Genomic DNA, 139,733 nt, shown 5'->3' with positions numbered 1-139,733 from the left:
CCGGGCACCATGGATCTGGGAGGGACCTGCGTGAAGGCACATGGCGAGCTCGAGCTTTCGACACGAGCGAGTGGCCGGCCCGGTGGAAAAGCCCCACATCGGTTGTCCACTTGTCTATTTCTGCGGGGAAAGCAAGCATACTTTTTTTTTTAAGGAAGCCGTATTTTTTTCCGTTTTAACTTTTTTCAAAAAAGATTTTTATATTTAGATTTCTGAAAAATAAATTATAAAATTTTAGATTCAAAGGATCGGCGTCACGAGCTATAGTGCCCAGCTCCGAGGTAACACGTTTCAATGCTCATAATGTCGAGATGTTAGGCTATATGCTGAGCTGGTATCCACGTGGCAGCTAGCTCGGCTGCAAGACGTCATGGGTCATGGTGCCGACTCTCGGGATCCAAGGACCTATATAGTTTTCTTAAGAGTCCAAATGTGAATATGTGTTTTAAAAAAAGTTTAAATTGTAAAAAGTACGGAGAGCCAGCCATATGAGTCGGCCACGCCACGCGGCGGCGTCGTGGGCCGTACACGAAAACCCACATGGTCTCGTCGTGTGCCACGGGCCAAAAGCCCAGCCCGCCAGCCGACCGCTCTTCCTCAACACGGCCTGCTAGCTGCCCAGCCTGCTTTATTGGGTGCCTACTCAAGGCCCTCTTGGGCCCATCTCTCAGCCGCGGCCTGCAGCGCCCCTCCCCCCCCGGTGAGCAGTGTTCGGCAACTCGGCGTCGCGTCGCGGGCGGCGGCCACGGCGGAGCTCCACTTCCCTGCTGATCCCCGACCGGCAGCAGCAGCTCCCCCCACTCCCGCGCCCCGCACGACCCCTCGCCGGCGCGGACGGGGCATGGCGTCCGGCGTCCGGGACCCGGAGCCCCCGCGGCCCTCTCGCGCGCTCGCCCACCTCGCGGCGCTGCTGCTGCTGCTGCCCGCGCTCCTCCTCGCCTCCTCCTCCTCCCCCACCGCCGCCGCCGCCGCGATGCACAACAACAACTGGGCCGTGCTCGTATGCACCTCCCGGTTCTGGTGAGCACGCCTCCTCCTCCTCCCTATCCCCTCCGCTTCCGGTGACTCTTTTGCCCCTCCCTGCCCGCCTGGCTGGGGATCCGGTCCGCCCGCGCTGTGCTGGATCGGTCGGCGGGGCGCGTGCTCTCGGCCGGGCGTCTCGAGTAGCGCGTTTGATGCGAGTTCCGACTCGACTGGAAGCGGATCGCGCCGGTTGATTCCGTCCTGGCTTTACTAGATTCTGGACTTGTGCATCCCTGTTACTAGCTACCGGATCAGTGTTGGTGCATTCAAGCAGTGATGGGGGCTGCTTGTTTCGATCATTCGTTGGTTCTATTCGGGCGGAGTTAATAATGCTATGCCGCATGTGGAAAACCACATTTGGGAATTCTGGAGCTTCCAATAACTGCAGTACCAGTGCTTATTATTAACAAAACGTAGTTCAGTTTTGTTGTTGAGATCTTAACTAGGGTAATTGGACTATAAGCTGTTATCTTCTCACCAGGATGTGTGGTGCAAGAATTATGAATTCAAATACTTCAACTATGTTAATGCAAGTCTACTCACTGGCTTACAAATTTCATATTCATTCCTACGGAAAGTTCTGGTCTAGATGCCAATAGTTTTCCATGTCTGTTCAATTATAGGGTGATTTATCCTTGTTAAGCTTTCATAATCTAATATGGCAATAACATTCAGCTAGGTCCCTGGTGTTTTGGCATTATCTGCACATAATTCTTACCAACTATTGTTGATTTCCCCAGGTTTAATTATCGACATATGGCGAATACTCTGTCTTTGTACAGGTAACATGTTGAACTAGATTCATGTGGCGTTATCCTGTCTACATATTATTCCTTATTGTATCTTTTCTTTTCTTTTTTTTGGGTTAATTTCAGGACTGTTAAGAGATTAGGAATACCTGATGAGCGAATCATACTTATGTTGGCGGATGATATGGCTTGCAATCCTAGGAACAGTTATCCTGCCCAAGTTTTCAACAATGAGAACCACCAGCTAAATCTTTATGGTGACAATGTTGAGGTGAAGCTCGGCACTCTGAAAATATTGCTACTGGACATCATAGTGCCTATATGAACGCTATATGATGCACTTCAGAATACTTTGGAGAATTTGATACTTGTCTGCCTATATGATAAAAAAAAGAAAAAGAAAATACTTTAATTTTATCCATTTCTACATTTTTCATGACAGGTTGATTATCGAGGGTATGAGGTCACAGTGGAAAACTTTTTGAGAGTTTTGACTGGCAGACATGAAAGTGCGGTACCAAGATCAAAGCGTCTCCTAAGTGATGAAGGAAGCCATATTCTTCTGTACATGACTGGGCATGGAGGTGATGAGTTTTTGAAGTTCCAAGATTCTGAAGAGCTTCAGAGCCATGACTTAGCAGATGCAGTGAAGCAGATGAAGGAGAAACATAGGTGGGTTATTCTTCATCAATTTATTATATTATAGTTTTCATTCTACTGTAGAAAACTCCACTAGGTACAAATCAAGGAATTTCAACAATCAGATGCTGTCTTACCCTCTTCAGGTTAGAATAGTTGGTTCTGACATCTTCTCTTTTATCCATGTTTCAGATTTAAAGAGCTGCTGATAATGGTAGATACTTGCCAAGCTGCTACTCTCTTTTCACAGGTTTGTTTCACTGGTAGAAATACTTGCAATATACACTTGGGCCATGGCAACTTATTTCGCATCACTTTAGATTTTATACTCTATATCTCCATAGCCATACCTGACATATTTTATATGTGCAGCTTCATTCACCTGGTGTTTTGGCGATCGGTAGCAGCATGAAGGGTGAAAACTCTTATTCTCACCATCTTGATTCGGATGTGAGTAAATGCTTTCCATTTTCAATGTTGGCAGATATTCTTTGCGAATGTATTTTGCCTTACTATTTTCATGAAGCTTATCAATCTGATCATCATTTTTTTGTGTCAGATTGGTGTTTCTGTTGTTGATAGGTTTACCTATTATACACTTGCTTTCTTTGAGAAACTGAACATGTATAGCAATGCCTCATTGAACAGGTAAAAGTGTAACACAAGCTTAATTGCTCTTGCTTATGTTATGCGTGCTGATGTTCTAATAAGTTTTTGGTATGGTAAATTTTTCCATATAGAATGTGTTATTCCGGTTCTAGGGCTTACAATGATGTGAATTGAATAAAAAAACATGGCTCGTTAAATATAACATGCGATTGAGTCTGTTGTTCTGTTTGATGGTTTTCAAGTGATAAAATAATAGTAGAAGAGCTATATCGGCACACTATTTTTGGTACCATATAAGAAATTGAAATTCACTGATGGAAATTGGCAAACTCTATCATACCATTCTGTGGTCGTATTGGGGCTTATATTGTGCGACATAAAAATAGCATCTAATTTTTAACAACAAGCATGGCAAAGATGAAAATGACACTAGAGATCAAAGAGGATACACTACTATATTGAATATCTGCTGAAAGAAAGTAAGCTGCCAAATAAATTACTGCTATTACCATTCTCAAACATTGTTTTGGTTGACTTTACTGACCTTTGGGAATATGTTGTGTCATATTCTGTACTAAAACTTTGTGGGATAACATTGAACTATATTCAGGTTCACATGTCAAAAATAGTGTAGCCGAGTAACTCCACATAATAATGCACTTTTGTCCATATTGTATTTCAATAATGTTCGTATTTCTTACGTTGCAGTCTTTTCAACTCATATGATCGTTCTATGCTGATGTCTACTGCATATTATCGAATGGATCTTTATGAGCGGCCCTTGAATGAGGTATTTATGAAATAATATATATTTCTGGATTGTAATTCACCATTTGATTGTTCACACAATATCCTTTTCTCTTTATTTTCTTTCATTGGTCAGGTGCCTGTGACAAATTTCTTTGGATCAGTCATGAAGACTCTCCATACAGATTCAGCCTACACAGGTTTCTTGTCTGCACATGACGATGAAACTCCCATGTCCATCAGAGATAATCAACATGATCAGTTCATGTCAAATAATGAGGCTAGTGCCAGAAGATCAAACAGAGAAAAGGTGAATATTAGCTTGAGAAAGTTTGAGATGGAATGTAGGTTATTTGCTTCAATCAATTTGAGTAGCCTAGAAGTTTGAGATGGCATCTAGGTTATTTGCTTCAATCAATTCAAGTATCCTAGAAGTCCTTGTTCTCTTATGCTATCTGTTTCTACTTTCTCTAGTTCTGCCAATTTACTATTGGGTTTCCATTATCATGATAATGGAAATGGGGTCGTGCCTGCTTTGGAGATTTTTTTAGAAGCTAATACTTTACAAGCTGCAACATGTAGGAGGCACAAATAATACCCCATGGATGGACAGAAGTTCTGCTTGAACAGCTGGAGGGCAAGAATACTGACACTGTTGTGCTGTATGGTCTGGGAGCCATGGGTATATTGTTGGCACTTTCAACCTGGTTATCATTGTAGGCACTACACACGTCATTCTCTTCCACAGAGCACTGAATCATACTAACCCCCTAGAGACTGGGATCAAAATAGAAAAGAACAAACCTTGGAGGTTCTTTTTTATTTTTCTCCTTTTTAAATTTCGTTACTGTCTATAAGAATTGGTTCTAAATTGATGTATGTAGTTCTTGTATGCACCTTCTGTTCTTATATGTTAGTACTCATTGTTTCACATGATCTTCTGGGAATAATTTGATGATGTGCTTTACAACTATTGCATCACATATCTGGATCAGTTTGATTGTTTTGATGAATATTTGAGTAGAGCTTTTCTGCATGCAGCTTTTGAAATATTAATATATCCATATTCAGGTCTTGGATGAAAAGAATAATAGGTCAATACTGAAATTTCTGAAGCATGTTGCATGGTGAGATTTTTTTTTCTTTTTACAGAAACCTGTTTGCATGCGAATGCCTGTAAATATGTTGTGCGAAACATAAGAAATATATACTGTATACTATCTATTTATCACAGAAAACGATCATTAAGAAGCACTTCTTCTGTGTTCCATTACCATACTGTATTTTAGTGCATTACAGAAAGTATATAGCTACATATACTTTTGACGTGATTTTGTGCAGCAATGCCAGATTGAAGCTGCAACTTTTGTTTAGTCAAGTATGCACATACTGACTGCCTTACAAGTTACAATACAGTTTTACCAGTTCCATGTGAGCGTGTCAGCTTACAGGGTGGGCACAAGTGTAACCACAGACCGCCCCAACCTGCCAGTGCCAAGTTTTCCATCCAATTTATGGTTTCTGGGGCGAACTTTATGTGTAAATGTGTAAGGTTTCTGACTGTGCTTGTGTATGCATTGTTACAAGAGCGGGATCAATAGAGGATGCTCTTAAATGTCTCTGATTTGGTCTTCCCCATGTACTGGGCTCTTGCATGGAAAAATGGTCATAAGTAACAGATAACAGCAAAGCTTATTTAAATTTAGTTCTGTCATCTTCCCTGTTCCCGTGTCCTGAGTTACTGAAATGGATTTGTTGCTACTGGCCTTGTTCTGGTCTTGGCATCTGGCAGCAAGCCTTAGTGTTCATCCCATCCATCAATATTCATGCTTTATGCTGAGAGTTTCTTTCACATACAACAGTATTCAAGCAAAGCAAAGATAAAGTGTTGGTTGCATTTACCAGACATGTTATCAGAGTGATCTGATTTCAGGACAGCTCAATGCTTGTTGCACACTACAGAGGGTGCTTGCTTTAGATTTGCAGTGAGGGAGTGTACTGTTGCATGATACTTTTTGCAGGCAGGATCAGTATATGGCAAGTCGTTGTCAGGGTTGTTATGATAACGGAGGAAAAGCTTCTGTTCTATCTATGCTGTTCTCCATTAAGGTAAGGTTGTCCCAGACTCCCAATGATCTACAGTTAGCACTTGCCAACTAGCAAATACCTACATGCCACTTCGTCAGATATTTTCTTTGTTGGATGCTCTGTAATAACTGCTGTGGGTTAGATGATGAAGTTTTCCAGATAAAATGTGTTGTATGGCATATTATATCATTCTTATAGGAGCTGAGTTTGTTGTTTCTACTGACTTACAGTTGGTGGTGTCACTGGAAGATTCGTAAGGGTACGAACCAGCCTCTGAGAAGGTAAGTATGCAGTTGGAAAGCAGGAAAGGGCAAAAAGGAAATCCTTCTTGGATCGTAAGGATGAGCAGCATGAGCATGGACATGCTGTATTTGGCATTTTCTGGATTCATCAGATGCTGGCTTGTTGGCATACCGGCTTGCTTTTGAAGCTTTGGATTGTTTGCATTAGGGTGTCTGATGGGGCCTTGTCAGAGGAACCATGGTACAAACTGTCAGCTATGGCAACTGCATACCTGTGCGTTGGGTGCGTTGAATCTTTTGGCAAATGTGTTGACATCTTTGTCTGACTGTTTACCGTGTCCGTGCTGATCTGGAATTATGGACGCGGAACTGGAAAGTCAAATCACTGAAACTCAGTATTGGTTGTTCAAATTTCAGATTCCTATCTGACTATTAGGCATTGTATAGGCCTGTGTATTTGTATAGGCCCATATTGGGCGTGTCGGTCCATATTGGGCATGTACTTCTTGTACTCCAAGCCATTGGCTCTATATAATGAAAGGTCACCCCCATCCCGATTAGGGTGTGCGGTGTTTCCCCATCTCTACCATTCTACATGGTATAGGGAAAATCACGATCCTCTTTCCACGCTTCCGCCCCAGGCGCTAGGTTTCCAGCCCTAGCCGCCGCGCCTCCTCTCCCACGCGCAGGGATTCCTCCCTGCGTGTCCACCCCGCACATCGCGCTACCGATCGCCTTGGTCTGCAGCGCGCCGCCCCCAGCCCCGCACAGGATCTCCCTCCCCGCGTGTCCACCTTCGGGCCCTGCGCCATCTCTCTAATCGCGCAGCGCCCTTCCCCTCGCCGCTATGACGTCCGCCGCTGCAACCCTCTCCGCCATGTCGAGCTCCACCACGTCGAGTTCTTCCAGCAGCGCCCTCACCAGCGGCGACTCCGCACTGCCCATCTTCATCCACCCAGCCGCGGGCGTGTGTGTGTGAAGACCCACGTCCCCTTCATGTTGGAGATCACCTCCAAGGCTCCAACTACCAGAAGTGGTCCTCCTACTTCAAGGTTCTGTGCGGCAAGTTCGGCCTCCGTCCGCACATCGACGCTCCCGGCGCACCCCTCCCTGATGATCCGCAGTGGATCATCGCCGACTCTTGCGTCAAGAGTTGGCTCTTCGGTTCCGTCGGCGACTCCGTCCTCGACCTCGCCTTGGCCGGCGATGACCAGACCGCCCGTGAACTCTGGGCGGCCATCGAGGAACTCTTCACCGCCAACCAGGAACCGCGCGCCGTCCTCCTTCTTGAGGAATTCCACACCCTCACGCAGAGTGATTCCACCATCTCGGAGTACTGCCAGCACATCAAGTTGAAGGCTGCTGAACTACAGGCCGTCGGCAACCCTATCCAGGGTCGCGCGCTCGTCCTCGCCATGCTGCGTGGCCTGAACCCTCGCTTCACCAGCACCGTAGACGACATCACCAACTCCACCGTCCTTCCGTCGTTCTCCCGCGCCCACGACATGCTCGTGCTCAAGGAGACCCGGCTTGCTCATGATGAGAAAGCCATCGCCAACACCGCCCAACTCGCGTCCGCCGGCTCCAGCTGCACCAGCCTGGGCGGGTGCCGATCCAGCGCCATGCCTGCCTCCTCGGGTGGGGCCACTGTGCTCAGTCGGCCCCCACCAAGTTTGGCAGCGGCCCCGGCAACAAAAAGAAGGGTGGTGGCTTCCGGAAGGGCAACAACGGCGGCAACGGTGGCGGCGGCCGCGTGCAGCAGCAGGCCCACAGCGGCGCCTCCACCAGCAGCGCCCCTCAGCCCTATAGCCCCAAGGGTCTGTGGCTCTGCTTCAACCCCTGGGCGCCACAGATGCCATCTCCAGTCCATCAGCTGGGCTCTGGGGCATGGCGCATTGGCATCCTGGGCGCTGCTCCTCAGGCACACACCGCCTTCGCCCCTCTTCAGGTGTCCCCGCCGGCTCCCATGTGGGATCAAGCGGGCCTCGTCGCCGCTCTCAACCAGATGGCGCTGCAGAACCAGTCCACCTGGGCCATGGACTCTGGGGCCTCATCTCACATGAGCCCCACGGATGGTATACTCCTGTCCCGCCTCCGTCCCTCTCATCCTTCTATCACTGTTGGCAATGGTCAAACTATTCCTATCTCCTGTCGTGGCGAGTCAGTCCTTTCTACAGCAGCGTCCAATTTTCGTCTTAGCAATGTTCTAGTTGTCCCATCCCTCGTTCGCAACCTTCTTTCTGTTCGCCAGTTTACTAGGGATAACAACTGTTCCATTGAATTTGACGCTCTGGGTTTTTCTGTGAAGGATCTTCTGACCAAATGTGTGACGCTTTGCTGCAATAGTGCTGGCAACCTCTACATCCTCCCTGCCGCTAGGGTTGAAAACGGGACGGGAAAATCCCGTCCCGACCGCCACCGAATCCCGTAAAAACCGACCGTATACCGTTTCGGCAAAAAAAACAGGAACAGGAAAAAAACAGGAAAAAACCGGCAGGAACGGGAACGGAAACAGGAGGGGTTGTTTCCCGACCATTTTCGCGGTTACCGTATTTTAGACAGGAATTCCCGTCAGTTGTTCCCGTTTTTGACCAATTGAGCCCACGGCCCAGGCGCTTCCCGCGGTCCCGACCTCCCCGCGATTCTGCCCGGCCCAAAATTGGCGAACCCTAATCCCCCAACCCACCTACTCGTCTACTACCCCGTCCGTCCCCCCCGAGTCCCAGGCTCCCAGCCGCCACTCCACTCGCAGTCGCATCGCATTCGCATCCGGCATCTCATCTCCCGGTCTCGATCTCCCTCAGTCCCTCGCCAGCCGCCACCGGCCACTGCTACTCGCCACCCGCCAGCGAGCCCAAGGACGCGCCTCGCCTCCTCTTCGAGATCCGCGCGGAGGCCCCTCCTCGACCGCTCCGACAGTCCAATTCCGGCGAGAGGTACCCACCCGCCGCCTCCGCATTGCTGCGCTCTTCTCTGTTTTCTTTTTCTTTCCTTTGCTTCGTTTTTCCTGGGGTGGATCCGGCAAGCTGGTTCCTTCGTTCGGCCGATTTGCTAGCGACCTGTGTTGAGCTGGTGGATTAGTTGCCTTTTTTTGGAATCCGCCATTGATTAGCGCGCGTCCGCGCCCAGCTCGGAGCCAGCTCAGCCCGCAGATCCGGTAACTGTTCGTGCAGGGAATCCAATGGATGTGAGAGGGTTCTAATGCACGCGCCAATCCTCCTAGGACCCAGGGCACCTGGCGACCTCTGCCTCTCACCTCTGCAATCTGCACCAGCCGGCAGCTGCCAGCGCCGGTGGTGCCCCTGCGTGCTGCAAACCTGCGACGCCCCGAACTCCGCAACGCCTCGGACGCCCCGACCCCGCCGGCATGGAATCCACGGGCAGCGGCGCACCAGGATCAAAGTCCCCACCGACCGGAGGTGTTTCTGCTTCAGCTGCAGGTTCGTCGGCATCCTAGCGCCGGTGCATCCTAGAGCCGCCATTGCCATTGGTGGTGCATACCACCAAACTTGCTGCTCCTACTCCGACATCAGGTAATTGGTGATTAGAAAGTTTATGTTCTCTGTGAACTAGTTAATTAGTTATTGCTTGTACTAGAAAGCTTCTGGATGGATACTCTCTGTATTGTACTTTGCTCAGCCATCAATCTTAAATACTCTCTGCTCTGTTGGCGAAATGCAAATTATTGGCTTCATCATATAGTCTTTTGCACAGAACATGATAAGATTAAATGTGTAAGCTTTGTGGTGACCTTGGTTGTTGTACTAGGAACACCAGAATAAGTAACTTCCTTTATTGGCTTGTAAAGTAGAATCAATTAGCGTTTATTTGCTGAAAATCTGCAATGTTGATCTACTGATTTTTAGTTTTTGAGTTATTCACATGATTTAAGTCTTTATTGATTTGATTTATCTGTTGGCAGGATCTAAGAGGTCAAGGAGTCAAGAACTTGGCTTGTGTTTGTCTAGTGCAACTCCTGCATCTAGCTCTATACCGACTGATGCATTTTCTTTGCCAAGTGGATTCGGTGCTGGTGGTAGCGGCAGTGGTGGTGATGGTGACACTGGCACTGGAGTAGCTGATGGTGGCAATGGCTCTGCAGCTAGTGGCAGTGGCAATCAGGGTACTACTGGTGGACAGCAAGGTGCAGGGGCTGCAGTTCCCATCATTGTTGAGGGTGATGACCCTTTGCCACCTAGAAAGAAGCAGAAGAAGTGCACATCTGATGTGTGGCAGTATTTTACTAAGAAGAGAGTGGTCATTGAGGACAATGGGAAGATATATGAACAGATTTGGGCTCATTGCGATTTCCCAAGATGCAAGCACAAGGGCAGATGTGAGAGCAATTATGGAACAACGGGATTTTGGACCCATCTGAGGGTAGCACATAGTATAGTGAAGGGCCAGCAGCAGCTCAAAGCTGAAACAGACAATAAAAAAGGTATTACTACTGTTGTTCCATACAAGTATGATGAAGAAGCCAGCTTAAGGAAATTTTACTTAGCAATAGTGATGCATGAGTATCCATTTAATATATCTGAGCATGAGTATTTTGTTGAATTTATCAAATCCTTGCGTCCTAGCTTTCCAATCAAATCTCGGGTTACCATTAGGAAAGAAATCATGAGCATGTTCTTAAAAGAAAAGGACCAGCTATATGCATACTTCAAATCTGTCTCTTGTCGGTTTAGTGCCACCATGGACATGTGGACTTCAAATCAAAACAAGTCTTACATGTGTGTCACATTACATTGGATAGATGACAATTGGTGCATCCAGAAAAGGATTGTCAACTTTGTGCATGTAGAGGGCCGTCATACTGGGACCAAGTTGTCTGAGACATTTACTGAACTCATGGTTAAGTGGTATGTTGACAAGAGATTATTTGCTTTGACCTTAGACAATGCATCAGCAAATGAAGTAGCAGTCAGAGATATCATTGCTGATTTAAGGGCCAATGCTAGTGCTTCAACTTTGGTATGTGATGGACTGTTTTTTCATGTGAGGTGTGCTTGTCACATATTGAACCTTGTTGCTCGTGATGGTCTGAGTGTAATCACAACCACAATAGAGAATATTAGACAGCTTGTACTTGCTGTCAAAGGATCTCCATTGCAATGGGAGGAGCTCATGAAGCGTGCAACTGAGTGTGGACTGGATACAAACAAGGGTCTTTCACTTGATGTTTCAACAAGATGGAATTCAACCTATTTGATGCTTCGAGATGCCTTGTACTACAAGAATGCATTCATGAGGCTGAAATCATCTGATCGTCGAAGGTATGAAAAAATTACTCCATCTCCTCGCGAATGGACAATGGCATTCAAGCTTTTCCAATGCTTGAAGAAATTCTTTGATCTCACTGAACTATTTTCTGGCACATTATATCCCACTGCAAATCTGTTCTATAGAGAGTTTTGTGAGATAAAGATTCTGCTAGGTGATTGGTCTATTAGTGAAAATACCACTATTAGTGCAATGGCTACTTCTATGAGTAAGAAGTTTGAAAAATATTGGAAGAAGTCATCCACTACACTAGCTGTTGCATGCTTTCTAGATCCTAGATATAAGAAAAGACTTATAGAGTTCTACATGAGAAAATTTTATGGCAATTCTTGTCAAGTTCATATTGATGAACTTGTTGATGTCATCAAGAAGTTGTACCAGTTCTATGCTGCTGAAGCACCCTCATCTTCGAGGCCTAAAAGTGGGTCAAATGAGCCTGGAGATACTGATACAGCAGACCTATTAGTGGACAATAGAGATGAGGAACTAGAGAGCTTTTTGTATGATAATGATGGAGCTAATGGTGATGATATGAATGAGTTGGATAAGTATATGGCAGATCCACCTCTGAGGCTCAGTGGTCAGTTTGATATCTTGGCATGGTGGAAGAACCAGACTGATGAATATCCTGTTCTTGCAAAAATAGCTTCTGAATCTGCTTTTAGTGCTGGTGGACGTGTAGTTGATCCTTTTCGAAGCCGCCTTGACCCTGAAATGGTTGAAGCATTAATGTGCATGAAAGATTGGGTTGCTGCAGAAAAAGAGCTTAGAAAAGCTCCTTAGTTTGCTCTTTGCTGTATACAATAATCATGAGTCTATGACCAATGTTGCTGATTTATGTGTCTTGGTTTAACTTTGATTTTCAGATAAGAAGGTTGGTTCAATTGTTGGTGATCTTGAAGTCATTGAGGCTCTTGTTTCAAAGCTTAATTTGCAGGTATTGTGTCCGCCAAGTTCCTTTAGAAATTTACCTAAACTGATCTATTGTCCATCAAAGTTTGTGTTCTGTACTTTTGCCCAATGATGCCTTCATGAGATATCATTTCATCTTCTGTACTTAATTAGCTAGCTCTGAACTTAAAATGTACTTGATTAATAGCTATCTGACATGTCTCTAATCTGCTATCTATATATTAGAAACTTTATATAGAAAAATTAGATGGTTGGCTGTGCTCCATGTGATATATAACTTTATATATAAACTTTATATTACAAAGGCTTGGTGCAAATATATGACTGCTCTCCTATTCTAGGACGACAATGTCGCAGACAGTGATGGAGAGGATGATGGGCCATTACCTAATGATGGGGAGTTCTTCGACTACTAGGGAAGTAGTGATCTGTTGGCTGCCAGTGCCAGCTACTTTTGCCCAATGTGGCATGTAATTTTTTTTTAATTTGGACCTTTGAAGTTTGAACTATGTCTGTGGTGTGGCCGGGTGACTGACTGATTGTCTAATGGAGACCGTGACAGTATGTTGCATTTGCATGCATCATGCATGTGTCGTTTGGGTGCTGCCGTGCTGGAGACAATCCGCTACTTGATGCTTATTTATCAAATCGATTATCTCATCTATTCTATGTATTGTTTGCAAATGAATGATGTATGGTTGTAATTATTGTGCCGAGCTAAATGTTTTGAGTGGTTACATGTGTTGTTCCCGATTTAAGTTACCGCTTCCCGATCGTAATCGACATGTTCCCGACCGATATGTTCCGTTCCCGATATCCCGTAATATCGCTTTCGTTTTCCCGTCCGCCTATCCCGTTCCCGGCAAAAAAAAACAGGAACAGGAATGGTTTAGGTGTTTTCCCGACCGTTCCCGACCGTTTTCATCCCTACCTGCCGCCCCACCAGCACCGCAAGCCCACCTCGCCATCTCCACCGACCTATGGCATCACCGTCTCGGTTATCCCGGCTCCTCCACCATCGACGTCCTTAGGAATAATCAGTTTATCCATTGTAATATGGCAGCAAACTCTATTTGCCATTCGTGTCAACTTGGGAAGCATGTGTGTCTCCCGTTTTCTGCTTCTAGATCTTTCACTTCTAGGCCTTTTGAATTAATGCATTGTGATGTCTGGACGTCTCCCATTACTAGTGTTGCTGGCGCACAGTACTAGCTCGTCATTCTTGATGATTTCACTCATTTTTGCTGGACTTTTCCTCTCATTCGCAAATCCGAGGTAGCTACCCATATTACCAACTTCTGTAACCTAGCACAGACTCAGTTCAATCTAGCCATTCACTATTTTCAGGCTGATAATGGCAAAGAGTTTGTAAACAATGCCCTAGCTACACTCTTTAGCTCCCGTGGCATTCAATTGCGCCTCTCTTGCCCTTACATCTCCCAACAAAACGGCAAGGCTGAATGTGTTCTTCGCACACTTAATAACATCATCCGGACGCTGCTGATCCATGCGCACATACCGCCTCCCTATTGGCCCGAGGCCCTCGCTACGGCAACCTATTTGCTAAATAGGCGCCCCAGCTCTACTGTCCAGAACGGCATTCCCTTCTCGCTGCTATACGGCTCGCCACCGGACTACTCCCACCTCTGTGTGTTTGGGTGCCTTTGCTACCCAAATATGACCACCACCTCCCGCCACAAGTTGGCACCTCGCTCTACAGCCTGCGTCTTTCTCGGATATCCCTCCTCTCATAAGGGGTATCGCTGTCTCGACCTCTCCACGCGTTGCATCATCATCTCTAGACACGTCGTCTTTGATGAGTCAAGCTTCCCGTTTAATCTCTACTCACCCAGGTCGTCTTCTAGCGATCTGGATTTTCTTCTTGCAGGCTCTGCCATGCCGGTGAGTTGCACTGCTACCATGGCCTCCCCCGCGGCTGCTCCGTCGCCTGTCGACGTTGAGCAACTACCTCCTCGCCGGGCTCACTTGGAGGAGCTCCCCGACCACCCCGCCATCTTGTGGCGTGGTCCTGTCGTCATTCCGGCACCTTGGCGACCAGCAGCAGCTAATCCACCTGCTGCGGCTGCTCCCGCAGCTCCCGCAGCTGCCCCTGGAGCACCCGCGGCTGCCCCTGCTGCACCAGTGCATCTCCCGTCCCGGCCGCCGGCTACCTTCGGCCGAGTCTACAGCCGGCGCGCCCGGGACGACTCCCCCGGATTGGCGGCACCGCTGATCCAGCCTCCTCCGCCTCCAAACCGGCCTGTCACTCGGCAGCAGACCGGCTCGCTGAAGCCCGTCCACCGCTTCGGGTTCCCGCCGCCGCTGCCGCCTGCGCCCACGGCACAGGTCGCCCTCGTCTCCACCGCCGTCTCCCCGATACCGGGGAACTATAGGAGCGCTCTCGCCGACCCCCAGTGGTGTGCTGCCATGGCGGATGAGTACCAGGCCCTCATCGACAACGACACCTGGCGTCTCGTCCCGCGACCACCTGGCGCGAACGTTGTGACTGGCAAGTGGATTTATAAGCATAAATTCCACTCCGACGGTTCCCTTGCCCGTCACAATGCTCGCTGGGTCGTTCGTGGCTTCACTCAGCGCCACGGCATCGACTACGATGAGACCTTCAGCCTCGTCGTCAAGCCGGCGAAGATTCGCGTCGTCCTCAGCATCGCCACCTCTCGTCATTGGCCGATCCACCAGCTGGATGTGAAGAACGCCTTTTTTCATGGCCACCTAGAGGAGACCGTCTACTGTCAGCAGCCTCTGGGCTTTGTTGACCCCGCTCGCCCCGATCATGTGTGTCTTCTGCAGCGATCCCTCTACAGCCTCAAGCAGGCTCCTCGGGCGTGGTACCAGCGGTTCGCCACGTACCTTCGACAGCTCGGCTTCTCCGCCTCGGCGTCTGACACCTCCCTCTTTGTGCTCCAAGAGGGGGGCGCTACGGCGTACCTGCTTCTCTACGTCGACGACATAGTCCTGAGCGTCTGCACATGGAGTTTTCCATGACGGGCCTTGGCGATCTACACCACTTCCTGGGGATCTACGTGACGCGCTCCTCCGACGGGCTCTTCCTCTCCCATCGCCAGTACGCGTTGGATCTTCTCCAGCATGCAGGCATGGCCGAGTGTCACTCTAATTCGACACCAGTTGACGTTCGAGCCAAGCTCTCTGCTATAGAGGGCTCTCCAGTCGCCGACCCCACCGAGTACCGGAGTCTTGCCGGCGCCCTTCAGTACCTCACGCTGACTCGGCATGATCTCGCATATGCAGTGCAGCAAGTCTGCCTGTTCATGCACGATCCGCGCGAGCCCCACCTTGCGCTTGTCAAGTGCATCCTCCGGTACGTGAAGGGTACTCTTTTGGCCGGTCTCTACATTAGCACTGGACCGGTCGACACACTGGTCGCCTACTCTGACGCTGATTGGGCGGGCTGCCCAGACTCCCGTTGCTCTACATCAGGTTTCTGTGTCTTCTTGGAAGACAACCTGGTGTCCTGGTCGTCCAAACGGCAAACCACGGTATCCCGGTCCAGTGCGGTGGCAATCCCAGTTTCTGTATTGCTCAATACCTTATGAAAGATGTGGCATCTGGAACTGTGAAGTGGGTGCCTACTTGCATGTTCAGAAATGATTTTACAAAAGGAAATGCAAATTACGTGGGGGCTAGACCCTATGCCGTACGGATTCTTTGGCCTATGTTTTCTGGTATCTTGTCTACATTGGTTCAACGGAATTCCGTCAGTATGAACAAAACATGTGGCTGATCTGATAGGAAATCATAAAAGTGGGCATAGTGCTCCGTGCAAGCTAGAGAGTTAGGCAGAAACGATCTCAACCCAAGACACTACTAGTAGTTTCTATACTTGTCATATTATATAGACACTACTCATAGAAATTACATCCCCAATTGATGATTTCTTTAAAATAAATTGCTATCCAATCATATTTCTTCTCTCTCTTTTATCCCTCCAATCACCTCTTCTTTTGTCTTGATTTTCGCGTAGACATGATTTTTTGCATAAGATCTGGTTTCTTCATATTTTTTCTTCTCTCCTCATTAACTCTCTTGCCAACTCAGATTTTTGGTTATGTGGCACTATATTTAATGTTATGGAAACCTGCTGAGTTGGAGGGTTGGGACTGCCCTAAGAGGAACATCGATCAATCTGTAGTTGGTTTTGGATTGAATCGAGAAACACTTTCAGGTGAATTATTCATTTTGCGTTTGTAGTATCCTGACTTGTGAGGATTGGGGACTCCAACATGAAGTGCTTGAAATAGTTTTTTTTAATAAAAGCCAGGATCACTGCCACATTATATAAGAAGAAGAAGCATTCATATAAAACACGCCGAAGCGAACACTGCCACCACACAAACAACACACGCAAACAACACACCCAACAAAACACTACACCACCACAAACTAGGAGATGAAGCGAAAGGAACCGTCGTGAACTGCGCCGTCGTCGCCAACGCTGTGCTACGCAAAAACCACGGCCCGCTGCAGGCCTGAGCGGCACCGTGAACTCCTCCACCATGGGAGATCACCCTCAAGCCACACACACGATCGTCGATCCCCCTGTCCCAGAGGAGCATCAGTAGAACACTCAGTCGCAGCGCCGATGAAAATCACTGATCCTGACCACTCTGCGTGGGGGCCTCGCCTCTCCCACCGTCTCACTTTTCTGCCAAGGACTTAGGTAAATGAAACTGCTATGGGAGCGACACCTCCGTCCAGCCAACACCGGGGTCACTACAGCACCAAGCGCGCCAGCTCAAGACCTCCAGCACCTATGGGTCCTCTGCACCTTCCCGCCAACACGAACCAAGCGCACCTCCACTGCCGTTGCGCGCGAGCAACACCACCAATCAACCATTGCCACTATCTAACCAAGGCGGGCCTCAGATGCGGCGCCTCCAAGGAGGGCACGATGCCAATGGCGCCGCCGTCGCACGTCCAGAGATGGACAGAGTTCTCACCCTCGAGAGCCCCATGCAGCAGGGAACATGGTGCCTCACAATGGTGCCCTAGTAGGGAGAAAGACGCCACAAAGGCGCCGCCACCATCGCCACTGACGAAGGCATCAGTGAAGGCTTTCGCCCGACTCAGCACCATGCCTGCCACACGTTCTTGGTCAAGCCAGTAGCCCACTCCTCCTCGCCTCCGCATCGCCTCCACCGGAAGAAGCCCGGCCCAGCCCGAAGCACCACCATGGCGCCACCAACAAGCGCCAGCCAGCCCCCCAACCCCACCACCAAGGCGGCGCCGAGCCAGCATCACCGTTGAGAAGCACCAACCGCCTCACCTCAGATCCTGTCGCTCGAGCGTCGGCCCCACCCAGCCACTGTCGTAGCCGGCCACGGCCCACAGCCACCACCAACCGCCACCCTGCGCCCCGCACCGGCCGCCACCGCTGCCACAGATCCGCGGCAGCCCCAGCCTCAGCCGGTCGTGCTTGCCGAAGCCGCCGCCCTGCGCCGATCGCCGCCCACCCCACCCACCAACGCGCGCCCCAGCCTCCGGATCTGGCGAGGGCAGTGCCGGATCAGAGGCCCAGAGCCTTCGCCACCGCGGAGGTGGCCCACGGCGACGAGCCGAGTTGCCGGCGAGGTCCCGCCGCCCGCGCGAGATCCCGCGCACCACCAGGGAGGAAGCCTCGCCACCGCCCTCCTTGAGGCCGTAGGGACTTCCGGTGACCCCTCCGGCGGCGCTAGGGTTAGCCGCTAGAGCCGCCTGCGGGGGGTGGGGGGGCGAGCGGAAGTCCCAAGCTTCGTCTAAAGGACCGTGCTTGAAATAGTTAGTTTTATTGAAGACCAAGTAAGCTTTCCTGGAGTTGTATATTCAGACTTTAGAGAAGACAGTCAGCTACCGTTGTGCTTGAAAGAGACCAACATAAAACAAGAGCTTGAATATGAAAAGTAAAAGTTTAGGATCAGTTGGTTACATCAAAGATATCTAGCTGGTTAGAAATATATGGACAATAACTGAGGAAGATTGGGAGTTGGTACAGTAATGCTTTTGTTAGGTACAGTATGTGCTAGTTTTCTGCACTGCTATCAAGGACACCAAACAGCTAGAGTCCAGGAAGGGACTGTGCTATACCCAAGGCGAGGTTAAACAATAAGAAAGGGCATTCTTGTCATTGGTATGCAGTTGCCATAGCTGTACTAGTTTTCTAAGGGCATCTCCAACCCACAGACGGCCGCCGTCTGCAAGTTTAGGAAATCTGCAACACAAAAAGTTAAATAGACAACTTCTTCAACTCACGGACAGTAGCTGTCTATTTAGCTATTTAATGTTTTAGATGTAGCACATGATCAATTGTGAACAACATCTCTATATACCTTGTGTTGCTACATGTTTCATCTCATACATCTTTGTATACTATACATACTAGTATATGATTAAAAATTCTGAAAAATAAAAAAACAAAACACCCTCAACCTTATCTCTTCAGGCTTCCAATCACCACTCCGTCTCACGCCTCTTGCTGTCTCATCCCTCCTCTATCTCATGGCGCCGCTCTCTCTGCATCTTGTGGAGGCCGACGCGGGGAGGCAGCATGCGGTCGGCGTTGGGGAGGCAGCTCGTCGGGCGCATATGCCGCGGCCGGGGGGAGGCAGCTCGACGGGCGCGGGGACGGCCGAAGCGGGGAGGCCGACGTGGGCGAGGCGACCCATTGCGGGCGTGGCGGCAGCTCTGCGGTCGATGGCCAGATCCGCCCAGGCAAGGCTCAATGGTCGCATGCAGGAAGGCCAGAGGATGAGCGGCGCGCGCTCGTCGGCTGGCACTCGCCATCATTCATTTTTCTCCCGCGCTCTCTTGGAAACCGCAGGGTGGAGCACCGGATTGTTGCTGTCGCCGAGCCATCCTCCAACGGGGCTCGAAGTCATCTGCTCACGTGGGAGAACGTGCCTGTTCTGTCGCCTGGCGAGACAACGACGCAGCCGTCTGCTTGGGCGACCGAGAGCTCATCTGCAAAATTGTCCTCAAACTGACGGCAAACCGACGAGCGTTGGAGATGCCCTAAGAGCATGGGCAATAGTCTACGCCGACTGCTGGCTGGGTGCATATCACGAGGATGATGGGTCCCACTGGTTCCTCCAATAGCAGTACAAGAAAGGTCTCTCCGCCAGCTTCATCCGGCGCATGGTGAACCGCCCGCCTTCTTCTCTCTCTTTGTCCACGTAGACTCTCAGTCTGCTCTCAGCCACCCATAATATTTGCTCTAACAAACATTTATGCATAATAAATGTTTGTGCTCGAGGTCTAATAAACTCCACTAACTTTAACTAGATGGTGTAGAATATGTTTGATGATTTATACCAAGAACATAGGTCAAAAAGGTAATAACTTTGACAACTTTGTTCATCTATACTATAAAGAACCTAAACAATTGAAACATTTTTTATCAAGCAAAATCTACCCACCCACCACACAATCCATCACTTTTAGGCCCACATGTAAGCGCAAAGTGTTTGATGAAATGCCTGGTGAAACGAAAATGACACCCACGCCTGTTCAATGTGACGCCGCGCAAAATTCTTTTTGCGCCACGGGTATTGTTTACCCTCACTCCGTACCCGCCCTCCCATTGGTCTTCCAGCACAAATCAGTGTGGTTACCTTCCATGACGCGGTGCCCCACCCTTGTCGTCCCTGATCCTCGCCGCGCATGTTGGCCCCTGCTCTGGACGGCCAAACGTGATGCCTGGCCCTCGTTGCCCACCCTCGTCCCCAGCGCCGAGCCGCCGCTCTGTCCCGGCCACCATTCGCGCCGTCCTATCCGTGCCGCCGCTCCATCCATGGCGGATCCGCGCCGGCCCATCGCCGATCTGCGTCCCTGGCTCCGCGCCGTTCGCGCCGTCCCGGCGGATCCGCGACGCCCGGCCGCCAGTCCACGCCCAGCCGCCACTCCGTCCTCGCCCCCCCAGATGCCGCCTCCCCATCCCAACACAGTACCCGTCCTGCACCTCCTCGGCTCATGCGCTGCCTCCCCATGCTCCGCCTCCGGGTCCGCCGTAGCCGCGCCGGCGGCGCCCTCCGCCCTGACGCGCGCCGGTTGCCCCCTCCACCGGACGCCGTGCCCCACGGATGGAGCAACCTCCGGCCTCCGGGTCTCCAAATGGGAAGCCAGAGAGGTGGAGGCGGAGCTCGATTTGGAGGCTGCGGAGCTGTTGGCACTCCTTAAGTATCCATTTTATCCCTTGTTTAACTTTGATAATGGCATGAATTTAATATCAAAATCACCAACCATCCTAACCTCGGCCCAATTATTGGTCGTTTTCGCGTTTGCACATATATTTTGGAGGTACTTCGTTTTTGCAGGTTTTTGACCAATTTTGGAGCATGAAATGGCGAGGCCCACGATCACGCGATGACACGAAGAAAGACAAAGGCCAAAGCCCGAACAAAAGATCGAAGGCCGTGATGATTAGAGGCCCGTTCATGCACATCCACCCTCCAATGAAGCCCAAAAGACAAAGCCCACAAGATAAGATCAAGATACTTCGGGGCTAAGCAAAGCAAAGAGATATTTAAGGAAGGATTTTCCATCCTATCCTTCTCCTCGAAGAAATCTCGAAGATAACAACATCTAATGGGGTGCAATCATGAAAGACATAAACTCTAGAAGATTCCAGGAGACTTGGGGAGAAAGATGAACATGAGCCGGCGAAGGAAAGAGCCAGGCCGGCCGGCCTAGGCTCATTGGGCCGGCCGGCCCAGCCCTTTTTTAGGTCGGTTCGACCTCCCCTTTGACCGAGGGTTCCCTGAGGCTATTTAAAGACCCCTCCCCAAGGTTCACGCAGAGATCAATTCGGGAGACGACGCCAAGGAGCAGAGAAGATAGAGGGACACCTATCGGAGAGCCGAGGGTCATGCTAGTTGTCTATGGTTCGCTCTAGCCGACGTGGGAACCTTGCAAGGAAGACCACGTCGGAGTTCTGGAGCTAGGATCATCAAGATCAAGGTAGGGCCCCGGTTGTGATCTTGTGATGTACAATCATTCATGGTGAAGTTATTTGTGATTCCGAATGTTTAGTGACCATGTTCTCTCTTTCGATTTCGTTCTTTTCTTTGGGTTTGCTTCATCCTAGATCTATTATCGAGATAGACCGCTTAGCATGATCTTGTATGGTGGCTAGAGGTTCATGGCGGAACTACCAAAGGGGGTTCGACTTGCTTCAGGGTATTTCGTTCAAAAGGGGGGCGTCGTGACAGGCCGTCTCCACAGAGTAGGCGGAGTATCGAGGGATCGGATTGGAGATTTTGGGTTTAAAGAGGCTTTTCATTGAGATTCACATCTACCTTACTTCACTTTATCAAGCTGGAACTACAACATATGCATGATCTAGGTGATCTAGATTGGTTATCTCTAACTTTCTCTTGCTACCTTTGGTGTTTGTCGTGTTTTTAGTAGATTAGATTCGTTTTCACCATCTCACACAAAGGAATTTCTATGCTAGTAGATTGTTTCTTGTCTCTTTGGTTCCGTGGATTGATAAACCTTGGGGGAATACTCTGAGGGAAAAGCTACACGAAACCTTGCGCTTGCGGTATATAAATCGGGGGCGTTAAGGAGCGTCAACAAACTTTTCTGGCGCCGTTGCCGGGGAACCATCGATTTAAGATCCAATCTTACTTGCATTCGTAAATATTTCTTGATTTTTCTTTTTGACCTTTTTAGATCTCTTATTTTTCTGAGCTAACTAAAAAACAAAAAAAAACGGATCTATTCCACGAAAATCAATCTAATCTAGAGTTTGCTTTATTTTGCTTTATTTTTCTTTTATGTTTTAGATCTTGTATATTCATCTTTTAGATCTCGTATATATTTTTCTTTTTCACTAACCCCTAACAGGAGATGGACGGGAGCCTCTCCAACAAACCCGAAAATTTTGTGGATGATCCAGAAAAAATTTACAGGCAAAGGAGACGAGAAGCACGATCAAGGAAGCCGGAACTAGTAGATCCAAAACTTGAAGCTGACGATTCATCGTCTTCACCTCAAGCAACTCCACCAACAAGTCCAAAGGAGGCACCACTTCACCAAGGGATGGCGCTACCGGAGCCGGAGCGTACGATCGGAGAGCTATGCACTCCGGACGTTTGGGACTTGCCGATCCAAAATCTCGACAACATCAGAGTTCCGTTCGAGATCAAGACTTCAATCATAAGGATGGTGCAAAGCTTGCCCTTCACTGGAAAAGAAGACGCTAATCTACACCTTCAAGCATTCCTCCAACTATGCCGCACCTTCGACATGCAAGGGATGACTCAAGATCAAATAAGAGCGAGGCTCTTTCCGTTCTCTCTACTTGGGAGAGCGCTGCAATGGTTTCATTCTCTACCACGCGCACGGTGCAAAATTGGGAGTCCTTGATGAAAGAATTCATGACGGAGTTCTACTCGCCCGGCAAGACCCAGATTCTGCGCAACAAGATTGCAACATTCGCGCAAGCCCCGACGGAGACTATTGCGGAAGCCTATGAGCGCTTCAACGACTACATCCGCACCGTACCACATCACAAGTTCTCAAGGGAGGATGTGGTCCAGAAGTTCTATCAAGGCCTCACTACTGCATCAAGGGGGATCATTGACGCATCGGCCGGAGGTTCTATCATTGAGCTCACGCCTAGTCAAGTTTTCAAGCTATTCAAGAAGGTGGCAGACAATGACGCATGGGCATCATCGGGGCGCCTACAACCACTCCAAGCCATGGGCTCCACGAAGAGTGTATTACAAGTGGAACGCGAAGAAGTGCTAGAAGGGAAGATCGACTCGCTCATGAGAAGGTTGGAGAAGATGGAAGTGGAAATGAGAGAAGCCCAAGCTATCGATTTGAAGGCGGCCGAAGCGAGGTCTACATGTGAAGAATGTGGAGAGTACGGCCATGTACAAAAGAATTGGCCAGAGGAAGCCAAGATGCTCGACTACATGAAGAAGGGAGAATGGATTCCGCCGACCAACTTCCGCTACGGGCAAGGTAGACCCCAATTTAATGAAAGCTCTTCCATTCAAAACTCGGTGCCTCTTCGTATACAATTGAAGGAGTTCATGGAGGAGCAAGGAAAGATCAACAAGGACACCGTCACCAAGTTCAAGGCTATGGACAAGATTTTGGAGAACATTGATGGCAAGGTGACGGAGGTCGGGAGCTCTAACCTTCAAGTACTCAACATGATGAAGATACTAGAAACACAAGTAGCCCAGCTCGCCGGACGCCTATCTAGCAACGAAGGAAAATTGCCCGGGCAACCTCAAAGTCCGGAGACGGCAAAGGCAATTCAAACTCGCTCGGGAAAGGAGACCGAAGAACCCGAACATGCGGCGGGAGCAAGGAAGCCTAAGCCAAGAGTTGAAGTGGAGACCATCATCAAGGAGAAGGCACCTACTCCTATGCCAGAGATAGTCACCGAAGAGCCGGAGTTTGAGCTATATGATATAGACACCAAGATTCTACCGCCAAGGCCACGATACCGCAAAGGTAAACATGAAGATGAGCAATTCAACAAATTTGTTGACATGGTACGCAGGTTGAGCATCAATATGCCGCTCTTGGATGCTATACAAGTTCCGATGTATTCTCGTTACTTCAAAGACATCATGGGAAATAAGCGCGAGATACCGCCAAGCACTGTCAAGCTAACCGAGGAATGTAGCGCGGCAATCGCTAATGAAGCTCCTGAAAAGAAGAGGGACCCTGGACGTCGTACCATCCCGTGTTCCATTGGATCTCTTATGTTCGAAAGAGCACTTTGTGATCTCGGTGCAAGTGTGAGCATCATGCCCAAGAATGTGTTCGAGAAGCTACGCTTACCGGAGCCGGAGCCCACCGCCATGTGCCTAGAGTTAGCGGACAATTCCGTTCGTTATCCTTTGGGAATCGCCGAAGACGTGCCCGTGAAGATTGGAGAACACTTAGTCCCCGTTGACTTTGTGATTCTCGATATAGGAGAAGGGAGCAAGGCGCCTCTCATACTTGGGAGGCCTTTCCTCAAGACCGCAAGGGCGAACATCGACGTTGGCAAGGGGGAGATAAAGTTCGACATCAATGGCACCACAAGCGAATTCAAGTTTCGTCCATGCCTCGAGGTATGCAACATGATCAATGTCAAATATGTTCCGCCTCACCGCCGTGTCACAAAGGAGAAGCCAAAGAAAGAAGAGGAGCCGAACAAGAAGGAAGCGAAGAAGGAGATAGAAGTCGTCGCGTCCATCGCGACAAAGAAGATCGTTGCACCCGTCAAGAAGAAAGCTAAAAGCCCGCTTGTGAAGACCAAAAAGACGACTAACGTAGAAGACAAGCCCGCACCAAGGATTGTGCAGAAGTGGGTACCCAAGACTGCAGCGCCATCACCGAGCGTTGGTCCGAAGTGAAGAAGAAGAATGTCTAGCTATAGACTATAAATGAAGCGCTTTGCGGGAGGCAACCCGTTCGTCGAGTCAAGAATAAAGCTGCCGGGAGTTCAACCCGTTCGTCGAGTCAAGAATAAGCTGCCGGGAGGACAACCCGCGAAAGGTTTAGGTAAGTGAGTCGAGAATTTTGCTACGCAAGAACATGATATACTTTTGAATAATTGGTCGTTCGGTCGAACAATTCAATTTGGAATTTTATTCGCTCGGTCATTCCGATGTTATTTCTTATTTTAAACCAATGACATGAGCCATCCTATGATTTATTTGCCTCTTCTTGAGAAAGCCACATCCAAAATTCCATACCCATTTTTGGCGACCGTTCTGTCCATGACGGCCGGACCAAGTTGAGATAAAACACGAATAGAGCCGCGCTATGTTTATATCATTTGAATTCTTGATGTGTAGGTTCATGCAAACATAGAGAGAATTTTCAGTTTCATCACCATAGGATTAGAATTTTCCTAACTTTATTATTCTCTTTTTCAAAAATCTCTCTCTCACTTTGGCAAAAATTAGAACCTAAACCCAATACCACGGTTGAATTCGAGATTGTTTTCTATCAATTCATGAAAGTGAACGGTTCCGATGCAATCAAAATTAATGTAGTCGGGAAATATTTTTCGACCTACAAATGTAAAGATGTTTCAATTCCCCTCTAATTAATCATTTAAACTCATTGCATGCTTTGAGTCAATTCTGAAATTTCGAAGTTAGAGAAGGATTAAACATCTAAGCATGATTTGGAGAGGGTTTATGTGCTTGATTAACACCCATTGATCAAAGTGAGTTCACGGGAAAGAGTAGTGCTCTCTACCTACCACCACATGCAAATAATTCAAAGGAGGGAGCAGCCATGCATGGAAGGACATGTGATTTTCAGCAAAGATGGCACCATGTGATGCATGATGAAGCATGGGATAAGGTGAATGACACAAAGTGGAGAAATAATGTTGCAAGTGGACATCAAAGGCAAAGAAGGAGTGGTTCACGGGATTTGGACGGTGCAAAGCATGCAAGATGTACTGGATAGAAGCGAATAATTGCACCAGGAAGCCACCAGAGAAAATTGAAGTGGAGAGGAGCCAGGAATCCCCTAGGCCGGCCGGCCCCAAGGCCCTAGGCCGGCCGGCCTGGCCCCTATTTAACCCCTCTGGTGCTCCCCTTTGGTAGGTATACTCCTAACTCAGTTCCTTGCTTATGTTCTTCAAGTTCTTCGCCCAGAAACATCAGTTAGAGCCCTGAAAAATTCGTCCACCAAAATCTACTCCAAAAATCTCAGAAAATTCACCACAATTCCTAGTTTGTTCCACTCTTTGATATATTGTTCTCCCGCCGGCAAGAAACCCCTGGTGTGTTTGTTTTTGAGTGTGTGCAGCAAGGAGTCACCATGAGTGGCCTCATGAAGTTCATCGCCGGGAGGAGAAAGACGCGTTCATCAACATCCGACGCATCGGCAAGTTCTTCGCGGAGGCACTCGGTTTCCGAGTCTCCGCGAAGCATGGAGGAAGACAACCCCGCACCGAGGAGCGACATGCTGCTCCTTGGTGGGATGAGAGAGCCGAGAAGCTCCTCCATGCGATTCACCGAAGGGATGCCACCTCCTCCACGGCGTTCGACAAGGTCATCCGCACCACCGCCATACAAGCCCAAGAATTCAGAATATGGGTTTATTATCTTGTCGAAGGAAGAAGAAGAAAGACTCAAGTTCATGAAGGGAAGACTACGAGCAAATTATGATTTTGATGATGAAGCATTGGTGAAGCTGGGATTTCATCATGACATCTATGAGCTCTTGGAGAACATCGGTTGGAAGTTATTTTCCGACGGTGTCATGGTTGATATGCAAGAAGAAGTGGCTCTTGAGATGTTCATGACATTAGAAAAATCAACTGAAGTGGTGGATGATGAAGAAGTTCCATGTCTGAAATTTAGGCTCAAGAATAAAGAGAAAGTAATCACCTATGGAGAAATAGGAAGTTTGCTCGGATTCAAAAGTAATGCATATGAAATGGTGCAAGTTGAAGATGGAGAGCTTGATGAATTTTGGACAAAAATAGCAAAAGATGTCAACCGCTAAAGGAAAAATATAAGTAATGTGACCCTCCAAATATTCCACTCTTGGTTGAGCAAGAGAATTCTCGGGAGGATGAGAGAATTGAAGGTCACCGACCAAGAATTAAATTGGATGTATGCTGCATTGGTGAAGAAACAAGTGATTGATCCCACTTACATCATGGTTGAAAGGTGGCATTGTGAAGCATCATCCGGCACGGGAGAAGTTGGTTCGGGATGTTATCTCACAATGATAGCCCGAGCCATGAATCCGAGGTTACGAGTGATCCAAAAATTTTATGTCCCGGGAAGAGATATTGGGATTGAACATTTGAGGCAAGGCCATTATATCGGAGGGGATGAAAAGAAGGGATTCACTATTTCTGAGATGGATATTTCCCTCCCCGATCAAAGGCTGAAATTATTTGCAAGAGGGAGGACTGATTGGCGAGTTGAAAATATTGGAAAAAAGGTGAAGAAATCAAAAAGAGGAAGGTTAATTGAAGGAACATCGGCATCGGTACAACAAGAAGACTTGGAAGTAGACCTTCCACCGCCAAGTTCCGCTTATTGGAGGAATGAATTTCAAGGTGCATCAAGTGGACAAGGATACCCGCAAGGATGGACGAGTCAATGGGAAGGGAACCAAGATCAAGCATGGGGGCATGCTGCGGCGGCGCCGCCACCAGTTAGCAACTACGGCTACCCACCCCCATCATATCAAGGAGAGATGCCCGACCCGTCATTTGGAGCACAATATTTTGATCTCCCCCAACCAGAACAAGGAATAAGAATCATGGGTGCCTATGCAAGAAGAAACATGGAAGATATAGACGCCATTCGGAGGCACACAACCCAACTAGAAGATGGAACCGCGGGAATCGCATATCAAATGGGACTTCTAGGCCTGGCGCTACCGGAACAATTTAATGGAGGAGCATTTCAGTAGTATTATGACCAAGGATACAACGCAAGAGCCAATCAAGAAGAGTGATCGACGACAAGACAATGAATAAAATGCTCACACGTGTGGTTTGGATTTTCTATTTCTTTTCATTTATTTTCAGCATGTGTGCAAGCTTGTGTGCGCGTAGCAATTTTCTGTTTTATTTATTTCAGCATGTGTGCAATTTGCTTTCTTTTGTTCTCATCACCATGATAAATAAATGCATCACCTACGCTTTAATGTCATGGTTAGTAATGATGATAGAAAGTTTGTGCCATATTAAAATATGATGATCGTTGCCGCTTTGTCTACTTTCTTGTGCTTAGTTTATGCATGATTAAACTAATGCTCTCTCTAACATGATCTGAAAATTAATTAAATGCCGGCTTATTCAATTATGGAGGTTATGATAAATTAAGACCCATATCTTTTATTCTTGCTCTCTTACTTAAGCTTGTTAAGGAAAATTTAATTTGAATTTAATTATGAGCTAACCTTGTCAATGATACATTTTGCAATTGCTCTACCCTTCTATAGCCTAAATGATATATCATAACAAACCATAGAGCAAGAATTATTTTCAGGTGAATTAATTCAGGATTTATCTTCTTTGGTACGAGACTAAGAAGCTGACAATTCCGTATTTTTGCGTATCTCTCTTTTGCTAGCCATTCTATCCATGCATTGTGAGTTTCTATACCGGGAACATCGCAAACCTCGCTGGATATCCACCCTTAACCAAAAACATCTTTTTGTGAAACACCTCCTTGACCACAACCTATATATTGAGTATATATTTATTTCGACGGCAAAACAGTGGAATCAAGAGCAAAATTCAGTAAAACATAAGATTGGGAAGCATCAAAGAGTTCGCAAAAGAAAAATCCGAAGAAGTGGAGGCCTACAGGCAGTAGGCCGGCCGACCCAACACCCCTAGGCCGGCCGGCCTGCCCCTTTTCCTCCTCTGTTGGCTTCAATCTTTCACAGGGAGATGCTCCATTGAATTCCAAAGTTAAGTCCAGAGAATTGATAAAGGTTTTGTGCACTCACTCCATCAAGTTATCATCACTTCATTGCTTGAGGACAAGCAAACGTTCAAGCATGGGGGGGAGGTGGAGTAAGTGCATTGTGTTGCCAATGGTTCTGAGGAGCAAAAAGAAAGAAAGAAAAAAAAAGAGGAAGAAAAAAAATGAATGATGATGAAAAGCTCCTCGGTTCCTTTAGCTTCATTAAACTCCAGATACTTTGAAGATTATTCTATACTCAATTATTCCAACCATGTGCAATCCGATAACAAGGACTTCAGTCTTGCCTTGGGATCAACCGTTGCCATTTGCACATGTCCACCATCTAAAGTGTGTGTTCCATTCTCTCCCTCTCCACAAAGAAATTATTTTCCAATGGTCTTTTTGACGAGTCTCGGTAAATCCATAAGAAGTATTTCTTGTTTTGATAATATCTTGATTATAATATCTTTTGTTAGGACTAACCTTTCCAGAGCTCTAGATAAAGCCTCACACATACATATGAGAGAAAGAAAGGAGAGAGTTCTAGCAAGATTGAGAGACAAGATGAGCTGAGAGTTTCCATGAGCAAATTGCAATGAGGTTTGAATTATTGATCTTGGTTTAGCATTACTTATGGAACTTAATTTCTTAATTATGAGACTTGTTTAATTTTGAGAGCATGTGCTTAATAATTGTGGGGAAGCATTTAACTTGTATCTACCTTCCACATTGAAAAAGCTGGTTACAACTTGAACTATTAACTGCAAAATATTTTTGGGAGCATTGTGTTTTCTCGTGTATGATCAAGTGCAGGGACTGGACACTGAAAGGCAGCGCTGATTTTTATCAAAGACTTACTCGAGGACGAGCAAGGTTTAAGCATGGGGGGAATGTTGGCGCTCCTTAAGTATCCATTTTATCCCCTGTTTAACTTTGATAATGGCATGAATTTAATATCAAAATCACTAACCATCCTAACCTCGGCCCAATTATTGGTCGTTTTCGCGTTTGCACATATATTTTGGAGGTACTTCATTTTTGCAGGTTTTTGACCAATTTTGGAGCATGAAATGGCGAGGCCCACGATCACGCGATGACACGAAGAAAGACAAAGGCCAAAGCCCGAACAAAGGATCGAAGGCCGTGATGATTAGAGGCCCGTTCATGCACATCCACCCTCCAATGAAGCCCAAAAGACAAAGCCCACAAGATAAGATCAAGATACTTCGGGGCTAAGCAAAGCAAAGAGATATTTAAGGAAGGATTTTCCATCCTATCCTTTTCCTCGAAGAAATCTCGAAGATAACAACGTCTAATGGGGTGCAATCGTGAAAGATATAAACTCTAGAAGATTCCAGGAGACTTGGGGAGAAAGATGAACATGAGCCGGCGAAGGAAAGAGCCAGGCCGGCCAGCCTAGGCTCATTGGGCCGGCCGGCCCAGCCCTTTTTTAGGTCGGTTCGACCTCCCCTTTGACCGAGGGTTCCCTGAGGCTATTTAAAGACCCCTCCCCAAGGTTCACGCAGAGATCAATTCGGGAGACAACGCCAAGGAGCAGAGAAGATAGAGGGACACCTCTCGGAGAGCCGAGGGTCGTGCTAGTAGTCTAGGGTTCGCCCTAGCCGACGTGGGAACCTTGCAAGGAAGACCACGTCGGAGTTCTGGAGCTAGGATCATCAAGATCAAGTTTGGGCTCCGGTTGTGATCTTGTGATGTACAATCATTCATGGTGAAGTTATTTGTGATTTCGAATGTTTAGCGACCATGTTCTCTCTTTCGATTTCATTCTTTTCTTTGGGTTTGCTTCATCCTAGATCTATTATCGAGATAGATCGCTTAGCATGATCTTGTACTCATGGTGGCTAGAGGTTCATGGCGGAACTACCAAAGGGGGTTCGACTTGCTTCAGGGTATTTCGTTCAAAAGGGGGGCGTCGTGACAGGCCGTCTCCACAGAGTAGGCGGAGTATCGAGGGATCGGATTGGAGATTTTGGGTTTAAAGAGGCTTTTCATTGAGATTCACATCTACCTTACTTCACTTTATCTAGCTGGAACTACAACATATGCATGATCTAGGTGATCTAGATTGGTTATCTCTAACTTTCTCTTGCTACCTTCGGTGTTTGTCGTGTTTTTAGTAGATTAGATTCGTTTTCACCATCTCACACAAAGGAATTTCTATGCTAGTAGATTGTTTCTTGTCTCTTTGGTTCCGTGGATTGATAAACCTTGGGGGAATACTTTGAGGGAAAAGCTACATGAAACTGTGCGCTTGCGGTATATAAATCGGGGGCGTTAAGGATCGTCAACAGGAGCTCGATTCATCGGCGGCGGAGGTCAATTTGGTGGTGGCTGATGTCGATCCGGCTCGATTCGTCAGCGGCGGAGGTCGATTTGGTGGTGGCTGAGGTCGATCCAGCAGCGGAACCGCAACTGGCTGAATCCCGCCACCGCACAGCCAGCCGAGGCAAGGCCCTTCGCTGGCGGCAAAGGTGGGGGCACCGCCGCCTTTAACCGCGCCGGGTGCGGCCGCCGCGACACGCGGAGGTTGCGGCCACCTGACGCCCCACCTGCGAGTGTGGGCACCTCCAAGCTTGATGCCGCGGGCAATTGCCGGGATTCCATCTCCCCCTCCGGGCCTCTGAGCGCACCGGGCCAATGGGCCCCTCTGGCCTCCCGAGCGCTCCGCGGCTCCCCCGTGCCTGGCCGCTTGCTGCTGCGCACAGGTGAGGATTTCTTTAATCTTTGGGTTAGGTTTTGGGGATTTGGGGATTTTCATTGTGCAATCTCTTTTTGGCCCTGAGATTTGGGCCACTGCTCCATTTCTTCCTGCTCAGATCTGTGTCGCAGGGATCTCTCTTACCCGCGCTATGTCTGGTATGTGGGGGAAGAAAGGGTCTGTGTTCTTGGTTTCTGAAAATTGTATCGGTTTTTTTTTGTTTTTTTGTAAATGCCACTATGCCAGGATCTAAACTTGCTAGACAAATGTCTCATCACAAGTTTTTGAAAGCCAAGAAGTTCGGTGCGGAGATGCTGAAATGGAGGATGGACTTCGGAGCCGACACCATCCTTGATGTGATAGTATTATCATTAATGGTATTCAATTGATAGTGTTATCGTGAATGCTGGCAGTGGGTTCAAGTTGATCTGGAACAGTGTGAAGGGCTTCATTGACCCAAAAACGTCATCCAAAGATTCATGTAAATGCCAGGACTTGTGTTCCATTCTTAGATGTCATTTGTTTGCTATAACATACATATATATCTTTCTTCTGTCTGTAGGTTCTTGGTTCGAACTAACTACCAGAGCAAGCTTCTTGAAGTAATAGACTCGAGGTAGGTGGAGATGGCATTCATCTGAACTCATTCTTTAGATATTTTCAACCTTAAGTTCTTGACATTTGTTCATGCTTATACATTGTGTTGCCAGAATTCCTGGGTGGTTCATCCACATGTAGTGACAAGGGTGGTTATCTTGGATCAAACAAAGGGCTATGAAATGATCCTTATATATTGAAGGTGCCATTTATGCATTGCGTTTACCTGGATAACTTTCATCTATATGCTATACTTGTTTTATTATGTACTGATAAATGTATTATTTGTAGCTGATACATAATCTGGAGGATGGATGTGTGAGGGAAATCAAACCTATTTATGAGGGGGGGGGGGGAAGAAGCTGCCAATCCTGCTGGCGCCAGGGGCGATCGGGGCAACGCGTCCCGGAGCGGGGGGCGCCAGCAGTGCCCCCTCTGGTCGAGGTGAGGCCGCACCAGGGTGCGCAGCGGGCTGGACGCCGCCACCTGCCGAGATGCCAAACCGAGCTGCTCCACAACTTGTTGTGTAGACTGCATGTCTGAATCTCAGGTATGTGGTGTACTCTGTAGATTTGCATAATTGCCTAGCTTTGCCACAAATTTAGGTTACGGACTTAGGATAGATGGGAATTTGGGGATCAGGCGGCTGATGTGGTTATGAAAGTAGATTAGCAACTAGAGGATTGGAATGAGACTGTCTACTCTCAAACAGTTCATATATAGTTCCTGTCCTGCCAACCACCTCTCTAGCCAACCGATGTACACCTAATATCTCTGCAGGAATAGACATATTTTCTCTGCAAGGGAGCTCAAACTAAAGCAGCTTACTGCATCAAGTCTGAACTGGAGTGCATGATCACTGCACAAGGCAGCTTCAGGTATAAATAAAAGACAATCCTGGTCCATAAACAGGGAAGATAGTTAAGGGGCTGACATTTACTCTTTTGTATTTTTCTTTCTATAGAATTACCCATTTTATGTCACATTTCAAATGAAGCTCAATTACAGTTGCTGGGATAGAACTGGGCGTAGGAGAGCTACCCAAGTTAATCTCTAACTGTTTCTGGATTGTTTCTTCTACGTTTAAGTTTTCAGACTTAGGAGTTTAGACCTAATATACGATTAACCTCTAGCCTACTAAATTGACCATGTATATCACCCTGGATTAACACACATGATAAGAACTTAAATAATGCAACACATGTAGCAGCTTCTGTCAAGGAACCCTCTCTGTTGATTCTAGAAAACATGCTGTACTGCTGTACCCTATAGGTCACATGTTCTGAATTAATGGCAACAAATAATAAAAGTGTAGATTGATTAGGCTTTGCTTTGGTTTGCTTTGCAAGTAGAAAATAAAGGGAGATGCTTAAATTCAACAGCATCTGCCATCCAACTTAACTAAGCTCATTATAGTATATGATTTGACTAAATTTAAATCACACAATAGTACTTCTGCTTTTATATGATGCTATGTGGTAAATGCAACAGCACCTGCAATTCAACTACAACATCAACATTGCAAAGGCCAATATGATTGGAAACTGTGACATGATTACAAATTGGCTAATGCAAGGTTTTAGAATTAGACTACTGAAAGAACGATTAGGAAAAATAGACGTGTTCCATTCTTTAATGCGGTGTTTACCTGATTTTTTATGTGGTCTTTCTTACTAATTGTATGCAGATACCTACTGTTTGTGTGCACTTCTATTCCAACAGTGCAGAGTATATATTCAAGCATTGGTTTACATACTTAATTGTTCATGTGCAGATATCTTTTGTGAATTTTGTTCCATCTCAGAGAATCTGACAATGTGTGCTGTATAATTTTGGCCGTTTAGGTGATCCATGTCCGTGTGTGGCTACAGACAAGGAACAATATTTAGCAGCTCCAACTGTGCAAGCTTCTCTCTCTCTTTTTTAAAAAAAACTGTCATGCTACAGGTTAATATGCTCGGTTTAAACTACTCTTTTCTTGTCATAATTACTTTTGCAATGACAAAGGGCAATTTAACATTTATGAGTGCTTCTATTAGGTCACTGTTGTTCGATTGAAAAAAGACTATTACAAAATTCTTGGTGTTCCTAAGGATGCATCGCAGGATGACATCAAGGAGGCTTTTCATTCTGTAAATATCATTACAGTTCAGAATATCTTGAGATATTTGTGGTTTTCTTATGATTTATTAACATCGTTGATTTTCCATCCCATGGAATGTTACTTTTCTAATTTTGTCCTGGTGATCAAAGTTGATCCACCTTCAACTGCTACTGGCCATACTATTGCAATTCTTAGTGAAGTGAAAGCTGCTAGGAATCAGATGAGTTCTATTTTAGTCACAGTATAATCTATTGCCTCTTTCTTTCATGTGCTTTGTAACTTATTATTCAACTGCACAAGCAGTAGCACAGCTGCATTATTCTCTGCACAATTTTGCACTGAAGTAACCTGGACACAGTTTCACATGCATTGACTGTGTACATGGTTCATATATATATGCATATAAATTACCTCACAATTAATGGCTTTCGTATTTTTGGTTTGTGAATATTATATACCTTCTTACTTGTTATTTATCAGTGCCAGAACAACACAGGGGCTGGCACTTCCGTATTGCATCTCCGTCTCCATGCCTTTTGCTTGGTTCTGCTGATTGGCTGCCCAGGTAATAACACTAATTAATTCACGCATGATTATACCTTACAAACCATTCTTATAGTTAAATAAAATAAGAACATGAGGGTGCCCCTGCTCGGACGGTGACAGAGCAGGAAGGTGCCGGCGCCGGCGCCACGCAGTGCTGGCCGACCAGCGCCCGCGCGCGTGGTGGAGTGCCTTAGCCACCGCGCCCGCACCAAGGGGGGTGTGAAGGTTGCGGCTGCATGGTGGAGCGGCTTGGCCGCCAAGCCCGTGCTGCAAGGGGACGTGCCGCCTTCGCCGGGAGGGAGCTTGCCTGCGGTGGCCTTGACGGCGAAGGCAATGGAGGGGTCATAGAGCAGGATGAGGCCGAACTGCCGGAGAGGTCGCGAGGGGCTCGGGCAGGCGCTCGCGCCAGGCCAGGTTGTGACATATGTTATGACATATTTTGTATTCTATAAAATTATTATTTATTATTGTATTTTAAAAACATATGCGTGTCGCACATGCACTCTACTAGTCATATGAAATGTTCTCTTTTTATCCTATGAAATGAATCGTAGCATTTTAATTTAGTGTTTGGCTTTTTATACAAATATATTCGTTTTGCTACACATTTTTTTTATCATTTACTCAAATCGTCCTTAACGATTATCTCGAACTCTTGGCTAGCCATTATTCCCTTAATTTTTGGATAGAGGATACCGTAAAGCCTTTCTTTTCTTTTCCTTTTTTTTAAAAAAAACGTAGAGCCTTTCTTGACCAGTGGCTAAGTTATGCATCCTGGAGATTTAGGCCCTATATTTGTTTGTCCATGAGATTATATAATCCATTTTAAAATCTGAAAAGTAATCTCATAAAAACAAACACTCCAGCTTATTCATCAGATTATATAATCTCCACCTATAGACTATAATAATCCACAAGCTGTTGAAAATAATGTGCTTATTTCAGATTTTGGTAATCTAGACTCAAATAATCTATTTTTCCAAACAGCTCATAAATTATTTCTCTTAAGTTTGTAATAATCCAGATTATATAATGCATCACCTATAAACTAGATTATATAATCTTGCTTGTAAACAAACAGAGCCTTAACATGAGCTGGGCAGCTGACGGTTCCGTTCCCAATCCTTAGCAAGCTTAGAGGCCAAGTGATGACCTGCACATTCTGCCGCTCTATAGTATGTTTTTTTTTCTCTTTTGAGGATAGCCGCTCTATAGTTGATGTCGATCCTCTTCTCGTGTTTCCAAAGTCCTTTAGATATATATGCCCCTGGACCTGTCGATTCCTCAAAAGCTTCACATTCTTTTTGTGCTCATTGATCTAGCGAACAAAAGCATGACGGTGATAACACTGAACATTCATAGGGACAACATCTTCCCTCAGGGCAGTACTTTTACATGGTCCCTGAGAGTGACCTGCTTGTGTTTCAAGCGTTCTCTTTAGCGGAGCTTGCTTTTGGTTCAATTGTCCAACTTTGGTCCAGATGATTGAGAGCTAGTGCTCTTGTTAGACCTCTAGACTCAACAAGATCAGGCTTAGGGACACAGTGGTTGTTACTCGGCACCGAAAAAATGGTTTACTATGCGGTGTTCATATAACGTAGTGAGCCAGTTTAATAAGTGTTGGGTCAAAATCTTAGAGCTTTATTGGAATAAAAGAATAGTGTAGCCAGTTTTATTCCAGCTTGTCTATTTTCGGTTTATTCTCTCACAAAATACTATTGAATCAGCTGAAATTAGTAGGCTTTTCCACTAGCCGAACAGGTTGGCAGTACGGTTGTATCCGATCATGTGTTGTGACTTTTAAATTTGACACGCAAGAACATTGAGAATTCTGCGGCCTTCGAATTAAGCTAGCCTATCACGTTGGAGCCTTCAACCTCTCTCTGAAATTGATTTTTGTTATGCATGACATTTGAGCCTTTTAATTTTAATACATTCTCCTTTTTTCCCTCTCTCTCTCTTTTCTTTATATGTAGGAGGCATACATCCCTTGTGGATACAGTAACCTGCTTAAAGTACAAGCCCAAAGCTGGCACCCGTGTGTGCATACGGCAGGTACGCGCTGGTGGTATCTTCCTCCGCATTTGCTCTACGGTCTGCGCTGGTCTTGGTTGTCCGGCCTCGACCATTTTTGTCTATCGCGGCAACAGGAAGGTACCTACTGTGCTGGGAACCCCAATACGAGCGACGGTCATCCACAAAACAAACTGCACGTGAATGCGTTGAAAATATCGTAGCGTGCATATGTTACCTCTACATGTGTGTAGTGTAGGCCGGGATAGATGAAGTTTGCAGAGGACGCAACGAGAGACCATGGTTGATGTCTAAGCCGCTGAATGACGTTTCTTTAGGAGGAGGACGCATGCATCTATCTTTAACCCCTTTCCTTTACCTTTCTGTTAGAATGTGTGTTAAAGTCTTATATAAAAAATACCTAATTTAGGGCTAAAAAATACCTCCAAATTGGATGATGCGCAATGTCCACTCCTTTGATTTAATTTGTCGCGGGAGAAAAATTACTCGAACATTCAGTGCGGATTTATATATATATATATATATATATATATATATATATATATATATATATATATATATATATATATATATATATATATATATATATATATATAAAAGCACAAAATCGATGCCCGGGGAAAAGGGCCGGGGGGATTTGATTGGCCGCCGTACGTGATATCACCGACCAGCTCAAACGGCCCCGCCTAAGAATTTAGGAACTCGATCGTGAGCCCTAGCTCGGTCGATCTTTGTCCCCGTACGTCCATCTGCATTGCCGGCTGGTGTTCTGGCCATCTAGCTATCTGCTTGTGTTCGTCGGTGGTGACGGTCCTCGTGCAATGCAATGTACTCTTGCCACCTTGCCGGACGATGTACAATGCAGTACTCGTCGAGCTCCATCAATGGCCGTCTTAGCACGCCTAGCTAGCTAATAAAGCTGCCTGCGGCCACTTTCAAGTGGCCCCTGGTTAATTATTATTTATTAAGCAAACCAAACTGTAACCACTCGCCGTGTGCACTGGTCTCGTTGCGAATTGCTGTACGTCGCTTCCTTCTGTCAATGGTACCAGCACGTACACGTACGTACACCAACCAATCATGTTCGTGGCACGACGCGTGCATGGATGGAGCAATCAAGGGTGTGCTTTAATTTTATTAATTTCTTTATTGGTGTTTCACTTTCACCACGCACGCGCGCACCCAACCTTTTTCTTTTTCTTTGGAGGATAGCTAGATCTCGATAAAGAAAAAGGAATGGGAGGAAACGCGTCCGTAGGTCCCTGCAGCTGTGCAGCAGATCTGCTGGCTAGTGTACGCCATGGACTTGTGGCATGGTGAGAGCTCATCGATCTGAGCTAGCTACGGCCTGTTTGCCTGTTTGTCATGGTTACAACCCGGCATGGAGTAGCTTCACTCTGAAACTTCAGCTGAAGCTTTTTTTTTTAAATAAAACTTCAGCTGAAGCTAGCTCTGAGTGATGTGATGAATACCCAGGCAGGCTTCGACGACCGTGGCACGTGCGTCGCAAGTAATGAAGTAAACTAGGTTATCTGCAGGCTTGGTGCGTGTCTTTCCTGAATTCCTGGTCTGATAATCGACCATGCAGCTCCGATCCACAGTGTGTGTTATGGGTCATCGCTCTTGTCGTGAATACTTAAGCTTTGGCTCAGATCTGATCAAATATTTCAGGCTTAATTTGATTAACCCTCTATTTGTTTGCCGAGAGAGATTGTCCATCTAGAAATAAAATCTATCACTTTCTTAACCATGCATTGGACTGAAATCTAATAATAGCTTTGATATTCATTCATGGAAAAAAGTTTATATAATCGCCCAACGTATCAACGGTGGATCACACATCACCCTCTGAACTACAAAATCGAGTTTCTAACCCCTCATCTTTGCAAATAAGATATGTAACCCCCCAACTTGGTTTTGCAGTCTGGTTTTGCTACAATGCCGCAGATTTTCTATTTTACAATGTTTTGTGATTTACTATAATTTTCAAAGATTCAGCAACTAAATAAAAAAAATAAAACCGCACCAATGCAGCAAAATCGGGCTGCAAAACCATACTGGGGGAGGGGGGGTTTAAATGTTTGGTTTTGCAAAGGTGAGGGGGGGCTAGAAATCCAATTTTGTAGTCTAGGAGATGATGTGATCCATCGTTGATACGTTGAGGGGTTATATAGATTTTTTTCTTCGTTCATCCATCTTTGATGCTTCACAAGCATGACAGATAAAAAGTGGGTGAAATGATAAAATTGCAAGCATGTGATTTTTCTCTCTTTATTATATGAAAAATGATGATAAAATTGTACGATCGATGCACTGGCCGCTCTGACATCACGTGCATGGCTAGCATGTGACGCGCGTCTGATGATTAGCGTGTGCCAAAACCTGACGCGTCTGATGATTAGCATGTGCCAAAACCAGATCTCGGACACACATGATACATACTGCTGCGTGCTGATTTCGTCTTATCTCGGACGGAATTTGGAAAATCGTTAAATACTTGCTCACGCGTACGAATGTCGTCTTGGTACCAGACAACATATACAGTGTGTGTGGTGTGTGTGTGTATCCTTATTAAGAATTAAGATGCATGGGTCCTAATAATTGCACTGCGTGGAGAGTACACTGGGTGAGTAGAGTCAAGAACTCAAGATCGTTTTAGGGAAATCCAAAAAAGGAAAATCTTAATAATGCATATATGTTAAGTTTAATTAGGCCTTGTTTGGCATGCTAGGCCACGCTAGGAATAGTAACATTTGACCGCTAATTACGGTGTCAAACAAAACCAGTTTACAAAATCAACTTCAGAACCCCCGCACTAGTGACCCTGAAGAATCTAATCAGGTCTTTGACCGCGTAATTAGATGATAGTTACTGTAGCATCACTGTAGCAAATCATCGATTAATTACAGATTCATCGCCAAAAGTTACGTCCATCTCTAAAAAGGTTTTGCAAATAGACTACATTTAGTACACCATACATGCGAGATTCTTTTTCGGAAAACGTGCGTGTTAGAATTTATAGAATGCCAAACGAGGCCGTAGTTCCTGAAAAATGCTGTATGGATTAACTAGGATTGTTAGACATGTTTGGCCAGAGCCCACACAGCGTGCATGGCTCAGCTCAGTGTCCGTGTTTCTTTTCAGGTTTGGATCATCTGCTTGTCTGGGAGCACAAACATGGCATGGTCGCGTCCACGGGGAAAAGGGATGGCACGCGCTTCGTGCCTCCGAAAGTGCACCCCGTGTCAGAGTTCCCTGGCGGATGTCCTTTTCAGCTATTTAAGTAAATCCGAAAATAATTGTAATATCCCTTGATAGTGACTTTTTCTTTGGAAAAAAAAAATCTGTAGACCTCAGTTCATCTTATCGGTTGCTTTTCAAAATGTGTTTTTGGGAACAACCGGTTTTCAAGGAGCTACTAAAACTATAGTGATATCTAGAGAGGACTACATTGATTCCATTGGCATCAAACAAGCAGACATGAACACATGCAGAGGCGGAGCTCCCCCTATGGCACGGTGGGGCAGCTGCCCCACCTACCCAGGCGGGAGGCTCATAGTATACCTCTCTTCTTGCTCAGGTGTGTGATCGCGACTAGCAGAGGCACTGCACCCTAGCCTCTGGCGGCATAGCATCCAACTTTGTTTTTGGAAGATGGATGTGCGAGTGAAGGCCAAAGGACTAGTAGGAGAGAGCTCACCAGCCCAACAAATGCCCACAGCATCAGGAAATAATCACCGGCTGGTCTAACTCTCGATCCCTAATTTGGCATGCGACTGTCTGAGCTACGCGGGTGACGGGCGGTGGCGACCGCAATCCTGTCACTGTCACCGCGTTGCACATCACGGCATCAAGCTACAGCCCTATACGCCTGCGTTCCCTTAGTGTCGTACGTCGCCGTTCCAGCTGCAGCATGCCGAAGCCTGTTACTGCCGCCCGCCGGTGCCCTCTGCTATTAGCTGTTGGCCGCCAGCACCTCTTTCTGCCGGCTGCCCGATGCCGCTAGCGCGCCTGCCTGTAGTGTTGGCTACTGCGGGCCGGCTCTCTATGGTTGTTCAATCTGCAGAAGCTTGTACTAGTCCATAACCGTCCTAGAACAATGAAGGCGTTGTAGTGACTATTGAGGAGCCGAATATTTTTCAAGGTATCTTCTGCCCCACCTAAAAATTTTTGCGAGCTCCGCCACTGAACACATGCTTTGCTTACACACAAACTAATGGATAATAGGATGTTTTGAGTTTGAGGATATGCAAAGGTTGCCCTTTTTATATCTTGGTATTACAGCAATTCTCAAACTCCTATCCGAACGCATGCCGGGGCTTCGTAACTCTGTGGGCCCCACCTCTTCTACCACCCTCGCTTCTCTCACTGACCACCTCGTCGCGGCCTTCCCTCTGGTCAGCTTGGCAAGTTTAGCAGCAACCATAAAAGCCCCTCTCCCTCTCTGGCACCACCCACTCCACCACTCCCGTGCACGCACACACTCCACAGTCCGAGCTCGGAGCTCGGCAGTAGGCTGCTCACCGGCGGTAACCATCCAAAAGCGGCGGGCGAAATGAGAGATCAAACAAAGGGAGGGTAGAAACAAACAAAGGCAGCAGCATAAAGCTCGCGCACTCACTCGCCATTGCCGTCCCCCGCCGCCCCTGTCGATAAAAACGCCACCTCACTGTCCACCGGCTCACGCCCTTGCCGTTGCCACTCCACTCGGCCAGGAAGGAAGCCAGGTTACTGCTCGTCGTGCTCAAGAAAAGGCTAGGGAGCTTTACTTCTTGGAGGAGAGGGGGAGGCGAGGTGGGGTGGGGTGGGCGGCGGCGGCCACACGAACACCATTCACCATGGCCGCGGCGCCGCCTCCTCTTGTCGCCGGGCGCACCCTGCTCGCCGCCTTCCTGGCGGCCTCCCTCCTGGCCTCCGCGGCCAATGCGGCCGTCTCGTACGACCACCGCTCCCTCCTCATCAACGGCCGCCGCAGCATCCTCATCTCCGGCTCCATCCACTACCCCCGGAGCACGCCCGAGGTACCTCCCGGTTCTCGCGCCCAAATGCAGCTTGCTCCGGCGGCGCTCTGCTCTGCTTTGCTCTATGAACCAGAAGGTCTGAGCAGTCGAGTCGAACGCAGATGTGGCCCGGGCTGATCCAGAAGGCCAAGGACGGCGGCCTCGACGTCATCCAGACCTACGTCTTCTGGAACGGCCACGAGCCGGCGCAGGGGCAGTACCACTTCGCCGACCGCTACGACCTCGTTCGCTTCGTCAAGCTCGTCAAGCAGGCCGGCCTCTACGTCCACCTCCGCATCGGCCCCTACGTCTGCGCCGAATGGAACTTCGGGTACCGGACGCCCCCCCCCCCCCCCCCCCCCCAAATGGCTTGTTCTTGGCCCTGTAATTCGAAGATTTCTGAATTAGAAGTTCAGAACGGCGGTGACATTCATTCATTCAATCGATGTCTGTTCTTTTTCAGTGGCTTTCCTGTTTGGCTCAAGTATGTGCCTGGCATCAGGTTCAGGACGGACAATGGGCCCTTCAAGGTAGTCTACCAGTTCCATGTTTTCACCCCCCCCCCCCCCCCCCCCAAAAAAATGTTCTTTTTTGCGACACTGAAGTAAACCACTGTCGTTATTCGGTTATTCACCGATTGGGGCCAGGGCCCAGGGATGCTCCTGATTCCTTTTGTTTACTGCAGGCCGCAATGCAGAAGTTCGTCGAGAAGATAGTGTCGATGATGAAGTCCGAGGGGCTATTCGAGTGGCAGGGAGGCCCAATCATCATGGCTCAGGTGAATTCTCGGTTCCCTTGATTCAACTTTGCAATGGAACTGAAATTGGAGCTCAACTGAGAAGCTTGTTCGCCGACTCTGCAGGTAGAAAACGAGTTCGGGCCGATGGAGTCCGTCGTTGGCAGCGGCGCCAAGCCTTATGCAAACTGGGCAGCAAAGATGGCGGTAAGGACCAACACCGGTGTGCCATGGGTGATGTGCAAGCAGGATGATGCCCCAGATCCTGTGGTACGTTGCACACCACTTCTGCACCTTCAGTGGTGGTGTAGCTGGTGTCAAATAACTGAATTTGCTATGTAGCTGTTTCAATTCTTACTTTGTGTGAATCAATCATGGCAGATCAATACTTGCAATGGCTTCTATTGTGACTACTTCACCCCAAACAAGAAGTACAAGCCGACCATGTGGACCGAGGCGTGGACTGGATGGTATACTTCTCTTGATCCAGTCCAACCAATTTATTCCTGAGTCATTTCCATCCTGCGAAAGCATGTCTAATTTTACAATTTTACCATGTCAAAGGTTTACAAAGTTTGGAGGTGCGGTACCTCACAGGCCTGTGGAGGACCTTGCCTTTGCCGTGGCACGGTTCATTCAAAAGGGAGGGTCCTTCGTGAACTACTACATGGTAAGAATTTTGGTAGAAATGCTGGTGAAAGATCGGATCGGGTGCTCTAGCCTAAAAGAGGGAAGGGATGAATTAGGCAACTTAAAACTTAGACCTATAGCTCCAACTAAATTGCACAATAATAAATTAAAACATGATATCTATATGTGTGTCGGGGACCACGATTAGAGGCACCTTAATCGCGGTACTAAAATCGCCCTAAAAATGCAAACACATATTAGGCAACTGAGCCCACGAAGACCTACGGCCTCCTTCCAATCTGGAAGAAAGGAAATGACTCAAAGAAGCCCAGCACGCGGCCCATACGCACCCCCTCGGACCAGCGGGGTGATCTCCGTATCGCTTGAGGACACCCATCGAGACCCTCGATCGCGCCCCGCGTCTCCGCCTCGCTCGAGGGTAGCGAACCTACCCTCGAGCGGGGCGAATCGTCTCCGTCTCGCTCAAGGCCACCCCTCGACGAAGAGGACAAACGGCCATTCCGCTCACCCGCCCATCGTACGGAGGCATTAAATGCCAACCACTCCTCCACAGCGCCCAGGTCAGACGACGTCAGGCTGCCACTCCCCACAGTGGCTGTGACCGGAGTCCAGTCCGCCAACTCCGGTCACTGCTCCGCCATGCCAGACGCTGTGGCAACATTGTGGTAACCTGCGACGTGGTACGAGACGTGATTGGCACAGCTCCCGTTACTATTCTGCCAACTCCTGCTGTCCGGACTCCACTTCACCACACCTACGGCCCCGGACCCGTCCCCTGCTCGGGAAGGGATCCGGCGTCGCCACGTGTCCCCTAAGGAGGGATGCTCAGCACTAGCAGCCGGAGGCCCGGACCTCCCCCCTCGAGGGGTCCGGGACCTCCACGTGACTCCCGGACCCCCTTAGCGCACGCGCTAGCACTCCACCCAGGGGGGCCCGGGACCGCCACGTGCCCCACTACCGCTGGCGCACATATATATGCAAGACTGGCCTGCAGGGCCCACGGAACGCCGCCATGCCACACTTGGAAGACGGTACACCCTACTGCGACGACCACGCCGCCTGCTGGTGCTGTCAGGACGTCGGCGCGATCTCCACAAGGCCGAGGATGATGCCCAGGACGACTGCCACGCCCGACGCCATACTCCACATTGTACTTCCCACACTGCTCGACCACTGCACCCCCGCGATTCGGGGAAAAGACGACGACTTCCACGATCCCCTGTGCATGTACACCGTCCCTCCTTGTGACTACAAAAGGAGGAGGCGGGCTTCCTTTAAGGGGGTCGCGGTCGGACCCATTCGATAGTACGTAACACTCAGCACCACTGAGCCCCCGATATTGGCACACGCCTCAATCAACTCCTTCTCTAACAGAGACTTGGGAGCTTCCCTCCCTCTCTCGCCTCGCCTGTAGCCCCTACTACGGGCACCTTCGGTGCAAGATAATACAGTGCCCTCGCACACCCCCTTGCTGGACGTACGGCCCCGTGGCCAGAACCAGGATAAACCCGTGCATTACTGTGTTGGCTCTTGCATCAACATCTGGGACGAGGAAACACGCAGCAACATTACTAGTTGGGTCCGGACCGCCGGGTCAGGACGCCGACAATGTGCAACTAAGGTTGTTCTAGTGTGAAACTCCTATCCAAAAAAAGAGTTTAGCAATCTATAGCCTTTTATATCAAGATACTACTCTATGAAAGTAAAGGCAAACAAGAATTGTTAGTAGAAATGCGGAAGCTTAAAGAGCAGGATAGAAGGAAGCAAACTCTTGACGCGGGTGTTTATCCCGTGGTTCGGTTAGCTACAAAAGCACACCTACATCCACGTTGTTGAAGCACTCACTAAGAGTATCGCTTCTCAGAAATCAAGTCTCTTCCGCGGACTCAACCACGGTCACTTTGATCCCGAGTTCCACTAAGGAGCTTCTCCACAAAAGATGGGGGTCTCCACGTCCCCTGCACAAGGATGTCGTCGTCGCTCTACACCAAGTCGGAGAGACGTGCCGGCGAGCCACCAAGCTCCAAGAGGCCGGCGCACCAAAATAACTTCTTGGTTCAACAAAAAACCACATCACAAAGGCTCAAGGTCTTGCTTTCTCACTCACTAAGAGCTAACCTAGCACTAACACTCTCAAGAATGTGCTAAGGGCTAAAGATATGATCACTAAGCTCTTGGATGACTTGGAGATGTTCTTAGGTGTGAGTGTGATGTTCTTGAACTCCACCAATCTTCAAATGCCCGGGGGAACTCATATATATAGGCCACCAAGTCGAACTAGCCGTTTACAGCCGTTACCCAATTTTCTGCGTAGCGTCGGATAGACCGACGGTGGGTCACCGGATCATCCGGTCACACTGAGCCACAAGGTAGCCGTTGGGGTCTCTGACAGCTAACGCATGAGGCACCGGATAAACCGATGGGTATGCGTCGGTTCATCCGGTGAGCGTCGGATCATCCGGTGCTGAAGGAATCTTCAGCTGACTGCTGACGTCATTGCTCCGATGCATTGCTCCAGTACTTCTTCGGATCATCCGGTGCTGAAGGTTTCGCTTCAACACGTTTGACATCGTCTTTGAGTAATCCTCCGGTCAATGCTCCGATGCTCTATTCTTGGTAGCGTCGGATCATCCGATGCCACTTGGCCTTTTTCCTACTGGTGCAGCAAATTGCACCGACGCTAAGGCGTCGTTTTATCCGATGGCAACCGGATGCTCCGGTGCTCCTGCTTCGAATCATCCGGTGCTACTGGAAACTGCAGAACTCGTCCATTTCATTCTTTCTTTGAGTTCTTTCTTCGTGTTTTGTTTTGCTTGGCCTTTTTACTTCATCTCTGGGATCTAATAATGTTTACTTGACAAACTCATTAGTCTCATTGATTGCGTTGTTACTCAATTACCAAAATCACAAAACTATTGTCTAATGGAGCCATTTTCCTTACAATCTCCCTTTTTTGGTGATTGATGACAACACAATCAAAACAAGCATAAAATTTACAAAAAATTACAAAATGATACCAATTGAAACCACTTGTACTTATTTGGATGCTTACCATCATCCAATGTTGGCTTGGTCTCCCCCTAAATCCATCCTAAATCCATCACCCCCCTTTGTTTCTCCCCATGTTCGCTACTTCTTCTTCTTTTTCTTCCCCTTTGCAATCAAAGTTGCTCCTCCTTAGGAAGATACTCTTTTTCACCTTGCTTTGATCTAAACTTCTCTCCCTTTGGAATCAAATCACCTAAAAAAGGCTTGGCAAACCAAGATAGCTCAAAAGGAAAAAGTTAGTAGCCTAGAGAGTTAGTCCCATGATTCATGATCCAAATATATGATATCCCCCATGATTTATGATCCAAATGTATGATATCAATGAAGATACCAATTGAGTAATTACTAGGATGGATCACAAAATTACGAAACTAGCATGACATGAGCTAAACTTTCCACAAGGTGTGCACAAAATGATAATGTGAAAATTAAATGCACAACTAGATATTGAATGAGAAAGCTTAGATCATATCATGCACGGAGATAGTCCTAAAATAATAAAGAATTGACAAGAATACCAATTGAAGGGGTTATTGATCATGCATACCTCCGGGGAATACTCGTTGCCTTGCATGTACCAATTTTAAAGTGACTTGTTCAAATGATATCAATTGAAGTTGAATATCAATTGAAAGTCTTTGATGTCAAAAACACTTGGTATACCAAGGTGAGCACATGCGTGAGCACATGCATGAGCACATAGTCTGTGAACTTAGATATAGAAGTTTTGTTCAATAGATCATGGCTCAATATGAGACTATAAAAGATAAGCTTGAAAACATGTTAGTCTCAAAATCACAAACCATAGGATGAAGTCCCCCTAAATGTGTACATTTAGTGCTTGAATCACCAATCAAAAGTATGCACATTGTTTATGACAATAATGGGAAGTTTACCCTATAGCTTGTGCTCGTGGTACACAAATAAAACACATACCTCATGAAGTCCATGTACCATGAAGGGTAATCTTGTGTAGCTTTCTACACATTTATCAAACCATGTAGGTTGCTCATGAGTTAGAATCATGACACAAGCAACCCACCATATATAACACTAGGTGATGCAATGCAAACAACCTAGCAAGGGCAATGGATCTACATGATGCTTGAATTGAAATTTAGCTACCATTACCTTATTGGGGACTTGTGCACCAAATATCCAAGTTGTGAGCTTAGCTTCTTTGGGTTGAACCTTCACACCATCTTGTTAGCTAAGCCTTCAAATCCCCCGAAGCCATATTTGGGCTTCAAGTCTCTTTTGGAATCCACACCATTTGAGGCCCCTTTATATTGGTGATGATATCCTTGGGCACCCAAATGGAGTGATTCCAACTCCTTTCTTACTTCCCAACCTTGTGAGCAATTACCTTGCCATTTGTTTTCTTCTTGATCACATAGGTGGTGCTATTGCTTTTGTTCCTCCAGTTAGACTTGGTGTGGATGAGAGAACTCTTGATTGTGAGTTTCTTCTTATTCTTCTCATCCGAAAGCTTCTTCTTTGGTTGAGAACACTTATTAGACTTGTGACCTTTATGATAGCATTTAGAGTAAGTCACGGTGGACCCTTTCTCAAGCTTCTTCACCATGTCATCACGGTTATTTTGAGAAGATTGGACATTGCTTTCTATACCCTTTCTTTTTATTCTAGCCAAGTCCTTCATAAGCCTTTGTACTTCTTACTTAAGTTCATCATTTTCTTTGACAATGAGATCATCACATGATTCTACAATAACATCCTTAGGATGATTCTCATTGCAAGGGTTAGATTTATTAATTGAATCAAAACAAGAAGTTGAATCACTTTTAGTATCATTAATGCTCTTAATTTTCAACTTGAGCTCTTCATGCTCTTCGCTAAGCAATTTGAATTTGCATGACAAATTTTCATAATTTGTAGCGAAAATAGCATTAAGATTTTTAATTTCATTTAATTGCTTCTTAATTATTTTTTGGTGCTCATTAACTAGTTCGAGAAGTTCTTCATATGAAGAAGAATTGGAGTCATCATCACTTACATCGCTCTCCATACCTTTGGCCATAAGATAAGTGTTTGGTGATGATCCCATATTAGTACGGGTGGTGAATTTTTTGTTTGATTCATCATTTGAGTTTGCGCTTGACTCTTCACCACTGCTTACCCATTCACCAAAAATGGCAAATGACTCATGCTTGGGCTTCTTCTCCTTCTTTGGTTCCTTCTTCTTCTTGAACCTCTTCTCAACCTTCATAAGTTGATGGTGATATCCATCCTTGAAGAAGACCATATATCCCATAGAGTTGATTTTCTTCAAGTATTTGTTCATCTTCTTGACTTGTTTGTAAATGTTGGGCTTCATTGGCTCTTTTTTATCATTTGAAGAGCTTTGGCATTTCTCCTCTTCTTTCTCTTCACTTGAGCTACCATTGATGGTCAACTTCTTTAACTTCTTGACTTGTTTGCATGCAAGTGCGCTATCTGTTGGTGAAGAAGGTGGTACTCTTGGCTTGATGTCATGGCGTAGCTCGTGGGCGATCACCTTGTTGAGGATTTGATTTGGTGTCAATGTGTTGATTTCTTTCTCATAAAAAATTATGATCACAAAATCATATTCCGGCCTTCGTAGTGAACGAAGGATCTTACGAATGAGCTCCAAATCATCAATCTTCTTCACATCTAAAGAGTTAATCTCATTCACAAAAAATATTCAACCGTGAGTACATAGTTTCGTCATTTTCATCATCAAGTTGCTTGAAACTATTAAGTTTATCAATGAGAACATGATATTTTTTATTTGCAATAATTTTTGTTCCTTCATGATTCTCACTAATAATTTTCCAAAGATTCTTAGCATTTTTACAAGCAAACACACGGTTAAACACATTGTCACCAAAAGAGGTTAAAATAACACATTTGGCTATAGCATCATGTTGCTTCTCTTGTTGACTATTTCCCTTCATTCCCTCACTAGTTACCCTCCAAACATTTAGACCCTTTGCTTAGAGGTGGGCTTCCATTAAAATCTTCTAACGTTGGAAGTCCGTGCCATCGAAACGTAGAGGAGGTCCTAAAGAATCCATCCCATCCCCAATGAGCTAACTCACTAGGCGGTGAAGCCTAACCGATCAAATGAACCGGTAAACACAAATTGCCAATGAAATAGGCTTTCTTTGTGAGAGAAGTGAGTCCCGGCTCTGATACCAATTGTAAGACCGAATCGGGTGCTCTAGCCTAAGAGGGAAAGAGGGTGAATTAGGCAATTTAAAATTTAGACCTATAGCACCAATTAAATAACACAATATTAAACTAAAACATACTATCTATATGTGCAACTAAGGTTGTTCTAGTGTGAAACCCCTATCTCAAAAAGAGTTTAGCAATCTATAGCCTTTCCTATCAAGATACTACTCTATGAAAATAAAGGCAAACAAGAATTGGTAGTAGAAATGTGGAAGCTTAAAGAGCGGGATAGAAAGAAGCAAACTCTTGACGCGGGTGTTTATCCTGTGGTTCGGTTAGCCACAAAGGCACACCTATATCCACGTTGTTGAAGCACTCACTAAGAGTATCGCTTCTCGGAAATCAAGTCTCTTCCGCGGACTCAACCACGGTTACCTTGATCCCGGGTTCCACTAAGGAGCTTCTCCACAAAGAATGTGGGTCTCCACGTCCCCCGCACAAGGATGTCGTCGCCGCTCCAGACCAAGTCGGAGGGTCGATGACATGCCGGCGAGCCACCAAGCTCCAAGGGGTCGGCACACCAAGATATTTTCTTGGTTCAACAAAGAACCACAGCACAAAGACTCAAGGCATTGCTTTCTCACTCACTAAGAGCTAACCTAGCACTAACACTCTAAAAAATGTGCTAAGGACTAAAAATATAATCACTAAGTTCTTGGATGGCTTGGAGATATTCTTAGGTGTGGGTGTGATGTTTTTGAACTCCAACAATCTTCAAATGGCCGGGGAAACCCATATTAGCCACCAAGTCGAACTAGCCGTTCAGAGCCGTTACCCAACTTTCTGCGTAGCGTCGGATAGACCGACGGTGGGTCACCAGATCATCCGGTCACACTGAGCCACAGGGTAGTCGTTGGGGTCTCTGACAGCTAACGCAGGAGACACCGGATAAACCGATGGGTAGGCGTCGGTTCATCCGGTGAGCGTCGGATCATCCGGTGCTGAAGGAATCTTTCTTTGAGTTCTTTCTTCGTGTTTTGCTTTGCTTGGCTTTTTTACTTCATCCCTAGAATATAATAATGTTTACTTGACAAACTCATTAGTCCCATTGATTGTGTTGTTACTCAATCACCAAAATCACAAAACTATGGCCTAATGAGGCCATTTTCCAAACAGCTGGTCACACCAGTACTGCCGTTGCAGTGAATGTAGTTCTAGCTTTGGTGAGTGGTGACCACATTTGCATGTTCTGAATCTGATGCAGTACCATGGAGGAACAAATTTTGGGCGCACAGCTGGTGGCCCCTTTATCGCAACCAGCTATGACTATGACGCCCCGATCGACGAATTCGGTATGCAGTGATTGCCATCTTTGATGAACATAAATTCCTGATGGTTGCCGAGAGATATTTTTGGAAAGTTTACCGTGTAGTTTTACTTGCTCTTTGGCATCTGAAAAAGGAAAAATGATGGGGTTTATATTTCAGGTATGCTTAGGCAACCGAAATGGGGTCATCTGAGGGACCTGCATAGGGCCATCAAGCAGGCCGAACCTGCATTGGTTTCTGGTGATCCGACTATCCAATCACTTGGAAACTATGAGAAGGTTAATGTTGCTAAGAATCTTCCTGTTCCCACATGACAATGGTTTCCCAAATGTAAGAAAACATCAGCAGATATTCATGGATGGATCAATTGTTTCAGGCATATGTCTTCAAGTCAAAGAATGGAGCCTGTGCCGCATTCCTTTCAAATTACCACACAAATTCTGCTGTGAAAGTCAGGTTCAGTGGGCGTCACTATGACCTCCCTGCTTGGTCCATCAGCATTCTGCCTGACTGCAGAACTGCGATCTTCAACACTGCAACAGTGAGGGATTACTGAAGACCGAATCTTTCATTCTTTATTTAGGCCCAGCACTCTAATGAGAAAATGTCATATAACTGTGCAGGTGAAGGAACCAACTCTGCTGCCAAAGATGAATCCTGTGTTACGGTTCGCATGGCAGTCCTACAGCGAGGACACAAACTCGCTGGACGACAGCGCTTTCACAAAGGATGGCTTAGTTGAGCAGCTCAGCTTGACATGGGACAAGTCGGACTATCTGTGGTACACCACCCAGTGAGTGACTGTCTGACCATGATAGGCTCCAATTGGACAATTTTGTTTCTAAAGCTGATGAGTTATCCTAAACTCTGAATTATGCTCACTGCAGGGTCAACATTGGTGCGAACGAACAATTCCTAAAATCTGGCCAGTGGCCTCAGCTCACTGTCTACTCCGCTGGACACTCGATGCAAGTGTTTGTCAATGGGAGATCATACGGTAGTACCATCTGTCTTAGGTGTATCGTGACGCTGATCGCATATTCACATCAGTGCCAAGTATCATATTGATGCAATTCTCCTGTTGTAGAATCTGTTTACGGCGGCTACGAGAACCCGAAACTGACATTCACCGGACACGTGAAGATGTGGCAGGGCAGCAACAAGATCTCCATCCTGAGCTCAGCAGTTGGCCTTCCTGTAAGTTGCTCGATCACAGACCAATAATTAGGTCTCCTGAACAAGGATCAGATCATCATCTTACTGAAAAAATGGTCGTACCACTGACATTCGCCGGCGACGCAGAACACCGGGAACCATTTCGAGTCGTGGAACGTCGGCGTCCTGGGACCGGTGACCCTCTCCGGCCTGAACGAGGGGAAGAGGGACCTCAGCCATCAGAAATGGACATACCAGGTGCTTCTAAGTTTGAGCATCGTCCTCCTCAGTGCAAGCTCGATCACACTGCATGCGCTGACTTGTGAATCTCGGCGGCGCAGGTCGGCCTGAAAGGCGAGTCGCTCGGCCTCCACACCGTCACCGGGAGCTCCGCCGTGGAATGGGCCGGCCCCGGCGGCAAGCAGCCGCTGACATGGCACAAGGTACTCAACAGTTTCATCAGCTGCTGGCCTTGTCTGCATCCTGTGGTTTTCTTTGTTCACGGTGTCGTCGCCGAATGATCACCGGGGAGAACGCGTGCGCATTCGCAGGCCTTGTTCAACGCGCCGGCAGGGAGCGCGCCGGTGGCGCTGGACATGGGGAGCATGGGCAAGGGCCAGGTGTGGGTGAACGGGCGCCACGCCGGGCGGTACTGGTCGTACCGCGCCGGCGGCGGCTGCGGGCGGTGCGGGTACGCCGGGACGTACCGCGAGGGGCGGTGCCTGTCCGGCTGCGGCGAGCCCTCCCAGCGGTGGTACCACGTGCCGCGGTCGTGGCTGAAGCCGAGCGGGAACCTGCTGGTGGTGCTGGAGGAGTACGGCGGCGACCTCGCCGGCGTCGCCCTCGCCACGCGGACCGCATGAGCGTTCCACCATCGTGTATCTGATCGACTCGTACATACCATGACGAGGAGCAAGCCAACCACGCGGTATTTGTGGACGGTATTTATACACACCACACCGTACACTGAAAAACTACAGCAACGGTATACAGCAAGGTAGAGGATGGCATTTATGTGCGGAGAGGCTTGGTGGTCGCTGGCCGGCCATCAGTGCGGCGGCAGGAATGGCCGCTGCACCGGCACACACTTCGAGCTCCCTCCCAATTCAATTGGATTTTTTTTTTCGATTTTATTTCTTTCTGTGTTTAGATCCGTAAAATGTTGGTAAAAAGAGTCACATCGGACACTGTAGTACACTGTAATATTTTTCATTTGTTTGTGATAATTGTTGTCCTACCATGACCTAACTAGGCTCAAAAGATTCGTCTCGTCGTGTACATTAAAACTATGCAATTAGTTTTTTTATTTACCTATATTTAATGCTTCATGCACGAGGCAAAAGATTTGATGTGATATGTAAATAGTGAAATGTGGATAGAGAAATTTTGAAACTAAACACAGGCAATGTTTACAGGCAGCAGGCAATAATGCCTGGTGCTTGCGGCAGGCTACTGCTTGCTGACATGTTGTTTCTGCAGACGCAACATGAACCTTACATTCATTGTTTGTTGAGTAAATTCACTATATGCCATTGGAAAATGTAACCCATCACTTCTATGCCATTAAAAATTATTACATATCTTCAATGCCATTGTTTTTAATTTTTCATTCCCTCTATGCCATTGGTGTTAAAAATACTAACGGAGCAGTTAAACTTAAACTAAAAGGCAAAAGAACAATAATACCCCTGACTCCTATTCCTTGCCCTCACTCTACTACCACTGACGTGTGGGACCCACACATCAGATTCATCTTCAACCTTGAACCCATCGGATCCATGACAGCGACGGAGGGCCCAGCCCACGCAGCGGAGGCCCGTGCTGCCCCTCCGCCGCGGCCGCCGCCGCGCGAGCCGCCGCACGCGCCGCGGCCTCCGTCGGGCCCCTGCCGCGGCCGCCGTCAAGCGGGCCACCACGTGCGCCGCGTCCTCCGCCACCGGCCGCACCCACCACCGCACCCCTTGCTCTGGCACCGTCGTGCGCTGCGTCCTCCGCCGCGGGCCGCGTCCTCCGCCGCACCCAGGCCCAAGCCGCCGTCGTGCCGGCCGCCGTCGTGCCGGCCGCCGCGCGCCGCGCGTGCCGCGCCCTTGCCGCGGCCGTCATGCCCTCCGCCGCACAGGCAGGCTCCAGCGCGCGGCGCGGGGTCCAGCCTGCCGCGGCCGCCCATCCTGCCCCTCCGCCTGCGTGCGAGCCGTGCTTGCTACCCGAGGCGGAGGGCGGTCGACGGAGGCGCGGCATTGGGGCGGACGGCAACCGACAGAAGACGCGCGGGGGCCACGAGTCCGTGCTCGCACGTGGTGGCCGGCGCGACGGGGCCACGGCAGGGCGCGCGCGGAGGGCGGTCGACGGAGGTGCAGCACTGGGCGGACGGTGGGTGATGGAGGCGCAGTGCGGCAGCCGGCGAAGGGGGCGCGCAGGCCATGGGTCGGCGGCGCGACGGGGCCACGGTAGGGATGTGGTGGAGGGCGCAGCGCGGGCCACGGGGGCCGCGGTAGGGCCATAGAATCGGCCGGGATTCAGTCGGCCGACGATCTTGAGGGCCACGGGAGAGGAGGTGAGGCCGAGAGGATGAAGCAAGGGTAAAAAAGTCAGAATTTGAGCAAACTTGACGCCGTTAACATGTCTTGCAACAGCAATGGCGCATAGAGGATGGAAAATTTAAAACAATGGCATTGAAGGGATGTGCTAATTTTCAATTGCACACAGGGGATGAGTTATATTTTTCAGTGGCACATAGGGAATTTACTCTTGTTTGTTTGGGTTGTTGTGTGGTTACGCTGCTGAGGATATCAGGACTAGTGGTTTAAAATTTGACATGCTAGCCAAACTTAATGTTAGGGATGTAAATTGTACGGATATTTTCCGACCGTATTCGAATTCGATTCGGTTTGGAAGGATTTTTATCTGTTCTTATCCGATTTCGGATATTCATTATCCATAACAGATTCGTATTCGGTTACTAACAGACCTCTAAAAAAAATTTTGTTCCCGAGGCCAAGCTCAATACTCCTGTAAAATACCCCTGCCCCTTTGCTTTGCTCTTGCAGTGCCCGTCTGGCAGAGGCCGGCACGAAATCCATTTATATGAAAAGCTGCGAGGATGGCACTGGGTGACCGCTGAGACCAAGGTGAGCGCTGAGCGGCGCAGGGGCAGGGTGATGCCAATGCCATGGCAGGTCAGGATAGGATGTGCAGAGGTACTACTGTGCGACCCATGTCTCATGTTTGTGTTCGTAAAATTTCAGGCGGGAAGGCTGGCGCCCAAAGTGGCTTTCGTTTTCGTTGGACCCGTTTGACTTTGACAAAATGTGGCAACGAAATCAGCTAATCTAACTTGAGCCTTACCCAAAAAAATTTAAGCCCCTCCGAAACGAAAGAATGGTAAAAACATGAAATCACGGAAATGTGGAAAAGCGTATGAGTAAAGCAGTTGTCGTCGTAAAACAAAGGATTTATCATAAGAAATTTATACAACTATTCCATCCGTCTTAAAATGTAACCGATTTTGCTTTGTCATAAGTCGAAGTAGTCTAAATTTAATCAAATTTATAGAGAAGAATATTAGCATCTGATACACCAAATAAGTAAATTATGAAAATATGTTTCATAATGGTTCAAATCATTCCCATTTGATATCTAAAATATTATTATTATTATTATTATTATAAATTTAGTAAAACTGTGAGTTTGACATTAGGACAAACCAACAAGTTGTGTTATATATAGGATGGAGAAATGGGTGTTTAAATTTGCAAAGAAATATAGAAGAAAAATATATCTTACCTCGTGTATAGGTGCGAGTGCGAATTTCGTTTATCACGTATTCTTTGTTGGGCTTTCCCAGGCCCATCCGCCATGTTCCGCAGCCCGCCTGACTATTCGTAAAAAATCTGCGCTGCCCAGCCCAACTATGCTCCTTCCTGGACTGGGCCTTAACGAGCACGAGCCCGTCACAGCCCACCAAACTGTACCGACGCGCCGAGTCCGAACTCGAAACGTTCCGGCGGCGCGCCCCGCCCGACACGACCTCTTCCCGCCACCACGGTCTCCGCTCGTAAATGTTCTAGTGCGCACAGCGGCCCGTGCCCACGCGGTATCCAAAGGCTGGGATCAAATCGACGCGCTAAGATTCGTGCGCTGCGCCTTTGAGGTTACTGAGTACTAACTTGTCATTGTAATTTTAATCTCCTGGTGGACGACACAAAAGTCAAAGAAGTGAGAACCGTGTCCATTTCCAATGGGAACGCGTTGACAATTGCTAGTCTGGCCTCCTTGTTGGCCTGTTTAGGTGATTTCGGGGACGCGCTGGCGCCGCTGTTTGCCGTGTTCGACGACTGCTCCGACGACGAGATCACCGCCTGCTTCTCGACGTTGGCCTTGACCTCGGCGCTGGAGAAGCCGGCCTCGCGCAAGACGCGGCTGACGCCGGGGTCGTCGAGGATGTAGATGACGAGCTGCTCGACGCAGTTTTTCCGGTTGAAGAGGTGAGTATTTTTCCGGTTTTGCATCATTGGGTAAAGTAGGATTTTGGTGATGATGATTGCATGAATGCAATCAGAGGACGGTGTCAAAGCGATTCTTCAGATCAAATCTACACAAGGGATATATGGAAGAGCCAGGACAAATCGGGATGGCAGAGGCTAGCAGGGATGGTGAACCGGGCGGTCATGAGGTTATTGTGAACTCGACGTTGGAAGAGGGATCATGTACATGGAAAATAAGGTATGGTAATTGGGAGCTAATATAGTAAATTGCTGGATTTGGGGTGATGTCATGGACTCGTTTTTTGCATGTTATGTAGTAGGAGGGCAATAAGTGGTCCAGATGCGAGAATTGCACCCTGGGAAGAAAGTGCAGTTAGCAAAGCATTGCGAGCAGGTGAAGGGAGAAGTAACAAATCCGTGTTTGAGCCAGTTGTAGGAACCAGTTTTAACAGTTGTGAGGAGGCCAAGGACTTCTACAACTTGTATTCCTGGGAGATTGGTTTTGGGGTTCGGTATGGAAGGAGCAGGAAAAATTCAAACAAGTATCGGACAAGGCAAGATATTGTTTGCTCATGTCAGGTGACAATCGACAACTTACAGGTTCTTTTTTTGTTGCGAAGTTTAAGTTGTGTTTGTGTATTAAACAGACAATTTGCTTTTTCAATGCAGGGGCAAAGCACGGCAGGGAGCACAAGAACATGTCGCAGAGGGTGTCCGGCAATGATAAGGCTGCTAAGGACTCATGATCATGGTTGGTATATCAGCAGAGTTGTTAAGGAACATAATCACGACTTGTCTGATAGTTATGCTGAAAATAAGCAGTGGAATTCTCATAACCAAATAGATGCATTGACAAAGGATTTCATTAGGAAACTAAGGAATAACAATTTAAGCATAGGGCGCGTGTGCTCTCTTGTTGGTGCTGGTGGGAATGTTGATGCAGTGCCATTAAGAAAAGAAACAGTTAGGAATGTGTGTGCTAAGCTGTCACAGGAAAATATGAGAAATGATTTGGGCAAGACAATTGAGCTTCTGCAGCAGATGAAGGATGCAGACCCAGGAATGTCAGTAAAATTCAGAGTTGATACAGATGGGAGGCTTCAGTCAATGTTATGGTGCACGGGAAGAACAAAAGTGACTATGAGCAGTTTGGAGATGCCATAACATTTGACACCACGTACAGGACAAATCTTTATAAAATGCCGTTTGGTTTGTTTGTAGGAGTGAACAATCATTTTCAATCTGTTATATTTGGAGGAGTTCTATTGACTACAGCAATTAGAATTTACGCAGACGTCCCCTACAAATAAGGCCATAATGTTAAAATGCCACCATTTTGCCTTTGTACTCATATGTATGGGGGTGCACTGCTCTTTATTTTCTATGAAACGCATTTGGAAATAGTTGATTCGATGCACACTTTCCTTTTTTCTTCCTGAGGAATTAACACTACTTATGGAATCTCATGTTTGACCATATTTACCGTCCCTTTCCGGGTTTTTTTGACATAATTACAAGTGCAACATTCAAATTTTGGGTGAAGTTCTACCATCACTACTACAACAATACATCTCAGACCCATTCCAGACCCATCAGAGGCATATACTCTTGCCGTGGACGAAATGGAATTAAACTATCTTCGTGTGGATTTTATTATTCTGTTACCGAATGGTGTAGTGGGTTACCTTGTCAACGTCATGCTGGACCACATCATGGTCGCCCGCATCCACCCGAACCCCTGCATATTAACAAGTCTCTATATATGGCTAATCATATTAACAAATTTATATATATATGCCCAATTATATTAACAACTCTATATATAAGGCCGAAAAACAGATTGCTCCTCAATTCTTTAATGAAAATGATGTCTGCAGGAATAAGAGATAAGTTCAATATAAAATGGGAACTCCTGACGATAATGTTTTTGCCTCCAACGTTTTTTTAGTCACCTTTCCTGGCGGAACTTGAGGCTTTTTTTTCTAGCCTTCTATACATGCTTGCTTGTGTTATGTGTTAATTGCAAATATCACATTCATTTCTTTTTGGGAACAAATTGGAAGTAATGCATCATTTTTGAAATTAGGATATGTCCCAGTTTATACTAAACCACGTTTTCCATGAGTAAAATTAGGGTAGGATCTTGTCTGTCATTACAGACAATTATTGGCAGACATATGCCAATATCCGGGGGGGGACCATCAATGAATGCTGCTAGTTGTATTCAAAGCAAAAAACAAGAGCTACATGTTACGAATTCTACATTTTCTGGATTTCGCACCTACAACATTGTTTCAAAGCCAATGTGTTATGCCCACTCGAATTGCTATAACGAAGGCCCAGTGTTATAAGACAGGGCATCGTTGCCGACAACAACTTAGACAAATTTGATCAGACGGATACCATGTTCATTGTCATAACATCCCTAAATTTTCTAGGCATATACTTGGCTACTCACCAGCACTAAAGCCACCCCTGCATCTGCTACATGTTCCAGCTACTAAAGTCCATGCTCATATTTTTTTGTGCTCGTCGTACTAAGCCAACTCGATCTGCTACTGGGCGTACTAAGTAAACAGCATGCCCACAACAATACACATACAGCCAATTATTGCTACCACTAGTAATTGCCTTTGGGTTTCTAATTTCTTCAGGTTGCCAGTTAATGAAAAGACTTCGGACTCCTTATCTGCTAGAGCTGTCGTCAAGGCAGTCCACTGCAGTGTCCCAAAAAGCTGTTGTTCCGTTCCTGATCTCGCGTCAGCAAAAGAATCTCTCAGTTCCGCGTTCTCTTTAGCCAAAGCCCAAACCTTGTCCCTCAAATCTATCAGCAATTGCTTCACGAATGGGGTAGTGCTGCCTTCATCATGCCACTGCCAGAAATCGCATCCGCCCGCCTGTAGTAATCAGATCTACATTCAACATTTTGGTTGAACCGGAAAACAACCAAATTCTACTCTCGTACAGGAGGTAAAGCACCTACCCGGCGGTTGATGCAGGCATAGTACCTCCTCCCAGGGTTCATAATGCTCCAGGAAATCCATCTCGGCGCTTTCTTCTTGCACTTGCAGTACACGGCTGGTTTATACTCCAGGGCCCCCTCCAGATACGCAATAGGGGACCAAGAAGTTCCTCGATCCGCATCGCCGCCGCGTCCTCCACAAGCGCTGGATCGGGTTGAGCTTCTGCCACTGCTTGCGCTCGCCATTCTTTGTTTTCTCGAGGTGTCTTTGCTATGGGGGCAACGGAGACGGAAAGATGTAGGCACAGGAGAGCAGACGCCGGCGCAGGTAGAAGGATCTAGAGAGAGGTGATGACCTGTCGCCACAGTGGTCCAGCTTTTGTGTGAACGCGGCAGAGGCTCCGTGTGAACGCTTTTTCATTTGCGCATGGTTATGACTATTTTAATTGACGATTCATCTCTTAGGTATGGGGCGTCCGCGAATCTTGAAGTCCATCCAACGGCTCAGCAGCTGGGTGGGCATGGGTCTCCTCGCTTCGGCGTCGGGTGGGCACGGACCACTGTGCGCACTATAACTGCGTCCGGTCTCCGCTCTCCCAGCGCAAGCCTCTTCCGACTCCGACACCGTCTCCGCCTCCCGCTACAAATACCCGCCCCGCCTTCTCCTTCCCCATCGCGCCCTCGCCTCGCCTCGCCTCGCCGTCGCCCGCCGCAGCCAGCGCCGCCCGATCAATCTCCGGCCGGGAAGCACCTGCGCCCCCCACTCGCGCGTCCGCAGCTCCGCACCGCTCCGGCCGGCAATGGGTAACAAGAACAAGGAAGGCGGCAAGAAGGCCGGCGGCGAGGCATCGGCATACCACCATAAGAGCAAGGGAGGCGGCAGGAAGAAGCAGGCTGCTGGCGGGGACGCGCCGTCGCCGGCGAAGGCGGCGGGCTCGCTCCCGGCGCCGTCCGTCAGCTTCAACCCCAAGGACGCGACGGACCCGTTCGAGCTCCTGGACATGTGCGTCGCGGCGCTCCACGACAAGCATGCCTCCACGGCGACGCGCGAGGCGGCGCTGGCGTCGCTGGCCGGCGCGCTCGAGGGCGCGGTGCCGCTGGACGAGGCCGCCGACGGGCGGCCCCTCGTCATCTTCGCCCTCTGCGGCGCCGCCATCAAGAGGGGCACCGCCGCGCCGGCCCTCGCCAGGGAGGCCCGCCTCGCGTACCGCGCCGTCGGCCTGCTCGCGCTCACGCTCCGCAACGGCGGGTCCACGGAGATCCTGGCCGAGTCGTTCCCGGTGCTCGCCCGGGCGCTGCAGCAGGCGCCGTCGTCCGCGGACGCGGCGACGGTGGCCGCCGCGCTCGACTGCCTCGCCGCCGTCACCTTCGCCGGCGCGCTGGGCCCGGAGGAGGCGGAGCGGTCGCTCAAGGCCATCATGGGCGTGGTGTGCCCGAACCCCAAGTCCCCCACGGCGATCTCCGGCAGGGTCAGCCCCCAGGTGGTGGCCGCCACCGTGTCCACGTGGACGTTCCTCGTCACCACCGCCGCCGTCACGGACGCGCAGCGCAAGGCGGACCGCGCCGCCTGGGCCGCCACGGTTGGGGCCCTGGCGGGGGTCCTCCTGGAGGCCGCCGGCGAGGCGCTGGCGGTGTGCGTGGAGCTGAACCTGACGCAGTACACCCCGCGCAAGGACATGGAGGCCGTCCGGGCCCGGGTGTCGGACCTCGCCATCGAGGCCGCCGGCAAGGGCGCGGACAAGACGCTGTTCCTGGAGCCAGCGGCAGAGCCAGGGGGTGCTGGGGGCTCCAGCCCCCCTACTGGCCGGCAGTCCATGGAGTTTTTTGCACTATCATCTTATCTTCCATGCAAATAAACAGTGCTTAGCCCCCCCTAAATGTGATATCAAGATTGCTCAGTCCCCCCTAGCAGTTCACCCTGACTCCGCCACTACCTGGAGCAGAAGGACCTGTTCCGGCAGATCTCGGCGTACATGGAGCGCGGCGAGCGGCCGCGGCCGCTGGTGCTGCGGACGTCGCCGGACCGGCGCGAGTCGATCAGGGCGTCGACGTGGGCCAAGATGGCGCAGCTCAACTTCCTGCGGCGGTTCCTCGCCGGCGGGTTCCTGGCCCACGTCAAGGGCAACAGGCTGTTCAAGGAGACATTCGACGTGGGCGCGGACGACAAGGCGACGCTGTCGATCGCCAGGAGGAAGGTGGTCTTGAAGGCCATGGACAAGGGGATGAAGATGAACCGCGAGCTGTCGTGGGCGGTGAAGAACGTCTACTGCCTCCCCCAGGGAGGGCCGCCGGAGAGCAACAAGCCGGACCAGCTTCTCAAACTTGGCTGGCATTAGTTAGTGCCCTTGCTACTGGTTATAATAGGTACAATACCATCAATTTTGCCATGCCCTGATTGTGCGAGATATTAATTGCCGGTGTTCCGATTAGTTTTTGGATTGACTTGTTCTGGTTCTAATTAGTTTTTGGATTGATCCGATTAAAATTCATATCAGTGTTTTAAATAGCGGGCTATAGCGGAATTTAGCGGCGCTATAGCAGTTTCAGAGAGACACCCCTTCGAGATTTAGCATAGCGGGCTATAGCGGACAATAACGGTATTTTTAGAAGCTAACGCTAAATCTTATAGCCCGCAAAAACACTGATTCAGATTGACGCACAATAAAAAAACATTGCTTGTTTTAGAAATAGTAGAGATAGACATAGATTGCTACTGCTACTATGGTTACTTGGAGTGCTTTTTTCAGTTTTTGAGAGGATAGAACTGGTTCAACTAGTAGCCAAAAATTGATGACCATTGTCATGGTGACAACACCTCCAACTGAATTACAAAACCGCTCTCCATGATTCTCTGCTTTACAGTTACAGACAGCTACTCCTTTCCTCAACACATCCTGAACAAACTTAAAATGACAGACAGAGGCTTCCGTGTGCTCGCAAAACCATCGAATGTTAACAGTAGTTAAATCAAGGAGAGAAATGAACCTGACTCCAGCTTCTTGGGTTCGTCTGAGCCGGAAACTGCGACTTCCACTGCTGTATGGCGGCACGCAGCGAGTGGTTCGGGATGACGGACGAGTTCGGGAGCTTGCTCCTCGTGACAGGCGACGTCTTGTGCCTCTTGAGCCAAGCTCTGATCGCGTAGTGCTCGTAGGTGTGGCCATCGGCAGCGACATGCGGGTCCTCCATCAGCTCCTGAGCAGTGAAAACTTTTCATTCTTCACACACTGAGTGAAAGAAACATCGAGAGAGCTGATCGAAACCGATGCAGCCAAGCTACACAAGAGTTACCTTACCTTACCTGTGTGATAGGGCAGATGAAGTGGCTCGGCACACTCGGTTTCGGGCTCCTCAGCTTGACAGCAGCGGAGGCAACCCTGTGCAGGATCTCGTCGAGCTCCGGCAGCACCTCTGACTCGAGATCAGGCCTGTCCCTGCATTTCAGGGCCGTGCACTTCAACCCGAGCCTCGCGAGCATCTCCGCCTCCTCGGCCGGCCAATCGCCCTGTGATCTGTCGAGGATGTCACGAAGGCTCCCGTTCCTCACGGCGTTCTCCGCGCTCACGATGAGCCCGTTCGGGCGCCTGCCGGTCAGGAGCTGCAGCATGATCACCCCCAGGGCGAACACGTCGGACTTGGGCCGGACCGTCCCGGTCTGCTGGTACTCGGGGTCCATGTAGTAGAGGGTGCCGGCGACCACCGTCTCCCTGTACTCCGTCTGCCAGTCCGGCACGAGGTCGGAGAGGAGCTTGGCGAAGCCGACGTCGCCGATCTTGCCGGCGTAGCTCCTGTCCAGCAGGATGTTGGCCGGCTTCAGGTCGCGGTGCACGATGGGCTCCGGGTTTCTCGAGTGCAGGAAGGCGAGCCCGCAGGAGACTTCGAAGATGATCCGGATCCGGAGGAACCAGTGCAGCGGCTGGCGGCCATTGTTGTGGAAGAGCTGGTCTTCTAGGCTCCCGTTCTTGAGGTATTCGTACACGAGGCAGCCGATCTCCGGACAGAAACCGAGCAGCAGGACCAGGTTGGGGTGGCGAAGCTGGCTGAGAATCTCAACCTGCAAACCGCACAAATTGAGATGTTTTAGAGAATTTCTTGTTGATAAGAAAAAAAATTGGTACCAGAATGGTCTCTGCATACGTGTAGATCATGCTAGAAACCACTGGTTACCTCCTTCAAGAATTCATCAGTTCTGTCGATGGAGTCTTGCTGAATGACCTTGACAGCTACTTCAGTGTGATCAAGAGTGCACATGTACACATTCCCGTAGCCTCCCTCACCGATCTTCCTGGCTTCAGAGAAGTTATCGGTGGCAAGCTGTATGTCCTGCTCCGAGTACCGCCTGCAAGCTCTGCTCTTGGACAGAATAGCGTCGACGATCTGTGCCCTGTCCTCGGAGATCATGCCAGTGGCCATTTCTGCCTTGTGCCTCGAATAAGCCTCCCGGGTGAACGATCTTCTCGCGCGCTCGACCTGGTTGAGGGCCTCCAGCTGCTTCGCCTTCTCATCTGCTACCGTCTGCTTCAAAGCTTCCTCCCATTCTAGTGCGTGCTCCACCTTCCTTGCCTCCTCGGAACACTCCGTAGAAAGCACCTGAATCTGTGGCATCGTGATAGCATGGATAATGTAGCAAGTTTAGGACGTACAGTACAAGTTGTTCAGTGGCGATTATGCAACATAAAAAAAATGTATTCTGAAGAGGATTCAGAAGAACTCTAACCTTTTTCTTAGCATTGACAAGTTCTACACAAGCTTTATCATAGACTACTAAGGTATCCTGCAGCTCCTTCCTTAGTTTCGCCACTTCATCTATGGATTGGCACTGTGGGAGTAAGGTCAGAAGAACATGTTTAGCATGTCCTGGAAGAAATAAAGCAGCTTCATCCAAATTTTTTTTACACGCAATAATGTATAGGTCTGACCTCTTCGCTAGAGTTGGAAGTAGCACAAGGAGCTTCCCCCAAGGAGCTAAGCGAATCGTAGTTTTTACTTCCTTCTGTTCCTCCGGCGTTTGCTACTGAACTTTCTGAAGCAACTTGCTCTGAACTTTCTGAGCTTGGAACGGCATTGGAAGCACTCTGTGAGCTGTGGGCATGGGAGAATGCATCAGAATGTGCCGGATCATCACCAAAGTTGTCAAACAGTGGGCTCCTGTGTGATTTTTCAAATGTTTCATGACTAATCGCCTCAATCCTCAGGTTTGCGTTAGGCTCTGCGAGAATTGATAGCCCAAGACGAATGAGCATACTAAAACAAGCAAAAGGAAAATGAGCATACTAAAGCACATAAGGCAGAAGATTTGAGGACTCAACACACCACTGGTTTGAGGATATCTTGCGAGTTTCATAATAAGTCTCCGTTTGGACACGACGAATACATTGCATGAATTCTGCGTTGCCTGAATGACAGTGCCGGGGACATCTGGAATGCTTAACACCCTGCAAAATGGATGACAGATTGACAGTGACTGTTCAAAAACCAAGGTATGCACAAATACACTACCGTTCTCAATTTGTAGGTGCATAGAGTAGGTGATAAATATGATTGGATTAATTGATGATATGAATTTCACACGCTTTGCCATCCTGGCCCACTTTCAGTGACCCAAGTGGCCCCACAGGTCAGTGACAAAAGTAATTGGCACTCATGGTAAAAATGTAGATCTATAAAAAAATAGTGAAGCAGAACCATCTTGCAGGCCCTTAATTAGTTAATATAGATGCAATTACAATATTGACAACGGAGGAAAATGTTTGTGAATCAGCAGTACATGCATAACAGCCAAAGCTTAGGCTTAGTGACTTGACATCTACTGAATGTCTGAATCTCACCCAAAAAAAAAGTACACTTTAGTTGTGTCATTGCTCCGTGCACCTTTCAAATCCAACCCCAACCAAAAAGGGGAAATTTAATCTAATCACAATCAAGACTGCAGTGTTATTGCACCGCCCCTACCACAGCCATAATCCATCAATTCAATGCTAGCAGCTCCGGAACCATCGGATGGCGATCGAGCGGCTAGGAACCGCTCGCTAGATAGACCATTTCGTTTTTTTTGAAAAAAAATCAAAAAAAAAAACCTCACCTCCGGAACCAGCGGAAGGACGCCGAGCCGAGCACGAGGCTCCGTACGCCGGACTCGTGCGCGTACCGCAGCAGCGCCTCCGCCACGCCGTCGCCTTCCACCACCACCGTCTCCACCTGCGCAACCAGATCACGGCGACGCTGAGCTTTTCTTTTTCTTGCTGGTGGATTCGTTCTCCGCCGCTTGCGCGACGGCGAGCACTCACGGCGACGTTGGCGCGGCCGCAGCTGAGGTGGTGGCGGAACGGGAGGAGCGCCGCCTCCGCGCGCGCCCGCCGGTCCCGCGCGTACGCCTCCGCCGGCTCCCGCCCCACCAGCGCCACCGGCACCCTCTCCCCCGCTTCGTCGTCGCCGCCGCAACAAGACGCGCGTGAGCTCGCGGCCATTTCGGAATGGAGAACGGACAAAGTAACCGACCGAGATGGAGGGGAGGGGAGGGGTGGGGTGGATGCGTACTGGGGGAGGGCACGTGGGAGAGCGTGGGGATGACGTGGACGACGGCGACGGCGGCGGCGCGGCCGTCGTCCGGGAACCCCGCGGCGACCCACCGCGCGGCGAGGCGGCTGCCGCGGCCGCCGGGGCGCACGGCCACGGCCACGGCCGGCGGCGGGCCGCCCGAGGCCATGCGCGTTCCGGCGGCCGGTCTGCGGAGTCCCGAGCAGTCGCGCCGCCGCGAGGAGGGGAGGATGTGGCGGCGGCGGGCGGGTCGCGCCGCTCCGCTCGGGGCGGCGAGCGAGGCGCAGGGGGGCTGCGTTTGAGAGCGCGCGGGAATCCTCTCTGGTTCGGCTCTGCCACCTCGCTCGGGAAATGGGGGGTGTGGTGGGCCCCAGTGTCAGTGCCTCAGTGGAGCAGATGGCCGTGTGCGTCATCGTGTTGTTATGGTAGGCAGTTCTTCAGTTTGTTGAATGCAAGGTTAGTGTTTCGTGCAAATTTAAGGGTCGAAAAGTTTTCTCGAGCTGTTCAACGCCGGGTTTATCTGACAGATTTCAGAACTTGCGTCCGAGATCATGAGCCTTTCAAGTTTCGAAACTCGTACCACGATGACCCCGGTTCGGTCGCTCTGAGTTAATTTCATGTAGGTCGGGGTGTCAAATTCTAAAGGCCAATAGCATTCTGAGTCAGGGTGTCAAATTCTATAAGTTTTACTTACCAAAATCTAAATTTTGGAAAAAGAAAACTTGATTTGTATTTGTGTCATGCAAATTAAGGATCTATAAGGTCCGTTTTTTATAAGGATTCTAAGTTCTTGAAAAAAATGTTGATAAAGAAACTAGAAACTACAAAACCCGTTTTTCTAGTTTTTGGTTTATTGAAGAACTGAGAAACGTTTTCTAGCTTGGTCTCTAAAATCCTTTATTTTTTGGTAGGGTTTTTCTTCTGTTTTCTAGCAAGAAACAGAACTAAGTTATTGTAGCAAGAAAAAAGTCTAAATTACTCTGCTTAACTATAACTAAAATCTGGATAACCCCTAAAGCATCATTTGGTTTATTTTCCCCCGAATTATGCCCTTTGATTCAAATTATCCCCTAATACAATTTGTTGGGATCTATAGCATATGTTCATGAACATATCTACGTCGTAACCTTGTTAATTATGCCACTCGTGATCTAATATCAGTAACCAGTATATGTTTGGTCGCCTATGTGATATGTGAGTATCAGAGTATGGCCATCTTCCTCCGGAAAGACTGTATATCGCGCGCGTGATGGAACATATTTTTATCGCCTGAAGCATCTCTGTATGTGCACGTGGACGGAGAAAAAGATAATACAACCCAATTTAGATTATTATGGGCTGCACACACGAGGTGGATGTGCGCCACGGCGCTGGGCTGCAAAATAAAATCGTCTGAACCATCTGACGTTCTCTTAGGTTATCCATTTAATTATTGGGCCCAACAGCTATTTGTTTGGTACAGCCCATTTAGACCACGTGTCTTCCTTTTAGTGTTATTTTTTCCTTCTCAGCACATATTTTCTCATTCCATTCACATGCAAAGCTATTTAACTAGCCACCTGCATGCTGCATGCATGCAACAGACGCACCTTTCTTTCTTTTTTCATTTGTTCTTTATATGGTTTTTTCGTTTGTACTTATTTCCTTCTTATTATTTTTTACTGTTTATTTGCAATGCTCTGATAGATATTTTTATAGATTAAATTATTCCGTGATGTTGATTCATTTGTTCGCGATATTTATTGTTATTATTCATGTATACATCTGAAGTTCGCGATAAGTAATATTTTGTTTGTTGCACGTTATTATTTGTTCGTTATGTTTAATCTTTTTGTTCGCAGAAAATAATTATTATTCTTGTTCTTAAAATATTTATTTCCAATAACTAAATTAATTATTTAGTATTAGATTTTTTAAAAAATATCGTGATCTTTTTTTTATGCATGTGCAGAACCTCTCTTCTATTTTGCTGACAACATGCATGTAGCATTTTTTTGTTCGCGATGGTCAAATTTTGTCTACAATGTACAATTATTTGTTCATTGGATTTAATATTTTGTTCGCAAAGAGATATAAATTTGTTCGCAGTAGTACATACATTTGAGCTTTATTTAAAAAATTAAATAATAAAATGTTTTGAAGATCTTGACGTAAGAAATACAATGGTGCAATCGGAATTTATTTTGGATATTCACTCGGAGATTTATAGATTTTTTGCTTTAAACTTATTTGCATGTGGGTGATGTCATTATTTTGTCTTTTATGCATGCATACATGCATATGTCCTTCCGCTCCACATGTAAACGGGAATATATCTGGTGCAAACTATAACTTCGTGCAAATCACGGCAAAAAATCGTCTAAATTCACCAAAAAATCACACATGTAGATTATATGATGATATATAATCTTGTATAATATTTTGTCCAAACTCGACTTTGTTTGCGAGATATAAAAAATAACAAATTTCAAGCCAGAAAGTTGTCCAGATGATTTGTTAAGAATTTGTTATTTTTATATTTCACAAACGAAGTCGAGTTTGGACAAGATATTTTACAAAATTGTGTATCATCATATCATCTATATGTGTGATTTTTCGGTGAATTTATACGACTTTTTTGTCGTGGTTTGCATGAGTTTTCATGAAAACTGTGGTTTCCACTAAATAAGTTCCGCATGTAAACAGTCAAATTTATTGGGCTGTAAAACAGCCCACCACATGAGCTCCTCCTTCAGGCGACGTATAACCGCGCCAATCTCCCTCTCCCCATCGCACATAGATCTGCCTCTAAGGCTCCAACCCGACAACTTGGCCGCTAGACTCTCGGCCCTTCATGACGTGTGGGCCCAACAATGATTTTAGGGAATGACATGTGGTGTCCCATCCATTTTTTTCCATTGGATGAATCTTCAGATACATGTGCATGGTACAGCAGCACCTGTTCTCTTCGTTAAAAAAAATGCAGCCACTCTGTTATTGGTTGGAAAAATTGGTATGTGTTGACAAAAATAAATATAAGCGGAGTTCTGTTTATGAAGCGATGACAGGTAGGCACGAACTCCATACAGTGACAGTACTGACAGTCATGATCATGAGTCGTGAGAAAGACACAGGCTTTGCGTAAAAATAGATGAATGGACACGACAAAAAACATGAGCTGCAAAGTCCTCGCAACAGCTTAGCCACACAAAAATAGGCGAAAGCTCATGATCCAAATTTGGCGAAACGGCAAAACCTCCTGAAAACGCATTTACAGTTTTGGGTGGCTCCATGGCAACAGAAAAACGGAGGAGGGAGATTAGGGACGAGCAGGACAAAATAAGGCGACGACAGAGGAGAGACAAAATCCCCCTTCTCTCTCCTCTGTTTCGCCTCTTGCAGCCTCCTTTCTTTGCTATCTGTTGTTGGGGTTCGTCGGTTCGCGCTTCTGCGACAAACTGATTGTTGCATTGGGGAAGAAAGAGAGTGGTGCTCACCGTTTAAGATGTTCGCCTCGGCGTTCGCTGTGTCATCTTCGTATAGCGCCGAGCAAGAGGCGACTGCAAGGGACAGCTCCATCATCGTGGCCGTCGACCGGGACAAGAACAGCCAGCAGGCGGCGAAATGGGCGGTGGATAAGCTCCTGTCCAGGGGCAGCACGCTCACGCTCGTCCATGTCAGGGGTAGGCACCTTTTCAGAATTCAGCCACTCCATGTGAAATGTATGAGTTTCCTGTATCAACATATGAGAGTAAAAGTTGATTGCCTTTCTTCATCAAACAGCCTCTAAAACTAGGATAATGTATGATCATAAGGTGTAGAATGAAAAACCATCAATTTCGTACTAGCTGGTTTTCGGATTAAGTGGGTAGCCTGTAAATGATGGTAACCTAACATAAAAGCTTTGTCTGTATTATTAGTTGCTTTTCGCAACAATAATCGCTGTGTTCGCTTAGCTTGTCAGCTAACCAGCCAGCAGTATTGTTCTCTCATACTAAATCAGCACCAGCTACTAGCTACCAACCAGTCAGCAGTACTGTTCTCTCATAACAAATCAGCACCAGTCACAGCCAAGCGAACACAACGAATATGACTACCTTTTTTGTCTGAATTCAATGCACCAATGAAAATTTCACAAGAATTTATGCAAATTCATTGGTAGGATGATGTGTGTTGCATTGTTGATTCAATTCTCTGTACTTGCAACACTTATGAACATTCAATATCCACTAACCTCCATTATTACATGGTAATGATTTTGTTAGGGCCGGCCCCGCGTTTGCGCTATTGCACGACAGCTAAAATTTACCCACCACCTCCGCGCAAAATGGCACATGCGAGCAATTTCAAAACTTAAAAGTTATAGTTCTTAAACCATTCATCAAATTCAAATTCTAATTGAACAATGTATCTCTTTCGAAGAGACCTTCAAAACAAGACCCCGCTTGTATATGTTTCGACGATATTTTTCAAAGACACATAAATTGCTTTATGCATAATGGAAAAATACCAAAATAAAATAGTTAAAATGCTCAACAATCCGCTAAAGTTGCCTATTATTGATCATGCAATAACCATTTACCTACCTTACCCTTATCTAATGACACCGAACAATCTATATTTACAACATGAACACCAATATCCACTTAACTGAACTTAGGCATGCGAAGCAATATTCTGTAAACCCATAAGCAATTTTTGCAAATATCATAAATAAATTAAAATACAGTAAAATATATTTTCTCTAAAAAACATCATTAAAACATAGTGGTGCGAGATCTTGTTTTGAAGCTTTTATCGAAACAAATACAACTATGCAATCGCATTTTGATTTCGATGCTCTACTTTGAAATTATAATCTTTTTATTTTGAAATTATATGCATGCATTCGCTTACCTCACCCATCTTTTTTTCTTATCTTTTTGCCCCTCACATGCATGCACACACACTGCTTGTCCAATATAGAGAGGCCGTATGGCCAGTCTAATTTCCGGCGGGCCGAAAATTAGTCGTGTCCTTTTTATATTTTCCAAGCTAATTGATAAGCATTCATCGCTACATGAAACCAATTTCAGGAATTCTTCTCATTTGTAACGAGGCAAATTTAAACTTATTCTCATGTTCAACAGTCCGCTTTATGTTCTAGAAAAAAAAAGGAGCAAACTTTGATTTATTAACACTTTCCTTGTTTCATGACCATGCTGCAGCTGAAGGAGGCAAAGACGAGGGGGACGCAGAGATAACACAGCTCTTTATCTCATACAGAGGTTATTGTGCTCGTAAAGGTGTAAGTGCCAATTGAGAACTGCCTTTTATAGATGTGGTAAATGTTAGACCGAGTTTATAACTGAATAATATTTTATCTGGAACATAAACATCACCCTAACTATGTAGTTAACTGAAAATACCTAAAGTGGAATTTTGGCATCAAAAGTTTTATTGTTAAAATAAGAGTCATTCAATTCTGGAAGAAGAAAAATATCCAAATGGAATGGAATTACTGTAAAGAAAGTACTTACTCTAATGCCATCTGTAAATCACAGATGCATCTGAAGGAGGTCATCTTGGATAACAGTGACATCTCCAAAGCAATAATTGACTATGCCACTAACAACGCCATCACAGACATTGTCGTTGGGGCATCAACTAAGAACACATTCATCAGGTACATTACATGCTTACTCCACTTCCATGGTTGCACACCTTTTCATTCCGTTAATGCCTATACTGATAACAGCCATGATCATTACACCTTGCAGAAGATTTAGAAATCCTGATGTCCCAACATGCTTGATGAAGATGGCACCAGATTATTGCACAGTGCATGTCATACACAAGGCGAAAGCCATCCAGGTGAAGGCAGCCAAAGCTCCAGCACCCTTTCCCACTCTCCCTCCAAAGCAATACTCCCAACCAATCATAGAGTCTGATGCCTCAAGGTAAGTCTATGAGGATAAATGCACTTTGCTTGTTACATTGTGCAGACATGAAATAAAGAAATATGATTCACAGTAATATGAATACTTTCATTATAGTTGTGCAATAGCATAGACTTTCTTAGTCAGATCATTCTTTGCCTTGAAAACTTGTAAATATCCATGTTTCAAGAAAAAAGGCTTGTTAATATCAACTAAAAGAACCATTTTGATTCTGTGAATAGAGCTTCAAGAGGGGACTGGAAGAAAACTTCATATTCTCATACATCGTCTCCGATGGCAAGTAGAAATTCAGTGGACCGACTATCTGCCTATGCAAAGGCGCCATCAAGGGATAGGCCACTTACTGGAGCTAGGACAGCACCCCAGAAGGATTTTGACGATTACATTGATTTTATAGCACCACCAAGGCCCTCAGTGACCCGTAGCTCCTTTTCTGACGATATTGATTTGCCATTGAGCATGGAGTTACCATCCATAGACTTTGCTGAATCCATGGAGCTCTCCTCAGCAATGTCAATGGAAAGCTTAAGTTCTGCCGGGGTAAGTTCCTTTATAACATCATGTTTTTTTTGGGCCACTGTCCACATCAAGTTACCGCAGTTAATAAGACAGTTGCACATTAAATGCTTCACTTCCCAGTATGGAACTATATCATGGCACAAACTCTTATAATTTTTCTCATGGAGCCAGAAGGATGTGGAAGCTGAAATGAGACGGCTGAGACTAGAACTGAAACAGACAATGGAGATGTATAACTCTGCATGTAAGGAGGCTATTGATGCAAAACAGAAGGTGTGTTCGATGCTGCATTGCTAACCTTGAGTATAAATGCCATGTAATTCCTGGACTAACCAAAAAAATCCTGCTATAATAAATAATGATGTTACTGCAGGCAGCACAGATGCACCAGATGAAGATGGAGGAGTCCAAAAAGTACCAAGAACTAAGGAATGCTGAAGAGGAAGCTCTTGCACTTGTTCAAATGGAGAAAGCAAAGTGTAGAGCTGCCCTGGAAGCAGCAGAAGCTGCACAAAAGATTGCAGAGCTCGAGGCACAGAAGAGATTGAGAGCAGAATGGAAGGCAAAGCGGGAGGCAGAGGATAGAAAGAAAGCAACTGATGCCCTGAACAAAAATGACCTCCGGTACAGGAGATATTCCATTGATGACATAGAAGCTGCAACTCATAAGTTTGACAAGGCGCTCAAGATAGGAGAAGGTGGATATGGACCAGTATATAAAGCAGTATTGGATCATACTAATGTCGCTATTAAAATTCTAAGGCCAGACGCATCACAAGGAAGGAAACAATTTCAGCAAGAGGTAACTATGATACAGCAACAATAAACTGTTCTAGCCTTGAAATTTTAATGGATAAGTAATTCATTGGTAGATATGTGTTTGTAGAATTTATTGTCTTGATATTACTTGTACCCCCATCAAATACCAGCAACCTTCCTTTTTTATTTGCAACAATTTGTTCATGCCCAGGAAGCAGATCTTATTTCTCTGGACACCCCAACCTTCCCGAGTACTACGCACTCATTTCAGTCAATACTCATAGTAGCTTGTCAATGATTAACCTATTAATATCCATGACAACAGAAGTATCATAACTAAGAAGGAATTACCTTTTAAATTGCATGTTCGTGACATTGCAGATTGAAGTACTAAGCTGCATGCGGCATCCAAATATGGTCCTCTTGCTTGGAGCTTGCCCAGAGTATGGCTGCCTAGTGTACGAATACATGGACTATGGAAGCCTAGAGGACCGGCTCTGCAGAAGAGGTAAAACATTGCCTATTCCATGGAGCATCCGCTTCAGGATCGCCGCCGACATTGCAACTGGACTTCTCTTCCTCCACCAGGCGAAGCCAGAACCACTTGTCCACCGAGACCTAAAACCCGCCAACATCCTCCTCGACCACAACTTTGTCAGCAAGATCAGCGATGTCGGGCTTGCAAGGCTGGTGCCGCAGTCCGCAGCTGATGTCACACAGTACAGGATGACATCCACAGCCGGCACATTCTGCTACATTGACCCCGAGTACCAGCAGACTGGCATGCTCACCACGAAGTCTGACATATACTCGCTTGGCATCATGCTGCTCCAGATCATCACGGCAAGATCACCCATGGGACTCACGCATCATGTTGAAAATGCCATAGAGAGAGGGACCTTTCAGGAGATACTTGACCCGACGGTGACAGACTGGCCGGTGGAAGAGGCTCTGGAATTCGCAAAGCTGGCATTGCGGTGTGCAGAGCTACGGAAGAAAGATAGGCCAGATCTCGGGAAGGAAATCTTGCCAGAGCTCACCAGACTGCGTAATCTTGGGCATGAGTATGAGGCTTCCCAGGTCAGCAGCGCGAGCACAAACTGTTCAAGCTCAGCACCATACAGTTTCAATAACGATGACATATAAATTCTGGAAGAAGCTAGCATCCAATTAATGCGCACGGTGATTCAAATCAAGCATACTTAACTGTATAGAGTATAGACAGACACAAGGGTTGCCTTTTGGGCCTGGTGTGGAAAATCTGCTGCTGTCTTTGCCTGTACAGATCCTAACTCAGATGAGGTGATCAAGGGCAGCAGCATCTGATGATGGGACCGAACATAGTTTCGGTCAACCAGAAGAGATTGTTAGCGTGTAGATAAGGGGAAGCATACAAACGAAACTTAAGGTGTGCGTGAATGTAAAATGGTAATTGCAAATTTCATTTTACTGTAACATCAGCCTCAAGTTTTCAACTATGGTTTGCCTCCTCCTTTTTTCCAACACACATGATTCCTGAGAATTTTTTTCTGGCTTGCTTTTACGTCTATCTTAAGAGGAGCATTTCCACTCTTAAGTAACCACTAGCCAAACTAGCAAAAGCTGAACACCCTCACCCTCCCCAAATTTCGTTTTGCAATGCGCAATGTTTTGTTCCACAGGTATGAGATTCACAACTCATCTCAATAACTCAACAAAGTATCAGAAAAAACAAACAAACTATGGCATGCAAGTAATGCCCCCTTGTCATCGTCAAGCAGGCGCATGTTAAGACAGTTATTGATAATCGAATCAACTACCGAGAGTGGAGCGTCAAACAAACGCAAGACTTGCATCTCTAATATTAGTATATATCCTGTCGCTGAATCGCTGATGAGAAGACGAAAGCGAAATTGACCTCCGATATCCCGCACCTATTCCTTCTGCCATCACCCCCAATCCAAACACCAACCTCGTCTCATATTGGGGATTTTGGTTTGGGATTTGGGAACCGTGGCGGCGTTGGTGTGCGTACAGGGGAATGTCCCGGGGGAAGGGAAGTGAAGGGAAGGGAGCGAGCGGCGGGAGAGGATGGCTTACTCGACGACGACGCGACGCGCCCGTGGGGGCAGCGGACGGAGGGAAGCCTAGCGACAGTTGGGCCCAACGAGGCGAAGAGGAGCGAGGCGGCGCACATGCTCACCGCCCGGCTGGCTTCTTCGTAGGCGCGGCCGCATGCTCCGCCGTCGGTGTCGAACGCGCCCGGTCTCAGGCCGCCCATTTGGTGGGCCTCCGCACTGGTCTGGGGTCGGTGGTCATCCTCAAAGCCGCTCGCCGGCGCGGGGGAGTTGGCCGCAGCCGCCGGCGGGTGATGGTCGCTTGCTTGCTCAGCAGCGGCCTGACGCTTCAATTGACGCCGCTGACAAATCTTCCGCCCAGCGACGTTGGGTGGGAATTTTTTGCACACGAATTTTATTACGATTAATGTTGCAGCGGAAATGTTACAGTAGGAGTTTAAGTTGATTACTAATGGTGTAGTGGGAGTTTCAGTTGATTATTAATTTCCATATCTATTTTAAGATTATTTAATGGGTCCATCTGTGATGTTGAGATAGTCATTTTCAGTATGTTTGAGATATAAAGTGATGTTGCAATAACTATTTTAGAATGTCACATAAATTTATGTTAGATGTTTGAATCGTTGATTTGCTATGCTGCACCTTTTTTTAATCTAATTGACTAATTCTAATTTTTAAAATAATTAATTCTTTTGAATGTTGCAAGTGTAGTTCACACAATTATAATTTTTAAATGTTGCAAGATAAGTGTTGATGTTACAAAACTCTATTCTACATATTTGTTCTCTTTAGATGATGTATGAAATAAAATGTCACGTTCCGACAGAAATGTTCTATCCTAGAATCGAATGACAGCCAGTTTCATATATATTTTTGTAACGTTGCTTATAATAGTTAATTTTCATTGTTGTGACGGAGCGTCGGATGAAATTTTTTTCATCGGATCCATCGGACATCCAAGCGCTAGTAGTTTCATTTGAGCATCGTTATGGAGTACGTGTTTATTAAAAATTCACGCACATTTTTTACCAGCAAGGGAGTGCATTTTTGCATATATTTATAAATTGTACAGTTACATTTAGTATTTATTTAGTTATTATAGGTGCTTTCAGGATGAAGGGAAAATTCGCGTAGTCTACTCGCGTAAACGGAGGGAGTATTTATCTATACAGAATGGAGGCATGAAATGCAACTGCTGTGAAGGCTATTTGAAATCAAAATCATTTTGCCAGGGAAAGTAATCAACGCAAAGGCGGACAAGAAGCATAAAGCCGCACCAGTAACCCTTTATTAATCCACTCTATTAACCCACTTCACAACTTACATCCCAGGCGGCACTACAAGGGCATAGAAAGGGAAGTGCCCATCTCGTCTCACTGCTTGTGAGCGTGCGCCCTAATAACATTACCGAGGTCGGCCTCGGCCTTGATGCTCTTGACCCATTGGGCGTTGATCCTCACTCTCTCGATGCTCTGCTTCACGGTCCTGGCGATGCTCGCCTTGGTTCTGCTCTTGAAGAACTCCTCCGCCTCATCACCCTTCTCGTCAGTGGCCAGCTGAAACCATGTCTCGCAACGTGTAAGAAAGAAAACTATAATGAATGTGGGATTACAAGAGAGGTGGGATGCAGGTGGGTTATGCTGCTTACCGGTGAGACAGTTATGTTGACGAAGTAGGTGAGCAGAGTTCCAGAGTAGGCTCCTAATATGTAGTCCCAGTTTTCCTGAAATCGTTGCCGTCATGGAGTTAGCAAGTACTCCAAGGAAAAACAGAAGTTGCAAAACTAGCCAAGGAAGAATAAGGGCATCGGTGAGTACCTTCAGCCATTGCCATGCCACCTCGTGCGCCCCTGAACACACCCCTCTAAGCAAAAATATAGCGTCCTGATTCCTTACCTGCATGTGCAACACACCATGAGTCATTCCAGTAAGATGAAACCAAGTTTAGCCGTATCATTTGGAACACACAGGGTCACTGACATGCAAATCCACAATAGTACACCAATGACACTTGGCATAAACGACAAAAAAAAGAAGAATTATCACTTGTTATTACCTCAGGTGATAGTATGAAGTCCAACGCTTCACGAACAACAACAGGGTCAGGGCATGATGCCAAAGAACCTACAAGCAAAGAGGGTCAGAAATTTAATGAGGTCCGAAAAAACAAACTAACCTTCAATAGGTATAGAAATACCCACCTAGCACACGGACTTTCTCCTGGCTTAGATCAGTTTCTCTGTATATCTTCAAGAGTGATTCATAGCCAGTCTTATTCGATTTGTTGACTGTCTGCATTAAAGCAACATATGCAGCCTACAAAACCAAACAGGGTAAATAAGCAGGTGGAACTTTTCGTAGTTAGCTATAAATACAACTTGAATTCTGTTAAGATGCTAACCTTTCGAACATCTGGAGGAAGGAGTGGTGTCTCTCTGTCTTCCAGAAAGACATTAAATCTACGAACAGCTTCATTTATTGTAGCCTCATGACCGAGTTCCGCTAGAGCAGTTAAAAGTGTACCTCTTAACAGAGCGTTCAGGTGGCCCTCACCACTCTTAGCATCCCAGCCAAGTTTCCTGCAAAGGATTTCTCAAATGTTAGGCAAGATCTCAAGTATAAAACGTTCTTCCAATAATATAGAAGTATACTCACTGCGCAAATGGCTCAAGAAAGTCAATCAGGAACTTCTTCAGATTACCCAACTCCTCTGGAGCAGCAACAGCCATCATCTCAGCAATGTTCAGACTTATCTGTAGGGCCAAATAGTTCAAATTGCTTAGGGGCAAAAATTCCATGTACATGAGAAGGACTTTTCAAGTAGAAAGAACATTACCGTGATTACTTGTGCGAGCACAGTATACTCAGTCTCATCCTTGTATGCAGCAATCAAATGCAGCAAGGAGACTAACTTTTGTTTGCCAGCCATACAGAGGGCATAAGTATCATCAAGTACACCTGTTAAACAATAACAATGTAACAAAAGTTGGAGAGGGTAAAGACCAAAACACTTGAGAGAAGATATTGGGAGAGTACCATATCTGTCTGCTGCACTCAATTTGTTGGTTTCAATTGCATACCGAAGTCGAGATGCAAGTTCCTCATCATAGCTCACTCTATAGAAGCTGGTCTGGTTGACATTAAGTTTAATCCAGAAGTTTTCTTTGTTTTGGCATTCCATGAGACCTGACAAATCAAAATCTTCTTGTTTCCCATGGAAAAGGAACTTCTCTTGGTGTGAGTACGAACAGCAACATAGTGTGATAGGAACCACCCATTGCCCAACTCCTGTGGACCCACTTGAAAGAAACTGTGTCTGCAAGAAATGAAGCCAAAAGGTTTTCAGAAAGCCTTTAGCCATAAACTAAATTTGATCTTGCAAACTAAGAAGAGAGCATGCAAAGTTTACAGGATTTTGCAAACATGTCTCACACAAAAATTAATCTACAACATACCTGCTCCAGCTGTAGCTTTCCATCCTTGAGTTTCACACTTACAACTGGATAGCCTTGCTGTTTTGTCCATGAATGCATCAATGTTCTAACTGGTTCACCAGACCCTTCTTCAAGGGCAGCCCACAAGTCCTCGGTCTTTGCATTTGAATATGCAAATCTTTTGATGTATGCAGCCAAAGATTTCTAGCAAACAGAACAAAAGGATAGCTTCTGGTTACCACTAAAAAGATGTTTTCATTCACAAATAACAGCCAATATAAAATCAATGTGTATTTTGCAATAATCTGTTCTAAAAGAATAATATTAATGCAATTAAGATTATGCCTAGCATGTTGCCCACTTGCCAAAGTATAGAAAGAAAAACATAAAAAGTACTAACAAAAGCTTATGAGCAGAGGCTGAGGATCGCCTCAATTATCTAAAAAAGGCTAAGGAAATGATACTTCAAAAGTAAACTAACCATATTGCAACCACATAATAATTACTCTATTATCGCTTCAAACTGTGCAATTTTTTTATTTGAAAAAACAATGAAGAGGGTAATATGAATAAGAATCAAACCTGAAAGACCTCAGCCCCAAGATAGCTTTGCAGCATCCGAATGACAGAAGCTCCTTTCCTATAGCTTATAGCATCAAAAATCTCATCTATTTCATCAACATGATTTATGTCCACCTGAAAATAATAGATTATAAGCCGCATGATATGTGCACAATATGCAAGGCAAGTTTTAAATATGCATTGGTTGTGCCATTTAGACTGTGATCACTATTTAGTAGTTTGCCCCAAGTCTGCGCAGATAAAGGTTATTTGATTTTCAGAACAGTAAGAGCATAACACACTTTCCAGAAATACTAGAAATGTAGGAACCTGTTGACCTTCTTAATTTTCATTCAAATCTCCAGCCAAACCTGATTGTTTTGACTGGTTAGAAATATTCTATTGGCACATAAATATTCCAATTCCATGCTGGCATCAAAATTTTCCATTGTACAACCATATGTCCTATTCATCATCTAAATACTTTCATGGTATTCTAATTATAAATTTTGCTAATATATAACAACCAAAATTAGACTTAAAGTTATGCTAATATATAAAACCCAATGGGTGTATCCCAACTTCAGTCCATAGACATCCACCAATGTTTTCCCATCAAGTAAAGGTGTAGTGAATATAAAGCCAATTGTATTAATTTTCTAGACTGTTAGAATTAGACAAGTAATCAACTATCACACCCATGTACTCACACCTTCTGTACAAAGTAATTTACATCTCTGCAAATTCCCACAGATATAGTCATAGCATTGCACACAAGGAGTGATTTTTTTTTTGTTACCTCAATTGGATGTGACCCTGCAAGAGCATCCAACTTGAAACCTGTTGTAGATTCCTCTAGAAATTGAGTCCAAACATTCCATTCAGGAAAGAACTGATCTGCAGCTAAGTAAGACACCTGCAACGAGAAAAAAAAAAGAGCATTGAGCAACATACAGATATGGAGCTTTTCACCTAGCTCTTTTGTTCTAATTCTTTACCCAAGTCGCAAAACCCTCATTAAGCCACAGGTGTGTCCACCACTCCATTGTCACAAGATTTCCAAACCATTGATGAGCTAATTCATGCGCTACAACAACTGCAACCTGGAGAGAGAATAGACAAGAATGGAATAAGCAAACAAACAAACAACAACATAGCTTTTTTCCCCAAGCAAGTTGGGGTAGGCTAGAGATGAAACCCGAAAGAAATAAGTTCAAAGTTCAGGCACATTGATAGCTAGTCTCCAAGCGCTCCTATCCAAAGCTATCTCTTTAGAGATATTCCAATCCTTAAGGTCTCTCTTAACCGACTCATCCCACGTCAGTTTAGGTCTACCTCTACCCCTCTTTACATTATCGACCCGCTCAAGAATCCCATTACGCACCGGCGCCTCAGGAGGCCTTCGTTGGACATGTCCAAACCATCTCAGCCGATGCTGGATAAGTTTCTCCTCAATTGGTGCCACCCCGACCCTATCCCGAATAACTTCGTTCCGGACTCTATCCCTCCTTGTGTGCCCGCAAAACCACCGCAACATCCGCATCTCTGCTACACTCAGTTGCTGGACATGTCGACTTTTTGTAGGCCAACATTCAGCACCGTAAAACATCACCGGACGAATTGCTGTCATATAGAATTTGACTTTTAGCTTTTGTGGCACCCTCTTGTCACAAAGGATGCCAGAAGCTTGCCACCATTTCAACCAGCCAGCTGAAATTCTATGCCTAACATCTTCATCAATGTCGCCATCCTTTTGTAGCACCGATCCTAAATACCGAAAAGTATCCTTCTGGACCACCACTTGTCCATCTAGACTAACGTCTCCCCCCTCATGCCTAGTCGCGCTGAAATCGCACATCATGTACTCGGTCTTGGTCCTACTAAGTCTGAACCATTTCGACTCTAACGTGCGTCTCCACAGCTCTAACTTCCTATTAACCCCTGCCCTACTCTCGTCAACTAGCACCACATCATCAGCAAAGACCATACACCAAGGGATCTCACCTTGTATATCCCTTGTGACCTCATCCATCACTAAAGCAAATAAATAAGGGCTCAATGCTGACCCTTGGTGTAGGCCTATGTTAATAGGAAAGTCAGTGGTGTTGCCATCACATGTCCGGACAAACGTCGTCGCATCCTTATACATATCCTTAATGAGAGTAATGTACTTAGTTGGGACTTTCTGCTTCTCCAAAGCCCACCACATGACATTTCTCGGTACTTTGTCATATGCCTTCTCAAGGTCAATGAAGACCATGTGCAAGTCCTTCTGCTCCCTATATCTCTCCATCAATTGTCGTATTAAGAAAATCGCCTCCATGGTTGACCTTCCAGACATGAACCCAAATTGGTTTTGGGTCACACTTGTCACTCTCCTTAGGCGATGCTCGACAACCCTCTCCCAAAGCTTCATCGTATGGCTCATCAGCTTAATCCCACGGTAGTTAGTACAACTTTGAACATCGCCCTTGTTTTTGAAGATATGTACTAATATACTTCTCCTCCATTCTTCCGGCATCTTGTTTGACCGAAAAATGAGATTAAAAAGCTTAGTTAACCATACTGTTGCTCTATCTCCTAGGCATCTCCACACCTCAATGGGAATACCATCAGGGCCCATCGCTTTACCTCCCTTCATCCTCTTCAAAGCCTCCCCGATCTCTACCTCCTGAATTCTCCTCACAAAACGTCTGTTGGTATCGTCAAAAGAGTCATCTAACTCAAGGGTAGGGCTCTCACTCTCCCCATTAAACAACTTGTCGAAGTACTCTCTCCATCTATCCATGATCTCCTCATCTTTCACTAGCAGTCGATCTGTCCCATTCTTAATGCATTTGATTTGGTTGATGTCCCTTGTCTTCCGCTCGTGGATCCTAGCCATCCTATAAATGTCCTTCTCCCCTTCTTTCGTGCCTAGCCGCTGATACAGGTCATCATACGCCTTACCCTTTGCTACACTCACAGCTCGCTTTGCAACCCTCTTCGCTAATTTATAGCCCTCGATGTTGGTTGCACTCTTGTCAAGGTGGAGGCGCTTGAAACACTCCTTCTCCTTAATAGCCCTTTGCACCTCGTCGTTCCACCACCAGGTGTCTTTCCCCTCCTGTTTGCCTCCCTTACTCACGCCAAACACCTCTGAGGCCACTTTCCGAACACATGTTGCCATCTTTAGCCACATGTCATCTGCGTCTTCTCCTTCTTCCCAAGGCCCCTCACCTAGCATCCTTTCCTTAAACGCTTGTGCCGCTTCCCCTCTAAGCTTCCACCACTTTGTTCTCGCAATCTTGGCACGTTTGTCCCGGTGGACACGTACCTGAAGACGAAAGTCCGCCACCACAAGGTTGTGTTGAGGGACAACACACTCCCCAGGTATCACCTTACAATCTAAGCAATCACGTCTATCCTCCCTCCTAGCAAGGATAAAGTCGATCTGGCTCGAGTGTTGTCCACTACAAAACGTCACAAGATGGGATTCCCTCTTCTTAAACACGGTATTCGCTATCAACAAGTCGTAGGCTAACGCGAAGTTCAACACATCCTCCCCCTCTTGACTCCTGCTACCATACCCAAAACCCCCGTGCACTCGCTCGAACCCTACATTAGTCGCACCCACATGGCCGTTGAGATCTCCTATCAAGAGTTTCTCGCTGGTAGGCACGGTACTAACCATGCTATCTAGATCTTCCCAGAACTGCATCTTGGTGCTCTCACTAAGGCCTACCTGAGGGGCATAGGCACTGATCACATTCAAAACCGAATCTCCAACTACCAACCGGATTAGGATAATCCGGTCGCCTTGCCTTCTAACCTCTACGACTCCATCCTTAAGGCTCCTATCGATCAAGATGCCTACACCATTCTTACCCGGAGTTGCTCCCGTGTACCAAAGCTTGAAGCCAGTATCCTCAACCTCCTTCGCCTTCTGGCCCTTCCATTTAGTCTCCTGAACGCATAGAATATTTACACGCCTCCTAATTGCTGCATCAACTAGCTCTCGCAACTTACCTGTTAGGGACCCTACGTTCCAGCTACCTATACGAATCCTTTTTTTTGCTTAAGAATGGAATAAGCAAAAAAAAAAAAAGAAAGAAACCAAAGGTTGGTATGACAGCACATGACAATCAAACAGCTACTGCATGTCTGAATCTCTGAATCAAACCACTACAAAATATTATAACTGTTGAAGTATAAGTGAATTGCCCACCTTTACTATCATCTTAAGCTTTTGGGTTGAATTGGTTGGTGCATGCAGCTTAATATGCTATCAAAGCAAGAGGTCTCGAGTTCGAAATAAAATAATTGCAACCGACTCCTGTTCCACATTTGAGGCCTAGCGGAGCTTACACGTGAGGGAGATTGCTGAAGTATAAGTGAATTGCCCACCTCTTCCTATCAGCTTAAGTTTTTGGATTGAATTGGTTGGTGCATGCAACTCAATAATAACAGCCTTCTACACTAATTACTAAGTATTAAACTGGTTGGTAAAAAGAATTAGTTGCATAATCAAGTTCAACATTGCTCAGTTGCCCACTATGGCTGATTCAAATTGTTTGATGTGTCATTGGAAAATACCAAATTACGATAGTGAATCATATAACCAGCTAAGTGAAAATAATTGAAACAATAAAATTTCATAATTCATAGTGGCCAACCCGTTGCTTATTGGCAGCTGCAGAGTGTTTCTCATCAAATAGCAACGCTGTTTCACGGTATGTAACCAAGCCATAGTTCTCCATTGCTCCAGATGCAAAATCAGGAATAGCAATCATGTCCATTTTGGGGAGAGGGTATGGCACAGCAAAATACCTGCCAACATAAAAAAAATTCATCGTCAGATGAAACCACAAAGAGAGCTTTAGTTGTGTGATAGTAAGCCAAGCAGAGGATGAGACGTGGGTGCCTCAAGCGATCATCAAATTTACAAGAGTCTGGTGCGCTTCGAAAGGTTTTGGAAGGAGCATAACATCGACTAATGATCAAAGCACAAAACATATTTCACAAATTTGCGAAGGCTTTAAGCCATGGGTGCCATTTTGGGAAGGCCAATAATACTGCAACATTGCATCATCAATATTAGAACATGCAAATGCCCGGTCTAAAATGCATAACATTCAGAAGTGAGCTATGAGCTCATAATGTAACTATACATGATATCAATAAGTAAAGCCTACAATGAAATGCATTCACAATTTCCCACATGCCCAGAACGTAATAAAATCAATCAACCTATATAGAACTTAATTATTGCAGATTGGTCAGGATCAAAATTCCAAAATAACATTATTTTTATTTGAAAGAAGTTATTTGAAAGAAGAAACAACATTATTTGATTACAGGAACTATGCATCTCATCAACACTGCAACAAAAAATGTAGGTGATCTTTCCAACAAATAACAAGGATCATGAGAAAATTACTCCTTGAAAAGGACCAATGTCTTCAGGGCAACCTCTAAAGCAAACTTTCCCTGGGCGCTCTTACCAACTTGTGTGTACACACGGACCCTAGTACCTGCAAAAAAGCGGAGAATAAGTAAAGTTTTAAAGCATGAACCACCATAATAAAGATATGGATGTTAATGTGGAAAAGAAGTTACAGTACCATCTGTGGTGAAATCTTCCACGTAGTCAAAAATGCCAACAATAACAGCCACTAGGTATGTTGACATTATTGGAGATTCTTGGAAGTAGACTGTTTTGGTAGGACCATTGACCTTCTCTTCAGTGACTGGCATATTTGACAAAGCAACGGTCTCAGAAGGAACTTCAAGAGTAATTTTGAATACAGCCTGCAGGGAGGAAAGAATGGTTAGACACAAAATAAAGTTTGTCATGTAATATAAAGCCAAAAACATTCCTTCTTGCCAAATTATGCATTTGTAAACACCGGTTGAACCAATGAAGTTAAATCCTAACCATGAAATCAGGATAGCACAGGTGAGATCATACAATGTTCCTAAACATCAAATCAGAGTAAAATGAATGAGATCATCCATAGACTCCACGAGGGGACAACTACAAGGAATCTCAATCTGCATGAGAACATATATGTCCATGTAGAGAATAGAATTTGTTTTATCCTTTTATCCTTAACAATAAGATGCATTGAGCTTGTTCGTACTTTTCGTTCAAGGCTATATACACATCCTCCCCGATGTAACAGAAGCAAAAGCAAACATCAGGTAAGTTGTATTCTGTCATGATATGCAAGCAAGAGATCACCTTGAAAGCGGGCTCATCCCAACATGGGAAGCAGCGCCGTGCATCCGCGGGTTCAAACTGTGTTACAGCCATGTTCTTCTTCTCGCCATTGAGCTCATACACACTATAAAGAAGAAAAAAAGATGTGTTGTGAATATGCTGCTTCGTTTATATAAATGAACTTAAGACTATCAAAAAATAAAAAGATGATCACCTTCTGTAGAATCCATGCATCTTATCATTCAGAGTTCCCTGGAACTCAATCGTCAGAGTTCCCTCCCCAAGAGGAAGCACCTCATTGAAGCAAATGATGAGGATCTCATCTTCCGGCACATTGGTGACCTCCACGGGTTGCAGCACCTGATGCAGGTGATATCACAAATACATGATTCAGAACGGCTACAAAGCTAAGTGCTAGGACATTGCAGGAAACAGAATCCCGACCAATTCCAAATAGCCCTCACTATGGAATCGTCAAGTGCAGTAAATTGAGGGGGGTTACAGCCATAATAAGCGGATCACAAAACTATCCATGTGTCAGATTAAACTTATACGCTTTTCAGGACATCGATCTGGTTCCCTCGACGGGTACACAATACTGGATTGGAAGAAAGTTTAAGCGACTGGTATGAAAGCAGGTGCCCTCTCGTAACCCTACTCGACAGCTCCCCGCGACGAATCCCCCGACACCTAACCCTCTAACCCCCCTCAAACTCGACACGAGCAGATCAAGGCGCTCCCTCCCACCCACCCACCCACAGAGACGCCCGTCACAAGCACCCGGAGCAAGCAATTAGTGATTTAGTTACCTGGCCGGACCCCGCGGGCGCGAAGCCGACGCCCCCCGGCGCGACGTCGAGCTCGGCGGCGTTGAGCACGAGGAAGCGCGTGGGCGCGGCGACGTGGAGGTCGACCGCGACGGAGCCCGCGAAGGCGCAGGCGGCGAGGTCGGGCGCGAGGCGCAGGTCGTAGCGCCGCGGCGCCGCGAAGCCGGGCAGCCGCGCCTGGCCCCTGAACTGCTCGGCGCTCTGCTCCGCCGCCATGGACCTGGACCGGATGGATGGATGCGGGAGGAGGAAGAGTTTGCGAAACCTCGGAGACTTCGGAGGGTGAGAACTGAAGAAGGGGGAGGAAGGGGTTAAGCGCTTCGATATTCGGGACGCCGGTTCCTCCGGCGGGGATCTCGCGGGGTGGGTGGGCCCCGCCGCCGGTAACGGTCGCGGAGGGTGGCACGTGCACTGCACGGCACGGCTGAGCAGCACGAGATTTTTTTGTGTGGATGGATTGAGATGGAACTTGTTTGGATTCTTGTGAGGAAAGATTTTTTTTTTTTTGCTTCGTGGATTTTGGTTTATAGTAGTTTCTGTAAAGATAACCAGATTATAGGTAGAACCAGCAAGCCCTAACTTGGATCTCTGGTGTATGCGTGTTAATTATCACAACAAGGTGCATAAAACATGTATATATATATATATAGTCTTGGAGATAGAACGGCCAAAGAAATCTAACAGCCCGTTCGGTTGGGTGGTTTTGGCTGGATGGGACTGTAGCAATTTTTTTAGAGGATAGGTACTGTAGCAAATGATACTATAGCATCTGGTACTGTAGCAAATGCTTGCGGTAGGGGTTGGTAGGGGTCTTAGCAGGTGCTTCTATTCATCAAAAAAAGGGGTCGTAGCATATTAGAAGCACTGTAGCCTCCACGAGCTTCGGCCAGTGGTTGGTAGGGGTCGTAGCAGGAAGAGGCACAATTTCCGGCTCTGCCGACTTCTTTCCTTTTCCGCGTTCATTCGATAGAAGTGAGAAAAAAAGGTTTAGTGAATAATAATACTATAGTAGTATAAATAGTGTATGTGTTGGATAAGTCGGAGCCCACAAAACTGTGCCAACGAGGACAGGTGTGTTTGGTTCTACTTTTGAACCTGCTTTTGCATTTCAACTAACCAAAAACCAAGCAAATACACTAACTTCCCAAAACTACTTTTTCTCTAATACATAATTGAAAGTAGCTCTTGCTTTTACTAGTGTGGAGGTGTGCAACTCGGAAAAATTACCCACTTGCCACTTAAAAAATTAACGGCTTTTGAGCTTCTTTACAGCCCACAACCACAACCCACAGCAAATTTTTCACAACAATATTTTTAAAAATCACAGCTTAGCCAAATACACCCTCAAATCTCTCCAGCAACTACTCTATGGCGAGCGCCACGCCCCTCCATCCAATCTCTCTATCCTATCGACGGAACATTTCTCCACGATTTGTAGAGAAGGATAAAAAAACACATGGTCTGGTGGAGCCATGTGTCAAAAGTAACTACCGTCGGCGCTGAAATAAGCTTTTCTTTCTGATGGCGGGATCGGATGCTCGACAACTCTACTCAGCATGCTCGACAACGCTGAGTGTGCATGCACTCACTCACTAATCATGGCACTAAGTGGAATCAGATCCACTGAGGTGTTTACCTCTCGTCTTTTTTTTCAGGCGCCGTCACACAGTGATGGAAAACCTTTGGCCTAGTCGCCTGCAATGTTTTTTTTTCTTATTCGTGAAATTTTTTTCCTCACCATTGGGACATGTCCCTACAAGAGAAGAAATCGTTCTAAAAAAGAAAAAAATATTTCTAACGGTAAAAAAAATCCAAGAGGCACACTTTTCTCCGTTGTTTAACTTGGGCCATGTTATTTTTCTCAGATGACGAGGCCTAGTAATGAGGGGCGTAGGAGTGAGATTCGGCCCGGATAAGCTCTGGTCACTTTCCACGTTTGGCCCGCTTAACACCAGAACTTGTAGGCTACTTTGCCTGGGCCATGTGACGTCACATTACAGTATGGACAGGCAGGACAAGTCCCGTCGCGCCAGGCCCATAGGAGCCCAACAAGGCAAGAGCACAGTCGCGTGAGAAAAGCGGAAGCCACCTCCCCTGAACCTTCTCCATCTCGCCCGCCAAGGCGGCCAACTCCATCAGCTAGCTCCCCCTCCCAATCTAGGGGCTCCCCCTCAAAAGAAAAATCTAATCCAGCCTCCAGGGGCTGTTTGGAAACCACCAGATTTTGAGAATCCGGAAGCTGAAATGCATTACGCTTCAAAACAGACATATTTCTACTGTCCAAATTTTCAATTCTTGAAATCCTGCATGCTGGAGAGGGACAGATTCCAGCAGCTACTGAATTAAGAAAATACCTTTTTACCCATGGTCATCAGGGAGTAATCACAACAATCTGCCACTTGCAATGCTCATCCACACCACCGCTCCTCTCTCCCCCGTGTCCTCTCCACACGGTACCACCGCTCATCTCCCTCCCCGAGGTCCACGCGACTCATGCATGCAGCCCCGCACGGCTTTTTTCCTCTGCCAGGCAACCGGCACCATCGCCCTTCCATCACTCTCCACACTCTTCCCAGGGCCCCCTCCCTTCCGTATAATAACCCGATCCAACCCCAAGCACAACGACAACGAGCTCAGATCACCAGCCATTCATCCATTGTTGGTCAGCTAGCGAAGGCCAAGCTTAGGTTTGGAGGAGGAGGAAATGGAGATCTCGTTCGGCGACCCGGTGCTCTCGGCGGCGCTGCAGCAGCTGATGGACCTCCCCGACGAGCTGGAGCGGCAGCTGAACGCGCCGACGCGCGCCTACGTGCGCGACCGCCGCGCCATGGCCAACACGCCCATGGACGTCAAGGAGCTCCCCTCCGGCGCGCTCGTGCTCGCCGTCGACATGCCCGGGGTCAGCCCCGCCGACGTCAGGGTCCAGGTCGAGGGCGGCAACGTGCTCACCATCAGCGGTGAGCGCAAGCGCCCCGCCGAGGACGCCGGCGCCGAGGCCGGCAGCAAGCAGCAGCAGCAGCAGGGGGGCGACGAGAAGCCGGGGGTGAAGTACCTGCGGATGGAGCGGCGGATGGGCAAGTTCATGAGGCGGTTCCCGCTGCCGGAGGGCGCCGACCTGGACAGCATCAGGGCCGAGCACAAGGACGGCGTGCTCACCGTCACCGTCGACAAGAAGCCGCCGCCGGAGCCCAAGAAGCCGCGCGTCGTCCAGGTCACGGTCGGCGAGCACCAGGGCAAGTGAAGCAGGCGACGCATGCGTACGTAATGCATAGGTCGTCGTCATCGGATCAGCTGGATGGCGATCGAATAATAAATTAAGAGGAGGGTGTGAGGCTGTGATGTTCTGCTTGGTAGTAGACTACTACTAGAGTAGTCAGTAGTGTGTCATCGAATAAGAGTATGTAATATACAGTTGGTGCTTGCACGCATGTACTAGACTACCTGAGTATTTCTGCTTGCTTTCTCTGGGACTTGATGCGAGTAGCATGGCCATGGTTATCGATTTTTTTTTCTTTTGCAAATTAAAAATCTTACTTTCAGAGAGACACGGAGACTTTCCAAGTGCAGGCACTTAGAATTTTAAGTGGACACGAAGTAAAGTCGCTTAGAATTTTAGTTCGGTAAAGTCACTTAGGATTTTAGTTAGGATTTTAGGAGGGCACTAATAAATATTTTAGAAGCCACTTAGAATTTTAGTTAGGATTTTAGATGGACACTAATAAATATTTTAGAAGCCATCTAGGGTCATTTAGGATTTTAGGTGGATGCTAATAAATATTTTAGACGGATAGTAATAAATAGATGAATACTTTAAAAATTGAAAATTAGAGCCTTCAAGAATAATCCAATAATTGGAGGTTTTTTGAAACTTCTATCTTAGATGGACATAAAGGCTTTTTTGGAAGCTTTGGAGCTTCCATACAAAATAGAGAAATTTTAAAAATTCTTGTAAAAACATTTTTTGATATTCTAAATTCGAAAACTCTAATTTCAATAATCATTGAATTTATTGTTTTTTCAAATATTACCTCCGCAATCATAAAAATAAATTAAAATAACTCTCTGTATGTGTTACCCATCTCTACCATTATAAATAAAATTTAAAATAACCCATTTTAGTATTATGAAAAAGATTAAAGTAATCTTCTAAATATGTTAATTATAAAAATAATACAAATAACTCAGTAAATTTGTATATAAATATCTGATTATATTATTATTAAAAGTTAAAGAACCTCTAAATCTAAGTTTAAATTATCTAATTTTAATAAATATTAAAATGCACCAACTTAAAATTAAATTACTATTTCTGTCATTATTAATATCTTATTTATATTGTTGATTATATAAAAAATATTACCCACAATATATGTTAACATGCATGTATCCGTATATGGTGGAAAAATAAGAATATCAATTCACAATCAATAATTTAGTTATGTATGTCAAACATATATGGAGGTATGATGCAAATTGAAATTTATTGTAACTAGATAACGATAATTATGTATTTTAGAGTATGTGTTAGAATATTTAATATATGAAAGAGGTTTTAAGATAGATAATTATAATTATTAGCTATAATTTTTTATTTCATATTAATTCTAATTAGCAAAGCACAGGTTAATAGGCTAATAAAATTATATATCCATGTTTGAGAAACAAGAGTAAGGAACACATATCATCAAATGATGAGCAAATAATCAGTCAACCCCTGATAATTTAGATACATCGAAGATAGATTTATATTCTTTAATATTTTTCAGAAAAAAGTACAAGGAAAGATTAAGAGAGACAAACAGTAGATGACCAGTTTTAGTAGAAGGACAAGTTTTATCAAACATTTATAGTTCCAACAACAGATATTTTAGAAGGTTGCATAACTTTATTTTAAATATTATAATAATTGATGTTTCTCACTAATCGTGAATTTCTATTGGTTTTTATTTTTTTTGGAATCTTGCAATTATTGTTCAAAAATATCAAAATTATATTTTTTAAATATTGCAAAAAGTAATTGTCGATGTTATATAACTCCATTTCTATGTATTATCATTTTTATTGGATGTGCATGGAACATAATGTGATGTTGTTGCGGAAATTTTCTATCGAGGGTTCGCCGCGGTTCATTGCTGTGCTTACACACTAGACTACCCTTCTCCGAAATCTCCGCGGGACCACCTATCACTAGTCTTTGGCCGGAGGGTTTTATTGCACAAAAAGGCCGGGACGCAGGCTCCCGCTTTTTTTTCTTTAGGTCAAGGTGATAGAAAACCGCTGGCTAGTCGTATCCGGCTATTTGTACATTTGATCAACATCCAGCTCTTTCCATTGTTTTTTCAGAGCAACACGCCGCAACCTCTCCCATTCTCAACACGCCGCTGTACATTTCCATCTGGAGAAGTGCCGATTTTCAAGAACGCAAATCTTATGATATGGCCTTCTTTACCTCCAGCTCTCCCTCGCGCATAGGTGTCCAAAGCTAGCCTTTTCTCATGTAGTAAAGTGGTAGTTGTGGATCAACGGTCTATTTTTGTTGGTTTGGATGGAGAGCGGCCTCACATTTGGCCTCTACTGTCTCTCCTCCTTAAACAATCGATTTTCTATATAACTTCTAGTAGTAGGGTCTCTCGTTAACAGAGATGGCGAGCTGTCCATGGTGAGACTCGTTGTGATGCTATTGCAGGAGGCATCCTGGTGTAGCTGAGGTCGCAGAACTTCTGTGCTTGTTCATTTTTGTTTGTCGGTCCTTGGGTGATGAAGGTGTAGGCTCGCTTACTAATATAGAGAGGGTTCCGTATGAAAAAGACAATCTTGAACTTCTTCGTTTCGTTGGTAGAACCCACGCCAATATCATATTAACTCCCAGGCAGCTTTCCTAGAGCCTATTCCGTACGTAAAAAATGACCTCTCGTGGGTCCTACTCTCAGAGTTCATTCACTTGCCCAGCTGCCCTAGTCCTCATAGTTGATCCGAATTTCTATCCCTGATTGAGATAGGCGAAAATCAAGGTCTCGCCCCTTCCCTCTATCCTAAGATTATCGTAGTGGTTGATGAGATGAGAATGAGCAGGTTTATCAACCATTCAGAATAGGGAGCTTCCAGCGGGAAGTCCAGCTTTGGGATTAAGTTCTAGATGGAGCTTCTCGTAGAATCGGATGATGGACTTATTTTTTATATATACACTTTTATAATATCGCAGATAGCGATTTTGAATGCTTAATTTAATGCTGCGATAGAGGGTCCGAGGAAAAAACTTCCCATCACACAACCCTAGTGGGTAGCGTCCCACTGGATCATCCTACCATTGGACTACAAGCCAATTCGCACCGGCGTGGCTACTTGACACTACCCTTTTCTCCATGACTGCAATTGTTCAACTTGGGCCATGCTACAAACTAACGAGGCTTTGTATGCTGGGGATGATGGATTGAGATGGAACTTGGTCAGATCATCAGCCAAGATGACTTTTCCATATTTGGCCCACTTAATACCAGAACTTGTAGGCTACTTTGCCTGAAACATGTGACGTCTACAGGAACAACCAAGATCCGCCAGGAGTCCAGGAGGAGCCCAGCAAAGCCAGGAACAGAGTCCAGACTGCAGAGAGAGAGAGAGAGAGAGAGAGAGAGAGAGAGAGAGAGAGAGAGAGAGAGAGAGAGAGGGCGCGCGAGAAAAGAAAAGCACAAGCCACCCACCGCCGGAGACCACCAGAACTTTCTCCGTCTTGCCCGCCAACTCATCAGCGCCCCCCACCCAATCAGCCGAACACCCCACTCTTCCATCACTCTCCACACTCTTCCCTCCCCTCCCTATATTAAGCCCCCCCGCCCCAAGCCCCCAACCCAACCTCAAGCACAACGACTCAACGAGATAGATCACACGAGCTCAGATCACCAGCCATTTGTTGCTGTTGATCAGCAAAGCAAGCTTAGGCTAGGAGCAATGGAGTTCTCGTTCGGCGGCTTCGGCGACCCGGTCTTGTCGGCGGCGCTGCAGCAGCTGATGGACCTCCCCGACGAGCTGGAGCGGCAGCTGAACCCGCCGACGCGTGCCTACGTGCGCGACCGCCGCGCCATGGCCAACACGCCCATGGATGTCAAGGAGCTCCCCTCCGGCGCGCTCGTGCTCGCCGTCGACATGCCCGGGGTTAGCCCCGCCGATGTCAGGGTCCAGGTCGAGGAGGGCAACGTGCTCACCATCAGCGGCGAGCGCAAGCGCCCCGCCGAGGACGCCGGCGCCGAGGCCGGCAGCAAGCAGCAGCAGCAGCAGGGGGCCGACGGAGGCACCGGCGAGAAGCAGGGGGTGAGGTACCTGCGGATGGAGCGGCGGATGGGCAAGTTCATGAGGCGGTTCCCGCTGCCGGAGAGCGCCGACCTGGACAGCATCAGGGCCGAGTACAAGGACGGCGTGCTCACCGTCACCGTCGACAAGAAGCCGCCGCCGGAGCCCAAGAAGCCACGCATTGTCCAGATCACGGCCGGCGACCACCAGGGCAAGTGAAGGAGACGACGTGCGCGTTATCAGATCAGCTGGATGTTGAGCGAATAATGTGATGAGGGGTGTGATACTGTGGAGCGAGCCTGTGTTCCGCTTGCGCTTGGTGTATTAGTGTGCCATCGAATAAAAGTAATAGTCGTAGTACATGCATGTAGCCATGTACTCGACTACTTCAGTGTTTCTTCTTGTATCTCTGTTCCCTGTGACTGAATGTGATGGATGCATTGCTATGGCATGACCATGAAACATGAACATGGCCTCGAGCATTGGTTTTTCTTTGCCATATGAAAAGAAAAATGAATCCAATTGTCCGGAAAAAGTTCAAAACTAACTAGTGCTTCCAAATGGACTACCAAGCAAGCAAGATCAGGAAACATCTTCTCTTCTCACCGGAAACCCCAGTTGGAGCAGAGGATCATCCTGGACAGCCTCAAGGAACTGAACGCCCTGACCCTGCTTCGCCTTCTACGCGCTTGTTTTCTTTGCGCTACCACGGCAACATCTTCATTAGGTTCTTTCCTCCGTGCTTCCAAGGTAGCATCTTCATTAGGTTCTTCTGCATCACCACCCGCTGCTTTTCTGACAAACAATGAAATGAAGAAGCCCTCGAGGCCATCCTCAGGGTCCGTTCGAAGCAGATGTTCAGCTGCAAAGCAAATGCAGGAAGCCAGTTCAGAAATTTTCACTGGAAGTGGCGTTCAAACTGTTGGGATGTAGAGAACATACATCCTTCAAAGACCGGAAGGCCACGGCGGTGCCATTGGGGAAATGGAGTAGCAAGTTCGAACCCAAGTGATGTGGCTAAGGGTAGGACGGCGTTCACGACATCCTCATTCTCTGCCTGGTGGATCGAGCAGGTGCTGTAGACCACCCTCTCCACTGAGGGAACTGCAAACAAGGTGGAGGGGAACTTCAGCTTGTGCAACGGTTATGCACTGACATTTGACTATTCAGCACACCAAACTGACGGAGGGGCTTACATGATAGAGCATGTGAGAGAGCTATCTTCTGGAAAGCAGAGAGCTTCAGGACCCTTGAGCTCGTACTCGCATCATCCTGATCATCTGCAGAACAAGGTTTATTTCAGTGCTAAATATTCCAATAAAATGGAGGACCCCTAAATATGCCCCCTCCTTAAAACTAGGTAGTTCCTGCTGATAATACATATCATTCTTGACAACCCAGTGATGTGTTTCACAGTTACAGATCAAATTTGACAAAGGAAGTAGACATCTTGTGCTAGCTATAGAAGGCTTGTCTAGCCCAGAAGTCCACAATTAAAGTCCAGACACAACTGATAACAGTATAACACAACATTGAAGGACTGCTGCCACAAAGGCCTTTAGTTACAGCTTACCTCTAGAATGTGAAGGAAGCAAGTAGTCAAGTCTCTCTGTAGATATTCCAGAACCAGAGCAAGAGGGGTCCAACAGAATAGCACGGACCTGCAACAAACACCATTCCATCAACACACCACAAAATTATGGATAATTGTTCTCCGAAACGAAGGAAATTCTATAGAGCATGTGTCCAGTGAGGTTTGTAAGTTATCAATAGAAGTGGAGAGGTTTAAGAACCTCGGCATATGATGGATCGTTGCTATCTATATCCAGAAAATCACCATTCACTGTTTGAATATCTATAAAAATAAGTTAAGAAAGTTGTTCATTTATCAAATGCCATAAACATTGTAAGAGTGGATAATGTATGACAAAGAAGTAAAATTATATTAGCCATGCTTGAGAAACAGGAGTAAGGAACACATATCATCAAATGATGAGCAAATAACTAGTCAACAACTGACAATTTAGATCCACTGAAGATAGATTTATATTCTTTTATGTTTTTCACGAAGAAATTACATGGAAAGACTAAGAGAGATAAACAGTAGATGACCAGCTCTAGTAGAAGTTCTAATCAAGTCTACGGGGACAAGTTGTATCAAACATTTATAGGTCCAACAACAGATATTTACTCGCAGCAATTATGCACGATTTCAAAGATAGATCTGTGCATCTTAAAGCTCCAACTGATAGATAGGTATTTTATCAAGGAGACAAGGATGGTTTAATTGTAAAAAACTATACAAAAGGAAAATATAAGGGCAAACTCAATGTACCTAAAATGTAATAAAGAAAGGATACTATTTGCTCCAGATCTTCTGATAGTATTTTGCAGTGTCTTGGCCCTTTCTTTGTTAAGTTCACAAGCTATAATACCCCCCTGTCCATTCATGAGGGCAGCAAGGTGGACTGTTTTGTTCCCTGGAGCCGCGCACGCATCAATAACCTAAGTTTTATGTTCAATGGGAAATTAATAATTTCACAATATATAGCTAAAAGGTCATCCAGCCAGTCAGCCAGAGTGATATGTTTTTCATCTAGTACATAACACATGATTCTTTACAATAGACATACTAAGATAAATGAACGATACCAGCAAATAAGCATATATGTTTCATTTGCAAAATAAAAAATAATGTAAAATTGTAAGGAAAAAAGATAGGAGCACTATTATATCTTATTAGTTATTACTACCTGAAAAAATAGGAGTACTATTATATCTTTTTCGGTTTCAGGAATATGCATAGATTTTGCAGTTGCTTCTGATATGAACAGAATAGCAACAAAACCTCAAGGGAAACCTTTTGCAAGTTGTATACTAACATATGCCGCATTACAATCCAGAAAGTATCATTCTGTAAACTTGTAAATTAACAAGTCAGATGGTAATATAAATAAAATATTTTTTTATCTCAGCTGAAGATGGCCAAAGAGTAAACATATCAGTAAAATTATTCCAACAGATATACTGACCTTCCAACCTGGCTTAGGGCACAGTGTAACCGCTACCATACAACTAGCTTTGCCCTGTGAAGGTCCAAATGAAGGGAAAAATTGCCATTAAGCACATGTCCTTTCAAAAAGCAAACACTTAAGAATCACAAAGTCACCTGCAAAAACACTTTTCCATTTGCAACCAATGGATGGCTGTGCAAATCAGTTCCAGGCGGGAGAACCAACATATCTGGAACCATATCGTCTTTAGTGACCTATTAAATACAGAGTGACTTAGTCAAGTCACACTAAGAATAGTAGAGCTCAAAAGTAAGGTTGCAGTTGCAAAAAACAGCTTCATAAAGAAACATCAAACCAGAGCCATGCTACTTTGTTAGAGTATATTTGGTAGTTTAGATTTTGTATCCGGACTGCCATACATATCCGGTGGGGTTGCCTTGCACCCCAAGTCTTGTACTCTTATATATACCGGCCGAGACCTCAAGCTAATACAATCCATCTATTACACCAATTCTATCCCTTCTACATACTTAGATAAATAATCTTCGCCGGCTCGTCGTCGCCTCCACCGATCGGGACGCCTCCACCGACTTCACCCATCGTCGTCTCGCCTCGCACATACTCGGTCTGATCAACCGACGTGTGCGATCCACCTGGCTCCCGTGACGTCCATCATCGTATTGCGCGCCTCTTCCCCGAGTATGGAGGGTGGTTGCTGCTTCGCCTCTTCGGGCAGCAGCGGTACCGTCCGTGGTGTTCCTCGTCATTGCATCTTCACCGCCACCGACTACGTCCTCGACTTCGTCCACGCCGGCCACTTCGACCGCATCTTCGACATCATCTACGACTACGTCAGTGCGCGCCTTGCGCGCACATGGTCTTCAACGAGCTGTTCGAGTTCTTCGTCGCCTTCTTCGAGCTCCGCCGCCGCGTCCTCCGGTTCATCAGGCCTTGCCCCAGATCGTCCGGGGTTACCTCGTCGCTTCATCCAGCACCACCTCGTCGCCATCGTCGCCGTCCACTTCTACCCCTTCGTCTACTCCAGCAACTGCGGGCTGCATCGGCATCTTCTTCCTCGCCGTTCTTCTGCGCCTGCGACCGTCGTGGAGGCCTTCTCTGCTGGTCCCTCAGACAACGGCGTCTTGGTGGTGCACTCTCCCTCGCACGTCCGGTCTTGGCAACACCGATGCGTGCCATCGTCCCTGATGCATTCACGGGTCTGGCAAACCCGGGGATGTGTCGCTCGATGGCGTGTCTGCGTCGACTGCGGCATCGACTCTCTCTTCGACTGCCTCGACGCGTCGCCGTCTTCGTCTCCGGCGTCGTCTCCGTTACGCCTCCACCATGGCGCTTCCTCGTGCGCCCGCGGCTTCCTGTGCGGCTCCTTACCATCGGGGACCTCGACAGCTCACCATCGACCACGGCTACCCTACGCACGACTTCCTCGACCACGGCTACTTGCTCCAGTTCGGCTTCTTCGACATCGGCACAAAGGGCTACCATCCGCATGAGTTTCTCGCCGGTTCTCTCCAGTCGCGGGGGGATGTCAGTCCGTCGGTTCCTACCTTCGGCTTCCCCTCCAGTCTCACCGTCTGCAGTGCTCCCACTGTGACTGCGGGGAGATGTTAGAGTATATTTGGTAGTTTAGATTTTGTATCCGGACTGCCATACATATCCGGTGGGGTTGCCTTGCACCCTAAGTCTTGTACTCTTATATATACCGGCCGAGGCCTCAAGCTAATACAATCCATCCATTACACCAATTCTATCCCTTCTACATACTTAGATAAATAATCTTGCTAAATACTAAAAGATAGATTTGGTACCATGTGTATTTTGCTCAATTCTTCAACCACAGACTCGGTAGTGGTCTTGAGTGTGTTGACACGAAGAAACCTGGGCTTTGGTTTGACTGTAATGAACAGCAAGGGTATGAGTAAGTTTACTGAGGATTAGACATCATCGGTAAGTATGTTTACCGAGGATTAGACATCATCGATAAGTAGATAGAAATCAAGCAATGTACGCGAGCAGATGTGATGTATACGCCCTTTCCCCAAACATCCATTTAGTTTGCCAAGTATGAACAATTAGCTATTACCATTTTTTTTTGGTGGGGGTGGGGGGCGTTTCTCAGTACAGTAACATAATCTATAGTTTGGTAACAGCTAACAAGGATTTGTCAATTATCATAATAAGAGAATTTTGCGTGCAGCTATGCAAATGAACTTAGAAGCCACTAAATATAAGAAAGATAGTGTGAACTCTGCTCAGGTAATCCTCGGCATATGCAACATTTTATATTCGCAATAATAAATCTTGTTGTGCAATGTAAACAAATATTTTTTTTGCAATATAGTATTTTCCCTGAATCAAAAAATTTGAGCAATCAAACCACATTTGATCCTAGATAGTCACCTGGTTATTAAAACGACGTTTAAACGTCGTGAAAACGACGTTTTCACGAGAAAACGTTCTTGTGAAATCGACGTTTAAACGTTAAAACGTCCGTTTAAACGATAAAACGTCCATCGTTTCGTTAAAATCTACCCTCTATTCGTTTCGTCGTTTTATCGTTTTAATAACCTTGGATAGTCAACAACTCAAGATCAACATTAAATGGCTCAAAATCCCAAATAACAATTCAGAAATACACATATCACAGGAGTAACTAATGATAAGCTACAAGAGGAGCAGATAAGAGGGACTGAGGGAAGGGTACCTGCTGTTTTATTGCCTAGCAAGTCTTCAACACTCCTGACTTTCTTTTTGGCACAAATTCTATCAAGAGCACTACTAAGAGTGTCTTTGTGTGTCATAATTAACTGCTCAACTGATCCAGAAACTGCAATTCCCTAGAAATGTCATTTCATGTCAGAATTTCTTCAATAGGAAGAAGAGGAGAAAGAGCATAACTGATGAAATTGAATGACATGTTGAACTTGAACAGTTAACATAAATGATTACTTGGTAAGACAAGTACTTGATCCAATCCAAAACCCAAAGTATAAACATTTTATAGCAACTATATTTGAACTTACAATTTACAAGGATAAGATAAGTAAACACGCACAAACTGTTGAACCAATTCAATAAGTTCAAAAGGCTACAAGGAAGGTGACAAACCTGACCAAAGAGGATGTCATAGGCAGTCACAAGGACTAATTCCTCCTGTCTCTGCAAGTAAAAGTAGAAAACTTGGTGAACTTGTGCCTTGCCTCCAGAAGGCATTACACATCTCTAAGACATCCTCAACTTTAAAGTCAGCATACTAAGCTGCAATAGCACTGGTAAAACAGATACGGCAAGGAATCTAATTCCATCAAAACATTTGATTCAGTTGGCTGACCTTCCACTTGCTGTTTAGTACTCCACTCGATCCTAAAACCTCCTTAAGAATAGGAAGATCTGATAAGATGGGGGGGGGGGGGGGGAAAGGAACATGTGAGAAGAAGTTAACACAAGAAAACAGAAATTAAAGCTCAAAGTACAACAGAACCCTAAATTGCATTTTGCTCAGGTGAAATAGCACAAAATCTCAGCCACACAAAGATGGACTAACATGACAATATCCAAATTACACCAAGTAACTCTGGCGTGTGGCTGTATTGTCAAATCTGACTTGTTTCAAAGACAATGACCTAAGCCAACGGAAACAAGTGTCAAGCAGTGAAGGTAGCACAGCTTCTTGCAATGTGTGACATGCAAGTCTAACCAATCACCTATATATGATGCTGCCTGACTGCACATATGTGCACTAACAACTACAATACATGTTGTTTTGCTTCCTATGATTATGGCTACAACTCCACACTGCAGACAACAAGTCAACAACCCACCCAACCACGCCGACAAAATAAGAACTGGCGCAGACAAAGCATCCAATCAGACACCTGCGAGGGACTAAGCACCATATATCTGGGTTGGCATTCCGTCGAACACCTTGCCCGCAAGCTCGCACCTGCAGCCAGAGGGAAGATGGGGATGCGCTTGCTTACACTTGAGGGTCTGGCAGACGAGTGCGAAGGTGGCGCGTTTGTTGCGGACGGTGGGGGAGTAGACGAGGGACTTGATGGAGCCCGCGGCGCGCCTGGTGGCGTCCCCGCGGAGCACGCGCCGGAGCACCGCCGCGGCCTCGCGCCGAGCGAAGTACGCGGCGCGCTCCGCCGCGTCCCGGCTCGCCATCCGGCGCGGGGGACGCCCGTTCCCTCCTGTCGCCGCTGGGCCGCGGCGACGATTCTTAGGATGCTGCGGCGGCGGGGCCATCGCTGATGACACCAGCCCCGTCTCCGAAGTAGCGCACTTTGACCTTGTGGTTTTGCAACATAACCAGCGCGTACTTGTCGAGAAGAAAATCTCGTATATCTATTTACAAAATCTTTTTAGAGATAGGTATAACTTTTCACGATGAAATTAATGACGGTAGTTAATCGATGATTAACTACAGTGATGCTACAGTAATTATCCTCTAATCGCACAGTTAAAGGCCTCATTAGATTCTTCAGGTCATTAGCGCATGATTTTGAAGTTGGTTTTGTAAACTGACTTTGTTTGACACCGTAATTAGTGATCAAAGTTGTTACTATTCCTAACGCGCTACAATTGTAGCGCGGACCAAACAAGACTTTGAGGGTTTTTTTGCACTGCGCTGTCACGGCTGTTTTTGTTTAACTGACACGGCTGGTTGTTAGTGAAGAGCAGTTAAACAAAACTTGAACCATTTTTCCTCTCTAAAATCGATCAAACCAGGATAAGAATGAGGAGAATCAAATAATAGCAATTAATTGAGCATTACGGACACCGTGTAATTTGTAATCCCAAAACAATCTTTTATAGCTAATCATATTGAAGAATTTTCCTGAAATCCTTGAAAAGTTATTACTCACTTCGTCCTAGAATATAAGTATTTTTAGATTTAGTCAAAGTCAAATTTATTTAACTTTGTCTGTAAATAGTAAATAATTTATAAAAATTTCTAGAATAAATATAATATTACTAGATTTGTTATGAAAGCAATTGTCGCTGCGGAAAATGGACGACTACTAAACTACTCGATTGCTCGTTTATTGTGCGCTTGATCGGATATGGTCTAGCACTAAAGGACTCGAGGATTTAGACTGGTTCAGACTGAATGTGCCCTATGTCTAGTATGAGGGTGGTGTTCTTACTCTATTGCTCTCGAGTCTGGGTGCTCAAAGTTCAGAGGGGAGCTTACAAGCCAAATCTAGCAGTGTCGAACCTCTAGGAGTCCAACCCTTTCCTACGTGGGCGCTTTCCCTTTATAGTCCAAGGTAGGGCCCCCATTTACATATATCTAGCGCTGTGTCTTGGCACCGTCGGAGTATCCTTCATCCTTGTCAGTCGTTGGGGCTCCCTCGGTCAGTTGGGAATGGGGCGGCTTGATCCTAGATGGTTTTCTTGGGCAACGGGTTGTCCAGGCGCAGTCCCATCCTTGGCCAGTCGGGACGGCTTGGTCACTCGGACGGGCGCTCGGGGATCATCTCCAGTCTTATCCGCATAGGGCTACACCCCTCATCTGCAGGACTACCTTGTGTCTCTCTTACGTAGCTCTTGCCCATGGGACAGTACACCCGGAGAGGGGTGCCTTACCGAGGCCGGACAGGGGGTGCCTGGTCACACCCGCTGGCGTAATGGAGTGGTGCGCAGGGGCAACCATCATTGTGGCGTGGGAGGGGACGTTCGTTGACGCCCTCTCCCGTAGTGTCGCGGGGCCCACGCGGGCGGCGCTGTCCCTCTATCAGGGAGCCCTGTAGCCTATGTCTACGCCGCAAGATAAGGAGAGCTGGCATCGTGGAGCATGTACGTGGACCTGTCTTGGCCGGCACGCCTGCCAGGGGGAGCGGTATTCTTGATGCGCACGTCCCGGGTCGTCCGGCATGGCTCTGACCCAGGGCGCTAGGTCCGGGAGCCGCCACACGTCCCGGGGGTCGGGCTCCCGGCTACGTTGGCTTAGGAACGAAGGCAACCGCCCAGGCGGGCTGGCAGGCCACATCGTGCCCGGCCCAGAGAGCTTGTTGGGCTTCCCTTCATACAAGTCAGCCCGTCAGGGGTCCCGGGTTTACACCCCGTCAGCAACTATCATAATATGTAAATGTTTATATTTAAAATAACTCATTCATAAAAATATTGATGGTCGTAGTTGAACAAATTTGACTTCTAGAAATGCTTATATTTGGGACGGAGGTAGTAATATTTAGTTCATATATATTTGTCTGGCTACACCAGTTATTTTTCACTTAATCTATCTCAAAATAAGTACTCTACACATGTAGCAAAAAAATATTATCTTTAAAGAATTGATTAATACTTTGTCCCCCCTAAATCAACTGCATAGTGTAACAGCCAATAAGGCAGTGATGGTTTAATGAAGAGCAACAACATATTTCTCCTCTATGTTAATTTTGTCCGACATTTTTCTTGTAGATGTACTTATTTTGGACAGAGAGTGTATATTAATTAAAAATACATTTTAAAAGTGTGATGATGTGAATCTAGTAGCTTAAAAACAGTTGTTAATTTATGTAAGTAGTGTAAATTGTAACATATTAACTCGAACAATATATGACCTAACTATTTGAGATAACTATCTGATTTGAATGAAAAGAATGAAAATTTAACGTGGCCTAGATTAGCTCATGCTGAGCCTCTCAAAAAGCTCACCCTCTCAACAAGAATAAGGGTACCTAATAATGTGCGACCATATTTTTATTCCAATTATATAAAAGAAATGGCTGACAAGTTCTCTACAAATATATAATATATATTTCATACGTATTTTCTCCATGTGCCAATTATTTTTCACTTACCATCTAAAAAAGATATTTTTCACTTATTGCTTCGTCTCAAAATAGGTGTGTATAGGCAAAAGGTGTTACCGCTCAAATAGTTGTTTTGTAGCCTGTCAGCTCTAAGTCACCTACTTTATTTCTTCTATCACGCATATATTTATCTTCCTTCCAACATCGTGCATGCATTTACTCCCTTTTCTTGAGTCGTTGCAATCCCAATATTACCAACCTACCTGGTACAACAGCAAATAATGATCTTCACTAAGCCAAAATTGCTAGCATATATCAGGTGCAATTCAATAAGTTGGTTCTGGTAGCGATGGCATAATAAACGTGACGGGGGTGTAAACCCGGGGCCCCTGACGGACCTGATTCGTATGAAGGGAAGCCCAACAAGCTACCTGGCCGGGCGCGATGTAGCCTGCTAGCCCGCCTGGGAGGTTGCCTTCGTTCCTAAGCCAACATAGCCGGGAGCCCGACCCCCCGGGATGCGTGGTGGCTCCCCAACCTAGCGCCCCAGGTCAGAGCCATGCCGGACGACCCGGGACGTGCGCATCAATAATACCGCTCCCCCTGACAGGCGAGTCGGCCAAGACAGATCCCCGTACAGGCTCCACGACGCCAGCTCTCCTTATCTTGCGGCGTAGACATAGGCTACAGGGCTCCCTGACAGAGGGACAGCGCCGCCCGTGCGGGCCCCGCGACACTAGGGGAGAGGGCGTCAACGAATGTCTCCTCCCGCGCCGTAATGATGGCTGCCCCTGCGCACCACTCCATTACGCCAGCGGGTGTAACCAGACACCCCTTGTCCGGCCTCGGTAAGACACCCCTCTCCGGGTGTGCTGTCCCACGGGCAGGGGCTATGTAAGAGATACACAAGGTAGCCCTGCAGATGAGGGGTGTAGACCCAGACGGATAAGACTGGAGATGATCCCCGAGCGCTCATCCGAGTGACCAGGCCGTCCCGGCTGGCCAAGGATGGGACAGCGCCTGGACAACCCGTTGCCCAAGAAAACCAACCAGGATCAAGCCGCCCCACTCCCGACTGACCGAGTGGGCCCTGACGACAGACAAGGACGAAGGACACCCTGACGGTGCTAAGACACAGCGCAAGATATATGTAAATGGGGGCCCTACCTTGGACTATAAAAGGGAAAGCCCCCTACGTAGGAAAGGGTTGGACTCCTAGAGGTTCGACACTGCTAGATTCGGCTTGTAAGCTCCCCTCTGAACTTTGAGCACACGGGCTTGTAACATCTCGAAAATTCACCCAAATAAATTACTCGCTAAAAATATTTTTCAAAATATTTTCATCGCCGAGCTCGAATCTTTTCCGGCAATTTGTCGCCTGGACACCGAAAATCTAATCTCCGTCCCCACACCGAAATCAATCATCGTTTAAAACTTCGCCTGTCTTCTCATTTCTCGTGCGCGTCGGTTCTTGTCGACGCCACGCCCGGCTCGCGACCGTCGCCGAGAATCTCGCCGGCGTCTCCTTTTTTTTCTCCTTTTCCTCTTTTTCCCTTCTCTCTTTTTCTTTTTCTCCTTTTCTTTTTCCCTTCTTCTTTCTTCCTTCCTCTCTTCTTCTCTGCTCACACACGGACAGACCTCCCCCCGTGCCACGCGCTGCACGCGCCCCCCTTGCCCACGCGCTCCATGCATCCGAGATGCTCGCCGCACCTCTGCCCGAGCCGTCCCATCACCTGTACCGCCGCCGTGAATCGCGCCGCCGCTCCGCGACGCCACGACGAGTCCAAGCGCCATTAATGGCCGCCGAGCTCGCCGGCCAGCCTCCACCGCGCTCCACCGCCTCCCAGCGCCTATAAAAGGCACCCCAGGCTGCTCTTCGCCACCACCGAGCTCGCCGAGCCGCCCAACTCTGCCGCTCATCTCCCTCCCGGCTCCAATTTCATCTTATATGTTCCTGCACAGAAGAGGGGTGACCCCGCCGATCTTCGACGTGCGCCCACCTCAGTCCAATTGCCTCGACGGTGAGCACCCCCACACCTTCCTCCACCTGCCCCAACCCGCGCCAGCCCCTCTCCCTGCCCAAACAGAGCTCCCCATGAGCTCCCATGGCTGCTCGGGGCGGCTCCCCCTCATCATTCTCTCTCTCCCCGTGCTCTCGGATTTGAGGACGGTGGTTGGGAGCGCCGTTCCGGCCGAGCTCCGTGAGCTCTTGCTCCCAGCCATGGAGGCGCAGAGGAAAGGGGACGACGTCCCTGTTCTGGTCCCCGTGACCTCCTCCCTCCTTCGGTGTCATCTTTTGTTTTAGCCCAGCACACAAGTGAGCGAGCCCACCAGCCCAGCCCGCAAATAAACAAGCAGCCCACTAGCTAACCACGTGCAACTCTCTTTTATTTGTGTTAATCTATTTTCGGAATTAATCAAAGGCCTATATTGTACCCACAATATCTCATACATACAAACCCCAATCCCATTGATTCTTTTTCCTATATTCTTATAAAATCATATACTATCCATTCCTCCTATTTTCGACTCTCCTTAACCACGGTTTAGCCCCTAACTACCTCCTTAACTCCTCATTTCATGTGCCAAAAATCCTCCAAGTGCCCCAAATTCGACCACACCAATTCTTATATTATTTTGGCCATGCCATTCAAAAATCTCCCAAAAATACTCTTCCTACCTTTGCTCATTAAATTTTCCTGATTCGAGCTCAACGGTAAAACCTTTATTTTCTTTTTCTTTATTGTGTGCTTGTTTGTGTGCACCGTTGATTGTGGAGTGACCAAGGAGGAACCCGTCGATGAGCAGTACCGCGAGTAAGTGTGCGAGGACCAGTACCGCGACCCCGAACCCGAAGGACAGTACCTTGATCAGGACTTCCCGGAAGGCTTTGTGAACGGCAAGTTCAATATCATCCTTTAATGCATATTTTGTCCCAGTTTTATAAACACAACCTATTGGCCTGTTTTAAAAATTGCATATTGCTTTACTGCTAAAACCCGGTTGGATAGCCACTCCTTGATTGCTTGGACAATTCCTTGATAAACTTGTCTAGAATGCTTAGGACCCGGTTACTCATTGCACTTCAAATATTATTATTAAATATTTTCAAAACAAAGAAAGGTGTGAGTATCAAAATGGGAAAAATAGGATTTTTGGAAAATAAACGAAAGACATTCTTAGATGAGATGGATGGTGATTCCTGTGTGGGACGCCAAATGGTGTGCTCGTACCTGTATGGTGGAGCAAGGTTGGGAGATATCCATCTTGTCACAATTAAGGACCGAGTTGATGTGTCATCTTGCCTAACTCAACTATCATGCAAACCACTTGATCGTTGTATGTGGCAACGGCTTAGCATAAACCCCACTAGTTAGTCTGATAGCCATCAGGAGAGCTGAGAGCAACGGGTGGTCAAGGAGAAGGGATAAGATCGCGGTGACTTGTGCCCCGGTTAAACCTCGGTGATAGGTCAATGACCCCCTTGGTGGATCCCGTGGTGGCTAGTCAGGTCAAGCTAAGGTGGGTAATGGTTTTGTTGGGATCTGCACCGATACTAAGGTGATCGTGCTGTAGTATCCCACTTGTGGGTAAAGTTGCACACCTTTGCAGAGTATAAAATCTATTCGAATAGCCGTGCCCACGGTATTGGACGAGTTACGGTTTGGTCACACAACTATTACTTCTTCTGGGAATGGATGAGTTGGACGAGTTACGGGTTGGTCACACAACTCCACTCAGATGCTAAAGATTCACTTTATGAAAAACATGGTTTCAAAATAAACCCCTGCATAAAAGTCAGCTTTCCGCAAATTAAACCCTGGCCTTATCCTTGATTTACCCTTTGCATTATATTCTGTTTATACCCCCTCCATGGGTATTGTTGGACTTGCTAAGTACGTTTGTACTCACCCTTGATTAATTTTTACAGAGGAAGATCCAGACTTTATTCCCGAGGACATTGAGTAGGGGTTCCGTTCTGCACCCAACCTTGCCTGTGGATAGGGTCACCCGCAGGAAGCTTTGTATGGCGCAAGACTCTGATGACCTCTTCGTGCTTCACGTTCTTGTTTGGGTTGTAGTTGTTGTCCTCGCGATAGTGGCGCTTCATTGCCTATTACCGCGTAGAGTTGTACTGTGATGTACCATCTGATGTAATAAATGTGTATCAGCCTCCTAGGACTGATACTTGTATCACATATTAGTCACCTCTTATGAGGGGACACTTCAGGGCTCGAGAGCAATAGAGCATGAACACCACTCCCCATACTGGACGTAGGGCACATTCGGCTTGAACCATTCTAAATCCTCGATTCCTTGAGTGCTAGACCATATCCGATCAAGCGCACAACAAACGAGCAATCGAGTAGTTTAGTAGTCGCCCATTTCCCGTAGCGACAGTTTTGGCGTCGTCCGTGGGGAGCGCTTTGTGCGTTCACTACTTCGGCGATCGGATGGTTTCGATCACTCCATTCGCCGCCCCAGCGGTGAGCCGGAGTGAGACGATCCGCTTCGGCTCCCTAGAGTTCCCCGCAATCCCCCGCGACGGATTGTGGGCACCTCTACCATTCCCGCCTTCCCAGACCTTCCGGTTCGGGAGTCTGAAGGTCGTCACCGACCAGCTCGGTGCGCCACGCCTCCACGAGGAGGAAGCCATCCCGGCGGCTACAGAGGAGTCCGTTCCTCCTCCCAAGCCTCACAAAGCGAAGCGTCAGTGATCAGTTCGCTGGCGCATCAGGAAGCACAGGCCATCACAGCCAACCCGTGCGGTGGTCCGCCGCATCGCGCTCATGATGCCCTCCGATCCCGCCGTAAAGTATGTCAACTTGGTCCTCTTCTCTTTGGCCAACGTCTCTCGACAGCTCGCGGGCGGACCTCCGCTCCTGACGCCCCGCTTGTTCTTGGAGCGGCTCCCGTTCGGCCTACGCAACTCCGCGAGCATCTATGTTCGGGAGCTGCACAAGGCCGCCCAAGGACGCCAGCCCACGTCACAGTTCGTGGGCATGACAGGGAGCTACCCTGACTCCGTCCACGACCTCTTGTGCTACGAGGATCCCCTGAGCGATTCCTCCAGCACGGGAGACAACCACCTGGAAGGAACATCTGTGCCGCCGTGCGTGTGCGCCATGGCCGACAATGACCCGCCGCCGGAGGTGGTGCCGTCTTAGCAGACGCACACCCCGTCGGACCACCGCCAGCAAGCGCTCGCCGACGCATAGGCCCATGGCGAGGATCTCCGTCGTTGCCAACGGACGCCCCCACCCGTGGACCAGCCTCCGCGGGCTCCTTCCGGGTCAAAGGGGATAAAACATGCGGGCTCCGCTTGACAGCGCGCACGTAGGGATCTTCACCGCCAGGTGAGAAACCTGGTGGAACTCGTCACCGTCTAGCAGGCGGAGAGCTCCTCGCTACACCGCCGACAAGCCGCAGCCTCATGCCCCGCTGGCGGCGCGAGCCACCGTGGGCGGGAACCGTCCGAGGTACAGCTCCCACCAGCACAGTAGGCTAACGCGGGTGGCGCACCGGCCCCGGCGGCGGCATCTGCTTCTCTCTCACCGAGACCTCCAATCCGCGATCGCATCGGCCCCGACTACGACGCGCGTAGCGTAATCCAAGGCCGGCAACAGGCGAGGCACCACGCCGACGTCGACCGCGCGGCCGCTCGAGCGGAAGACGCGCGGGCGTACGCGCCCAACCCCGATGTGGATCGCGACCGGAGTCCGAGCCCGGACCCCGCCGGACCAAACGCCTTCTCCAAGGCGATCCATGGGGTGCCTTTCCCCCAGCGTTTCCGGCCACTGACGAACATCGTGAAGTATACCGGGGACACGAACCCCAGTGTGTGGCTGGAAGATTACCGGCTGGCATGCGGGGCCGGAGGAGCGAACGACGACCGCTTCATCATCTAGTATCTCCCAATCTACCTGGGCGAGAACATCCGTGCCTTGCTGGAGTTCTTGCCCGCTGACTCCATCGGCGATTGGGCGGACCTCCGGAAGGTGTTCATTGGCAACTTTCAGGGCACATACGTGCACCCTGGCAATTCTTGGGACCTCAAGAACTGCAAGCAGGAGCCCGGTGAGTCCCTACGCGACTACATCTGGCGCTTCTCCAAACAGTGTAACTCACTCCCCGGCGTCGTCGATGCCGACGTCGTCATTGTTCCTCAATGGGATGCACTGCAAAACCCTGGTCCACAAACTGGGGTGCCAGAAGCCGCGCGCCACGCATGAGCTCCTGGACATCGCCACCAACCATGCCTCCGGCGAGGAGGCGGTCGGGGCTGTCTTCGAGCCCGACCAACACGCGGCGAAGGCAAAACGACATGACCGCGACAAGCCTTCCTCGAGTCACGACGACAGGAAGAGCAAGAAGAATCACCGGCCTCCCGCTACCGCCGAGGTCGCGGCGACCGAGCGCCAAGATAAGCGCCCTCGTAGAAACGACCACTTCAACCAGCTCCTGGAGAAGCCATGCACCAACCATGGCTATCCGGTGAACTACAAGTTCAAAGACTGTGATATGATGAAGCGCCTCCTCCGCAGGACAGCCAAGCCAGACGGCGACGGCCGCGACAAGCAGCCCGACGCCGACCAGGACAAGGAGAAGCCCATGGAAGGTATGGCTGGGCATATTACCCGAAACCCGAACCCCAAACCCAAAAACCCGAGCCCGAACCCGAAAAACCTGAGCCCAAAAAATCCGATCCCTATTTTGGGTTTCAGGCCACGGTACCTGAAATTATTATGGGTAAATCGTGTAGCTGGCCACGGTACCCGAACTGCCCGAATAACCCGGAAATCAACCCAGCCCATGTACTTCCAGGCAGCCCAGCCCACCAATGCACCAAACCTCTTTACCGTCCAGCACCCCAGTCCCCAAATCCGAGTAACCCTAGTCTGCCCCAAGCCCCCCCCCACACACGCAGGAACCTCCAAAGGGCTTGACGGCGCATCTCGTCTGCCAACCCCACGCAAGAACCTCCCGACCCGACGGACGCTGCCAGCCCACCACCGGCCACCGCGGTACCACCCACCGGCAGCGCGAGTGTGAGTCTGCGACAGCCTCCTCGAGGGACGGCACCGCGGACTGGAGGGGTGTCGGCGACGGAGGCGGGCGTCCTGCGCTGGTCGACGGTGCCGGGAACGGGCGGGGGCCACGGGGCGTCGGCACCAGAGGCGGCCCGGGGCGTCCAGGCACCGGGATGAAGTAGCCGAAGGGCCTCCGCTCGTCGGCCTCCGTGATTGGGTGCGCCATCTCGCCGTCACCACCGCCGCTAGCTAGCTTGGCTCCCTCGCCTCCCATGCCCTGCTACTCGCTCGTTGCTTTGGATCTGCCGGCAATTTGAAATCGGGAAGTTCGGGTTTACTCGAACCCGAACCCGAAATGTTGGGTGTTCATTATTTTGGGTAAATTTCGGGTAACAATTCTCAAAATCCGAAATTTCAAAAACCCAAAAAGCCCGACCCGAAATTTTCGGGTTACCCGAATGCCCACCCATAACAGAAGGAGCGTTCCCGGACGTGAACCGGTGCTTGGTCATCATCGGCGGCCTGGAGGACGAATGCTCTCGGCGACAGCAGATGGTGCGGCTCCGCGAGGTTTGTGCTGCCGCGAGTTCTATTCCCAGAAAGTTGAAGTGGGCGTCCACGCCCATCATTTTCGATCAGGATGACCATCCGGCCAGCATCCCTCGACCTGGGAGCTACCCGCTCATCGTCGACCCCGTCGTCAGCAACATGCGGCTGTCCAAGGTCCTGATGGACGGGGGAACCAGCCTCAACATCCTCTACATCGACACCTTGGATGCCATGGGGATCCTGCGAGCCTGCTTGCGGGCCTCTCTCTTCCCCTTCTACGGCATCTTGCCAGGCATGAAGGCGTACCCGGTCGGCAACATCGATTTGCCGGTCACGTTCGGCAACAGAGCCAACTTCCGCACCAAGACCCTCATGTTCGAGGTGGTGGACTGGAAGGGGGCGTACCATGCCATCCTCGGGCGCCTTGCCTATGCCAAGTTCATGGCGGTGCCCAACTACACCTACCTCAATCTCAAGCTGCCGGACCCGAACGGGGTCGTCATCATGAGCGGCTCCTTCGAGCAGGCCTACGTCAGCAGCCGCGAGTACTTCGACCATGCCACTCAAAAATCTCCCAAAAATACTCTTCCTACCTTTGCTCATTAATTTTTCCTGATTCGAGCTCAACGGTAAAATCTTTATTTTCTTTTTCTTTATTGTGTGCTTGTTTGTGTGCGCCGTAGATCGTGGAGTGACCGAGGAGGAACCCGTCGATGTGTAGTACCGCGAGCAAGTGTGCGAGGACCAGTACCGCGACCCCGAACCCGAAGGACAATACCTCGATCAGGACTTCCCGGAAGGCTTTGTGAACGGGAAGTTCAATCTCATCCTTTGATGCATATTTTGCCCCAGTTTTATAAACACAACCTATTGGCCTGTTTTAAAAATTGCATATTGCTTTACTGCTAAAACCCGGTTGGATAGCCACTCCTTGATTGCTTGGACCATTCCTTGATAAACTTGGCTAGAACGCTTAGGACCCGGTTACTCATTGCACTTCAAATATTATTATTAAATATTTTCAAAACAAAGAAAGGTGTGAGTATCAAAATGGGGAAAATGAGATTTTTCGAAAATAAACGAAAGACATGCTTAGATGAGATGGATGGTGATTCTTGTGTGGGACACCAAATGATGTGCTCGTACCTATGTGGTTGAGCAAGGTTGGGAGATATCCATCTTGTCACAATTAAGGACCGAGTTGATGTGTCATCTTGCCTAACTCAACTATCGTGCAAACCACTCGACCGTTGTATGTGGCAACGGCTTAGCACAAACCCCACTAGTTAGTCTGATAGCCATCAGGAGAGCTGAGAGCAACGGGTGGTCAAGGAGAAGGGATAAGATCGTGGTGACTTGTGCCCTGGTTAAACCTCGGTGATAGGTCAATGACCCCTTAGTGGATCCCGTGGTGGCTAGTCATGTCTAGCTAAGGTGGGTAATGGTTTTGTTGGGATCTGCACCGACACTAAGGTGATCGTGCTGTAGTACCCCACTTGTGGGTAAAGTTGCACACCTCTGCAGAGTATAAAATCTATTCGAATAGCCGTGCCCACGGTACTGGGCGAGTTACGGTTTGGTGACACAACTAGTACTTCTTCTGGGAATGGATGAGTTGGCGTGAGTTATTTTGGAAAAGTGTCCGGCAGCTGTGCCGTGTGCTACAGCGGATGAGGAGTACGGTAGTAGTCTAAAACTGGGATCCGTGGTATAGGCTCAACTCCACTCAGATGCTAAAGTTTTGCTTTAAGAAAAACACGGTTTCAAAATAAACCCCTACATGAAACTTAGCTTTTCGCAAATTAAACCCTGGCCTTATCCTTGATTTGCCCTTTGCATTATATTCTGTTTATACCCCCTCCGTGGGTGTGGTTGGACTTGCTGAGTACGTTTGTACTCACCCTTGCTTAATTTTTACAGAGGAAGATCCAGACTTTATTCCCGAGGATGTTGAGTAGGGGTTCCGTTCTGCACCCAACTTTGCCTATGGATAGGGTCACCCGCAGGAAGCTTTGTATGGCGCAAGACTCTGATGACCTCTTCGTGCTTCACGTTCTTGTTTGGGTTGTAGTTGTTCTACTCACGATAGTGGCACTTCACTGCCCATTACCGCGTAGAGTTATACGGTGATGTACCATCTGATGTAATAAATGTGTATCAGCCTCCTGGGACTGATACTTGTATCAAATTTTAGTCACCTCTTATGATGGGACGCTTCAGGTGGTATCAGAGCCGTATGTTGGCCGTAGGACGTGACCCCTAGGATCGAGACCCTTTTTCAAGCCCTTTCACATTAGGACTTTCCTGGTTTAACCCTTTTTCCACACAAACACTCACCGCTGGCTCTTGCCCTGTTCCAGATGGCTGACAATGGATGGAGTGGCGGAATCTGCCCCGCAGAGCCTGGCCTCCCTAAGTTATTGCAACTCAGCCTGGAACGCGTCGGAGTTGTGGACCCACCAGAGTACGTCTACTGGGAGTACGACTCCAGGGGCACCCTTCAGTGTGATATGATGATCTTCGTGGAAAAGAGCACCCGCTTTCCTGATGTGGAACCCTGGTTCATCTCCACCACCCGCTATCCCAGACACCTACCGAAAGGCCGCCCGAAAAGCCCTGTGACGTTTGCGTGTGGTGTACCAACATCATCTTCAGCGGACTCCTATGGGGGTTTTCCCGCCTACTGAAGGAAGAGGACGCTCATGGATTGCCCGGATGGGAGGACTTGGGAGGGAAGAAGAAGAACTAGAAGATACGGTCTCCCACCTATCCATCTACCTCACCGGCTTGGACCAACTCTACCGCGAACAGGCGGCACAACTGAAATACCAAATCCGCAGGGCAGAAAAAGCAATCCAAGAGATGGAGGAACAACGGATAAGAGCCATACGAGTCGAGAATTCCCTAGCCACTCTCCAAACCCATTGGCAAAACCACGAGGCACACAGGACAGAAGCTGGGTGGTTAGAAGAAGAACCCGAAGAAACCCATTGGGATAAGGGTACTCAGACCGAAGATGAGGTGTTGGAGCAGTGTCTTCCACCAAAGAAGCGCTCTATCCAGATCGAGGAAGAGTCTCCATGATAGGAGAATAGCACACCTAAGCTAGAGCCCCTATCCTAATAATCGTGTATCCATGGAAAATGTACCCCACCTTGTTGTAATAATAAGGAGTATCTATCCCTTTTGTACCCAAATATTTGTGCAAAGCTTGTTCACCCTATCTTTGTTTTCAGATGGCTGAGGAAGGATGGACCCAGGGCATTTGTCAAGCTGCACCTGGCTTCCCCGGCCTTTTGATCAATGCCCTGGAGAGTCTTGGTGTTTCGGAACGCCCAAGGTACTATAGCAGGGAGTACGAGTACCATGGTACCCTCCGCTACAGAGTGATCCTGGTCATCGCCAAAAGTGACCGCTACCCCGACATCCAGCTATGGCGAGTGACCGCCACGGGGTTTTGGTACCAAGACACCTATCCCTTGGACGTCAGGAAGGCGCTTCGCTGTCTGTGCCAGATTTTTGAGGGACACCTCGCTGCACACCGATAAGGTTCTTCCCTCCGGCCATCAGAACCCCAGTTTGGGAAGCTCGCATGAGAATCCTGGAACGGCACCGCCATGAAGAGGACCTTCTGTACCAAGTGGCTACTTACCTAGCCTCCTTGGATCAGCTCTTTGACGAGCAAGCCAGCATCCTGAGGGAGCAGACCCATCGGGCCGAGCATGCAAAGCTCGTGGTAAGAATGCATCAGATCCGGGTGGCTCAAGCCAAGGCAAGAGCCGCAGCCGCGGTCAGTAGTGAAGCAGTTGCCTAGGAGAGCCTCAGGCAGGCCCAGGACCGGCGTATGCAAGAATGGACCAGAAGTGGAACGCCAGTCCTGGCAATTGGGGAAAACCATGTCCTGCTAAGGAGGCTCATCATAGGATGGGGACCACTTTTGGGAACCCCACAAGCCCCACCCGAGCACCCTGAAGGGTCTACTGCCGCCGTTGACGGAGAAGCTGCTGAGCAACCCCTGGAAAATGGAAGCCTAGCGAACGGCGAGCAAGGACTGCTCATTCCCTTGGAGGCACACTCCGAAGAAGGCTCGCCCTGCGAGTAGCGTGTCCCGAAGCCACCCTAGAAAAAGCCCTCCCAGCCCCTTTGGCTTAAGTTGTACCCTTAATTGTGGCCTTTGTACCTGGACGTGTAGTACGCGTTTTGGCCTTGCCCTAGTATTGTACCCCTTGCAGTAATGAAGTTGTTGTCTGTGTGCTTGTGAATCTGTGTGCTTATCGGCTGGAGGTGGATTCTGCCTTTTAAAAAATACGAACTAAACAACTTAAACATCACTTAATCCTAATCACAGTCCCACAAAGACTCTACCCAATCTACAGATGGCTTCCCGACGTGGTTCAAGAGGCTCCCACAGTCAGACCCCTGCAGCCTCTGGCGCGGGAGTACCGCTCAACGGACAGAACCCTCCTCAGGGAGAACAGGAAGTAAGCCAGAACGGAGGAGGAAACCAAGGAGAAGTGCCACTGCCGCCACCTCCACCTTTCGGGGACCTGGCACAGGCGATAAGCAATCAAACCCTCATACTGGAAGCCCTGGCTGATGCCTTCATCAACAAGCGGCCACGAGAGCAGACCATGAATGACAAGCTGACAGCTTTCCTGAGAACCAGCAACCCCTTGGAGGCAGATGACTGGCTGCGTATGATCGAAAGGAAGCTCGAGCCGTTCGAATGCCAAGATCAAGACAAAGTTCTTCTGGCAGCTCACCAACTCGTCGGAAGAGCCTTGGCTTGGTGGGAGAATTACTATGCCGCTCCCGAAGATGCATCCACCATCACTTGGGATGAATTTGTGAAGGAGTTCCGCCGCTACCATATCACCACAGCCACCATGAAGCGCAAGGTGGATGAGTTCTGCGAACTGCAGCAAGGGAGCATGTCTGTAGAAGAGTACACCTACCAGTTCATGGAGCTTGCCCGCTATGCACCAGAGGAAGTGGATATGGATGAAAAGAAACAGGACATGTTCAAGAAGGGATTGAACCCAGAACTTCGGACCTTGCTTACCCCTCAGATATACCCGGACTTCAATACTCTGATGAACATGGCCATTCTCACAGAAAGGGCCAAAGCTGAAGAAAGGAAGGAAAATAAGCGTAAGTTCCTGGAAAGTAAGGCCCGCCAGCAGGACCGCTTCCAGAAACCAAGAAGCTCCAGCTATACTGCACCAAGATCTCAGGCCCCAATGCAGTATAGGACTCAGTCCCAAGTGATAGGCCCCCAGGCCCCTAACACACAGTTCAGGAGCCAGAACACCATGAAAGCCCCGCAGAGCAATGCCAGCCAAGTCACCACCAACAACAACAACGCTAGGGCCTATTTCAACTGCCGTGAAATAGGGCATTACATTGCCAACTGCCCCTATGCAGAAAACAAGCCTGCTGCATCAGCATTCTCCAACTCGGTGAATGGGCCTAGGCCACCAGTGTCCGGAGCTAATCGTGTCCCCATCAGCAGCAACAACAAGGGTAACAACAACAGCCAGCAGCCTTATGGACGAGCCCGCATCTACCATATCAACGTGCAGGAGGCTCAGGGTGCACAAGGAGTGGTACTTGGTGAGTTCCTTGTCAACTCAACTCTGGCAACAATATATTTGATTCTGGAGCATCACACTCATTCATATCGTCAAGCTTTGTGGATAAGCATAAAATACCTACGGTACTACTAAAAACACCCCTATTAACCCGGACGCCTGGAGGTGACATCAAGTGTCAACTAGGTTGTTTACGGGTAAGGGTCAATTTAAGTGGGGTAGAATTCCTAGCAAACCTAGTAGTACTTAAGTCTAAGGGAATAGATGTAATCCTTGGAATGGACTGGTTAAGCCTACATAATGACCTCATAGATTGTGCTGACAAGGTAGTACACCTAACCAACTCTGATGGGATGCAAGTGACCAGCCATACTCGGGGAAGTGGACCAGACCCAATGGTTTTCAGTATGGATGTAAAAACCTTAGAAGGAGTTCCAGTTGTGAATGAATACCCTGATGTGTTCCCCGACAAACTTCCTGGAATGCCACCAGATCGGGACATAGAGTTCTCCATTGACCTTGTCCCAGGGACCTCTCCCGTAGCCAAGAGACCCTATAGGATGGCAGCCTCAGAACTAGCAGAGCTGAAGAAACAACTAGAGGAATTACAACGAAGTGGTTTTATCAGGCCTAGCTCATCCCCGTGGGGAGCCCCAGTCCTATTTGTCAAGAAGAAGGATGGGAGTATGAGGATGTGTGTAGATTACCGTGCACTGAATGAAGTCACCATCAAGAATAAGTATCCTCTGCCCAGGATTGATGATCTCTTTGATCAACTAAAAGGAGCCAAGTATTTCTCCAAGATTGATCTAAGATCGGGATATCATCAACTCAAGATTAAGGCAAGTGACATCCCGAAGACGGCCTTTGTCACCCGTTATGGGTAGTTTGAGTTTACAGTGATGTCTTTTGGACTCACCAATGCACCTGCTTATTTCATGAATCTCATGAACAAGGTATTTATGGATGAGTTAGATAAGTTTGTCGTAGTCTTTATAGACGACATACTCATCTACTCCAAAAGTGCTCAAGAGCATGAACAACACCTAAGAGTGATTCAGGAAAAGCTAAGAGCACATAAGCTATATGCCAAATTCAGCAAGTGTGAATTCTGGCTTGAGAAAGTAGCTTTCCTTGGTCATATTTTGATCGCTGAGGGAGTAGCAGTTGACCCCGAGAAAGTTGAGGCAGTTTCCAATTGGCAGCAACTGAGCAATGTTAGTGAAATCAGAAGCTTTCTTGGATTAGCTGGGTATTATCGGAGATTCATTGAAGGATTTTCCAAGATAGCCCGGCCCATGACAGAATTACTCAGAAAGGATAAGAAATTCACCTAGACAGAGTCATGTGAAAGGAGCTTCCAAGAATTGAAGAAATGGTTGACGACCGCCCCAGTGCTAATCCTACCAGATATTCATCGTGACTTTGTCGTCTATTGTGATGCATCACGACAAGGATTGGGATGTGTCCTTATGCAAGATGGGAAAGTTGTTGCATATGCTTCTCGTCAGCTCAAGCCTCATGAGCAGAATTACCCAACACATGATTTGGAATTGGCAGCCGTAGTGCATGCCCTCAAAATTTGGAGGCACTACCTGATTGTAAACAAGTGTGAGATATACACGGATCATAAGAGCCTGAAGTATATCCTCACCCAACCAAATCTAAACCTCAGGCAGAGAAGATGGTTAGAACTGGTCAAAGATTACAATGTAGAAATTCATTACCACCTTGGTAAAGCTAACGTGGTAGCAGATGCATTAAGCCGGAAACCTTATGGACCTAAGGATGCCCATCTGCAAGAGGAAATGGAACGATTGAATGCGCACATAGTCCCTCGAGGTTTTGGCCACAAGCTGAGTGTTCAACCTACCTTGGAGGACAGCATCAGAAAGGCCCAAAGTTCGGACGAGGATTTAATGAAAATCCGCAAACATACCGGAGAGAACAAAGCACTGGATTTTCGAGTGGACGATAAGGGAACCTTGTGGTGTAAAGATAGAATTTGTGTGCCCAAAGAAGGGGACTTCCGGCAAATGATCATGGACGAGGCTCATAACTCGGCATATTCCATCCATCTGGGGTCCACCAAAATGTATTTGGATTTAAAACAAAAGTATTGGTGAAATGGAATGATGTCAGACATTGCCCAGTTCATTGCCCATTGCGACACATGTCAAAGGATCAAGGCGGAGCACCAGAAGCCAGCAGGGTTACTACAACCCCTACCTATCCCAGTTTGAAAATGGGATGAGATAGGAATGGATTTTGTGGTAGGATTACCCAAGACCCAGAAAGGTTATGATTCCATTTGGGTAATAGTGGACCGGCTCACCAAAGTCGCTCATTTCCTACCTGTACGGACCAACTATGGAGGAGAAAAGCTAGCCCAGCTCTATGTGGATAATATAGTAAAGCTCCATGGTGTGCCTAGTAGAATCATTTCAGATCGAGGGACCCAGTTCACCTCCAAGTTTTGGAAAAGTCTGCATAAGGCCATGGTGACCAAATTGGATTTTAGCTCGGCCTATCACCCGCAGACTGATGGACAGATTGAAAAGGTAACCAAATTATGGAGGATATATTAAGGGCATGTGTCCTTACCTATGGTAAAGATTGGGAATAGAGTTTGCCCTATGCAGAATTCTCATACAACAACCGTTATCAGGAAAGCTTAGGCATGTCGCCATTTGAGGCTCTCTATGGAGGAAAGTGCCGGACCCATCTGATGTGTTCAGAAGTAGGGGAGCGCTCATTAGTGGGACCAGCCCTCATAAAGGAAGCAGAAGAAAGAGTAGCAGAAATCTGCGAAAAGCTGAAAGCAGCCCAGTCCAGACAGAAGAGCTACGCGGATAAGAAAAGACGAGAAATAAGTTTCAATCCAGGAGACTTCGTCTATCTTAAGGTTTCACCTATTTGCGGGACCCGGAGGTTTCAAGTACACGGAAAGTTAGCCCCTCGGTACATTGGACCGTACCAAGTGTTAAAGAAAGTCGGAAAAGTAGCCTACCGACTCCAACTACTAGAAGGAATGTCAGATATACACCCGATGTTCCATGTCTCTCAATTAAGAAGGTGTTTGAGGGTACCCGAGACAGAACACGTGCCAGTGGAGGCAATAGATTTGCAGCCAGACCTATGATACTAGGAGGTACCGGTCAAAATTCTAGACACCGTCACAAAAAGAACAAGGAACTCAGAAGTACGTATTTGCAGAGTGCAATGGAGTAGACATGGAGTAGAAGAAGCTACGTGGGAACGCGAAGATGAACTGAAGAAGAAGTTTCCCCATCTCTTTAGAAACCAGCCGAATCTCGAGGACGAGATTCCTTTTAAGTGGGGTAGGTTTGTGACATCCCAAAAATTCACCCAAATAAATTACTCGCTAAAAATATTTTTCAAAATATTTTCATCGCCGAGCTCGAATCTTTTCCGGCAATTCGTCGCCTGGACACCGAAAATCTAATCTCCGTCCCAACACCGAAATCAATCATCGTTTAAAACTTCGCCTGTCTCCTCATTTCTCGTGCGCGTCGCTTCTCGTCGACGCCACACTCGGCTCGCGACCGTCGCCGCGAATCCCGCCGGCGTCTCCTTTTTTTCTCCTTTTCCTCTTTTCCCCTTCTCTCTTTTTCTTTTTCTCCTTTTCATTTTCCCTTCTCCTTTCTTTCCTCCTCTCTTCTTCTCTGCTCACGCACGGACTGACCTCCCCCCCTGTGCCCACGCGCTCCACGCGTCCAGGATGCTCGTCGCACCTCTGCCCCAGCCGTCCTGTCACATGTACCGCTGCCGCGAATCGCGCCGCTGCTCCACGACGCCACGACGAGTCCAAGCGCCATTAATGGCCGCCGAGCTCGCTGGCTGGTCTCCACCGCGCTCCACCACCTATAAAAGGCACCCCAGGCTGCTCTTCGCCACCACCGAGCTCGCCGAGCCGCCCAACTCCGCCGCTCATCTCCCTCCCGGCTCCAATTTCATCTTCTCTGTTCCTGCACAGAAGAGGGGTCACCCCACCGATCTCCGACTTGCGCCCACCTCAGTCCAATTGCCTCGACGGTGAGCACCCCCACACCTTCCTCCACCTGCCCCAACCCGCGCCAACCCCTCTCCCTACCCAAGCAGAGCTCCCATGGCCGTAGCCATGGGCTGCTCGTGGCGGACCTCCTTCCACCACGTCACCCATGCCCGGAGTCATCGGAACGGATCCCCCTCATCCTTCTCTCTCTCCCCGTGCTCTCTTTTTCCTATATTCCTATAAAATCATATACTATCCATTCCTCCTATTTTTGATTCTCCTTAACCACGGTTTAGCCCCTAACCACCGCTTTAACTCCTCATTTCATGCGCCAAAAATCCTCCAAGTGCCCCAAATTCGACCACACCAATTCTTATATTATTTTGGCCATGCCATTCAAAAATCTCCCAAAAATACTCTTCCTACCTTTGCTCATTAATTTTTCCTAATTCGAGCTCAACGGTAAAACCTTTATTTTCTTTTTCTTTATTGTGTGCTTGTTTGTGTGCGCCGTAGATCGCGGAGTGACCGTGGAGGAACCCGTCGACGAGCAGTACCGCGAGCAAGTGTGCGAGGACCAGTACCGCGACCCGAACCGGAAGGACAGTACCTCGATCAGTACTTCCCGGAAGGCTTTGTGAACGGGAAGTTCAATCTCATCCTTTGATGCATATTTTGTCCCAGTTTTATAAACACAACCTATTGGCCTGTTTTAAAAATTGCATATTGCTTTACTGCTAAAACCCGGTTGGATAGCCACTCCTTGATTGCTTGGACCATTCCTTGATAAACTTGGCTAGAACACTTAGGACCCGGTTACTCATTGCACTTCAAATATTATTGTTAAATATTTTTGGAAAAATAGGATTTTTGGAAAATAAATGAAAGACATGCTTAGATGAGATGGATGGTGATTCCTGTGTGGGACGCCAAATGGTGTGCTCGTACCTGTGTGGTTGAGCAAGGTTGGGAGATATACATCTTGTTATAATTAAGGACCGAGTTGATGTGTCATCTTGCCTAACTCAACTATCGTGCAAACCACTCGACCATTGTATGTGGCAACGGCTTTGCATAAACCCCACTAGTTAGTCTGATAGCCATATGGAGAGCTAAGAGCAACGGGTGGTCAAGGAGAAGGGATAAGATCGTGGTGACTTGTGCCCCGGTTAAACCTCGGTGATAGGTCAATGACCCCTTGGTGGATCCCGTGGTGGCTAGTCAGATCTAGCTATGGTGGGTAATGGCTTTGTTGGGATATGCATGGACACTAAGGTGATTGTGTTGTGGTACCCCACTTGTGGGTAAAGTTGCACACCTCTGCAGAGTATAAAATCTATTCGAATAGCCGTGCCCACGGTACTGGGCGAGTTACGGTTTGGTCACACAACTAGTACTTCTTCTAGAAATGGATGAGTTGGCGTGAGTTGTTTTCGAAAAGTGTCTGGCAGCTGTGCCGTGTGCTACGACGGATGAGGAGTACGGTAGCAGTCTAAAACTGGGATCCGTGGTATAGGATCAACTCCACTCAGATGCTAAAGATTCGCTTTAAGAAAAACACGGTTTCAAAATAAATCCCTGCATAAAAGTTAGCTTTCCACAAATTAAACCCTGGCCTTATCCTTGATTTACCCTTTGCATTATATTCTGTTTATAACCCCTCCGTGGGTGTGGTTGGACTTGCTGAGTACGTTTCTACTTACCCTTGCTTAATTTTTACAGAGGAAGATCCAGACTTTATTCTCGAGGACATTGAGTAGGGGTTCCATTCTGCACCCAACCTTGCCTGTGGATAGGGTCACCCACAAGAAGCTTTTTTTGGCGCAAGACTCTAATGACCTCTTCGTGCTTCACGTTCTTGTTTGGGTTGTAGTTGTTGTCCTCGCGATAGTGGCGTTTCACTTCCCATTACCGCGTAGAGTTGTACGGCGATGTACCATCTGATGTAATAAATGTGTATCAGCCTCCTGGGACTGATACTTATATCACATTTTAGTCACTTCTTATGAGGGGACGCTTCAGGGCTCGAGAGCAATAGATCAAGATCACCACTCCCCATACTGGATGTAGGGCACATTCGGCCAGAACCAGTCTAAATCCTCGAGTCCTTGAGTGCTAGACCATATCCGATCAAGCACACAACAAACGAGCAATCGAGTAATTTAGTAGTCGCCCATTTCCCGCAGCGACAGTTTTGGCGCCGTCCGTGGGGAGCGCTTTGTGCATTAACTGCTTCAGCAATCGGATGGTTTCGATCACTCCATTCGCCGCCCCGGCGGCGAGCCAGAGCGAGACGATCCGCTTCGGCTCCCTAGAGTTCCCCGCGATCCCCCGCGACGGATTGTGGGCACCTCCACCATTCCCGCTTTCCCAGACCTTCCGGTTTGGGAGTCTGGAGGTCGTCACCGATCAGCTTGGTGCGCTGCGCCTCCACGAGGAGGAAGCCACCCCGACGGCCGCAGAGGAGTCCGCTCCTCCTCCCAAGCCTCACAAACTGAAGCGTCGGCGCTCAGTTCGCTGGCGCATCAGGAAGCGCTGGCCATCACAGCCAACCCGTGCGGTGGTCCACCGCATCGCGCTCATGATGCCCTCCGATCCCGCCGTAAAGGACGTCAACTTGGTCCTCTTCTCTTTGGCCAATGTCTCTCGGCAGCTCACAGGCGAACCTCCGCTTTCGATGCCCCATTCATTCTTGGAGTGGCTCCCGTTCGGCCTACGCAACTTCGCGAGCATCTATGCTCGGGAGCTGCACAAGGCCGCCCAAGGGCGCCAGCCCACGTCATAGTTCGTGGGCATGACAGAGAGCAACCCTGACTCTGTCCATGACCTCTTGTGCTACGAGGATCCCCTGAGCGATCCCTCCAGCACGGGAGACAACCACTTGGAAGGAACATCCACGCCTCCGCACTTGTGCGCCGTGGCCGACAATGACCCACCGCCGGAGGTGGTGCCGTCTCAGCAGACACACACCCCGCCGTACCACCGCTAGCAAGCGCTCTCCGACGCATAGGCCCATGGCGAGGATCTCCGTCATCGCCAACGGACGCCCCACCCGTGGACCAGCCTCCCCGGGCTCCCTCTGGGTCAAAGGGGATAAACCCTGCGGGCTCCGCACGACAGCGCGCGTGTGGGGTCAACCACGACATCATCAACGACGCCCGCATGCAACAACCCCACGAGTTTTGCGCGGGCCAGAACATCGCCACAGCTGCAATCCTCCTGCAGACATTGCTAGAGCCGGAGGACTCGGCTTAGAGGGATCTTCACCACCAGGTGAGAAACCTGGTGGAACTCACCGCCGTGCAACAGGCGGAGAGCTCCTCGCTACACTGCCGACAAGCCGTAGCCTCGTGCCCCGCTGGCGGTGCGAGCCACCGTGGGCGAGAACCGTCCGAGGTACAGCTCCCACCAGCACAACACGCCAACACGGGCGGCGCTCCGGCCCCGGCGGCGGCATCCGCTCCTCTACCACCGAGACCTCCAATCCGCGATCACGTCGGCCCCAACTACGACGCGCGTAGCTTAATCCATGGCCGGCAACAGGCGAGGCACCACACCGACGTTGACCGCGCGGCCGCTCTAGCGGAAGACGTGCGGGCGTACGCGCCCAACCCGGAGCGCTCACCACTCCGACGTGGGGGACACCCCTGCGACCCCGACGTGGATCGCGACCGGAGTCCAAGCTCGGACACCGCCAGACCAAACGCCTTCTCCAAGGCGATCCGTGGGGTGCCTTTCCCCCAGCGTTTTCGGCCACCGACAAACATCGTGAAGTATACCGGGGACACGAACTCCGTGTGCGGCTGGAAGATTACCGGCTCGCATACGGGGCCGGAGGAGCGAATGACGACCACTTCATCATCTAGTATCTCCCAATCTTCCTGGGAGAGAACATCCGCGCCTGGCTGGAGTTCTTGCCCGCTGACTCCATCGGCGATTAGGCGGACCTCCGGAAGGTGTTCATCAGAAACTTTCAGGGCACATACGTGCACCCTGGCAATTCTTGGGACCTCAAGAACTGCAAGTAGGAGCTCGGTGAGTCCCTGCGCGACTACATCCGGCGCTTCTCCAAACAGTGTAACTCACTCCCCGGCGTCGTCGACACCGACGTCATCAGCGTGTTCCTCAGCGGGACGCACTGCAAAACCCTGGTCCACAAACTGGGATGCCAGAAGCCGCGCACCACGCACGAGCTCCTGGACATCGCCACCAACCATGCCTCCGGCGAGGAGGCGGTCGGGGCTGTCTTCGAGCCCGACCAACATGCGGTGAAGGCAAAACGACATGACCGCGACAAGCCTTCCTCGAGTCGCGACGACAGGAAGAGCAAGAAGAATCGCCGGCCTCCCGCCACCGCCGAGGTTGCGGCGACCGAGCGCCAAGATAAGCGCCCTGTTAGACCCGGGACAACAGGACTGCTTATAGACATAGAATGTTCTAGAGTAAGGGATAGCTCATGGATATACCTTACTTCTTTTGTAACTACTCGGATAGGCGTAGAACTAGCTACAGAATAAAGGAAACTACCCGATCGTGTTGTAGTAGGACTCCAACTGTACTCAGCTAGAACTTTCCATGTAACCCTGTCTCCCCCCCGGATATATAAGGGCGGGCAGGGATCTCCTCCAAACAATCATTAACACTTAAGACAATACAAACCACACAAGACGTAGGGTATTACGCAAACTCGCGGCCCGAACCTGTCTAAATCTTTGTGTTCCTTGTACCATCGAGTTCTAGAGCAGTCGATCCCTACCTACAAACCTTACTGCTAAGGATATCCCTGAGCAGGCTTGGCGGTAAACACCGACAGCTGGCGCGCCAGGTAGGGGATTCGGCGAGTCCAGCAACGAATTTGATGGCCGGATCAAGCGACGTTAATGACATGCTGGAAGGCACAACCCTCGTTTTTGGTTCTTGGACATACACGGCTGACGGAACGGGAGGCTTCTCCAGCCACCTTATCATGCCTAACTCGCCTAAATCGAAAACCCGCTCCCAACTCGCCGACATCCGCGAGTCCGCGGATCACGACGAGAAAAGAGTTCCACTCGAACTAGACTCAGACAACTCGGGAAACGTGACAACTCAAAACCGAACTCTTGATTTGGTCGAGTTCGACACAAATTCTGATTCCGAAAGGCCTCACTTTTCCAAACCTCTTGGAAAATTCCTGGCTCATCTCAAGACGATGAAATGCCCTAAGATCAAAAACTCAGAACTACTTGTTGGAGTAGATCAAGTTTCACGGTCAATCAAGGGCTGCATCAAACTTGCAGAAACTGCTCTCGGCCCATGTACGTCGCGGAAGATCCCCAAAGCATTAAACCCACCACAGAAAAGGACGGGTAATATGCTCTCTGGGATCGATTAGGTGAGTTTGAAGCTTGCCGACTGCATTAAGATGGCTGAAAGCACTATGCAAATCAAAGAGCAGAAAGCGGGAGGAGGAATCTGCGGGGGAGCTGTGAGACAAACCCCCGGCTTGTTCGAATGGGACCGTCTATCTCTAGGATACCTCAGAGCCCTTCACCGAAACCTGCTCACACTCGGACTCCGAAACCAGTCGAGTCCAAGTTCGATCAGGACTTTGATCGCTTCTTGAACGGTCTCGAGAACTTTGAACCGTTCGACGATCTTGAAGAGTGGTCAGACAACGTCGAGCTGTTCATGGATGCTATGGCCAAACCAACCGAGCATTCTGACGCTCTTTGGGAATTGGCCAAGCTTAAAAAAGGAAAAGCCAAGGCTCCAGAACAACCCAGTGACTCAATCCATGATAAACCCTGGATCAAGGAGCCTGAGGGGTTGACTCCTGCCCAATCATGGCTACACTAGATGAACGAGAACGCCATTCATGTTGAGATGGGCATCCCGCTTCTTGCTCACCCAAAGCATACATATTCCAAAATCGGTGGCCTAACCGATTCCGAACCCGATTACTCTTCCAACTCGAAGGATGAGCTGGATAATTTAATCCAGCATAGCAAACAAGTCGAGTCCAACTCGGCCAAGAACTCCAAGTCTGATCAGGACTCTCTCCCTAACCTGATCATATATGCAACCCCACAAGGATGGACAGTGCACCTCAGGAAGGCACAAGATCCCAACACTTCTGCCTCACAGCTAGCGGATCTGCCCTACCAACAGAGCACTCCTCTAGATCCGTCCCCAGGCAAACAAGACCAAGAAGTTCAAGACCTTTGCCGTGAAATCCTCATGGTTCATATCGCCGAAGAATCTGAGGGTGATCCCACGGAGCATTTCAACCTTTCCGACAACATGGAAACTACTCCTTCTACAATCACAGAAGCCCAAGCTACCACCAATGAGGATCTACCTGCTCTTCCTCCTCCTCCAGCGATGACCGTCACCGTCCAACTGGACGAGCAGAATCCAGCAAAAGACCTCTACGAAAGTCGTTGCCAGCTCAACCAGAAAAGGGCGTTCAGGCGTCAGCGCCTCGCTAACACCCTACAAGAACAACAAGGTGACAACTACGACTACTCCAACTGCGACCTCCGCAGCGTGATCAATGTCGGGCGTGATGCGCGCAACATCATCAGCTCAATGAGAAAGGAACAGCAGGAAGTCGAGGCGTACATCCCTTCTTCCAACTACCGCATCCCGCCAAAGGCTTCCGCATCCTTCAAGAAGCACAAGCCGGCAACCATTAGTGCCCGTCCGCAGGGTAAACCACGCACCCAGCATCAAGGTGAATCGTCTCAAAGCAGAAACATGATCAACAAAGTACTGCTAAGCAAGTGCTTCATCCACCCAAAGAGCTCTCACACGATCTTCCAGTGTGATTCACTCCGTAAGGCCCTTGGGGCACTTGTCCTGAAGGAGACCCTACCAATAATCTAGTCGACCTCTGCATCGACTAGTTCTACCTCGAATTCAGTCAACCATCATATCCACTAAATAAAGTTTTATTCAGTCATGTAAACCATTGCTCATGTCCAACGAGCAAGGGGTAGGTCTTAAGAGTCAGAGTCTGTCATTTTACAGTTATCGTAATTTCAACAAATCCAAATAAAGTTGATTCCTCATATATCGACTATTTGGCTCTCGCTCACACAACCAATACCCCATCTCGAAAGCCTTGCTCAGCTTTAGAGCAGCTATCGAGTAGTTTTATAGTTCATACTCAAGTGCTTTTTGGGCATTTACGTCTTGGGCAACCCAACGGGGTTCGTACCTAGTAGTTCTGTCCTAAAAGACACTCTAGTCCTCCGGAAGGACAACCTACTTGCCCTGCTCGAGTAGGTCTTGGATACTCTTTCGGCACCTGTCAGACCCGGGACAGCGGGACTGCTCACAGGCATAGAATGTTCTAGAGTAATGGATAGCTCATAGATGTACCTTACCTCTTTTGTAACTACCCGAATAGGCGTAGTACTAGCTGCAGTACAAGGAAACTACCCGATCGTGTTGTAGAAGGACTCCAACTGTACTCGGCTAGGACTTTCCATGTAACCCTGTCCCCCCCGGATATATAAGGGCGGGCAGGGACCCCCTTGAAACTCATCTACACCTAAGGCAATACAAACCACCACACCGGATGTGGGGTATTACACCACTCGCGGCCCGAACCTGTCTAAATCTTTATGTTCCTTGCACCATCGAGTTCCAGAGCCGTCGATCCCTACCTACAAACCCTACTGCAAAGGGTATCCCTGAGCAGGCTTGGCGGTAAACACCTACAGCTGGCGCGCCAGGTACGGGACTCGGCGAGTTCATCGGCGAGTTCGATGGCCACTTTCGCTTTCAGCACCATGACGCCTCCCAGAGGCGCCACCTTCATCTTCGGTTCGTGGGTCTGCGTCGCCAATGGTTCAGGCGGCTTCGACAGTAACTTAACCAACTCTCCCACACTGAAGAGCTCCACGTCGGAAGACGCCAACAAGCTCGGCAGATCTCATTATCGCGGCGTTATGTTGCTTCCCGACCTTGCCAAGGAGATCGAGCCGAAACTCGAAAACAACTCGAGTTCTACTCGGACTCAGATTGATCTCAAACCAAAATCCACTCGGATTGGGACTCTTATCGCGCAACCCGTCTTTGGTTTGTGCAATTCGTAAGCCTGTCCCCCCGGATATATAAGGGCGGGCAGGGACCCCCTCGAAACACATCTACACCTAAGGCAATACAAACCACCACATAGGACGTAGGGTATTAGGCAACTCGCGGCCCGAACTTGTCTAAATCTTTGTGTTCCTTGCACCATCGAGTTCCAGAGCCGTCGATCCCTATCTACAAACCCTACTGCTAAGGGTATCCTTGAGCAGGCTTGACGGTAAACACCGACAGCTGGCGCGCCAGGTAGGGGACTCGGCGAGTTCATCGGCGAGTTCGATGGCCACTTTCACTTTCAGCACCATGACGCCTCCCAAAGGCGCCACCTTCATCTTCGGTTCGTGGGTCTACGTCGCCAATGGTTCAGGCGGCTTCGACAGCCACTTAACCAACTCTCCCACGCCGAAGAGCTCCACGTCGGAAGACTCCAACAAGCTCGCCAGATCTCATGATTGCAGCGTTATGTTGCTTCCCGACCTTGCCAAGGAGATCGAGCCGAAACTCGAAAACAACTCAAGTTCTACTCGGACTCAGATTGATCTCAAACCGAAATCCACTCGGATTGGGACTCTTATCGCGCAACCCGTCTTTGGTTTGCGCAATTCATCGTCTGTTTACAAACAGATGATTAGATCCTCCTATGAAAATAGCTTGGATCGCCTACTTCACGTCGAAAACCAATCAAACACCGCTAGCCAGGAGGCACCCGTTTTCACGTTTACCCAGATCCAGTCGAGTCACCTCAAGATAGCCTGGATTTCATCACCAATGTGCTGACTAAGATGCAACTCAAATCTTGCCGAGGTCATACGCTCGTAGAACTACTCGACAACCTGCGAGAAGTCGCCAGCATTGATGATCTCGTGTTTCAACATGGCACTCCCCTCGAAACCGAGAGGGAAACTGGCTCCGATGGATCTGTCCTAGCTGATTACGAATCAGACCTGGAATGCTTCTCTCACGAGTGTTTGGTTCCGGTAATCATCCAGCCCGGAGGTGCTCAAGCCACCATGATCCAAACGAAGCCTTGGATCAGATCTCAGCAGATAACCTGACCCAAGACGCTCCAGCTGATGAAGATGAAGTCACTCGTACGACCCGCAGGGAAAGGAATCAACGCAAAGAAGTGTGCAGGACTCGTGCGGCCGAACGAGCTCATCTCCCGCCACGCAACCTCAACAACGAATTCAACAATGCTGCGGATCCCATCTTCAGAACACCAATCGCTGCAATGACAGAAGCAACCCTGCGACTCATGACGATGCCCCAGAATCTCGAGTTGGAACGAGTCATAAATCTCACCAAAAATGCTGTTGAACAACTCGAGAGACAGAACCCCCTATCCTCGCTTCACGGTACGCGATCAAGGGCTACCGCAACAGCAATACCTCAGGCAAGCCATACCCCCGGAGGCCACCAGCGTCAACAGCAGCAGGAATAGTAGAACAGAAGAAACCAAGAGGATCAGGAAGCTGCGAGTAGTCATCGCCCCGGAGGTGGCCAACCACAAGCAAATCAAGCTCCTGGCCCTCAGCCAAACCGCAACAACAACAACCGTGGGAACAACAGGGAAGAGGTAGCCGATTCCACTGTGGACGCACGGGACATCATCAACGCAAGACGCAGAGCGCAACCTGCGGACAACTCCGACCGCTTCCAAGCCCTGAGCAAGGCATTCGACAACATCGAGTACCCGAAGGATTTCAAGCCTACGAACATCCAAAAGTACGACGGTAAGCAAGACCCTGCTCAATGGTTACGTTTATACTCGACCGCTATTAGTGTTGCAGGGGGAGACACCAACACCAAGGTCCTCTACCTCCCGATGGCCCTGGAGCCCACACCCCTCACGTGGCTTGAAAGCTTGGCACGCGAGTCAATCCACTCGTGGGAGGACCTCAAGAAGGCGTTCATCGACAACTTCCAAGGGTCGCTACATCGAGTAGCTACTCGTCACGCCCTATCCATGATCAAATAGGAGCAAGGCGAGTCAATCAGATCCTACGTCAAGCGCTTCTTCGACACAAGAGACACCATCCCCAACGTCGCCGACGACGACATCATCGACTATTTCCAGAGCGGCATCTCCGTCCAGTCACTATACCGCGACTTTGGGCGTAATCGGCCCAAAACAGATCTACGTGACATGATGCAGCGCTGGGCAGATGAAGAGGAGCAAGAATGCAGTCGCTTTCCCCGCCGCAACAATGACAACAACGGGAAGCGCCACAGCGACCGTGGAGGGCCCAGCAACCAGCAGGATCCTACGCGTAAGCATAAGCCTGACGACACTGTCGGCACTATAGATCGCACACCGCGTGGTAAGAAGGGTGACAAACCGCAGGACCAGTTCGACAAGATACTTCACAACAAAAGATGTCCAATCCACCCCAAGAGCAACCACTCGATGTGGGAGTGCACGATCCTGCGCAAATCCTTCCAGTCGGCATCTGCAACTGCTCCAAAGATAGAACAAGACAAAGATGATGAAGACGACAAGAAAGACCGTGATGGTTTTCAACAGCAGCAAAACGTCGTCAACGTCATATTTGGAGGAGATTCTAGCTTCTCCAAGCGAGCTCAGAAGCTCCTACTCAGAGAGATCCTCTCAGTCGAACCAGCAATTCAGAGGCCACTCAAATATAGCGAGGTCCCCATTACCTTCTCCAGGGAGGATCAGTGGACCAGCTTCTCTGAACCTGGAAAGTTCCCGCTAGTACTCGATCCAGTCGTTTAGGGCTCCAAGCTTACTCGAGTACTCATCAACGGCGGAAGTGGGCTCAACTTGATCTTTGCAAGCACACTGATAAAGATGGGCCTCAATTATATGAGCCTACTTACTCCAAGCAAGGCTCCGTTCTACGGCATCGTCCCCGAAAAATCCTCTACTCCAATTGGCTCGGTTACCCTCCTAGCCACATTTGGTACAGAATAGAACTTCCGGACAGAGTATATCAAATTCGAAGTAGCCTACTTTGAGTCCTCTTATCATGCTATCTTGGGAAGACCTGCACTAGCCAAGTTCATGGCAGTGCCACACTATGTCTACCTGCTCCTCAAGGTGCCAGGCAACACAGGAGTTCTTTCACTACGGGGAGACCTCCTCAAGTCCTTCGAGTGCGACAAGGAAGCAATAGATCATGCTTCTACTATCCGGGTTCCTAGCTCTGTCAGCGAAATACTCGCTGCCGCTAAAGAACTCTCACTCAAAGAGTCGATGCCTTCCAAGAAGCCAAGCCAATCATCGGTTAAACCAACCAATGGTGTGGGCACCAAGACTATCCAGCTACAAGAGGGAGACGACTCCAAAACAGCCATCATCGGAGCAGGACTGGGTGACAAATAGGAACTCGAGCTCATCAACTTCCTTAGGGCCAACCGAGACGTATTCGCGTAGAAACCAGCGGATATGCCAGGGGTGCCCAAGGAGTTGATCGAGCATGCCTTGAAGGTCGACCCTAAATCAACACCAAAAAAGCAACGGTTACGGCGGTTCTCACTAGACAAGCGAGAAGCCATCAAGAAAGAGCTGGCAAAACTACTCGCAGCTGGGTTCATCAAGAAAGTCTACCACCCTGATTGGTTGGCCAACCCTGTGCTCGTCTAGAAGAAGAACAACAACGAGTGGAGGATGTGCATCGACTACACTGATCTAAACAAGTATTGCCTGAAGGATCCTTTCGGGATACCACGTATTGGTCAAGTAATCGACTCGACAGCAGGATGTGTCCTGTTATCCTTCCTCGACTGCTACTGAGGGTATCATCAGATCGCCCTAAAAGAAGAAGACCAAATCAAGACAGCCTTCATCACCCCTTACGGGGCGCTACTTACCAGCATGCGATACAGCTGTGCTTCTCCAACCAGCTACATCGCAATATTGAAGCCTATGTTGACGATGTTGTTGTCAAAACGAAGACCCATGATCAATTCATCACTGACCTGGAAGAGACCTTCAACAGCCTCCGAAAATTCCGCTGGAAGCTCAACCCAACCAAGTGCGTCTTTGGAGTACCCTCTGGAAAACTACTCGGATTCATCGTCAGCAACAGAGGAATTGAAGCAAACCCAGAGAAGGTCAATGCCATCATAGCCATGGACGCCCCAGCTACCATCAAGGACGTCCAGAAGCTTACAGGCTGCATGGCAGCCTTAAATCAATTCTTGTCCTAGCTTGGAACGGAGATTCTAACTCCTAAAGTGACAAGATAAATTCGAGTTGACTACAGAAGCCGCGGAAGCACTCGAGAATCTCAAGCATCATCTCCAGTCACCGCCGATTCTAACAGTCCCACTACCCGATGAGGAATTACTCCTCTACATCGCTGCGACTACCCATGTAGTCAGTATGGCGATAGTAGTCGAACGCCCGGAGGAAGGCCACGCTTACGGTGTCCAGAGACCAGTCTACTTCATCAGCGAAGTACTCTCTGAATCAAAGGTTAGATATCCATCAATTCAGAAACTTCTGTATGGAATTCTAATCACCTCCAGGAAGCTCCGGCATTACTTCGATGGATACAAGATCTCAGTCATAACTGACTTCCCATTGGGGGATATACTCCACAATCGGGATACCACTGGACGAATATCAAAGTGGGCAGTTGAACTGGGAGCTTTAGAAATCAACTTCAAGCCAAGAACAGCAATCAAGTCACAGGCACTAGTCGACTTCTTGGCTGAATGGCGGGAAAATCAAATTCCAGCACCCCAGAGCATTCTAGAGCATTGGGTGATGTACTTCGATGGCTCACTCAAGATTGATGGAGGCAGTGCAGGAGTTTTGTTCATCTCCCCAAGGGAGAACAATTGAAGTATGTGTTCCAAATCTTGTTCAAGGTCTCCAACAATGAAGCTGAATACGAGGCATTGCTACACGGCCTCCGACTAGCAGTATCTCTCGGCATCAAGCGACTACTTTTCTACGACAATTCTCTACTCGTCGTTCAACAAGTCAATAAAGAATCGGACGTCAACAAGGATACAACGGACGCATACGTTGCAGAAATCAGGAAGCTCGAAAACAAGTTCTCTGGATTGGAAATCCACCACGTCGATCGCAACAACAATGTGGGAGCTAATGTCCTCTCCAAACTTGGGTCCACTCAAGCAGCTGTTCCACCAGGAGTTTTTCTCCATGAACTTCACCACCCATCAGTCAAGGAACAAAGCCAACAAGCCACTGACATGGAGACCCCGGCCACAGTCAGAGAAGTGCTGATGATTGATGAAGATTGGCGAACTCAGTTTATTGATTTCATCAAGGAATTCAAGCTTCCACCACATGTTGATCCTAAAAGCGCTGAAGCTGCCCGCATCACCAGGCGCAGCAAGGGTTTCGTCCTCGTTGGCGACAACCTATACAAGCGCTCTGCTTCAGGCATCCTCGTGAAGTGTGTTACCCTTGAAGAAGGTAAAGGCATCCTCCGAGAAATACATGAACGAGTTTGTGGCAACCACGCTGCATCAAGGACACTAGTCGGCAAGGCGTATAGGTCTGGATTCTTCCGGCCAACAGCTGTCTCGGACGCAAAAGACCTGGTCAGACGGTATCCTGGCTGCCAATTCTTTGGCAAAACGACTCACGTCCCAGCACACAACTTGATAACAATCCCTCCATCATGGTCGTTCGCCTGTTGGAGTTTGGACATGATCGGACCATTAACCGTCGCTCCAGGAGGATTCAATCATGTGCTGGTAGCAGTCGGCAAGTTCACCAAGTGGATCGAGTACAAGCCCATCATCAAGATCTCATCAGATAGAGCAGTGGACTTCATCTCTGACATTATCCATCGGTTTGGTTTTCCTCACACCATTATTACAGATCTTGGCTCCAACTTCACGTCACAATCTTTTTGGGATTTTTGTGAAAACTCCTGCATTGAGGTCAAATATACTTCAGTAGCTCATCCTCGGGCAAATGGACAAGTTGAGCGCATCAATGGTTTAGTACTCGATGGCTTGAAGAAAAGACTCTATGATGCAAACACCAAGAAAGGTGGCAAATGGATTCAAGAACTACCTCATGTAGTATGGGGGCTGCGAACCCAGCCTAGCAAAGCAACTGGACAATCTCCTTTCTTCCTCACTTATGGGTCGGAGGCTATACTATCCGCGGATATCATGTGGAAATCCCCAAGAGTAGAAGCTTATCATGAAGGAGAAGCAGATGAAGCTCGACAACTTGAGTTAGTTTCAGTTGAAGAAGTCAGAATCAATGCTTTAACACAATCGGCTAGATATCTTCAAGGAGTCAGACGTTATCATGATCGCAATGTCCAGCAAAGATCTTTCAATATTGGAGATCTAGTCTTACGAAGAATCCAGGATGAGACAGGATTGCACAAGCTAAATTCCAGATGGGAAGGACCATTTATCGTAACCAAGGTTACAAGACAAGGATCATACAGAATCACTGATGCAGATGGCAATGAGGTACCGAATTCCTGGAATATTGAGCACTTGCGCAAGTTCTACCCTTGATCCACGTAATATGGTGATGTCAGTTGATTTCTTTCATAAAGCAAGGGTCTTTACTGGCATATCGACTACATTAAAGGCAATTTCTCTAGCTGACAGCATCACCAGTTCAGGATAAGCTTACACAAGTTTTCCATCAGAACAACTACACAAGCCACATCCTTTCCTTTAATACAAGGGTACAACTCTTTTCGCCTAGCTCGAGAGGGCGAATGGATACCTTTACTAGTTGTCCATCTTGGGTAACTCGACGGAGTTCATCCTAACAAGTCAACTATGAGGAACTCCAGCATTACTATAAATGCAAAACTACTCGCTTGCTCGAGTACGTTGTGGATACTACTACATTTTGTCCATCTTGGGCAACCCGACGGGGTTCGCCCTAATAGGTCAATCTTAGTAGTTACTCCAGTCTATAAGTTAGACACCTTACTCGCCTCGCTTGAGTAAGTTTCGGATATCTTTCTGGCATTTACGTCTTGGATAGCCTGACAGGGTTCATACCTAACAGTTCTGTCTTAAGGATTACTCCAGTCCTTGGTTAAAGGACACCTTACTCGCTCTGCTCGAGTAATTTTTGGATAACCCTTCGATATTTACATCTTGGGCAACCCGATGGGGTTCGTACCTAATAGTTCTGTCTTATGGATTACTCTAGTCCTTGGTTAGGACATACTACTCACTTGCTCGAGTAAGTTTACGGATATCTTTACAAGTTTTTTCTATTTGGATAGTCCGACGGGATTCATCCTAACTAATTAACTTTAAGGATTACTCCATGTGGGTGTTCTACTCGACTTATCGACTAGTTCATACTTATCCTACGGTATCCGATTATGCTTATGAAGACACACCAACAGGATACAAGCTATGAACAACGATAAGAGCTCACTGAAGATTATAAGAGTTGTTACAAGCAGTCTACTCTGCCATGTTCTTCAGAATTTCCTCCGCAATCACTTCTGATTCCTTACAATATTTTCGAAATTTCTCATCAGAGCAACTGGGAGCTATTCCTTTAGCTATCGGAGCTAAATTAAACTGAGGCAAGTATGACTTGACAACTCCTATCATGTGGGTTAGATAATTCTTGGAAGTAGCCGTCATAACATCAAAAAATTTCTGGGGAGCTTCTTCCAAACGCTCCACCAAGGACTTGCTACTTGACGACTCTTCTTCAGTATCAACCACATCCTCAAGAGCTTGAGCTGCTGCTATTAGTCGAGTATGGTCTTCCGGAGAATCTGATGGGAAGATATCTCATATATTGATATGACAAAGCAAAATCAGGACAAAAGGTCAAGTGCTTACAGGCTTGGGCAGTCTGCAATTGCTTCTGAAGTCTGGAATTTTCTTCTTGAAGCTTTGATCTTTCTTCCTCAAGGTTCTTAATCTGGCGCATCATGTCACAAATCTCCAGATGATGCTGCTGACTTGCTTCATAAAGTTTGTTCCGAGCAGCAAGCGCTTCATGCAGTCGTTTGGCAATCATGGCCTTTTGCTCCTCTAAGATCTTCCGATTGTCTACAGTCTTATATAAAGCATGAGACTTCAAGAAAGATCGATTGGCTACATCTTGAGACATGCAAGGCGAATCTGGTCAGACATCAACAACTACTCGAGAAAGACAAGTAGTGGCAGAAGACTCACCTTGGTAAATTTAAAGCTCCACTACATACAATCTGCAAGTTTCTTCATGTTGTCTAGAGACAACAGTGGATCATCAAACAGTTCCTTTCCCAACTCTTCCTGGGCGGACTGAGGCATAGACTGGAATGGTACCAGTCGAACGAAAAGGACCTTTTGGCCCTTCGCTCCACTACTCCTAGATCCACTAGCTTTGGAAGCTCCTACAGCAGCCGCAGGAGTATCAGATGTTTCAGGGCTTGGTTCGCTTGGTTTCTCAGCTGTGTCTGTACTCAGGAAACTGGCAGCCGGGGTCTCGATCAACAAAATTACAGGAGAATCGAGGGCTGATCGACTAGTTTCTTCCGAACCACTCGACACCCAGTTGCGGAAGTCTTGGACTTGATCTTTTTCATGCGCCGAAAGATGTTGGACCCTAGCCAAGCAAGATTCTGAATAAGAAAGCTGTGGCAAACGGGATACAATTAACAAAATATTATATACTTATTCGCTGGCATCGATACAAGGAACTTTCCACCTTCTGTTTCTTGTTGTTGTCAGAATCAGCAATTGCAGAAGTCGGAGGCATACAATACCAGGATTTATATTTCTTCTGTAGAAAGAAGCCAATACTTAGTCAGATGATCAAAAAATGGTTAACTATAAGTACTCGACATGGTATCCAAAGCACATACCCAGGCATTCTCGGGAGGATTTTGTGCCGAGAAGAGTGTTGGAAGCGTCAAACACTTGTCGAAGTTATCGAGTACTTTGCAGCATCTCTTTACTACTTCAGACTGAGCCATTGGTTCTGAGGACATCCTAGTGGGATCCTGTGTACCTTCATATCTAAAGGCAGGATACTTTCGCAGTTGGAGAGGCTGCGTACAACGACTGATAAATGAGAAGACCACATGATGTCCAGTGACTCCTTTTTTCTTAATAATGGTAACCGCATGAAGAATGGCTTCAACTTGCTTGCCACCAGGTCCTCTACTCGACCAGCTCTCCTGGACTTGGGGGGCACCAGCAGTCCTTTCTGGAAGTGGGGATTCAAAGTTCCCAACATGGAACCAGAATTTCTTCCATTCGGCTCCTTCACCCGCCGGATCATAAGCCAAGTACTCGCCTCGGTTCTCAGGGCGGAGTACCAATTCACATCCCCCGACAACGGCGGGATTGGTGGCATTAGGGATTGGAACAAGGAAGAAGAAATGTTGGAAAAGGTGGAAATGGGGGAGAATTCTAAAGAATGCCTCACAGAAATGAGTGAAAATTGAAAGATGCAAGATGGATTGGGGAGTGAGATGGTGTAATTGAATTCCCTAGAACTGAAGCAGTCTATAGAAAAATTCTGACACGGGAAGAGTGAGACCACGTTCTACAAAATCGCGAAACATAACGGTCTCAAAAGTACCTTTCATAGGGTAATCTTCTTCTCCACCAGTGCGCCATTGGCTCACGCCCTGCTCTTGGAGGAGACCCATTGTAACACCCTAGTTTAATTTCCAGCATTTTATAATAAATTTAATTGGTTTATTTAATTTTCTAAGGATTTATTGTGTTAGTCTGGCATTTAATCTAATTTTGTTCCATAAGTGATTAAAATCTATCATAGGTTTAAACCTTCGTTGTTGCATTAATGCTGGAACATTTATTTTGCTTGTGTGCATAAGGTTGTTGAATTCAATTTGTTTGAATTCAACTTAGTTTGAGTTAGTAGTGTAGGAAATAGAAAAGGTTTAGAAGAGAACTCAAACCCAAACCCAAAGCAACCCAGCCCAAAACCCCTAAACCCATCTAAACTCAAGCAGCGCCCCGTGGCCCAGCAGCCCATCCCTCGCGCGCAGCCCAGCCTCGGCCCACTCCCTCACTCCGGGCCCAACCGGTTTCCTTTCTTTCCCACCACACTGGCCCACCTCTCGCCCGCTTAGTCCGCTCGCCAGCGCGGCCCAGCGCGTCGCGGCCCGCTCACTTGCTCGCGTTGCCGCTCAGCCCGCCCCGCCCCCTCACTGGCAGCTTGACCCCAACGGTCAGTTTCTTCCCCTCCGCGACGCGCCCGCGGAACGGCCAAGCCGTAGAGTCCGCCGTGATCCCCGTGGCCTTCCATCCCTGCTCCCTCGCCGAGATGTCCGGCGCTCCTCCTTTTAAACCATCCCGCGGCCCCCCTGCACCCCATCCACCCACGCGCCGCCATTCCTAACCATAGCACGCCGCCACCACCCGCTCCGCCGTGCTAAATCCCCTGCGCCGCCTAGTGCTGACCGCCCCACCTCGCCACGGCCCCTAATAACCCCCGCAGGAGTTTCGCCTGAGCACCCGGAACCCCTCCGAGCGTTTTTCCCTGACCCCGGACCACGCTATCGCCGGAATTAATCTGGACTTCAACTCTGGTGAGTCTCTGCGCCGCCGTCTCTTTTCCTCACCGCCACTGGTGCTCCGGCCGCCCTGAGCCCCGTAACTTCTTCGCAGGAGTACTACGAGTCGAGCCGCGGGGTCCTGACGCCCGGAGCTCCACTGCAACGACCACCCCCCCCCCCCGAGCGCCGCCCGTGACTCGCCGCTGGTCCGCAACGCCGACGCCCTTCACGGCCTCCCTGCTCGAGCCCGAGCCCCGGTGAGCTTCAGTACCCTTCTCCCATACCTTTGCGCTCGTTTTGGTAGCCGTAGCCCCCTGCAGTCACTGGACCGCCTGCTCCGGCGCGGCCTCGCCGTCCAGAGCCGCCATGGCCGCCGAACTCCGTGATCCGGACCTCCCCAAACCCAACCAGCACCACAGGTGGACTACACGTGCCACAATCATCCTCCGTGGCGAAACCCTAGCCCCAGCAGAGCCCTGCAGCCCCCAGAACACTTTCTCCTGTCGTGCACCGCCGCGGGAACGCGCCGCCAGCGAGCTGCGCCGCCGCCCGCGCCCCCAACTGTCCTCAGCCATCGGATCCGAAAGCGATGGCCGCGATCAGATCGTTCCCCGTTTAGATCTGAGCCGCCAGATCTGAATCCAACGGATCAGATCTGAAGATACCCCTTCGCCCTGCACGTTTTGCATAAGAGCCCCTGTTCTTTCCTGTTATCAACCCGCGGTCCAGCCTTAGTAAAAAATAATTACAGTTAGGTCCCGGTTTTTACCCAAACCCCCCTGACCTTCCTAGTATTAGTACCCGCCGTCCAGAGCCGTCGGTTTTGCATGTTAGCCCTTAGATTTAATGGTTAATTATGTTTAGGCCCTCGGT

The 139,733-nt window shown here is 47.8% G+C and overlaps 11 protein-coding genes and 3 long non-coding RNA genes across 18 annotated transcripts; 10 read left to right on the top strand and 4 right to left on the bottom strand.

Moving 5' to 3' along the window:
• The first annotated feature begins 685 nt into the window (after window positions 1–685).
• Window positions 686–6,492, top strand: LOC120655112 (putative GPI-anchor transamidase). The gene is made up of 11 exons (XM_039932832.1): window positions 686–1,020; window positions 1,764–1,805; window positions 1,899–2,043; window positions 2,215–2,444; window positions 2,604–2,661; window positions 2,784–2,861; window positions 2,971–3,059; window positions 3,729–3,810; window positions 3,904–4,077; window positions 4,350–5,876; window positions 6,086–6,492. The coding sequence occupies exons 1-10, from the start codon at window positions 842–844 to the stop codon at window positions 4,485–4,487; spliced, it is 1,215 nt and encodes a 404-aa protein (XP_039788766.1). The 5' UTR covers window positions 686–841; the 3' UTR covers window positions 4,488–5,876; window positions 6,086–6,492.
• Window positions 6,493–15,297: 8,805 nt separating this feature from the next.
• On the top strand, window positions 15,298–15,870 carry LOC120653294 (uncharacterized mitochondrial protein AtMg00810-like). The gene has a single exon (XM_039931062.1). The coding sequence runs from the start codon at window positions 15,298–15,300 to the stop codon at window positions 15,868–15,870; it is 573 nt and encodes a 190-aa protein (XP_039786996.1).
• A 15,535-nt stretch (window positions 15,871–31,405) lies between these two features.
• Window positions 31,406–32,387, top strand: LOC120655111. 2 transcript variants are annotated; one of them, XR_005667330.1, is made up of 5 exons: window positions 31,406–31,445; window positions 31,685–31,919; window positions 32,001–32,054; window positions 32,149–32,237; window positions 32,327–32,387. It is a non-coding gene; the product is annotated as an uncharacterized LOC120655111 (long non-coding RNA). The 2 variants fall into 2 exon arrangements; XR_005667329.1 differs by lacking the exon at window positions 31,406–31,445 and having other exon boundaries at window positions 31,480–31,919.
• Window positions 32,383–35,224, top strand: LOC120655110. 3 transcript variants are annotated; one of them, XR_005667327.1, is made up of 5 exons: window positions 32,383–32,585; window positions 32,816–32,913; window positions 33,000–33,080; window positions 33,880–34,704; window positions 34,811–35,224. It is a non-coding gene; the product is annotated as an uncharacterized LOC120655110 (long non-coding RNA). The 3 variants fall into 3 exon arrangements; XR_005667326.1 differs by having other exon boundaries at window positions 34,773–35,224; XR_005667328.1 differs by lacking the exon at window positions 34,811–35,224 and having other exon boundaries at window positions 33,880–33,982; window positions 34,075–34,766.
• A 5,953-nt stretch (window positions 35,225–41,177) lies between these two features.
• On the top strand, window positions 41,178–55,121 carry LOC120655108 (beta-galactosidase 4). Of its 2 annotated transcripts, none has more exons than XM_039932831.1 (16): window positions 41,178–41,740; window positions 41,842–42,050; window positions 42,183–42,249; window positions 42,405–42,497; window positions 42,582–42,725; window positions 42,837–42,925; window positions 43,020–43,125; window positions 50,575–50,662; window positions 50,798–50,916; window positions 51,015–51,179; window positions 51,262–51,431; window positions 51,526–51,635; window positions 51,726–51,835; window positions 51,941–52,051; window positions 52,135–52,236; window positions 54,841–55,121. In XM_039932831.1, the coding sequence occupies exons 1-16, from the start codon at window positions 41,558–41,560 to the stop codon at window positions 55,087–55,089; spliced, it is 2,115 nt and encodes a 704-aa protein (XP_039788765.1). In that variant the 5' UTR covers window positions 41,178–41,557; the 3' UTR covers window positions 55,090–55,121. The 2 variants fall into 2 exon arrangements, with proteins under 2 accessions (XP_039788765.1, XP_039788764.1); XM_039932830.1 differs by lacking the exon at window positions 54,841–55,121 and adding an exon at window positions 52,345–53,295 and having other exon boundaries at window positions 41,179–41,740.
• A 975-nt stretch (window positions 55,122–56,096) lies between these two features.
• On the top strand, window positions 56,097–57,441 carry LOC120653293 (protein FAR1-RELATED SEQUENCE 7-like). Its single transcript, XM_039931061.1, has 4 exons — window positions 56,097–56,277; window positions 56,352–56,515; window positions 56,595–56,856; window positions 56,947–57,441. Exons 2-4 carry the CDS (start codon window positions 56,400–56,402, stop codon window positions 57,439–57,441), a joined length of 873 nt encoding a protein of 290 aa, XP_039786995.1. The 5' UTR covers window positions 56,097–56,277; window positions 56,352–56,399.
• A 2,598-nt stretch (window positions 57,442–60,039) lies between these two features.
• LOC120653292 lies at window positions 60,040–61,575 on the top strand. Its single transcript, XM_039931060.1, has 2 exons — window positions 60,040–61,002; window positions 61,183–61,575. Exons 1-2 carry the CDS (start codon window positions 60,040–60,042, stop codon window positions 61,573–61,575), a joined length of 1,356 nt encoding a protein of 451 aa, XP_039786994.1.
• A 441-nt stretch (window positions 61,576–62,016) lies between these two features.
• On the bottom strand, window positions 62,017–65,706 carry LOC120653291 (U-box domain-containing protein 34-like). Its single transcript, XM_039931059.1, has 8 exons — window positions 65,527–65,706; window positions 65,322–65,437; window positions 64,553–64,674; window positions 64,159–64,448; window positions 63,957–64,058; window positions 63,407–63,835; window positions 62,541–63,293; window positions 62,017–62,434 (listed from the first exon to the last, which is right to left on the bottom strand). Exons 1-8 carry the CDS (start codon window positions 65,704–65,706, stop codon window positions 62,207–62,209), a joined length of 2,220 nt encoding a protein of 739 aa, XP_039786993.1. The 3' UTR covers window positions 62,017–62,206.
• Window positions 65,707–68,870: 3,164 nt separating this feature from the next.
• Window positions 68,871–71,954, bottom strand: LOC120655107. The gene is made up of 2 exons (XR_005667325.1): window positions 71,275–71,954; window positions 68,871–69,488 (listed from the first exon to the last, which is right to left on the bottom strand). It is a non-coding gene; the product is annotated as an uncharacterized LOC120655107 (long non-coding RNA).
• Window positions 69,237–74,450, top strand: LOC120655106 (U-box domain-containing protein 52-like). The gene is made up of 8 exons (XM_039932829.1): window positions 69,237–69,438; window positions 70,915–71,042; window positions 71,299–71,420; window positions 71,515–71,694; window positions 71,916–72,234; window positions 72,385–72,486; window positions 72,587–73,015; window positions 73,354–74,450. The coding sequence occupies exons 1-8, from the start codon at window positions 69,261–69,263 to the stop codon at window positions 74,116–74,118; spliced, it is 2,223 nt and encodes a 740-aa protein (XP_039788763.1). The 5' UTR covers window positions 69,237–69,260; the 3' UTR covers window positions 74,119–74,450.
• A 1,761-nt stretch (window positions 74,451–76,211) lies between these two features.
• On the bottom strand, window positions 76,212–86,403 carry LOC120655105 (aminopeptidase M1-A-like). The gene is made up of 19 exons (XM_039932828.1): window positions 86,035–86,403; window positions 85,440–85,585; window positions 85,247–85,349; window positions 84,627–84,813; window positions 84,443–84,536; window positions 83,679–83,832; window positions 80,022–80,126; window positions 79,823–79,939; window positions 79,045–79,158; window positions 78,484–78,666; window positions 78,065–78,344; window positions 77,865–77,986; window positions 77,684–77,781; window positions 77,430–77,607; window positions 77,230–77,344; window positions 77,085–77,152; window positions 76,847–76,924; window positions 76,678–76,752; window positions 76,212–76,585 (listed from the first exon to the last, which is right to left on the bottom strand). Exons 1-19 carry the CDS (start codon window positions 86,266–86,268, stop codon window positions 76,403–76,405), a joined length of 2,634 nt encoding a protein of 877 aa, XP_039788762.1. The 5' UTR covers window positions 86,269–86,403; the 3' UTR covers window positions 76,212–76,402.
• Window positions 86,404–88,698: 2,295 nt separating this feature from the next.
• On the top strand, window positions 88,699–89,497 carry LOC120653948 (19.0 kDa class II heat shock protein-like). The gene has a single exon (XM_039931602.1). It carries the CDS (start codon window positions 88,757–88,759, stop codon window positions 89,291–89,293), a length of 537 nt encoding a protein of 178 aa, XP_039787536.1. The 5' UTR covers window positions 88,699–88,756; the 3' UTR covers window positions 89,294–89,497.
• Window positions 89,498–92,877: 3,380 nt separating this feature from the next.
• LOC120655104 (19.0 kDa class II heat shock protein-like) lies at window positions 92,878–93,742 on the top strand. Its single transcript, XM_039932827.1, has one exon. It carries the CDS (start codon window positions 92,998–93,000, stop codon window positions 93,553–93,555), a length of 558 nt encoding a protein of 185 aa, XP_039788761.1. The 5' UTR covers window positions 92,878–92,997; the 3' UTR covers window positions 93,556–93,742.
• Window positions 93,743–93,755: 13 nt separating this feature from the next.
• On the bottom strand, window positions 93,756–100,663 carry LOC120655103 (25S rRNA (cytosine-C(5))-methyltransferase NSUN5-like). Its single transcript, XM_039932826.1, has 13 exons — window positions 100,349–100,663; window positions 99,700–99,758; window positions 99,477–99,527; window positions 99,073–99,205; window positions 98,177–98,262; window positions 96,506–96,604; window positions 96,369–96,422; window positions 95,697–95,841; window positions 95,130–95,191; window positions 94,910–94,997; window positions 94,533–94,616; window positions 94,279–94,440; window positions 93,756–94,198 (listed from the first exon to the last, which is right to left on the bottom strand). Exons 1-13 carry the CDS (start codon window positions 100,614–100,616, stop codon window positions 93,939–93,941), a joined length of 1,551 nt encoding a protein of 516 aa, XP_039788760.1. The 5' UTR covers window positions 100,617–100,663; the 3' UTR covers window positions 93,756–93,938.
• Window positions 100,664–139,733: the final 39,070 nt, after the last annotated feature.

This window comes from Panicum virgatum, chromosome 1N (assembly GCF_016808335.1).
Source record: "Panicum virgatum strain AP13 chromosome 1N, P.virgatum_v5, whole genome shotgun sequence".
Taxonomy (NCBI): Eukaryota; Viridiplantae; Streptophyta; class Magnoliopsida; order Poales; family Poaceae; genus Panicum; species Panicum virgatum.
The sequence above is the reverse complement of the archived record's forward strand: the minus strand, read 5'-3'. Positions and strand labels throughout refer to the sequence as shown.

Excerpts from the sequence above, each read along its gene's own strand:
- LOC120655112 (XM_039932832.1), top strand. The coding sequence starts at position 842 with ATGGCGTCCGGCGTCCGGGACCCGGAGCCCCCGCGGCCCTCTCGCGCG. Across the intron at positions 2,662-2,783 it reads CTGCTACTCTCTTTTCACAG|CTTCATTCACCTGGTGTTTT; the intron begins GTTTGTTTCACT and ends TTATATGTGCAG. Across the intron at positions 3,060-3,728 it reads AGCAATGCCTCATTGAACAG|TCTTTTCAACTCATATGATC; the intron begins GTAAAAGTGTAA and ends CTTACGTTGCAG.
- LOC120653294 (XM_039931062.1), top strand. The coding sequence starts at position 15,298 with ATGACGGGCCTTGGCGATCTACACCACTTCCTGGGGATCTACGTGACG.
- LOC120655108 (XM_039932830.1), top strand. The coding sequence starts at position 41,558 with ATGGCCGCGGCGCCGCCTCCTCTTGTCGCCGGGCGCACCCTGCTCGCC. Across the intron at positions 42,726-42,836 it reads ATGATGCCCCAGATCCTGTG|ATCAATACTTGCAATGGCTT; the intron begins GTACGTTGCACA and ends CAATCATGGCAG. Across the intron at positions 51,432-51,525 it reads TATCTGTGGTACACCACCCA|GGTCAACATTGGTGCGAACG; the intron begins GTGAGTGACTGT and ends TGCTCACTGCAG.
- LOC120653293 (XM_039931061.1), top strand. The coding sequence starts at position 56,400 with ATGGAAGAGCCAGGACAAATCGGGATGGCAGAGGCTAGCAGGGATGGT. Across the intron at positions 56,516-56,594 it reads TCATGTACATGGAAAATAAG|TAGGAGGGCAATAAGTGGTC; the intron begins GTATGGTAATTG and ends CATGTTATGTAG. Across the intron at positions 56,857-56,946 it reads ATATTGTTTGCTCATGTCAG|GGGCAAAGCACGGCAGGGAG; the intron begins GTGACAATCGAC and ends TTTTCAATGCAG.
- LOC120653292 (XM_039931060.1), top strand. The coding sequence starts at position 60,040 with ATGGGTAACAAGAACAAGGAAGGCGGCAAGAAGGCCGGCGGCGAGGCA. Across the intron at positions 61,003-61,182 it reads CGCTGTTCCTGGAGCCAGCG|AAGGACCTGTTCCGGCAGAT; the intron begins GCAGAGCCAGGG and ends TACCTGGAGCAG.
- LOC120653291 (XM_039931059.1), bottom strand. The coding sequence starts at position 65,706 with ATGGCCGCGAGCTCACGCGCGTCTTGTTGCGGCGGCGACGACGAAGCG. Across the intron at positions 64,059-64,158 it reads CTTCCAACTCTAGCGAAGAG|TGCCAATCCATAGATGAAGT; the intron begins GTCAGACCTATA and ends TTACTCCCACAG. Across the intron at positions 62,435-62,540 it reads TCATCTGCCCTATCACACAG|GAGCTGATGGAGGACCCGCA; the intron begins GTAAGGTAAGGT and ends TTCACTGCTCAG.
- LOC120655106 (XM_039932829.1), top strand. The coding sequence starts at position 69,261 with ATGTTCGCCTCGGCGTTCGCTGTGTCATCTTCGTATAGCGCCGAGCAA. Across the intron at positions 71,695-71,915 it reads ATAGAGTCTGATGCCTCAAG|AGCTTCAAGAGGGGACTGGA; the intron begins GTAAGTCTATGA and ends TTCTGTGAATAG. Across the intron at positions 73,016-73,353 it reads GGAAACAATTTCAGCAAGAG|ATTGAAGTACTAAGCTGCAT; the intron begins GTAACTATGATA and ends GTGACATTGCAG.
- LOC120655105 (XM_039932828.1), bottom strand. The coding sequence starts at position 86,268 with ATGGCGGCGGAGCAGAGCGCCGAGCAGTTCAGGGGCCAGGCGCGGCTG. Across the intron at positions 77,345-77,429 it reads TTCCTCCAGATGTTCGAAAG|GCTGCATATGTTGCTTTAAT; the intron begins GTTAGCATCTTA and ends TTGGTTTTGTAG. Across the intron at positions 76,925-77,084 it reads ACTTCATACTATCACCTGAG|GTAAGGAATCAGGACGCTAT; the intron begins GTAATAACAAGT and ends TTGCACATGCAG.
- LOC120653948 (XM_039931602.1), top strand. The coding sequence starts at position 88,757 with ATGGAGATCTCGTTCGGCGACCCGGTGCTCTCGGCGGCGCTGCAGCAG.
- LOC120655104 (XM_039932827.1), top strand. The coding sequence starts at position 92,998 with ATGGAGTTCTCGTTCGGCGGCTTCGGCGACCCGGTCTTGTCGGCGGCG.
- LOC120655103 (XM_039932826.1), bottom strand. The coding sequence starts at position 100,616 with ATGGCCCCGCCGCCGCAGCATCCTAAGAATCGTCGCCGCGGCCCAGCG. Across the intron at positions 94,998-95,129 it reads ACGATCCATCATATGCCGAG|GTCCGTGCTATTCTGTTGGA; the intron begins GTTCTTAAACCT and ends TGTTTGTTGCAG. Across the intron at positions 94,617-94,909 it reads GCTTCCTTCACATTCTAGAG|ATGATCAGGATGATGCGAGT; the intron begins GTAAGCTGTAAC and ends CTTGTTCTGCAG.